The following is a 144,179-nucleotide window of genomic DNA, read 5'->3' on the forward strand; positions in this document are numbered from 1 at the left end:
GTATAAAAGGAAGAGATTACACCTGAACTGGAGGGGAACCAATATCCTGGTGGGCAGCTCTGCTGTTACTACACAAGAGGGTTTGAACTGGATTAGCAGTGGGATGTGATGTGAGGCGTGTGAGGCATGAGGTTCCCTTGGGCGACGTGTAGAGGACCCGGGGACTAGGGATTGTGGAAAGCCCAGCCTCCTCTTCAGAAATTGGGAACAGTGTGTGACTGAAGTGTCGATGGGTGAGCTGTTTGGAACTCGTGGCCACAGTTCTTTTAGCTTTAAAATATTTATGGATAAGAACAAGTTAAAGTTCTGACTTGGGGCAAGGCCAACTTTGGCATTGGAAAGGAACTTGCCAAAGTTGATTGGAGTATGTTGTGTGCAGGCCAAGGGAATGTCTGGAAAGCTGGATGCTTTAAAAACTCCATCTGCCATTGCTCGGCACTTTGACCTGTTTCATCAAGATCTCATTGTCATCTTGGATAAGCATCTTCATTGAAATCATGTCACGCAGAAGCTCATCTGCCAGCCCTTGTTTCACCTCAGGGTGGGGAGTTCACTGGGATCGGGCTTCCAAGGTGGACACTCTGCACAGAGGTTTTTTACATTTACCAAGCCAACTTACCTACATACCTGTGCGTCTTTGGAATGTGGTAGGAAACCGAAGATCTCGGAGAAAACCCATGCGGTCACGGGGAGAACGTGCAAACTCCGTACAGAAAGAACCCGTAGTCGGGATCGAACCCGGGTCTTCAGCGCTGCAGGTGCTGTAAGGCAACAACTCTACTGCAGCGCCACCGTGCCGCCCTCTAGATTTAGACTTGTCCATTTCATTTCTCAATCTCCTTTTCACTGACTCCCTCTCAAAAACCATCTCCCCCACTCTTTTGACTCCGTCATTCCCCTCTCTGTTTCTAGCTCTCCCTCAGCCCACAGCCATCCTTCCATGGTGCTCATTCTGTCCTTCTCAGTCTCCCATTCTCCCCTCCATCTATATCTGCAGCTTTCTCCTTCTCTGGTTCATTCTCTCTGCCTTTCTCTCCCTATTTTTTAATCTAACACCCTTTTGTTGGCTCTCTCTCTTTCTACTGCTTCTTTTCACATCCTCCATTTCTATCTCTCTATCGATCTCTCTGCCTCATCCTCTCTCTCCATCTTCCTGTTTTACCCCTTGCTGTCTCCCTCTCCCAGTCACCGTCCGTCTGACCACTTTCCGTCTGTCTTCGCCTCCTAATATCTATCACTTCCTTTCGCTTCAACTATTCCATGTGGACTATCTTTAATCAAGTCCCTCAAATTTGTTTCTAATGACGTGAAATACAAATCCATAGATCACTAGAAGTGGCAGCACAGGTGGATACGGTGTGGAAAAAGGCAAAATGGCGCACCTGTCTTCATCCTATAGGTCACAGAATTAAAAAGTTGGGGTCATAGATTGTAACTCATGGAACATCACACTAGGGGTTGGCAACCTTGTAGAGGCCAGGACCCATGTCTGTGAGCGGATGGCGGGCCACATTCGTCGCCATAGTTAATAAATGGAGGTAATAATTTCAGACTTACTTACGTCTTTTCATGGCCTTCCCAGTGCTTCGTTGACTGCCCCATATCTCGACTGTAAACCGTGCTGTGATTAGCCGTTGAGCTTAAGGGAGGGTTTTGAGGGAGAGTCGCTTTCCGCCACAGCTAATCGTAGTGTTGCCGCTCGCGCTATCTGCCCTTGTTCTAGGATTCTAGATGACGGAAGTCCTCAGGGAAAAGAAAACACCTACAGGCCGGATGATTTCGGGTTACGAGCCGGATCCGGCCCGTGGCCCATTGGTTGCGACCCCTACACTAGAGAAATGTGTGCAACTGTGGTCTTTAGTGTAGTAAGTATGTGGTGGCACTGGAGAGAGGGCAGAGGAGATTCACCCAGGTCTTAGGTACACAAAATTGCTGGAGAAACTCAGCGGGTGCAGCAGCATCTATGGAGCGAAGGAAATGACGTTTCGGGCCGAAACCCTTCTTCAGACTGATGGTCTTGCCTGGTTTGGAGGACTTTAAGAATGTGGAAAGTTTGGATAGGATGAGTGTGTTTTCCTTGGAACGAATGAGACTGTGGGGTGACCTGAAAGAGGTGTATAAAATTACAAGAGGCATTGATAGGCAAATCATTAAAATATTTTTCCATGGTAATGGTATAAAAAAAACAAGAGAATTAGTTTAAGGTGAGAAAGGAATCTTAAAGGGAATAGAAGGGGAAGGTTTTTAAGAGGGCAGTTGATATCTGGAACTCACTGTCAGTGGATTTGGTGGAATTGGATACGAATGCTATGTTTTAGAGAGAGAGAGACCATTGAATAGGTGAGGCATATGGATACAGACCTAATACAGTCAAATGGGGTTAGATGGATAGTGGACTGCGTTGTCTTCTGTTCTGTACAGGACGGATTCTGACACAGACCCTGTCTCTTTCTCTAATTTTCCTTCCTCCTTCCACCTGTATCTCTCCTTACGACTGTCTTTCCCACTTCGTTACCTGTTCTCAATCTCAGCCTCACTTTCTACCCTGTGCTGTAACTCTCTGCCTTTCTTTATAGAAACATAGAAAATAGGTGTAGGATTAGGCCATTCGGCCCATCGAGCCAGCACCGCCATTCAATATGATCATGGGTGATCATCCTAAATCAGTACCGCGTTCCTGCTTTCTCCCCATATCCCTTGATTCTGTTAGCCCTACGAGCTATATCTAACTCTCTCTTGAAAACATCCAGTGAATTGACCTCCACCCCTTCTGTGGCAGAGAATTCCACAGATTCACAACTCTCTGGGTGAATTTTTTTTCCTCATCGCAGTCCTAAATGGCCTACCCCTTATTGTTAAACTGTGACTACTGGTTCTGGACTCCAACATCAGGGACATTTTTCCTGTATCTAGTCTATCCAGTCACTCTCATCCTTCTAAATTCCAGTGAATATAAGCCCAGTCGATCCATTCTTTCATGCAGTCTTACTCTTAATTGTTCTCCTTTCTTGTTGTCGTGCCTTTTCCCTCTCTCCCTCCATTTCCCTCTCTTTGTACCTGTGTGGCCCTCTTCCATTTTTCCCCCTTGTGCCCGTCTCTCAGTCACTTGACTATTGATTTTTTTAATCTATGCACTTTACTTATTCTGTCTGTCCCACTGACATAATCATTCTCTGAATCTGTTTCTCTCCCTCTTGTTCTCTCCCTATCTCCATCTATTTCTCCTTCTCGTTTGTCAACTCTGCTTTTCGCTGCCAAATTCTGTTTCCCTGACACTTTCTATGCTTCTCTTTGACAGTCTGTATAAACCCTTCTGTTTTCTTCCGGGCTAAAGGAAGGACATTGTTAAGTTGGAAAAGGTGCATCAGAATGTTACCTGATGCTTGAGGACTTGAGTAAAAGGAAGAGGCTGGATAGGCTGGGACTTTGTTCTATGTAGGAGGCTGAAGGGTGTGCAACTGTAATGTGTACAAGGTCGTAAGGGGCATGGATAAAGTAAACATTCAGTCTTTGCCCCAAGATTGGGGATTCTAGAGGTCGCAGGCAGACAGTGAGAGGGGTGAGATTTAAGCGAGATCTCACTGGCAATATTTTCACACATAGTCAATATCTGCAATGAACTGCCAGAGGAAGCTATTGAAGTGGATCCAATTCTGATTTTCAAAAGATATTTGAACAGATATATTCATAGAAGGTTTTTGAGGGATATGGGCCGGATGCAGGCAAATGGGACTAGCCCAGAATACCAACTTGATTGGCCTGCTGCATAGCTCCATGACTTTGACTCCATCCCCCACCCTCTCTCTGTAATTTCCATCCATGTTTACGTCCACAACCTTTGTTTGTTTTCCAGAGTAAATTGAACATTGTGTTTCTTTTTGTTTTGTACCTTAAGTTTAGCATTTTGGTCGAGATCTTACTAACATATATACTTTGTAAGCACACTGATTATTGAAAACTGCACGATTTACAATATTGTTAGCCAACTGCTGAATTAGTAGCATCTGATAAGAATGTTATAGATGCAGTCTTGGGACTGACATTAGAAATTTAGAGAAGCATTCTTTGCTGTTCTGTTTTCCTTTGGACAAAGGTTAACGCTTTTTGCTCCCTTCTATAATTGAGTTCCAAAGGTTCGCTTCATTTACTTAGCACACTTTGATCAATTTAATTCTTCCTTATGTTTCTTGGTGGTCCTTCATTTATTGACGAGGGTTGTGACTAAACCTGGGCACAACATGTGATGAATCACGTGTGAAGAGAGTCTCGACCTGATATGCCACCAATTCATTTTCTCCAGAGATGCTGCCTGACCCGCTGAGTCACTCCAGTATTTTGCATACCAGTATCTGCAGATTCTTCTACAGATCTGCATATCACTCAATTAAACATGATTAAACAACCATAGAAACTCAAAGTGGTAGGAGGAGGCCATTCAGCCCTTTGAGTCTGCCCCATTATTCAATAAAATATAGAAACATAGAAAGCAGGTGCAGGAGTAGGCCACTCAGCCCTTCGAGCCAGCATCCCCATTCAATATAATCATGGCTGATCATCCAGAATTAGTAACCTGTTCCTGCTTTTTCCCCACATCCCTTGACCGATCATCTACCTCAATACCACATTTCTGCTCCTTCTCCATTCCCACTGTGCTTTCTGTGCCCAGAAATCTATGTACCTTCTTCATAAATATATTCAGTGCCTGAGCCTTGGTGGAGAATTCCACAGGTTCACCACACTTTGAGTGAAGAAATGTTTCCACATCTCAGTTCTAATCATCTTGCCCTTTTATCCTGAGAATCATTTCTTCCAGTCCTCCCAGGCAGGGTATCAGTCCCTGCATCCACTCTGTCAGAACGTTTGTATGTGTTGAATAACTCTGAAATACTCAACTTTACAGTTCCTTTCTGTACAGTGTGATTTTTTTTTCTCCATAAAACGCCATGTTTTTTTAAAACCAAGATTTGCATCAAACAACCAATGCTTTTTCAACTTTGTCATAATGAATCAACAAAGGTCATCCATCAGTGGGATGGTGGGGTCAAGGACAGAGCATTCACGTCGCTGCCCTGTTTCCACCAATCTTTCCACCACCACACACAAGAAGCACAAGACAGACACCATTGTATGCAGATGCCAAGAAGTGTGTTCAGCTCTGTCTGAACAACTTCTAATCTTGTGTGTGGACTCGATAAGAAGAAGTGGGATGGTAACAAAAGTGAGTCAGCCATTGACTATAATTACGGCTGGGTTTGCATCCTAATCCACTTGGTACTGTGGTGATTGCCTCTACACCGTGTGGATCAGGTGCAACACAACAATGTAATGTGTCACTGGCCCTCACCACACAAAATACAATGTTGTTTTTAACCATGCCAATATCTGCTATGATAAAAATTCAAGTAACCACCTTTCTCTGAAGTACGTGTGTGGCAGAGCTGTACTTTAATCCCCCTATCAATAAATATTTGCTGTACATTATAAAGATTTACCAAAACGTCAAAGAATTTTGTCAGACCAGAAAAAAAAAATCAATGTGATATGTTTTTCTAAATTTGGCAAATAATGCCTCCCCCTACTGAACAGATTCACTATGATAAGAACCATTGGAGCAAAGTGCACTAAAACAATGTGGATGTGTTGAAGGTAGGAAAATCTGCCAACTGTACATGTCCTACAAAAAGAATCAAGGGAACAGCATCACGTCGTAGGTCCAAAGGTGCGACAATCGCCAATGTAACTACTGCAGGTTTGTCTGCTGTTCTTCAGTCTTTGTTCTCTTGCAGAGATGCACACCACTTACATTAAAGGATCCAGCCTCAAAACTTGTGCTTCCTCTAATTCCTGATTTTTTTTTAATTCTTGCGCACAAAACGGCTGTGAAATATTCTGAACTGTATACTTCCAAATTGTACAGTTCATTATAAACATTGTTTTGCTCCCTTAAGTTTGTTTCGGGAAAAATAATGTACGGGTAATTGGCACCTTAGCCACATTTGAATGATCACACAGTGTTTGTGGTAATTAAATATTCTGGGTTAATTGCATGGTTCCTTGGATAGTCTGTTAGTTTTATATTACAGTTGATTCAACCCTTTTAAAGGGTTTTCCTGGATTAAATGCAAATGTTAAGCTTGTTTCACATAGCTTTTCCAGCCTTCGTTGAAGGATTTTGGACTGTGAAGGTCCAGGTTGCAATGTGTCAGTCTCACAATGTTCCCTGGCTTCAGGCTTCCTATCTGTCCTCTGCTTGGAGGGAGGACAGTTACACTTCCAATGACTGAATTTGATTCATTTGTCTTTGCATCATCTGAATACTGTTCAAAATTTTCTTCTGATGTCCTGCCAAAGTGACGCCAACTCGAAGCATATCCCTGGTGGGAAAGAAGGAGACATTGTAAGGGATGGGGAATCTGCAGAAGATTGTGCTCGTTTACTTTAGTTTTGAGATACAGCGCGGAAACAGGCCCTTTGGCCCAGCGAGTACGCAACGGCCAAAAATCCCCGCACATTAACACTACCCTACACACACTAGGGACAATTTTACATTTTATACAAAGCCAATTAACTTACAAACCTGTACGTCTTTGGAATGTGGCAGGAAACCAATGACCTCAGAGAAAAAGACACAGGTCACGGGGAGAACGTACAAACTCCATACAGACAGCACCCATAGTCAGGATTGAACCCAGATCTCTGGCGCTTTAAGGCAGTAGCATTGTGCCACCGTGTCACCCATTGGCTGATATTCATTGAATTGCTGCTTATTCAGTACTTACTGCTCATTACAGATATTCTATTCTATAATATTTCAGTTATTACAAAATGTAAATAACAAGATCTAATACACATTATTGTTTATGGGTTTTAAGATAGATCGGAGTTATTTAGAAAGATTCAATTCATGACTATGTCATATAAACAATCCAATGTATTTGTGCCAATATTGTTTCTCTGCTTGGCATGATGAAAAGTGGGCATGAAATGAGACAACAGAATTGAAGAATTCCAAAACTTTTCATAAATATATTAGATGCAATAAGGAAAGAATTGATCCCCTCAGGGCCAAAGAGGAAATCTTTATGTGAGGTTTGGTGCCCTGAATAAACACTTTCTATCAATATTTACCAGGGAGTAGGATGGCGAGATAGGGAAGTGTATGCTGAGAGTCCAGGAAGTGTGTTTATCATGAAAGGGGAAGGGTTTGAGGTAATGGTGCTCATTGAGGCAAACAGATCTCCAGGGACTGGTGAAATTTATCCCAGGGTGTCAAGGGAATCAAAGAGGCAAATTACCAGGAGTCTGATGGAGATTGCCTCATAATCTTTAACCCCATATGAGGTATAGGAAGACTGGACAATAAGTCATGTTGTTCTCATATTCATTGAGAGGGTCGGGATAGGCCAGGAATCTACAGGCTGCTGAGCGTTATGACATTAGTTGGAAAAACAATTGGAAAAAATTCTTGCGGATAAGATTTATGATCATTTGGAAAGGCATGGTCGAATCAGCTTTTTTGAGCAGGTTACTAAGAAAAGTGATGGTCAAAGCAGTAGACGTGGTATATTTGCATTTGACAAAGTAGATGTACAGAAAGTTAAGAGCACCTTTAGTTCAAGGTGTTTTGGTGAGATGGAGCTAAAATTGGCTTGTGATAGGAGGCAGAGGGGTGTTTTTTCAACTAAAAATCTGCAATGTGCAGTGTACTGCAGGGAGCAGTGGGACCTTTTATTTTCACCCAGGGGGTGGCTATAGACTGGAATGCCTCTGGTGGCTCACTCCAGAACTCTAGATAGATGCAGAAGGCTGGAGTAACTCAGCGGGCCATGCAGCATCTCTGGAGAGAAGGAATGGGTGATGTTTCAGGTCTGAAGAAGGATCTCGACCCGAATCGTCACCCATTCCTTCTCTCCAGAGATGCTGCCTGTCCCGCTGAGTTAGTCCAGCTTTTTGTGTCTATCTTCGGTTTAATTCCTTCCTATACACCCCAGAACTCTGTGGAATTATGCAAGACAAAATTGACACTTACTCCGCAGTCATTTGTGAGACAAAGTCGAATGATGTGAAACCTTCGTTCAAAAAGTTATCTTTATATTGGCCCATCTTAATGGCCTCCAACCAGTCATTTACTGTGGAGAAGCTGGAGAAGTCAGGAACTGTACGATCGAGTAAAGGTAAAGTTACCCTGTAAACAGAACGCAGGAAATTGAGTGAACCCCCACAGATTGAACATAGGAGTCAGAATTAGGCCAAAACCCCAGTTCAGAATTACCCACAAACAGGTTACAGACAGTTACAAACAGATATTCAAGTCCAATCCACAAGGTACATTATGTGTTCAGTCTATAACAATACCATTGCCAAGTTGAAAAAAAATTAGAAAGAAAGAGTCTCTATGTGGTGAGAGATTGAAAAGTGTTGTTCAATGCTTCCTTGTACACAAATCACTGAAGGTTTGAAATGTCACCCATTCCTTCTCTCCAGAGATGCTGCCTGTCCCGCTGAGTTACTCCAGCTTTTTGTGTCTCTCTTAGTTTAAACCAGCATCTGCAGCTCATTCCTACACACTGAAAGTTGATATGCAGATAAAGACTTTACCTTCCATCACAGTGAGGAGATGTTGGAGACTCTCTGTGGTGGATGTTTTTTTTAAACTGTGTTACGTGTGGGTCTTGGATTGTTTTGTAATGTAAAAAACTGTAGAAATGGAATTTCGTTCAAACCTAGGGTTGAATGACAATAAATAGCATTCTATTCTATTCTAACAAGCAATTAGGGTTTTGGCTTTTACTGCAAGAGGATTTGACAACAAGAGTAAACGGTTATGGGTCTGTCCCACTTAGGTGACTTTTTTTGGGCAACTACAGGTGACTGGCGCAAAATTTTCAACATGTTGAAAATTTTTCGGCGACAGTGACGACAATTTTTGCTGTCGTAAGTTGTCGTAAATGTTGTCGTCAGGTGTCATTGGTGAATTCCATTAAAACTAGTCCCTGACAGTCGCCTAAGTGGGACAAGCCCATTACTGTATGGGCCTGTCGCACTGCACCTAGAATAATGTCGGTCTGGTATCCTTCCTGAAGTAAGGATATATTTGTAATATAGGAAGTGCAACATATACTCATCAGGTGGTGAATTAGGATTGCGCGATTGCGCGAAGAGGAAAGATTATGCAGACTGGGCCTCGGCCATAAATTTAGAAGTATCAGAGATTGCATCATTGCAAATGCCAACATCCACAAAGTAGTTGAGAATGTAGATACCTGGATGATGTTCACCTTGGGCAAGATACACAGAACCAGGAGTCAGTCTCCAAGAACAAGATTCAACAAACCATGGACTAAAATGAGAATAATATCTAGGGCATTGTAAACCTCTGGAATTGACTATTTGTGTAGGATGTGGAAGTTCTGTTGCTGAGATATTCATGAGATTTTAAAAAAATAGTAGACTAAGGAAATCACGGGACATGGCACATATTGGAAAATGGTGCTTGGCAAAATACTATTGAATGGCAGAGATCACAAAGTGTTGAGTGATATCATTAGTGAAGATTATCTACATTCATAAATTCTGAATTTAATTCCAAGTTTAGCCAATCAACATGTATCCAAATTTCCATGTAAATTTGAACATTCCATTAATATTTTTGCTATTCATAAATTCTGAATTTAATTCCATTGGATTATGTCCTGATTTTCTCCTCTTTCCTGCTGTACTTTTCAGTTAACACGTGCTTTACGATGATGAAAGTTAACCCAATCAACATGTACACAAATTTCCACGTAGAGTCTTGCAGTTAAAGCCCGGAATGAGATGGAAGTATACAAACCCAGCTGTGGGTAGTTCAGAAAAAGAAATATAAAAGACAGTTCCTACCCTGATGATAGTGGCGTCAGAGCCTTTAAAGTGTTTGGATTCCTGATCATTTTATCCAAAGTATTGACAATCTGCCCAAACTTTGGCCTATTGTTCCGATCCTTCTGCCAACAGTCGAGCATTAATTGATGGAGAGCTGTTGGGCAGTCCATAGGTGGAGGGAGTCGATAATCTTGTTCAATAGCATTGATCACCTTTTAATATAAACCATAGAAATACAGGAGTCATTCAGGCAAAGTGACTCTTCAAACTTGTGGTCTAAGTAAACAACTTTTTGTAATTATCTTACAACACTATAACACCGTTTAAAAAAATATTTGGACAGGTACATGGACAAGATAGGTTGGGGGGGGGGGGATATGAGTCAAATGCAGGCAATTGGGACTAGTGTAAATAGGGCACATTGGTTAATGTGGGCAAGTTGGGCCGAAGGGCCTGTTTCCACGTCGAATGCCTCTACAACACTCTATAACCACGAATGCATCATACGACTTGGAAAGTACGACAGACCAATTTCAACATTAATTCAGACATTACTGGCTCCGTTATATGAAGTAGCCCAGAATGAACTGCAAGCTGATTGAGCGTGGAGCACAGTAGCGGAATGTGTTGGTACAATTTGCATCTGGCACTTTAGATTAATGCCAAGTCGAGCTAGAGTAAGCAACATGACCCAAATGCTGACCCTGCCATAGAAGACAAATGGCAGGACAGGTTTAATTACTTTTACTTTATTTTGACATTTCAGTTTTTGGCTCACATTTTCAATTAAATATTATTAGTTATTTTAAAATTGTTTTATTAATGTTATGTATTAAATCTAATGCAGTTTGTAAAATCTCTATCAATTCTAAAGACTTTTGGGGAGGATAGGGATGCAGGGGAAGAGTTGCTGCCTTATAGTGCCAGACCCGGGTTTGATCCTGTGTACAGGTGCTGTCTGTACGGAGTTTGTACCTTCTCCCTGTGACCAAGTGGGTTTTTTCCAGATGATCCGGTTTTCTCCCACATTCCAAAGAGATACAAGTTTATAGGTTAATTGGCTTCTGTAAATGTAAATTGTCCCCAGTGCGTAGGATAGTGCTAGTGTATGGGGTGATCGCTGATCGGTGCGGAATCAATGGACCGAAGGCCCTGTTTCTGTGCTGAATCTCTAAAGTCTAAAGCCTTTGATAGTTGTAAGCTATCCGAGGCTTTCAGTGGACATGGAGCAAAGTCACAGGAGGTCCGAGGCCTGCATGAGGTACCGAGTCCACTCTGTCTCACAGGGAGTCCTCACAGGTATTGAGAGTCAGCTGGAACAGGTCAGTCAGTGCGGGCAGGACAGTGGGCTGTGCAGGTGGTAAATTTGGGCATTCTATTGGATACAGAACAGTCAAGCCTATTACTGTAGGATGATGTGAATGTACAACCCAGTCAATATTGCAGGCCAATTTTCCAATTCACAGTTTGTAAATACACACATTGGACAAGTGCGTAAATTATTTGTTGACTGTGGAGAGAGGGATGGGCGAGAAGTTACAATTCCGTGACTGCTACAAACAAATAATAGACCTCAGATGCACATTTCAGAGCATCACCAAAATCTCAAGATAAATTAGCAGGAGATTTAATTAATTAGAGAAATTAACGTACATCTTGGTTGGTCATGTCCCAGTAAGGTCTCTCTCCATAGGACATAACTTCCCACATGACTATACCATAACTCCAGACGTCACTGGCTGATGTAAACTTCCGGTATTGAATGGCCTCTGGTGCTGTCCAGCGGATTGGAATCTTTCCACCCTGAAAGCAAACAGAAGCATCTTAACCCATCGTGCCGAGATGATTTCATTTCCGTTGAAGTCGGATTGGAACCAACACCCCAACAAAGAGTCAGCTTGGGTTTCACTTCATGACAAAAGGACATTGATCTGAAGCAGACACAAGGAATTGCTGTTGCTCTGGAATCACAAACAGAAAACACAAAGTGCTGGAGTAACTCAGCAGGTCAGGTAACATCTCTGGAGGACATGGATTGGTGATGTTTCGGGACGAGACTGAGGAAGGGTCCCAACTTGAAACATCACCTATTTATGTACCCCCAGAGGTGGCACCTGATCCGCTGAGTTCGTCCTGTACTTAGTGTTTATTGATTAGAAGCATTTTCTCACATTTCCGGGGCGCTAAAGATTTCCTTTATTGTAGAACAACTTAATTAAGTGGTGGCTCTGATAACTTTGCATAAAACGTAGTGTGTGTTGTGCAGCCAACTGGTTAGCTTAAACACAAGGAGAAAATTAAACATATCAATCAGTGGAGTTCCAGGGTCTAAATTAATAGAAATTTAGGAAGGAAAAATGCTGAGGGGTTATTGGTGGAGGATTCAGGGAAAGAGACAGTTATTCCTGTGTTTGTGAATGAGAATGCAGGACAGTATGTTCCCTCCCTGGTGCTGGGCCTACTGGATATCTAAGCATGACTGTAGCGCATTCTTGGAGAGGAGGATAAACAACCCATGGTCAAGGTATAAATTGGTCCCAACGATATTTGTAGAATGAGGGCTGAGGTCTTGCGACATGAATCTATAGTTAGAGGCTACGTGAAAAAGCAGGACTTAAAAGGATTATTTCCTTTGCCACTTCCTGCTGAGTGCATGAACAGAAGAATGGATCAGATGAACGAGTGTCTGAAAAGATAGTGCAGGTGGATTTGTTGTTGGTAGAGAGGAGTGATTAAACTAGAATGGCTGTGGGGGGAGAGAAACTGACCAGAGACTGCAGATGAGGAAATAAAGATGGAAAGAAGACAAGAAACTAACAGGCAAATATGGAGGGCAAAGAGACCAGTGGCAAGAGGCAACCAGGGCCTCAGTGCAAAATGACCAAGATTGTCAAAGGGACAAGTACAGAAGTAATGCGCCTCAATGCACAAAGTACATACACACTGCGAGGTATGAATTAATTGCACACATGAATATATTTATTCTAACAGGGTGATTTACCAAAGCACTTGTATATGTTGGGTCTGATGTATCATCTTCTAGGAACCTGGACAGTCCAAAGTCCGAAACCTTACATACGAGATTGCTGTTGACGAGAATATTGCGGGCTGCCAGGTCTCTGTGCACGTAGCTCATGTCGGCTAGATACTTCATCCCTGCAGCAATTCCTCGCAGCATTCCAACCAGCTGTATAACTGTGAACTGCCCGTCATTTTGCTGTAACAAGATAAACAATAAAGCTTATTACCGTGACATTATCTCTTCATGGATGATCATTGGCTCAACTGGTGTTTCTCGCAAACCACTCTGGGCTCATGGGTGGCTGGAAGATTTAGTCTCAATGAAACATACTGTGAGTTGGGTGCAAAATTGGCTTGGTCATAGAAGACGGAGGGTAGTGGAGGAGGAGCGTTACTTTGACTGAAGGTCTTTGACCAGAGGTATTCTGCAAGGATCAGTGCCGAGGCCTCTGCTGTTTGATCCGATGAAAATGTAGATGGTCTAATTAATACGTTTATAGACAACAAAATTTAGTTGGGTTGTGGATAGCGAAAAAACTTAGCAAAAGTATAGAGAAGGAGATATATCAGTTAAAAATTTGGCTAGATAAATGGCAGATGGAGTTTAGTGATTGGGGTAAGTGTGAGGTGTTGACTTGAAGGGGATCAAATGTAAGAAGAACAAATACAGTGAACCTACAAGCATTGATGTACAAAGGAATATTGGGTGCAAGCCAATAGCTCCATGAAAGTGGCAACATATGCAGATAGCGTGGTAAAGAAATGTTTGACCTCCTTGCCATCACTGGTTGGAGATTTAAGGGCCTGTCCCACTTTCACTAGGTAGGTCGTAGCAGGCCTAGTGATGTTAGTTGTAGGTACTCGTGACATCAAGTAGGTCGGGGAATTTTTCTAGCCTGATGAAAAATATCCACGAGTAAAAAAGATCGTGAATTAGGTCACGAAAGTGGGACAGACCCTTAAGTGTAAACGTTGGGAAGACGTTCAAAACCATTAGGAAAGGTTTAGAATGATCTGGATCCAACGTGGGTAAATTGGGACATCTTGGTTGGCATAAATGAGTTGTGCTGAAGGGTCTGTTTCCGTGTTGTATGAATCTATGACTTTCTCACCCCAGCCATCCCCTCTTGCCTCCTCCCCCATCAGGCAGAAAATACAAAAGCTTGAAAGCACATCCACAGATTCAGGAGAACAGCATCTTCCCCACCATTATCAGACTACAGAATGGTCCTCCCATAAGCTCGGGTATAGTCCCAATCTTCCAACCTACCTTATTGCGAACACTGGACTTTTTCTCTGCCACTGTAATGCTATGATGATGTAACATGATGTAATCTGCTCTGTTTCTCTTTGCATAACATGTTTGGCTTGATTGTGTAGTATGAGTTGACTGGATAGCTTGCAAACAAAAGCTTTTCACTGTATCTTGGTAAATGTGACGATAATAAACTAATACCAATATCTATCATACAATGACCTTACTACCTTTACTCCAGATTTACGTAAATACTTCCATAACCACTTTCTTAACCATTATACTTTCAAATTCCTATTTGCCTGAATGCCTCCATTGATTTCCTCTGTGCAAATCCATATTTGCTATCACTAGTCATGTCTGATTTGTTTCTCACAAGTGTCAGGCAATGATCATCTCCAGCAAGGGAATGTCAAACCATCTACCCCATCATTATCATTGTTGAGTCAGTCTGAGAGATACCACTACCCAGAAAGGAATGGGCCCAGTTAGATTACTACTGTTGCACCAGGAGGCGATCATAGTCTGGGTATCCTGTGGTGTGTCATTCATCATCTTATGCTCCAACGTCCAAATCTGTGAACTCAATAACAGGAGTGACAAGGGGTGTAGGTGCAAAAGAACACCACCACCTGTATCAGCTTCCCTACTGAATCACACATCATAATGTGGAAATAAGTTTTTAGTTTATGGTCACGTGCAGTGAGAAGCGTTTGTTGCTTGCTAACCAGTCAGCGGAAAAACAATACATGATTACAATCGAGCCATCCATAGTGTACAGACACATGATAAAGGGAAATATCCATCAGTAGTGGTCTAAATCCTGAAACTCCTATAGCAAAGCATTGCTAGAGCACGTTCAACAGGCGAACTGCAGCAGATCAAATGGCTCAACACCACCTTCTTTGGGGATGTAAGGGATGATCAAAAAATATCAGTCTTGCCAGCAACGGCTACATCCAGTAAAATGAATTTTAAAATCCCTTTCATTATTCTCCATCTTTCACCTTCAGAACAGCATTTGTTTCACTGAGTACTTTGTCCATAATATTATCCTTAGCATCTTGATCTACTTGTGCATCTGAAAATAAACACATCTTGGCTTGACATTTTTTGGACTGTTCCCCATTTCACATTTTCTTTCCGACAGTAAACATTCGCAATCTTGTGACATTTCTGGAGATGGGGGTGGAGAAGGTGGATTGTCTTTTGGTGGTTTGTGTTCTGTTGCAACATTCTTCATGAGGAAGTGTCAGGTAAAGATGTGGACCTGTCTCTTGGAATATTGCTGCCAACTCCACTTCACCAGCGTTCATACTCCCATTCATCTGCATTCATTCAGTCCACCGAACGATGAGAATTCTGGCAATTTTTCTCATCTTATCTTCTATTGTTTTGGGTACAATCATGCCTGGCATTTTGCCGCCCCTACCTTTTGCTTATGCTCTCTGCAATGATTTTCTTCTCCTGTAGTTTTTTATCGTGCTTATCGTTCTGTCCTTTTCTAAATAGCATTCCTCCATATTATATTTGTGCAGTTTAGTTTAGAGATCCAGCATGGAAACATGCCCTTCAGCCCATTGAGTCACGCTGACCGTCAAACACCCGTTCACAATATTGTTATGCTATCCCACTTTCCCTTCCACTCCCTTCACGCTAAAGATAATTACAGAGACCATGTAATCTACAAACTCCCTCGTCTTAGGAATGTGGGAGGAAACCGGAGCAGCCACGCAGTCGCAGGGAGAACGTGCAAACTCCACACAGTTGTGTGGAAGGGCCAGATAATTGTGTTCACTGGGTGGATCGCGACGGCTTGTTGAACTGGCAATGTCTTCGAGTAAATGGAATGATCTCCTGAAACAAAAGAGCAGCTGAGCATCTTACCCTGAGGAAGGAGTCCAGTGACCCGTTCTCCATGAACTCTGTGATGATCATCACGGGGTTGCTTTTGGTGACTACTCCTTCTAGATGTATGACATTCGGATGATCAAACTGTCCCATGATGCTTGCTTCGCTCAGGAAATCCCGTCTCTGCTTCTCTGTATAACCAGATTTTAAGGTCTTGATAGCCACAAATATCTCCCTCTTTCCAGGTAGCTTGAGATGCCCACTGCAGACCTCTCCAAATTCACCTGATAAGAAAGCCAAAGGAATAATTGTCTCACAGCTATTGTTGGGGGGGGGCAATTTTCCGACTGAGAACACAGAAGGATTACAAACAGTGAAATTTCTACTCAGGGAAAAAGATTCTATCAGCTCTACCTACGCTTCTAATAATTCTATATGCATTTATCAGGTCACCCCTTTAGTTCCCAGTTAAAACAGTCCAAGTTTCTCCAATCTCTACTTTATACCTAAAGTCCTCTGTACTTAAAATGTGCCCTACACAACACTCTAAATGTGGTCTAACCAAAGTTTTATACAGTTGGAATAATGTCTTCTCAACGTTTACACAATTGCCTGTATATGAACTCTTATTGGTGTTAACAGTCCATGGACAACTCCCACTCTTTCTGTATTGATTTTATCTAATCATCCCACTCTCTTTTCATAAAATATATGAAACAGGGAAAGGCTATCGGGATCTCCTGTCTGCTCCATTGGGTAAGATTATGGCTAATTTCTTACCTCCCCATCGCATGCTGCACTAACACCATATTCCTTTCTTCATTTAATATTAAAATATATATACCTCTCTGTATCTTGAAGATCTCAGATACTGGGCAAAAATGTTCATTAGGTGCAGAGATTTTCAAAGAATCACTGTCATTTTTCCTCATCTTTGTCCTGAATCTTTGATAAGAGGAGTAGAGCACAGACACAGGCCCTTCAATCTCCGCACCAAACATAAACTAATCTCCTCCGCTTGCGTGGATTCATATCCCTCCATTCGCTGCATATCCATGTGCCTATCAAGAAGCCTCTTGTCCCTATTGTATCTGCCTCCCCCACCACGCCAGCAACATGTTCCAGATACTCATCACTCTATGTAAATAAAATAAACCTGTCCCGCCCATTTCCTGTCGACTTTCCCCCCTCTCGTCTTAAAGCTATGCTCTCTAGTCTTTGACGTTACCACCTTGGGAAAGAGGTTTTGACCTATCAATGTCTCTCATTAAATTTATAACCTTCTATCAGGTCTCCCCTCAGCCTCCAATGCTCCAGAGAAACGATCCAAGCTTGTCCAACCTCTCCCTAAAGCTTTTACCTTCTAATGCAGGCAGCATTCTGGTAAAGGTCTTCTGCACTCTCTTCAAAGCCTCCACGTCCTTCATATAATGGGGTGACCAGAAATGCACACAACACTCCAAATACAGGCCTCACCAAAGTCCTAGCAAGATGCAACAATTTTCTAACTCTTATATGCAATGCCTCGACTGATGAAAGACAAGCCTTCTTTACCATTCTATCCACTAGTGCTGCTACTTTCAGGAAGTTGAGAACTCTCTCTTTTTGGGAATGTGAGTTCTAGTCTAAGCCCCCAGTCGAGAGAAACATTATCTCCGCATCTATCCTGTCAAGTCTTGTAAGAACTTTACAAATTTCACCATTCATTCTTCCAGGCATAACAACACAGCCTGCTCATACAGCCTACTCATGATACCATGAATCAACCTAATGAACCTTCTGTAAGAAAGACATCTTTCCTCAGGAGGACCAAACCTACACATAACAATGCCAGAGCTGTTTGACCAAGGATCTACATAACTGGGAAGGTCAACTTTTGGAATAAAGTACAATAATACACTATTTACCTCCCGACCTGATTGCACAATGGCTTACATAGTACAAGAACACCTAGACATCTCTAAATACAACATTTGCCTATTTCTCATTATTTATCGACTATTTATAATATCTATTTTTTCACAAGTACACTTGCCATGTCCTGAACAGGTCCATGTTTCCTCAAAGCCCACTCCGTCACCTAGCTTGGTATCATCAACAAACATGGAAGCTTGGAGGCCTCACCAAAACACTGGATGCACTGAAAATAACCTGTTCATTTCTGGTCCCTGTTTTTTTAAACTTTTAATCAATCCTCAATCCATGCCTGTATATACTCCCCAATATCATGTCCTCTAACTTTGCTTCATAATTTCTGATATATCACTCTATGAACATGCCTGTGCTTGGTCCATATCCATCCAAATGTGTCCTATCCATGTACCTGTCTAACTGTTTCTTAAATGTTGGGATAGTCCCAGCCTCAACTACCTCCTCTGGCAGCTTGATACATACAACTACCTTTGTGTGAAACAGTGTGAAACAGTTACCCCTCCGATTCCTATTAAATCTTTTCCCCTTCACCTTGAACCTATGTCCTCTGGTCCTTGATTCTCTACTCTGGTCCTACTCAGGGCAAGAGATTCTGTGCATCTACCCGATCTATTCCTCTCATGATTTTATATAACTCTTGGCATTATGGCATCGTATGGAAGTCCAAATACACCACATCAACTGGTTTCACTTTATAATTCTACTTATAATTACAACTTCACAAACTCTAATTGATATGTCAAATGTCCCTCTTTCATAAATCCATGTTTGACTCTGTGCAGTCTCATAACTTACTCACACTCTGTTTTCCCATCCTGTTTCCAATGTGGACATTTCTTTCGCTGGAAGAATGCTGACGGATCTGTCAACTCACCAGGTCTCAGTGTTCAGTGATTTGATTCAATGTTCCCATTTAGTATCCCTCTATATGCAGCAGTTCCAATCCTCTGCTCTGCCCAGTCCTCTCTGTAGATACTTAAAATGCATTCATGGAATGTAGACATGTCGAGTAAGACTGGCTTTTGTTATCTATCTCCTTTTGCCCCTGCTTTCTGACTACTTCCTACGCCCAAGCAATCCTTTGTGATGAAGGTAGTCATACCGTGCTGTTAGATAGGAAGATCAATTGCTTGGATCCAGCAACAAAGAAGATAAGATGAAGACCGTGACAGATTTATACTGGGATGAATGTACCAGCAATCTAAATGTTACAATAAGCCAGATAATGGGACCATTATCTTCAAAGGAAACAGTATTATCATGTTCAGAAGAAGAAAATATAGCAGTGTCTGAGATTTAATGAAATGGCTGGAAAACATGTTGGAAATTTCAGGAAGCTAGAGGGAAATGTAAAATCTAAGTGATGGGCATTGGAGTTCAGAAGTGTGGCCACATACAAAAGGCACAATTTTGAGTCAATTCAGTTGCAATGATCGTGTTTCTGAGCTTCAAGGAGGTAATTATCTCGGAATACGATCTGTGAAAGATGTGATTTTCAGTGAATATATGGAAGAAGATCAAGCTGGAGAACTCAACTTTTGTGCCATAATAGTTGAAAAAGGACTGAAAATAATTTGGTTGAAAACATAGTTTGTGTTATGCTCTTTCACAGAAATATTTGATCATGGATATGTGATGACAAATCTGGGGTCAACATTAATGAGGATTGCAAAATTAAATGAGGCATTGGACAAATGACAGAAGGATGAATACCTTTCCCATCTATAGTTCAATCTTTCTCCCTTTGTCCAGTCTCTTCCCAATTGCAATTAAGTTACTTTTCAAGTTACCTGTCCTCAGCTGGATTATTTTCACCTTGGATGTCTGAGCCTCTGCATGAGGACAATCCTTTGTTTCAACCCTGAACATGACTCCTGCTGCCTCCATCACACCTGTTCTAGTAATCCCATCCTTTTTCCCCATCGGATTCCCTTTTCCACCCTCCTTCACAGGTGTGCCTGTCCTTACAACAAACACTTTCCTAAATCCACGGAGCTCCTTCATGTCAAATTTCTAGCGTTGGAATTACAGCACCCAGCAGATCAAGTAGCATCAATGGAAACAGAATTCATGTTTTACACAAAGCCTTTAACATGAAACAATTAATCCTGTTTCTTCTTCCACGCCACAGATGCTGACTGACATGCCGAGTGCTTCCAGTATCTAGTTCAGACTTCCAGCATCTGCAATTTTAACAATCTTTATTTACTCTTTGGCCCTGGAAACCTGTATGTATTCAAGCTGTGTTTGTCCCTGAATGGGACATATCCTTCTAAGGCTAACATATCCTTTCTTCTCATTTTACAATATATTATTAAAAGTATTGAATCTCCTACTTTGGTGTCACATGTCTCATTGACTTTACTGCCACTTTTAATCCTGATCTCGCTTTCACCCCCATCTATCACTGAACCCTTTTCTTTCACAATTTTCCTCCCTGTATTTCAGGGTTTTAGTTAGCACTGCAACCCCATCGATTCCCACTCCTACCATGACCACACTTCTATCACTATGTTTTGTGGGGGGAGGGGGGGGGATTCCACATTGTGCTACAAAACTCCAAGCCTCCATCATGTGTGTTTGAACATTACCCCCTTCACACCACTACATCTGCAGTGTCTCTTTTTACTCACCCAAGGTTTCCCCTCCATCAGAGTTGTTGGGGTCCTCGACTGTGTACAAGAAAGTCTAAGGTAAGTTTATATAAAATGCAAGAAGATGCAAGATGGCTTTACAAGTACATACACATAAATTCAAAAAAGGGTATGAAACAATGTTAATGAGCTGCAGGTGCAATTACCTCACGGGATTCCAATTGTGGTAGTGATCGGGACATGGCTGTATGAATATTCTTGGATACAGCCATTCAACAAGGGCAGAGAAGGGAAAATGAGAGGGCGAGTTGCAGGAGTGATTAACAAGCATATGGCAAGAGGGAGAGGATGTACTGGAACGATGGACAGATGGGGATAAGCTGAGGGTTTCTTTACAATGGAGAAGTTTGGGAGGGGAGCTGATCAGGATGTTTTAAATCCCAAACACTGTATACAGAGCACATGTAGCAAGAGCTGCTTCCATTGATGGGAGGGCTTGAGTAGTAACGGACACTGAGTGAGAGTGATTGGCAAATTAACCAAGAGTGACATGAGGTATGTTTGATGCAGCAAGTAGTTGGAAGTCCGGCATTCTTTGCTGGGATGTAATGGAAGTAGATTCAATTGCTGTATTTAAAAAAAAACTGGATACGTATTTGAAAAGAAAAGATATTCAAGGTCAGGGGAGTGGGACCAGCTCCCTCATGCTGTGACCATTCCATGATCTGTTCAATTCCGCTCCCAGTTTTGTCCTGAAGTGAACAAGGATTGGACTTCCCTTGCTCCTGCCCACTGACCTTCACATTGAATGGAGCATCACTGTTGTTCCCATCACCTCCAACTTGAGCTTCCAGCCACCCCTTCCCCTCCCTTCTCAGCATCACAATGGAGCGACGCCTGTGGGACATTTTGGTTTACTCTCCCATCTTATGCAACATTTAACACAGCACATTCGCAAGCAATTGCACGACAAGTAAAACCCATCTTAGTTGCTTGCTCCATTTGGTATTCATAATGTGAATGATGCTACAATGGAGAAGCTGGACAGATCGGGCAAATACTCCCACTCAGTCCATAACGGTGAGCCTAGTCATCGGTCGCCTTACCCTTTAATTTCCCACCCTGACCTGTCTGTCTTTGGCCTCCTGGGCTGTTCCAGTGAAGACCAATGCTTGGTCAGGAAGACCATCCACGGGTATCTTCTCGCTAGCTGCCTTCAAGACCCAACACTGAATTCAGCAATTCAGGATAATCAGCCATTCCAGTCTTGCATCCCACATTACCAGCAGTCAGATGCTCCCATTCTATCTCCACTGGTGGATCCAAATTTCACGCATGTCCTCATATTTACACCTGGCCCATTCACACCTTTTCTAGAGTCGCCAGCCCCTCACCCTTCTCTCAGCAGGCACCAACAGAACATGGATCAATTTACACACCTTCCCTTCTGCAATAGAAGGACTTCAGTGACGCTGAGGAGGAAACCAATTCCCATCCATCTGAAATCATTGAATGGAGCAGATACACAAGAAGAGGAGATGAAATGTGAAGGTGTTGAGAAAATGGATGGTTTATTTTTAGTTCTTTCTAGGATGAGCGTTGTTCCCGAGGCTGCATAATTTGCCCTTCCCCAATTCCCTTTAAGTGGTAGTGACTCATTCTGTTGTCGAGCTTTCATTGTACCACCAGGGGCACCAGTATTTAAACCCAGTGACAGTGAAGGATCACAGGATGACGTGGAGTTGCTGTCAGGATGACGTGGAACTCACAGGTGATGGTGATCCTATGGCTTGGAAATTCACCTGTTCAAAGTCAGCAAAGGGAGACGTGCCTCACCCTTCAAATAACATTCACTTGCTCCTTCAGCATGATGGAAAAAACATTTTTTTTTTGTGAGTGAACAAAGTCAGATTTACAAAACTCAAGTTGGTGAAAAATTCTTGCCAGCAAAACATTTTGGCTGTGGCACAGCTATTAATGTCACTGAAGCAGGTAGAGCACAAGAAATTCTGTATCAAAAATAACTATCCTTTTAAATCCTCTCAATCAATTCCTTGACCTCTCAGGGATATTCCCTTTCTTTTATCCAACCCCTCACCTTCTCAGTAATTTAAACTATTGTTTTCTCACGTTTCACATCATGACCATGGCTCTTTCACCTGAAAAATGAACTTGGTTTCTCTCTCCACAGATCTTTCCAGTCTTTCCAGCATTTTGATGCTGGAAAATGGAGAAAAATGGAGAGCAGGGGAGAGAGGAGACTTTGCCTTCCATCACAGTGAGGAGGAGGTTCACTATGATGGATGTTTGTGTGGTTGGGTGTATAGTAGGAATCGCTTTTTGTTTGTATGGCTGTAGAAACAGAATTTTGTTTGAGCCTCACTGAGGTTCAAATGACAATAAATATTGTATTGTATTGTATTGTATTGTATTGTGTTGACGATAGTATCCGCAATTTTCAAAAAAATGTTCGTCCTTTTCAACACCTGACATTAGCTCCGATAGAAATGATGCAAAATGTTGCATTAACATGAAATCTATTTGGAACATCAGTCTTGTTTGTGTGCACGGACCAATTTCTGGGCCTTTACACGATTCTGTTAAAATAGTGCTGTGCAGTTCAAAAGCAGCCCAACACAGAGTCATTTACCGAGAAGTTCAATCTCTTCCCCTTTTGGGATATTTCTTTCAACTAGCATCTATTTCCTGCCATTAAACGACCTCAAAAGACAAAAAAAATTCAAAAAGTTTAAATAGATGATTTTCAACTTGACTGGTCTGAAATATTGTATTGATAATGAGGGAACACACTTTTCAATTTATCCTGGGTCTTATGAAAGAAGCAGCTGCCATTTGGCCCCTTGTGGATGCTGCATCATTACACAAGATTAAGAATTATCTTCATACTGAATTGATTCATTGCACCCCATAACTATTAATCTTGAATATACTCAGTGAATGAGACTCCACAGAGTTCATATGTTCACCGCACTCTGAGTGAAGAGGTTTCCTCATTGTTTTCCTTAAGGGGAAACTTACACCGAGGCTGTGACCATCTCAGCTAAGGGAAGTATCAAATCAATCTCTCTGGTCAAGCCTTGTATGTTTCTGGAGAGCGCCGGCCAAGTCAGTGGAATCCCTCGTCCTACACGTCAGGGGCGGCACAGTGGCACAGCGATAGAGCTGTTGCTTTACAGAGCCAGAGGCCTGGGTTCGATCCTGACTATGGGTGCTGTCTGTACGGAATTTACACATCCTTCCTGTGACCACATGGGTTTTCTCCGGGTGCTCCGGTTTCCTCCCACATTGCAAAGATGTGTAGATTTGTAGATTAATTAGCTTCTGTCAATTTCCCCTAGCATGTAGAACGTGAAATTGAGATAACATAGCACCAGTGTACGGGCAATTGTTGGTTGGCGTGGAATCGGTTGGCCAAAGGGCTTGTTTCTGCACTATATCTCCAAACTAAACTAAATCTGTTATCGAAAGAATCAAGCTGGTGAAAATTTGCTGCTCTCTCTAGTACATCTTCCCGTAACAAGGAGATTATATCTCCCATAATGCTTGAGATTTGGTCTCTAGATTTTTGGAGCAATATGACTCTTCTCTGTTAATGTCCTTTCCTATTTTAACTTCCCAAAACGCATCTCCTTGCACTTGTCATGATTCAATTCCATGTTAATTTCCATCTGAAATAGATCTCGTTTTGCTCAGGAAATTATCCAGACTTATGTTGGAAGTCATCTAATACCTTCACTATTAACATCTTGTCCTGTGTAATTGTAAACCTTCCTAATACAGACCTGCTCCAGATAATCAAAGTACCCCTATCTGAACTCACTGTCTTCCAAATCCCTCTCCAAGATATATACAGATGAAATGTATTAATTCAGGACTTCACCCAAATTCCATGCCCCACACAAGAGGCCCGATTCTTTCCCCAGCTACCCTCTTGCTTCAAATACACATATAATGACTTATGATTCTCCTTGATTCTATCAGTGTATTGATCTCTTTTTGCCCTCCTAATTTCTTTAAGTTCCCTCCTGCACATGCACATGACATATGTATATGTTTATAAGATTCTGAGAGACAGAAATAGGGTAAGAAAGTCGGTCATTTTTGCATGGCTGAGGTATCAAAAACAAGAGGGCATAGGTTTAAGGTGAGAGCAAGTATCTGCTTCCAATCATCTTCTTCCAATCTATCTTCCAATCTTTTGCCAAGTTTACTTTTAAATATATTGAAAATATCCTTCCCCCAAGATTTGAAGACCTTGTACCTTTCTATAACCACCTTGAAATTTACAAAATGATGGTCTCTGATCTCAAAGTGTTCCCCCACAGACACTTCTATCATCTGGCCAGTTTCAATGCCTAAGATACGATAGAATGCTGTTCCATTCCCAGTAGGATTATTCACTTACTATCTCATGTTGGATGCACGTTACAAATTTCAACCTATCTATGCTCCTTGTACGAAGACAATCCCAGACCATATCAGATAAGTTACAACCCCCCTCTGCTGTAACCCTATTGTTGTTAAACCTCTCTGCGATTTGCATGCACATCCCCTCCTCTAATTTCTGCTGACAACTGGAAGGCCTCCAATTTAACACAGCAAAGTCATCAACTCTTATTCCTAGATTCTACCCAAAGGGGTTCATTGGACGACCTTTCACATCCTGTCTGTTTTTCTTCTGATATTTGATTCGGTCTTTGTTAGACTGTTGATGTTTCCTTTATAACAGTAAGTCCGTTTCTTACTTTACCATTCTGACATCCTTCAAAGTTGTCACCCTTCATGCCATCTGACTGCTGTGTCAGATCTCTCCATTAACCTCCTGAAAATCCCTCAATATCTGAAAACCTATTTAACCTCTGCTCTGATATTTAAAAAAATCATTTGTCCTGAATTGTTGATTCTGCTTCCCTGTCATCAAGAGGCTCTGACTCGTGAAAAGGCAATATATTATACTTTGAGTTCCAAAATATTGACTGGACATAAAAGTTAGTGACACCAGAAGGTGATTGCAGTCTGATAAAATACAGGAATCGTTATTCTACTGCTATTTAATCTGACTGTTAGAATGAACGCATACCTGCACCAATGACCTGTTCAATCTTCACACAGGACATGTCAATCTCTTTGGCAAATTCCTTCACAGCCTCATTGGGATCTTCATAAGTGAAAGGGTCAATATAAATCTTCATGCCTGGTGTCACTGCGAGGAGAAAAATGACCTGTGAGAATATTCCCTTGTGTTCAGTAAGATCCTACAGTTTCCAAGTAATCTACTGTGAGAGCATTCGGGGACATCTACGGGTTGAGAATTAGCAGCAGCTGAAGGGAATTCTTGAAATGTTCTCAAAATTATTAAAAATAAAACTGGACCCCTATACAGAATTGATTATTTTTGGAATAGCAGGAGCCTACTCTGAGCTATCAATATTTCAAAGGTGTTTCCTTAACTATGTCCTGATAATGACAAAAAAACGTATACTTAAATTTTGGAAAAATGCTTCTCCCCTAACTCTTAAAATGTGGATCATAAGCATGTCTGAGATGCTACATCTTGACGATATGAAACTCGTCTTAGCAGGAAAATCAGAGCAATTTTCAAAGATATGGTCTCCTTTCATTGATTCATTACAAGGATAGTATGGTGCAACACAACTTTGGAATTAAATCGATTTATGGACAGGGTGATGGGTGTGGTGAGAAATGAAGCAGGTATATTAACACGTTTTGGTCTTTTTTTTTAAATTATTTTTCGTTTTTGTTTCGTTATTCCTTTTTAAGTTTTTACTCATTCAATCTTTGACTATTCCTTCACGCTGTTGCAGTGAAATCATAACTAAAATTTAGAAAGCTCAATATGTATCATAATATAAATGTTACGGTATCAATACAATAAAGGTTCAGTGAAAGATGGGGGTAGAATAATCACACAGGATTTATCATCCTCAGTCGAATTGGGTAAGATGATCTAACCAAAGTATTCAATGGAATTCTGAGGCTGTGATTCTCTCTCTGGATACAGAAACAGAGTTAATGTTGCAGGTTCTGAAACGTTAACTGTTTCTCTCTCCACAGACATCGCTTGACCAGCTGGGTATTTCCACTGGGTGCGTCCATAGTCTCTGCTTATATTTCAACTTTCCAGCATCTGGGGGTACTTTTTAGACAAAGTTTGTCCTCAGCATCCTGGCACAATCCGCTGATCAAATTTTGAAGTGCACCACTATTGTATTACAATTAGTCACCGATTTTCTGCTTATTTTAGGTCATGGTGAATCAATAAATTAAAAGATGGTATTGCCACTAACCATGGCCACTTGTATAATGCTGCAGTTTGTCCGTATATTCCAGGTCTGCCCGTTCAAATCCTTGTCTCCTGGAGAAGATGAAGGAGAGGAGAACTACATCAGTGCACACAGTGGGTAAATAGACCTGTAATTTGACTATTGGTTTACACATGATTTCCAGTTCATTCAATTACAGAATTAAGAGGAATTTAAAGTACAGTAGGGGGCAGTAGGGGACAATTGTGTGGTGATCGATCTTCAAAAGAACCGTGGTATTCTGTCTCGACTGTATATTTTGAGCGGGAACTGAAATCTAATTATAACCCCCCTCTGGATTTTTATCAATGAAATTAGATTTACAATCTCTGATGATTGACTGATCACCAAAAGGAATATTTTAACTCCATCTATTCATTTCAATGTGTAGATCTCTCTCGTCACCTCTTAACTTTTCTCCAAGATGAAAAGTCGTAACATTTCCAATCTCAGTTCATAGCCAAAATCCTTCCTCTCCAATAAAGCTGCTGGGACTGAAACGAGTCTTACATCCTACATTTTCACTGTGGAATCCAAAATTATTCTACACGCTCTAAATTCATGTATGGTATGATTGCACTCACATATGGTACGAGTTACCAAAAGAGCACGCAAATTCAAGCTTTTTACTATATCTCGATACACATGTCAATAATAAACCAATACCAATATCAAATTATGGTAACATTGTGATTTACATAATACTAATTTATCTGGTTTAGAATTTGAGCCTCTACAGTATAAGAAGTGTAGGAGTACACATTGGTGGTCTATCATGAGGGTAAAAAAGAGGACATGAAATGGAGCTGGCAGGCAAGGTTAAGAAAAATTCCAAGAGATTCTACAGGCATATTAAGATTAAAAGGCTAGGGAAGGAATGGGTCCCCTTAAATATGTCCATCTCTGTGTGACAATACTCTATTAAGTGCTATAACATACAATCGTCACTATTTTTACCTTGCATTAACAAAAAAAAAAGTAGCTATTAGAAATTCCTTTATTTTTGAATATCCTGCGAGAACAGCTTGGTTATTGTGAGTCTGAAGTCTCTGGCTCCTAACCAGCATTTCCTCTATAACATGAGGTTTATTATTACAGATGTAACTAAATCGCATTATAGCAAAATGACCTGCACTTCTATCAGTTATCCCTCAGTCTCTTTCACGCTGGGAAAAATAAGCCCAGCTTACCCAATCTCTCCCGCACACTCAAAAAGTGAGTGATGATAAAGAAAAGTAATAAGTTTGTTATATTTTGCAGAGTAGGTAACGCAAAGGATAAATAGGACAGAGGGGAAGGACAAGTTTCCCAAGGTGATACATTGTGATGCCGTCTTAGTGTTAAATTAATGAGAACATTTAGAAAGAGGGACCGCAAACCAAAGAACGTAGATCCAAGCTGTGGCAGAGAACTGAAATGTGCCTGTCAGCATAATTTTCCATCTCACTCCCAATGTGATCGATCTGCCTGTAGCCTCCTGCACTGGTCCAAGAAGGTCTAACATAATGGACACACATCAACATCTGTTGAAAGTTCCTAATTCATTTAATAATTTCAAATAACTTGCATTATCTATACGAACCTGACATGTTCTGCGGAAAGGTGGTCATCCTGTAACAATGGCTCAGATTTTCCCTTTCCACACACCCTTCCTGATCTACTGCATCTGACCAACACTTGCAGTCTGCACTAGTTCTATCCAATATTTCTTGACCTACATTTCCCACCTCCATGGACATACAGCACAGAAACAGGCCATTCATCTAATTTGTCCATACCGATCAAGGTGCTCATCTACATTAGTCCCATTTGCCAATTTTCAACATATCCTTCCGATCGATATACCTGTCCAAATGTATTTTAAATGTTGTTATAGTACCTGCCTCAACTATACGCTCTGGCGGCTTTTTTCCATACACACACTGCTGTGTGAAAAAATGGCTCCTTAGGTTCTGGTTAAATATTTCCGCTCTTCTTACCTTAAACCTAGGCCCTCTTGCCCTTGATTTCCCAATCCTTCTATATCTTTAACTCCTCACATTAATCGATCAATCATTGCTTTTGTAAACTCCACATTGCCATATTACCATTTACTGCATATTACCATGTCTCTCTGCATATCAGAAATGAAGTCATTATAGGATAGACAATAGACAATAGACAATAGGTGCAGGAGTAGGCCATTCGGCCCTTCGGGCCAGCACCACCATTCAATGTGGTCATGGCTGATCATCCCCAATCAGTACCCCGTTCTTGCCTTCTCCCCCTGACTCCACTATTTATAAGAGCCCTATCTAGCTCTCTCTTGAAGGCATCCAGAGAACCTGCCTCCACCGCCCTCTGACGCAGAGAATTTCAGACAGGATTGTAAGAGAACATTCACAACTTTGGATCCATGCAATTCCCACAGAACAATCCCTTTAATCCTACTCACCCTCCTCTTATGTCACTGTAACCCTGCAATTTACTCTCTCACTTATACCCAATAAACCCCCATTTTACTCATTGTTTTTACTCATCATGGAAAGTATCTCATACCAGCCAGAGGAATAAATCAAACATGGGGTCATGCAGTAAAAAGAGTTTACGATTTTTTTGGAGTTACCTGTTGCAAACAACGAGAATGACTATAACAGCAATGAGGAGGACAAGGCCAGCAGCTGCGGATCCAATGATGAGAGGAAGTTTCTCCTGTAGACTGGTCTGGTATTCAGCTGTTGACAAAAAAAAATACATTAAATGGGGTATCCAAGCAGATTTAGTTCAGAGTTAGTGATCCTTATTTCCTTAACAAGCCTTTATATATTTTACCAGAGTTTAGCACAGGAGTTGAATCTAGCTGCTGGAGTTGGCATTTCCAATTGGCATCAATGGCTTTTAGCCATTGGAACTCCAGTGAGTTCCAGTGAGTTGCAGGTACTATCGCAACCTTTAAGAAGCATTTAGGCAGGTACATGGATAGGACAGGTTTAAAGAGATATGGGCCAAATGCTGGCAGTTGGGACTAGTGTACATGCTGCATGTTGGCAAGTTGGGCTGAAGGGCCTGTTTCCACGCTGTATGACTCTATGGGTTCTGAATTGCCAAAGCTCACTGTGGGATAGATGGTACCACACCTGTTACTCAAATGAAACACTGGAATCCACTTTAATTGCAATGGCAAGGCTAGTGCTTCCAGGATTCCCAGGCAATAGGCTGCTCAGTTGCAGAGTGCAGAAGTTAATTGTGACAGATCTTAGTGTGACTGGGAGCATAATACTGCCGTGGTTCCATAGGGTTTAGTCGACCATTTCTGACTCTTGATCTCTCTGTCTCCATCACAGGAGGCAAAGTATTGACTGACATCTATTGGAAATCTACCCACTTCCACAGTTATCTAGACTACACTTCCTCTCACCCTGTCTCTTGCAAAGATGCTATTCCCTACTCAATTCCACGCTACCATGTCTGCTTTCCATTCCAGGACATCCGAGATGTCCTCTTTCTCTAGTAAATGCGGATTTCCCCCTTCTGTCATAGGCGGGTCCCACACACACATCTCCTCTGCATCCCGAAGTTCTGCTCTTGTTCTCCCTCCCCACATTCGGAACAAGGACAGAGTTCCCCGGTACTCACATTTCACCCCAATCAGCCTCTGCATCCAACACATTAAAATCCCACATTTCTCTCACCTTCAACGTGATCCATTCGTCACAACTTTCCATCTTCACCCCATTTCCACCTTCTTCAGAGACTGCTCCCTCTGCGACTCCTTGGATCGCATCCCTTCCCACCCAAACCACCCCATCCCCAGGTACTTTCCCCTGAAACTGCAGGAAATGTAACACCTGTCCCAATACCTCCTCCCTTGCCTCCATCCAGGAACCCCAGCAGTCCTTCCAGGAGACAGTGGTGCATGAGCACCTCCTCTAACCTTCAGTGTTACCAATGTGGCCTCCTGTGCGTCGGCAAGACCAAGCGTAGACTCAGCAACCGTTTCACTGAGCAATTGTGCTCCATCGGCCAAAGCCTATTGGATTTCCTGGTTGCTAAACATTTTAACTCCCCTTCCCATTCCCACATAACCTTTCTCTCCTGGGCCTCCTCCATTGTAAGTGTGAGACCATGCAGGTCCTGCTTCTCCCCTTTTCCAGCTCTCCCCCTACAATCAGTGTCAAAAGAAGGGTCTCAAAACATCACCTATCCATGTTCTCCGGGGATGCTGCCTGACCTGCCGAGTTACTCCAGCACTGTGATTCCTTTTACCATTGGGTTTAGATTTGGTCCACATCTTCTTGTCGCATTTATTCATGGTTTAGATGTAAATGCAGGTCACATGATAAAGGTGTTGCAAATTATACCAACATTGGCAATGACAAAATAGAGGAAAATATTGGACTACATGAAATGAGAAATATCTAGTCAGTTAAGTGGGGTAATGGCAAATGGAATTTAATTCAGTAAAGTGTTGGTTATAATGAGAACACAAAGTGCTATGGATAGGTTAAGCAAATGGATAAGTAGTCCTTTCACTTCACTAGTGTATCCATAGATGCAGTATAAAGCGGGAAAATACGAGGCTATATGACCTTATGGAGAAATATATTTGAATCTAATGAAGTTGCTTCCTCTAATGAAGATCCTCCTAATGGGGATCATAGGCACAAAATAAGGGTTCACCCATTTAGGAAATAATCTTGGTGGTGAGGCAGCATCTATGGAGAGAAGGAATGGGTGACGTTTCGGGTCGAGACCCGAAACGTCACCCATTCCTTCTCTCCATAGATGCTGCCTCACCCGCTGAGTTAGTCCATCATTTTTGTGTCTACCTTCGATTTTATCCAGCATCTGCAGTTCTTTCTCACACATAGGAAATAATGTCTCTCTCAGAAGGCAAGAACCTTTGCAATGTTGTAGCTAGAGAGCTGAGGCAGAGAACTAAGACACAGACAGGCATTTGAACTATACGAGAGTCAAGGGTGAGGGAAGAAGGTTGCTACTCATTATCCTTTCTGTGCCTTTCATAATACTCCACGCCTCCCCCCAAAAGACTCCACCTCTGCAAGGAATTCAAATCCAGTCTATCTTGTTACCCTCCTCACAACTGCGACATGCCATCCCAAGCAACATTCTGGAATATTTTCTGCACCTTCCAAAACAATTACATCCTCTCAATATTGTGGTAAACAAAAGTGAAGCAATATTCTTGACTAATGTTTTATAAATCTGTACCGTATCTCTCTGCTATTATATTCTGTGTTCCTGTTAATGAAGGCTGTCTTCCCATATACCTTGCTCATCACCCTTCGAACTTGAGCTACGACCTTCATGGGGGTTTGGACCTTGCACCAGGGTTCCCCTGTTCCCCAGTCATCCCTACAACCATCCTATCCATGATATATGCCCTAACGTTATATAACCTCACAAATGCATCACTCTGCTCTTATTGGGGTTATATTCCATCTGATATTGCGTTGCCCATCTTATCAGCTGATTAATATGTTTTTGTGACACGAGACTATTCTCCTCGTAACTATTTTACCACCAATTTTCACGCATCTGCAAGATTACACAAGATTATTGCAAGATTTCCTGCATCATCTACCTCATTGCATGTGGCGAACAATGGGATCTCTGTGGTCACAGGCTCCCAATCACAAAAGCACTGCTCCACCCTCAGCAAAGTAACTTTTCACCAAACCTTCATCCTTAGTTTCTTAAAGGTAGCAGAATGAGGGAACAAGGTGTTAATAAGACATGGGGGATGCTTTGTTTAATGAGCCCAGCCACATACTAGATGCTAAAATGGTCAACACAAGTTGGAATCACCTTGAGCACTGCATACAGTTCTGCTCAAATTTTACAGTAAAGATGCACTATACCTGGGTACACGTGGTAATAAGGAAACCATCATTGTTTGAGCTGAAGCCGATACTTAGCACAGCAGTGCTGTTAACACAATTTCCTCTACTGCTGCCAACCATTCCTTCTGGCACTGATTCACCAGTGCTAGTGTCTGGGCCAAGTATACCTGAGATGCAACCACTTAATATTAAACCTGGTAACTATGTCATGCCCCGCAACATCCCAGCAACAGCAGAAATAAATGACATGTTTCACTTTGGGCCAAAAGCAAAATAAAGTCAATACTAATAATCTTCCAGAAAAATATAAATCCTTAAATAACTCTGCAGGTGACAACATCTCGAATAATGAAATACCAAGGACAACTTGAAGCTGGTAATTAAGAGGGGCTAGAATAGTTAAGGATGTTAGTGTCTTGGGTAGTGAACTGCAGTTGCCTGACTTCTTCTATCTACTATGGAGAATCCATTCTGGAAATACAAGTGCAGTTAGAACAACAATTCAGCTGCTTGTCCAATTTCATTTGAGTTCCCATGCTGCTTAAAACTGACCAGTGAGAGCAGGGTGAAGACAGAAGGGCAAGGCTGACGCAAAAGCATTGAAAATATTGCAAGATCTGCTCAATACTCACAGCTGACTTCTTACCTACAAGTAGGAAAGGTTTTATTCACATGTCTGGCTAAGAGGTTGTTTTCCACACTTTGGTTTCCTCAATCACAGCGGGGAGGTGGGGTGGAATGTTGGCTGCCTTTGTTTGGACCTGGTCCAACACAGTGCAGCACTGGCCTGCTGTTCAATGACTGGTAGCCAGACAGCAGTGAAGGGAGCAGCAGAGAGGGGAGGAGACCTGCAGGAGCAGCAGTAGCAGAGAGCGCAGCAGCAGAGCAGGCAAAAGACCAGAGAGGCAGCAGCAGAGAGCAGACAGGCCATGGCAAAGGGGGGCAGCTGAAGCAACGGTTGGGGCAGGGGAGGGGGGCAGCAGAGAATGGGATAGCAGGGGAGAGACGCTTATACGAGTCGCTGCCCGTGACACCGGGTGGACAGGTAGAGGCTGTTTTTCTTTGACCATGTCACAGCAGCAGTGACTGGGGTGGCACAGGATTGACATCAGGTGCCGGCAGACATCTGCAGCCTCCTGGGAGAAGACTTGCTGCTTGCTGGACCTCGTGTCCACCCGTCTCTCAATGCCACCACTTCTTTGCCTCCAGATCCTTCCAGGGCTCTGCTGGAGACATACAAGAAGATAACATGAGAACCAGGAGCAGCAGGAAGGCCGCCAGGCCCCGGCTATGCCACTTTGAAAGACTACGGCTGATGGCACTGGCCTTCCCTTTCTGTCTGATTCCCACATACAGTTCATCTCCACATGGAGCATCTCCCAGTCTACAGCCCACCACTGCTTCACGCAGGCCGGTGGGGTGGGGGGGTCGGTAAGGCTAACCTTGACTGGGGCACTTGGTCTCACTGGCTTCCCACCTGCAAAGTATCGATGGCATCAAAGCTAAGGCGTCTACCATCCTATTAAAGGGAAGGCAGATGTTAGCAACGGCAGTCGCTTGAAACATTTGCACGGAGACATCCGGTGATGCTGGACGAGAAATGAAGGTTTTGCTTTCAACTGTGCGAAGACCTGTGAATTGCTGGGACCAAAGCACATCACCACTAGGGCACACCAGGCCACTTCCATTCACTGCCACCGTGGCCATTCTAATCCAACGCACGGCTGTGGAGTTGGGTCCTTTTAATACCTGCACATGACCCCTGTCTTCAGTCACTTGTCCTTCCTGTCCACATTCTCTGGGCCACAGCAGTATTGCACCCCTGGCCGATCACTTAAGGTCATAAGGAACAGGAGTAGAAAACATTGGTCAGCATGTACTTAGACTCTTGTGCGCAGTTCTGGTCCCACCAAATATCTGGTAGCAAAAGAGAGATTCGCTAGGATGCTGGCTGCAATGGAGGGCTGTAGTTGTAACGGGGATATTGGATAGGTTGGGTTTATTCTCACTGCTACTCAGGAGGCTGAGTGAATGAGGTTTCTGAAATTATAGGGAGCATTAATTAGATAGATAATCAGAATCAGAATCAAGGTGGCACGGTGGCGACAGAGACTCGGGCTGATCCTGACCATGGGCGCTGTCTGTACGGAGATTGTACGTTCTCCCCATGAACATGTTGGTTTTCTCCGAGATCTTCGGTTTCCACCCACACTCCAAAAAGTACAGGTTTGTCTGTTAATTGGCTTGGTACAAATGTAAATTGACCCTAGTGTGTAGGATCGTGTAAGTGAGCGGGAATTGCTGGTCAGTGCGGACGTGGTGGGCCGAAGGGCCTATCTCCTTTCGGTATCTCTAGAACTAAAACTAGAAGAGTCTAGAACTGTTTGGCACAAGTTTGGGGTGAGAGGGAAGAAATTTAAGGGATATCAGAGAGGTAGATATTACAAACAGCTAATAGTGTTTATCTGGAATTAGTTACAGAGGAGGTAGTGGAGGCAGATACAATTATAATGTTTAAAAGGTGGACAGATGCTTAAATATGAATGGTAGAGGGACATGGGTCTAGAGAGGGCAAATGGGATTGGTATAAATGGGCAATACGGTTGGCATGGATGAGGTGGGCTGAAAGGGCTGTTTCAGTTGTGTACAATTCTGCAATTCTATAAATGCTCCGTCACATGCTCACATACGCTCTTACTCCAACACTCATGCACATACATCACAGCTTACACTTCAAGATCCTCAGCTAAAGCAAGCACATCTATGCGTTGCAATCCATTCACATGTGTTTTTCCTTCTCACTTTGGGGAACACAATCATTGCCAGAGACTCCAACCTCAGCAGTTTCCATCTGATCATTGCTTTGGCAGTGCTAGGCATTCTGGGGAGATTGCCATAGTGTCTCCGGTTAGCAGTATTGCCGATGACGGTTTATTTACAACAAATCTTCCTCCGAGAACCAACTTCCGCCACATTCCGCAATCACTTCTTGTGTAAATGTTTTTAAGCATCACCATTCTTTGTCTCCTCCCCTCACCAGCGCTACAACCTTGTGGCTTTAATCAACCCAGATTCCCAGTTGTCCCGACCCAGATACCGAGAAGAAATTACATCACTATATTTGACATCTCAAATTTCCAGATCGCCAAACAGCACCAGGTAGTTCAGAGCTAGGGTCTGCAGGTGGAGGCTCAAATGTTCATGGCAATTGCTCACATATCAACTGTGTCAAAAGTAAGAGAGACACAAGAAGCTGGAGCTCCACAACTCCATCGTTTTGGGTCTATCTTCAGTTTGTACCAGCATCAGCAGTTCCTTCCTTATCAAGAGTAAGGTTTCATGTGTTATTGAAACAGAACACATTTCTTATGGGGTTTGACAGGGTAGATGTGACATGACGATTCGGGTGTTTCGAGCCAGGGATCAGTGTACGAGAATCAGAGGTTGGCCAGAGATGAGGAGACATTTCTTTGCCCAGAGATTGAAGAATGTTTATAGAGTTTATCCAGTTGTGGGCTGCGGTGGTTCAGTCTCTGATTATATCCAATGTCAATGTGATCAATGACAAACCCAGGATCAACAAGGAGGGAGAAAGATGACTAACTCAATCTTAACACTTCTCTGACAAAAATGTTTGGAAGACCATCCCATCATATTCAATGCCTGGTCAAAACAGAGGGAAAAACATAAGATGGCGACCAAGCCCTGACACATTACAACGTAATCCAAAGAACTATAAAGATGTCTGCATCACCCATGCTGCGACAGGTACCACTGACTGCTGGACTGATCTTTGCAAATCCATCCCGTTATTTCCATCAAACTGGCCCCAAAGCATCAGCATCAATAGAAAGGAGACATCAGCAACTGTGGATGCTGGTTTACACAAAAAAAAGAGACAATGTGCTGGAGTAACTCAGTGGGTCAGGCAGCATCTCTGGAGAACATGGACAGGCAGCCATCCAGGTCTGGATCCTTCGTGACAGCTTAGGAAATGGTCTCTGTGGAAAGGGATGGGAAGATGTGACTGCTGGTGGTATCATGTTGAAGGTGGTGGAAATGTTGGAGGATGATGCGTTTCTAGGCTGGTGGGGTGAAAGGCAAGGACGGGAACTCTATCCTGTTCTATCTGAGGAGAGGGGAAATGAGAACAGAGCGACGAAACTCCGAGGAGACATGGGTGAGGGCTCCATTGATGACAGCAGTGTGAGAAACACGTTCACTAAAGAAAGAGGGCATCTCATGCTCTAGAACGGAAAGCTTATCTTGGAAGCAGCTACGGCGAAGATGGAGAAATTGAGAGTTGGGGTTAACGTCTAGAGAACTGTGCGAGTCAATAGGTTTGTAGTAAATATCATTTGATAGTCTGTCCCCTGTGATGGAGAGAGACATCAAGAAAGGGGAGCAGTATCAGAGATGGGCTAAGTGAATTTGAGGGCACAGTGGAAGTTAGTGGTAAAGTTAATGAAATCAATGAGTTCTGCATGGGTGCAGGGGCAGCCCTGATACAATAGTTCAAATAGCAAACTTGGTATATGGTGCTAATGTACGTTTGGAACATAGATTGTTCAATTTAACCAACAAAAAGGCAAGCATAGCTGTGGCCCATGCGAGTGCCCTTGGGTACACCTTTAAATTGAAGAAAGTAAAGGGCCTGTCCCATTTTTGTGCCACTTGCGTGTCAGGCAGATGGCGCGCGAAGATTTTGTACATCCCAAAATCTTGGGGCGCCACGCAAGACCGCTCGTCACTGCCTACGTCTCCACGCACCAGGCACGCGTAATGTGCATCATGCGTGCATCACGAGAATGCTGTCAAAACTGGAGAAATGTAGTTACGAGGAGATAATGTTGAGGATGGGGCTGTTTGCATTGTAACAAAGGAGTCAAAGGGGAAGACACAAAGAAAACAGATGTTAGAAACTTGAGAATAAAGTACTGGAGTAACTCGGGTCAAGCAGCATCTGAGAGAAACTCAGCGGGTGCAGCAGCATCTATGGAGCAAAGGAAATAGGCAACGTTTCGTGGGCCGAAACCCTTCTTCAGACTGATCGGGGGCCCCCGATCAGTCTGAAGAAGGGTTTCGGCCCGAAACGTTGCCTATTTCCTTCGCTCCATAGATGCTGCTGCACCCGCTGAGTTTCTCCAGCTTTTTTGTGTAACCTTCGATTCTCCAGCATCTGCAGTTCCCTCTTAAGCATCTGAGAGAAAATGGATTGGCGACGATTTGGATCAGGAGCCTTCTTCAGACAGAGGGGAAATTTATTCGGGATGTGTACAATTACTGGAGGCTCTGTTAGGTTAAGCAGATGGGATTTATTTACTCTGGCAGATCATAAATAAAGTGTTTAGTTTTATATTAATTGGTAGCAGGATTAGTGAAGAGGAGAAAATAATATTTCCTGGAACTCACAGTCTGAAAGGATAGACCAGGCTGAAATCTCTAAAAACATATTTTAAGGAACCCTACAGACTGGATAGTCAGGTCGATTAATGGCCCGAATCTGACCAGCATGGATAGGATGGGCCAAATGTGCTTGCATTTATGAAATGCTTCAATTCATTAATACAGGGTTGGTAATTAATAGGATGAGGATTTCAAAGTATCACAGTTTTCCTGCTACATGGAGTTGAGACACATTATGGATCTGTCCACTGTGCTGAAGATAGACAGAAAATGCTGGAGTAACTCAGCGGGACAGACAGCATCTCTGGAGAGAAGGAATGGGTGACATTTGGGGTCGAGACCCTTCGATGAGCTGTTAGGCTATTCTGAACCCATACAAATTTGCATGATTCTCTCTTCTACACCGAGTGGAACCATCTCCACAATGACTCTTCTGTGGTCACTCCTACTAAAATTATCAATGACAGATGATTCTGTGACTGAATAATCAGCAAGGAAGCGGTTAAATATGTTATCCTTGTTCAACATTCCCCACAAAGAGTACACTCAGCGCCTCCTTTAAATTGTTTTCAACATGGATAAGCACTGGTTCATCTGCAGAAGATCATTGATCAATATTGATCAGCAAGAGATTTTCTTAGCTTGTTTGACCTGATGCCATGAGGCTATATGGATTCAGACCAATGTTTTCTAACAATTTTATTCTTAAGGAAATCAGCAATATTCAGTCCTTCTTTAACATAAAATATACTCTGTAAACCTTTCCATGAATTACACCCCATTTTATCTTTTCAAGTATCCAAGTCTTACGGATCTGCCGGGGTGACATTTGTTCTCAATTATTCTCTGATTTCTTAATTTGTGCCTGCTTTATAAACAGTGTTCTGTCCCTAACTGTATCCTCTTATTCCCTACCTCAAACCAAAGTGATTCAAATTTCTGAATGAGAGTTGGAAATATTCAACAAAGTGGTAGAGACTTCAGAATGACAGTAATTTCTCAACGGAAGGTGTCTGGCTGCACATGATGGATACAAATGCTGACCAGGCTCAATCTACATCTCTGATGCCCAGTGAAATGCATCACTGCTGCAGGAGAGTAGCAGCACGGGGCCAATGAGCTGGTAATGCCCCCCTCCACTAGCTGCCTGATTCCCTGCCAACCATGGCTTTAATTGATAGCGATCCTGTTCAGATGAGCTACATCGCTCTTTAACTGCCCACTGCTGTATCTCCAAAGATACACATCAAACACCTATTCCTTTGAACATGTAAATGTAAGTTAGAGTGAATTACTATTTCATAGAAAGGAAAACTAATAGGCAATAAGCTCCACCACAACAATTTTGTAATCTTTGACATGAAGTGTTAATTTTGTTTCTTTTCCCACAGATGCAGCCTGACCTGCTGAGTATTTTTTTTTAAGCAATTTATATTTTTAGTTTCTTTTGTAGGGCGTTGTCAGGTTTCGAATGTTTGGAATCAGTCAGGTAGACAATAGACAATAGATAATAGGTGCAGGAGCAGGCTATTTGGCCCTTCGAGCCAGCACCGCCATTCAATGTGATCATGGCTGGTCATGTGATCATGAATATAGCCCCTCGGCATCACTTTTCCCATCTGAGGTGCAGCAGGTGCCTGTTTACCTTCTGTCATTGTCTGAAAATACATCTTCCCACTGTACTGCCCAAAGCCGGCCACCGTCCTTGCTCGTACTTGGAAGACGTAGATGGTGCCAGCAAGAAGGTCGTTGATGGTGGCAGTGTTGGTCTGGCTCTTCACCGTTGTGGAGTTGTAATCCGACTCATCCTACGTAAAGAAGAAAGCTCTTTCAGCTCAATATATATTAATTCGGAGGCGTTCGGAACAGTTACAGTGGTTATCAGCCCATTGCTGCGGTCTGTAGAGTTCCAGCTGCTGCGGCGTCTACAGCCCGGGATCCCTCGTGGGGGACCTAGGGAAAGAAGAAGCCGCCATTGCCGGCCCGCGGATAACTTCTACCGCGGGCCCGGCATGGACTTACCATCACCCCTGGAGGGGAGCTTCGACCGCCGGCCCTGCAGTCTACGGTGCTTCTGGCTGCGGCGGGGACTTTAAATCTCAACCGCCGGCCGGCGGCCTACACAATCTTGAAGCCGCGGTCTCCGGTGAGGAAAGACCGATCCTGGACTGGACTCTGGACTCTGGACTCTGGTCTTGTCCACGGGGGGGGGGGTGAAAATGAGGAGGACGGCCAAAATTTTTTGTGCCTTCCACCACTGTGATGAATGCTGTGGTGGATGTTTATGTTACATGTTGTGTCCTGTTTATGCATTTTATTATTTTGTTAACCCATCTTTATGCTTTGTATGGAACTGATTTTTAAATTATGCAAAGCACTTTGGGGTCAATGAAAATTGACTATAAATGTGCTATATAAATAAACTTACTATTATTATTATTATTGCGTCCACCCTGGCTACCCTCAATGTAACTCACTAGTTCTATCCTCTAGCCCCTTCTCTGTTGTCTTGCTAATCTTTCTCCACAGAAGGAGGCAACATATGTTTAGTATTGAGTGCATGAAACAGTGCTCTGAACTTGCCTTTTTAGTGAAGCATCTGTCATAATCAAGATAGATCAAGTCCAAGGCCACAAAGTCATCCTTGTATTTCCTCAACCAAATCTCTGCTTCTGGAATTGACATCCTCTAAATTCTCCTTGTGACCAGCTCTATCTTTCAGACACCAGAAAATATCAATCTATTTATTGCCCACCAGAAGATTTACAGAGCTGATGCTGTCCCGAATAATAGTCTAAGATAGACACAAAAAGCTGGAGTAGCCCAACGGGTCAAGCAGCATCTCTGGAGAGAAGGAATGAATAATGTTTCGGGTTGAGACCCTTCTTCAGACCAAATAAAAGTCTGTTGCATTGTAATCGTTTACTGTGAATGTTTATTTTTGAGACCCATTTGAACTTTAATCCAACATTCTCTGCTGGTATTTGAGGTTAAAATTGGCACAGACCTGCCTTCCTCTGAAATCAACAAATCTTATTATCTCCAGAGATCCCAATGATGACATCTGGCTTCACTGCAGGAATGATAGCTGTTTTTGCTTCAATCTACCCCTACCTTTGATGGCTGGCCTTTCAAATAGGATCTTGACCTGCGTAAATAATGAGAAGAGGGAGCTCTGCCTCACTTTCATAATTTCACACACATTGTCACCTTCATTCATTCCCCAGTGCAGGTATGAAGGAAGGCGAGCTATCTGGCCAGTGTCACAAACTCCTGATCACACATCACACATACTGCCGAACACACTCAATTTCCGCGGACAATCTCTTTGCTGTTTACTGATTTACGGACAGGTTCAGCAGGCTTTTGACAGTGTGAATGGTCCATACAGTCCATTCCTCCATCTTCCTCACATCATTCTTCCCAAAAAGCTTCATACAGCTGTGTTCCAGTTTTAGTTTGAGGCAAACTGTTGAACAATGCCCTTGAAACCATAGCTGTGGCCTTCGGGTTCCGTGTGTCAGCATTCATCAGCTCGATGTTGATCCTGCACGAGGGGAACATTTCCTCTTCGGTGCTTTTCCCATTCACTGAGGATGCCTCGAAGTTCGACCCCAACTCGTTAATATTCAGCCTTCACTGGGAGACAGACCCTGTGCTCGTTTGACTGTATCTCCACTGCCTGGATCAAAGTCAATGCTTGTTTTGAAATCCAGCCTGCTCTCACTGAGTAAGCTTAGGGTAGGCACACCTGTGATTCCAAAAATCCTCGAGCTTGTGCCTTCTCCAAACATGAACCTGGCTTGGAGTACTCAGCAATCTGTTTTCACCCTCATCACCAGCTATTATAACAGCATCATTCAGGATCTGCACACACTGAGGAAACAACATTCACAGTTCTATATCAACAGGAGCCTCTCAAATTGCAAAGCTGTTTTATTTTTGTGTCGCTCTGCAACCACTAGAGGGGGGTAAAGAATAAGAGCAGAACCAATCAAAGTCCTCACTCTCCATTGCATAACTTTCAATGTCTTCTCTTCTTCTCTGTCTCCCCTTCTCTTTCTGTCCCTTCCCCTGACTTCCGCTACTCCATCTCCAGTGAATGTCTCCCAGCAGTTTCACGGCCACAAGAGTTGGACATGGCACAGCAACTTGGTGTTCCCAAAGTCATCATGTCAGGTAGGTGCTAACTTCATTCTAGCAGCTTTTAAAATGTGGACTGTTGAGGAGGGTGGACGTCTGACAGAAGTGATGCGGTGGGAGGTGGGGGGGGGGGGGGGGGGGGGGGGGGGGGGGGGGGGGGGGGGTGGCAGTGGGACTTGCCAAACAGCCCTGAGTGAGATTTTCAATGCCTGGGGCTACATGACAGGATGGATGGGAAATACAGAAGATCCTTAACAGTACTTACATTTTTTTAAACTTTGATATAATTTTTCCAAAAGCATTTCCCTCACAATTTCTTATTATTATTAACACTGAGAACTCTAATATGTCGGCACCTCACACCAAGTACTCTATTACATATAGATGTTCATTTACAACATTCGATCAGAAGTTGAAATCTCCTCTTTATTAAAAGCAAATTGCCCCGAATGTACAAGTTATGCAGAGCTGTGTCTTTTGAAGGGTTCGACTCAATTTCCCGCACAAGACCAGCCCTTTGGGAACTGAGCCGTGACATTCTCTGTCGCAATTCATCCTGATGTGGCTGTCAATTGGCCATCATCTTTCACACGCTTGACAATGTCACCCACAAGTATGAGCCAGGGCTCACTGACAAATGGTGTGAGATTAGGATAGAAGACGCTCACTGACAAAAAAAAGGGGCTGAAAGGTTTCACTGCTCATTCACAGTAAAACAACAGAGTGAACAACTCGGTAAGTCAAGGACCGGACCTGACTTAAAGGAGCCATATCACAGCATCATTTGTTATCCTCACTAACTCCTGTATATTTTTTGCAGAGAGGCTGCCCTTCGGCAAACAGGAAGCTCTGATAATTATCACGGCCACTGTGGCGCAGCGGTAGAGTTGCTGCCTTACAGCGCCAGAGACCCGGGTTCGCTCCCAACTAGGGGTGCTGTCTGCACGGAATCTGTACGTTCTCCTGGTGACCGCATGGGTTTTCTCTGAGATCTTCAGTTTCCTCCCACACTCCAAAGACATACAGGTATATAATTGGCTTGGTGTATATGTTAATTGTCCCTAGTGTGTGGGTAGTGTTAACGTGTGGGGATCGCTGGTCGATGCAGACTCTGCGCTGTATGGGGATCGCTGGTCGTTTCCACGCTGTATCTCGATAATCTAAAACAAAAAAAAAGCACCTCTTGACAAGATGATGCCAGTCATGGTCTCATTCATTGCTGTGCAGGAGGTCAGATCCATTGGCTCCACAGCAACAAAGAACCCCCCTATCTTGCTCCAGTTTCCCTCCCTTTTTCATTCTTTCACTGAAATCCCTTCTTTCATTTTGCAGACTGTGGCCCCGACCACGGGAGAATAAAGAGATAAAGAGTGAAGGAGATTAGACTTTATTGCCTTCCATCACAGTGAGGAATGTCGGGAATCTGCTGTGGTGGATGTTTATGTTAGTTATGTGTCTCGTTGCTTTTTCTTCTATGACTGTATCGAGTTTCACCGTACCTTAATTAGCACACGTGACAATGAAATAGCTTTGAACCTTTGAAGATTGTCAATTTTAAGTATTTTCATAACTCCGAGATTCCATACCTTCTCGTAGTACTGGAGCTCATAGTCCAGGATGATTCCATTGGGCTGGTCAGGTTGGGCCCAGGACAGCGTCACACCATCCACCGTGCGGCTCACTTGGTGCATGAATGAAATCGGAGATGGCGCTGTAACAGAAAACAAAGAGTTTGTCCAACCAGCTGAAGAATGTGCAGTCTGAACACTCATGGACCGCCTTCCTACACATGAACACATTCACACACAGTGACATCCACTCAATGATGATGATGTATAGCTAGCTAAAGTAACATTTCATCAATTACACTCACGTACACACTGCAGATATTCCTCAGAGGCGTTAAGCACCTAGAAATTAGATTTGTCTCTTTATTGGTACACGGAACATATGCTGCGCATGGTGCTAATGGCCAAATGGATCCCCTGTCATGTTGCACACTGAGTCCAATGCATGTCAGTCGGAGAGGAAACTTTAAAGCCCCTGTCCCACAGTGACTTTTTAGGCTGTCGCCTCATGGTCGTGGCGTGACGATGGCTGACGCCTGTGTTCTCGTGAGCTGTCTACGCAAGTGTCGTCGCTTTTTCTTGGCGCCGATGGATTTTGAAATGTTCAAAACCTTGCGGCGACAGTCGGCTTGACGTTGCCTGACATTGTCTGTCGTCTCCTGTCGTAGGTGCTGTTGTGGGTTGTCGTCAGGATGACCCCAGATGATTTAAATTCACAGCTTAAAGTCAACTGTGTCGTAGGATTCTTTCTTAATGTTTTTCAAATTAAATAATGCTACTCTTAATATAAAGTAAAATGTTAACAACAATATAACATGACAAGAAGCTTCAAAATAATTACTTATAGTATTGTAATGTCTAAATGTTACAGATTACACAGCCCTAAATACCTTAGAGCTTTTACCTGTTAAATAATTATATCCTGAGATCTCTTCCATAGAAACTTGGAAAATAGAAGCAGGAGTAGGCCATTAGGCCCTACAAGCCAGTACGCCATTCAATATGACCATGGCTGATCATCCAAAATCAGTACCCCGTTCCTACTTTTCCCCCATATCCCTTGATTCCGTTAGCCCTAAGAGCTCTATCTAACTCTCTCTTGAAAACATCCAGTGAATTGTCCTCCACTGTTTTCTGTGGCAGAGAATTCCACAGATTCACAACTCTCTGGGTGAAAATGTTTTTCCTCATGTCAGTCCTAAATGGCCTACCCTTTATTCTTAAACTGTGATCCCTGGTTCTGGACTCCCCCAACATCTGAAATCCAAGTCTGATGTTGCACACAGCACACCTTGATGTCGGGCATGATTTGTGATGGACTTCTTCCTGGTTGGTCCACAATATCAGACTCTTTACAGTAGGAAACACTTGTCCTAATGACATTTGTCTGATGCAGAATCCTGCCTTTGGCATGGTTCCCTCTGCACTTCATGTCTTCTTTATGACACCATGCCCCCTCCACAATTAGACCTCCATTATCAACTTTCACAGAAAGATTGCTTTGGTAGACTGGAGTACAATCAGCATCACTAGAACTTCTTACACTGAAAGTCCACATAGAGCCAGAGGAAATTACATTGTGTTCTTCAGTTAAATGTGCTTGTGAAAGACAAACCACTTCCTTGCAGATTTTTTTTTTCAGATTCTGTTTTTCTTAACACTGGTTTCAAAGAAAACCCCCCTTGTTCTCATGGCATGATAAATAAAGTTTTAATTAACTTTTGATCAACATTGGTCATGCCGGCAGAGGTAAATTACACATCTCCTCAAATGTTGCCACCTGCATTGCATTTCCTAATGCCATATCCTAAACATGTGGTGCCCAGGTCTGGACACAAGACTCCAGGTGTGAGGCACCAGGATTTTTTTTAATAAAGATTCATTATATCTTCCTCACACTAATACTGTCTGACGTACTCTGAAGCCGGTTGTTCTTTTAAACACTTTCTCACCATGTTCTGTCACATTCAATGAGCCGTTCACACATTGTGCATCTCTTTCAGAATCATTCTCCATAGTTTACACTGCTAGTTCCCACTCTTCACTCCAAAAAGTTCAGCAAACCACCTACACAAGCCCCCACAGCCCCTGGCTACCCTGTGACCCCCAATTCTGAGACTGATAGCAAAGCATCCTTCAGTGGGTGAATGCATCAGGCCCAAACGGCATACCTGGCCAAGTACTAAAGACCTGTGCAGAGTAGTCATGGACATCTTGTTTCTGTGATATGAGGCTCCCATCAGCTTCACAAAGGACATCTATCATTTCAGTGCCCAAGAGGAGCACAGTGTTCTCCTTCAATGGCGACCATCTGGTAATACTTACATCCATAGTGAAGCGGTGTTGAATCCATGGAATTCATTGTCACTGAAGGATGTGGAGGCCAAGTCAATGGATATTTTTACGGCAGAGATTGATACATTCTTGATTAGTATGGGTGTCAGAGGTTATAGGGAGAAGGCAGGAGCATGGGGTTAGGAGGGAGAGATGGTGGTTCCCTCCCACATTCCAAAGACGAGCAGGTTTGTTGGTTATTTGGATTCTGTAAATTGTCCTTGGTGAGGAGAATAGCACTAATGCATTTTTATTCCATAGAAAGGTAGAATTAATGTATAATTTATGAATAATTTATATTTTAGTGTGTGTCCATGTACCTGTAATACTGCTGCAAGCAAGATTTTCATTCTGTTCCTCACAATACAATTTACACGTGATAATAAACATGACTTGACTTGTATTCCTCAGCAGTCAAGTTTCATGTGCCACCCATTCCATCACCCTGACTTCTAAATATTCTCCTCACATTTCTTCTTCCTGCTGATTCTGAAACTGTGTGCTGTATACACATGTCAAAACCATTAATATGTATGAAGTGGCGGGATCACTGAACAGTGAGCAATGTGTGATCAGTGGGTAAATAGTCTTCAATGGAACATGAAAGGAACCATGGATACAAGGAGCCCTATTGTTGGTGACATTAGAGATGGCAAAGGCTAGAATCTTGAGCACAAAGACAGTTGATTTGGCAACAGAGGTTAGAAATGAAAATGTTGATAGAGGGTTGAAGTTACTGGTAGACGGTATCCAAGACGAGGAGGAGTTTAGTTTTAGAGATACAGCGCGGAAACAGGCCCTTTGGCCCACCGTGACAGCACCGACCAATGATCCCCGCACATTAACACTACCCTACACACACTAGGGGCAAGTTTACATTTAAACCAAGCCAATTAACCTACAAACCTTTATGTCTTTGGAGTGTGGGTGGAAACCGATCTCAGAGAAAACCCACGCATGTCACGGGGAGAATATACAAACTCCATACAGACAAGCACCCCTGGTCACCGTCAGGGTTAAACCTGGGTCTCTTGCGCTGTAAAGCAGCAGTTCTACCGCTACGCCACCGTGTTGCCCGTTGGAGATGGGAGAAAAGGTCATCAGTCGGGCATGGAAGCAGAGAGGCGACAGAAGAGTCCAACATCTTGGGAAGCTCAGAACTCAATGTGGTGTGGATGCAAGGAAGCAAAGATGAGGCAAAAATACCCGCCTCAGCTGTCTGTCAGGTTTATTTTACCTTGCAGAAGGTTTCTAACAGTCAATAAATACTCACAGACGTTATAAAACTATTAGAACAGTATGGTGGAGTCATGGTAGAGCTACTACCTTACAGCACCAGAGACTCGGGTTCGATCCTGACTACAGGTGCTTGTCTGTATGGAGTTTGTACGTTCTGCCCATGACCTGCATGGGTTTTCTCTGAGATCTTCAGTTTCCTCCCACACTCCAAAGATGTACGAGTTTGTAGGTGAATTGGCTTGGTGTAAATGTAAAAATTGTCCCTAGTGTGTGTGGGGTAGTATTCATGTCGGCGCGGACTTGGTGGGCCGAACAGTCTGTTTCCACGCTGTATCTCTAAACTAAACTGAACTGAAGAAAACTATTAAAATTACCATCAAATTAAAACATTTAAAATGCAGTATTTAAGAAATGAAGTTTTAAATAAATAATGAATAAGTATGCAACAGTTTTTCCCTTTCAATTAAATCAGAGGAGAGACACCCTACGTCTGATCCATCCTGATTATTGGTGCACATTCCCAACCACAACTGCGCACATACTCTCTTGTTGAACTCAAGTGGCAGAGCAGGTCATGGAAATGCTCCCTGCAAACTCAGCCCCATTGTGGCAATCATTCTAGGAAGATCGTGCCACACAATGCCATGATGGGGTATTGCTGCGGTCGTTTGACAAAAAAATGTGTGTGTGTGTGTGTGTGTGCGTGCGCAGTTTTTAGTTAGTTTAGAGATACAGCATGGAAACAGGCCCTTCGGCCTACCAAGTCTGCACCGACCAATGATCACCCATATACTAGTTCTATGTTATCCCAACTTCGCATCCTACACACTAGGGGCAATTTACAGAAGCCAATTAACCTGTAAACCTGCATGTCTTATGGAATGTGGGAGAAACCCTTAGGCACCCGGAGAAAACCCACGGGGTCACAGGGAGAAGTACAAACTTCATACAGACAGCACCCACAGTCAGGATCAATTGAATTGAATTTCCTTTATTGTCATTCAGACCTTTCAGTCTGAACGAAATTTGATCAAACCCAGGTCTCTACCGCTGCGCCACTGATTATTTCCTCTTTCTATAATCACCGAGGCAGGAATTATTCACCAGTGCTAATTCATACTACTTGCCAAAAAGACTCGAAAATAGCAAAATTCTTACCAGCCTGATTGGTGGTGATATTGACAGACGCAAAGCTGGGGGAGTAAGGACTTTGATCGGACACTCCATTCACAGCCTGGATCTCAAAGGTATACTGTGTGTGCGCCAGCAGGTCGCTGATGTAAACACGAGGCTCAGCCAGGCCAAGCTGACGCGGGACAAACTGCACATTATCCCCACATCGCATGCAGGTGGCACGCCCGCGACTGCAACTCTTACAGATCACATTGTAAACCACATCTTCCCTGCCTCCTGCCTCCCGAGGAGACGTCCATTCCAAGTTCAGGGACGTTTCGTTTACACTGGAAATAACAGTCTGAGGTGCTGAGGGTGTGGCTAGGAAAAAATAAATGCAACACATAAGGCTCATAAGACTTACAAGACAAATTACTGAAATAAGTTACCGATTCAATGGCATTTAACATATTTTTCCTCTTTAAGGAAGTAGTCACTGTATAATCTGAGATGTGTTAATAGTAATCATTACATGCTTTTTCACAGAGATATGTGTTAATAGGGTGGCACGGTTGGGCAGCGGTAGAGTTGCTGCCTTACAGTGCCAGAGACCCGGGTTTGATCCTGACTACAAGTGCTCTCTGTGTGGAGTTTGTACGTTCTCCCCGTGACCAGGTGGGTTTTCATCCGGTTCTCCGGTTTCCTCCCATACTCCACAGATTTGTAGGTTAATTGGCTTTGGTAAAGATTGTAAATTGGCCCTAGTGTGTAGGATAGTGCTAGTGCACAGGGATCACTGGTCAACGTGGACTCAGTAGGCCGAAGGGCCTGTTTCTGCGCTTTATCTCTGAACTGGAACCGAGAAAAGAAACAGGACAAATCAGGTCCAGCAACAGATGACCTAAGGAAGGTGGTTCCCTGGTAGACTGATTGTAGGAGAGACATCCCAATAGCCGATTGTTGGCTAGACACAAGTATCTTTTATCTTACATTGCCATGGTCATCAATCCCAGCGCACATTTCTTTACAATAAAGTTTATCTGCCAAGAGTAAGCCCATTCTGCCAACCTGTTTATTAACTGCTCTCCTTCATTGTTATCCTCTTGGCATTTCACAATACTGACAAGTTTTGTGTTATCTGCAAATTTAAAAACTGCCTCCCACCCAAAATCCAGGTCAGTAACATAGATCATATCTGTGAAAATAAGCAACGATCCTAACACCAATCCCTAGGGAATGCCAATCTTATTCTAGCAATAATTAAGGATGTACTGGCATTGGTGACAGCCCTGAACTAATTCACTTGGCTGGTTTATGGGATGAGCGGATTGCCCCTTCATGTCATGCCTAGTTAGATTGGATGTTGAGAGGATGTTTCCAGTAGTGGGAGAATCTAGGCACAGCGTCAAAATAGAAAGAATCAGTGTGGAAACAGACCCTTTAGCTCCCCCAGGCTCACACCAATCATCAATCAGCCATTCATACTATGTTATCCTACTTTCACATTCACTCGTTTCACACTATGGGGCAGGTCAGGAGGCCTATTAACCGACCAACTCACCGGAGCACCCGGAGGAAACCCATGTGGTCATAGAGTCATACAGAATGGTCCGAGGTTCTTCTGCCAACCTTGTCCATGCTCAACAAATGCCCATCGAAGCTATTCCTATTTGGGCAATATATCACTCAAACGTTCCTATCCATGATCCTGTCCAAGTGCCTTTTAAATGTTGTTATTGTACCTGCCTCAGCCACCTCCTCTGGCAGTTTGTTCCTTATACCCAACTCCCTGGTCACAGGGAGAATGTGCAAACTCCACACAAATAGCAGCCAAGGTCAGACCTTGAATCCAGACCTCTGGCATTGTGAACCGCGCCATTGTCTCTTCTTAGTTCAAATCTTCCACATTGATGGGTGTGCATTGATTGCGATCTCTGTGTCTCTACATTTGAACTACTTTATCTACGCTGTTTGCCTCTGCATGTTTTACCAGGTCTACATCTCACTTACACACTGAAATGTTGTTATAGTGAACTTACTGGTGCAGGGCATGTCATGTGGATCAGAGTCGGAACGATAGTATCCATTCCGGCAGACACAGTTTGTGGACCCTTTGCTGCTCGTCCGGCTGTTGACTGGACAGTTCAAGCAGACGTCATCTCCTTGGAGTGGCTTGAATGATCCTGATGGACAGGCTGAAAAGCAAGGAGAAAGGCAAGATATGAACAGGAAGTGTGAGGGGACTGTAATGGAAGAGGGAAGTAGGAGGAAGGAGGGGAACTAGTTTGGTTTCGTTTAGTGTCACGTGTACCGATGTACAGTAAAAAAAAAAATTTTTTGTGAACACTGAGGCTGCCCTGAGCTAAATAACCTACAGCCAGGAGGCATGGTGACACTACAGATAGGGTCTGGATGGGGAGAAGAACAACTAAGTGAGAGAGCACAGGGAGAAAAGTGGAGGAGAAGAACTAAAGTGGAGTGGAAGGATAGTGTTTATTTAGAGATACAGCGCGAAAACAGGCCCTTCCGCCAAACGAGTCCGCACCGACCAGCGATCCCCGCACTTCAACACAACCCTACATACACACACTAGGGACAATTTACACTTAAACCAAGTATATAAACCCAAGCCAATTAGCCTACAAACATGTACGTTTTTGAAGTGTGGGATGAAACCGAAGATCTCGGACAAACCACGCAGTCACAGAGAGAACGTACAAACTCCATACAGACAGCACCCGAAGTCAGGATTGAACTCGGGACTCCGGTGCTGCAAGCGCTGTAAGGCAGTAACTCTACCCGCTGCGTCACCATGCCACCCACATTGAGAAAAGGAAGGGGAATGGAAGGACATGAGAGAGAAAGGAAGGGGGAGGAGGAAGGGAATGGATGAGAAAAGATGACCCAATACTCCAAATGCAACCTCACCAACATCTTGTTTAACTGTAATGTAACATTCCAACTTCCATACTCAATGTTTTGAATGATGAAGGCCAATGTACCCAAAGCCTTCTTAACCACCCTATATACTTGCGATGCACTTTTGTGAGACTATGTACCTGCACTCCTAGATCCCTCTGATCATCATCCACTCCACAGCCCCTTGCTGTTCACTATGATTATTGCGTACAGTTTTGGTCTCCAAATCTGAGGAAGGACATTATTGCCATAGAGGGAGTGCAGAGATGGTTCACCAGACTGATTCCTGGGATGTCAGGACTGTCTTATGAAGAAAGACTGGATAGACTTGGTTTATACTCTCTAGAATTTAGAAGATTGAGAGGGGATCTTATAGAAACTTACAAAATTCTTAAGGGGTTGGACAGGCTAGATGCAGGAAGATTGTTCCCGATGTTAGGGAAGTCCAGGACAAGGGGTCACAGCTTAAGGATAAAGGGGAAATCCTTTAAAACCGAGATGAGAAGAGCTTTTTTCACGCAGAGAGTGGTGAATCTCTGGAACTATCTGCCACAGAGGGTAGTTGAGGCCAGTTCATTGGCATATTTAAGAGGGAGTTAGATGTGGCCCTTGTGGCTAAGGGGATCAGGGGGTATGGAGAGAAGGCAGGTACGGGATACTGAGTTGGATGATCAGCCATGATCATATTGAATGGCGGTGCAGGCTCGAAGGGCCGAATGGCCTACTCCTGCACCTAATTTCTATGTTTCTATGTTTCTATGATGATCCTGCCCTGGTTTGACTTCCTGAAATTCAATGCCTCGCACTTATCTGCATTAAACTTCATTAACCATTTCTCAGCTCACTTGCCCAACTGCTCAAGATTTCCCTGTAATTTATGATAACCATAAACTGTGCATGACGTTCCATCAAAACTAGAAAAAATGATAATTAAAAAAAGTTCTGCATTAGGGCTTAAGGACATTAGAAACTAGGGACAGGAGTAGGCACGATGGGTCTTGAAACCTGCCACACCATTCAATAAAGAAACAAGGAATTACAGATGCTGGATTGCAAACGAAGACAGTGCTGAAGTAACTCAGCGGGTCAAGCAGTATCTCAGGAGAACATGGCCAGGCTACGTTTCATGTCAAGACCCTGCAAGACAAGTGGGGCAGGACAAAGCCTGGCAGGTAATAGGACAACACTATTTGATATGCCGTTGTTTGGACAATGGCCAGAGATGAAAAGTCAGAAGGTGTGAGACAAAAGGATTGAAGAGTTGCAAATTGTGAACCTAGAGGCAGGAATGGAGGTGGAAAGGAAAGGAGAGGGGAGAAAAAAAGTACATGCGGCCCATCACACATTCACTATCATTCCAGAAACTAGACTCTCTGGATTGCCTTCAATTCCACCACATCCACTCCTACTTAGGGAGGGCAAAATTCTGTACAATTCTCCAGGTTTGGCCTCACTGACACTCAATGCAATTGCAACGATTCTTGTTACTAAACTCTAATTCCTTTGCAATAAAGGTCAAAATGATTTCATAGAAACATAGAAAATAGGTGCAGGAGTAGGCTTCGAGCCTGCACCGTCATTCAATATGATCGTGGCTGATCATCCAACTCAGTATCCTGTACCTGCCTTCTCTCCATACCCCCTGATCCCTTTAGCCACAAGGGCCACATCTAACTTCCTCGTAAATATAGCCAATGAACTGGCCTCAACTACCTTCTGTGGCAGAGAATTCCAGAGATTCACTACTCTCTGTGTGAAAAATGTTTTCCTCATCTCGGTCCTAAAGGATTTCCCCCTTATCCTTAAACTGTGACCCCTTGTTCTGGACTTTTCCTAACTACTTCCTGCACACCTTTGCTGACTTCTTGTGCTTCATGCATAAGAATGCGCAAGCTGCACTTCATTCATTTGCAATTTCTTCGTATCTAGGTAATAATCTGCCATTTCATTCCTCTTTCTCACACTTTCCCACATTAAAATTCCATTTGCCAAAGTTTTTGCTCGCTCATTCAATCTATCCATTTCCTGTTGCAAATTTCAAATAACTTCATGGCAACTTGCCCTTCCATCTATATTAGTATCATTGGCAAACTTGGATGCCTTACAATCTCCACCCCCCTCTAGACCATTAAAATTAATAGGAAATAATTTAGGGCCAAGGACCGATCCTTGAGGCAGTCAGTAGTGACATCCTTTCAACACAAAAAACACCCATTTATTCCAACTCTGTCTTCTGTGTGACAATCAATCTGTAGATCATGTATGGAAAGGAACTGCAGCTGCGCGTATATACCAAAGAGGGACACAAAGTGCTGGAGTAACTCAGCGGGCTAGGCAGCAACTCTGGAGAAAAAGGATTGGTGATATTTCAGGTTCCGACTCAAAATGTCACCCATCCTTTTTCTCCAGAGATGTTGCCTGACCTGCTGAGTTACTCCAGCACTATGTATCAATCTTCAATACATGATAACACATATCTCCCAATACTGTGAACACTTATTTTATGCACCAGGCTCACATGTGGCAACTTGTCATATGTCTCCTGGAGATCTTATGACAGCACATCTACAGGTCTGATTCTGCTTCTGACATCCTCAAAGAACTTAAGCAAATTCATCAAATGTGATTTACCTTTCCAAAAACCATGTTTATCTGGTTTGATTGCATTAAGCTTTACTCAGTGACCAGCTACCCCCTTCCCTTCCTAGACGATAGATGTCAGCATTTTGTCAACAACAGATGCCAAAACAGGCTTCTCGTTTTGTGAATTTTCACTCCATCAATCCTCAAACAAGGGGCACATTTACTGCTTTGAAAATGTCCAAGAATAGGTCCAGTACTTCTGCAGCCACTTATTGGTGCAGGCCACCAGGTCCTGGCAACTTATCTGCCTTTAGACCTGTTAATTTTACCAACATAGTGTCCCACATGACAGGGATTGTTACCAAGATCTTCCATGCTATTTGAAACTCAGCCATTGCTATCTTTGGGAACTTGCTCCATCATGAACACTGTTGCAAAGTATTGGTTCAATTTGAGCAAAAAGTGCTGGAAGAACACAGTGGATCCGGTGGCACCTGTGGACTTAATGGACAGATCATATTTCAGGTCAGGACCTTTCTTCAGACTGGTTTAACTTAACTGTCATTTCCACATTCTCCGGTATTAATCCCATCCCTTCCCCACTCACAAGGGATCTCACACTCACCCTATCTACTCTTTTTATATATCAAAGATGCCCCTGTTGCATTTGGTGTTACTGTTTCTCTCTCAATCAATTTGCTCCCTTTTCATTACATGTGTATTGTCTCATTGCTGATTCCTACAAAGTAACTAGTACTCTGGTCTACCACCAGCCCCTTGCCATTTCACAAGTCTGATTTCTATTCTAACACTTTCCTTGACTTTCTGTGTTAACCATAGAGAGCTCAACTCTCTCATGGAGTCCCACATTCAAAGTTCCTGCTGAGCATTATGAACAAGCTGCTTTGATATCTACCATGTCCATTGGCTAATGATCTAGTCTACTTGTAGTGTCCATTCAAGGCAACTCTACCTTCATTCCTTTGTAATTGTTCTTATTTAGGTTGAGAAGGCTGGTTTTGGACACATGGTGTTTGCCCTGAAAGTGCATCTGGAGTTCCACCAAGTTGTGATCACTACACTCCCCACAAAATCTTTAACTGTAAGACCTCTTGTTAAACTAATGTCGTTACAGCCTATTCTCAAAAAGGTTCAGCAACAAGCTCAGAATGCTCCCTTCCACCTGGTCTGCCTTAAAAGAAGACATTTGGATGTACTCAAGCACCCGTTCCGTACATGATCATTGGGTACTTTGTGGTCGATGGAAACAGCCTTCATGTAGCGGTGGATTGTGCGTATGTGTGTGCGTGCACAAGCAAGGGGGAGGGGGAGGGGGGGTTGGGGTTAGGTCACAAACAAAACTGCAGATGTCCATTTCCATTGCTCCACTGACATTCAACTGAGCACGTACATGGGAAGAGCGACGTCTGCTCTCTAATCAAGTGCAGGGTCACCTGAAGCTGCCCAGTGGCAGTCCCAGACAGGCCCTGCCACCTTACAAACTGCAGACAGTGCAGAACATCCATCAAATACATTTGTGCTTTATACATTGATGGGTATAGTCAATCTGGGACTCTGTTCTGCCTGCAATACTTTGTTGAAGTATTCCTAAATGCTTTTTATTTTGGTTGCGTTTTTCATTCTATTTCCAAATTTCCTTAATGCAATAAACTGCATGCGTCTTCAAACAGGGGATTGTTTAGAAATATTCAATTAACCCATCTGGAAAGGGTGCAGGGATGATTTACATGGATGTTGCCAGGACTCGAGGGCCTGAGCTATAGGTAGAGGTTGAGCAGGCTATGACTATTCCTTGGACACCAGGAGGATGAGGGGTGATTTTATAGAGGTGTGCAAAATCACGAGAGGAATAGATTGGGTAAACATATGGAACAAGCTGATGGAGGAGATAGTTGAGGCACGTACTATTGTAATGTTTAAGGAACGTTTAGACTGATACATGTATAGGACAGGTTTAAAGGGATATGGACCAAAAGAAGGGAGGGGGGACTCGTGTTGATGGGACATATTGGACAGTGTTGGCAAGTTGGACCGAAGGGCCTGTTTCCACGCTGTGTGGCTATATGACCCAATCTCCTAATTCCCTGCACTGTTAGAGCTCTCCGCTGCCCACAGTCCATGAGTGGAGGGGTGAGGCAACAAACACTTATGCTCTTACCTTGACAGACGGTGCCATTCTCCATTGACTCGTAACCAGCTTTGCACATGCAGCGTCCTATGGGAACCATCCACTCCCCGTCTCCGTTGCAGTACAGTTTGATGGGCACGTCCACCTCCTCCGCGTTGGGGACGCAGGTCCCCCGAGCCACGACCAGGGACGTACTCTCTGCCCCAGAGAGCGTTTGCTGGAAAATGGCCCCATTCTGGATGACACGCGGGCATTTCCGGTAGAAGACCTTGACCGCTATCAGGGACATGCATGCCCCGTAATCCTGAAAGGCCAGGTAAAAGCCCTTCTTTGACACCGGGCCAAAACTTCGGATTTCCGTGTTGATTTTCATCACCCTTCCTCCCAGGTCCACCTGGGAAAAGCTTTCATCCGCGGCAATCGTATCAACTTTCATCCAGGGATTCTCCATCCAGTGCGGAGTTGTCTTTGTGGCTGAATCTGAATCAGATTCATAATAGTAGAGATTAAAGGTCTCCTTACAAGAGCCAGGAACATTAGGAATGCTGCTACAGTCTCGCACGGAAAACTTCATCTCCACATGGATGCGCTGGGCCCCCTTGCGTTTGATGTATTTGGTGCGCAGCCAGTTATTCTGACTAGCTTCAAACACATTGCAGACTTGGTATGTTCTTATTGTGTTCATAGTCTCATCATACCCGCTGACTTCTTCCCACTGGAATAGAGAGGTTAAAATGGTGACTTGGCAAACAATAGGAAGCGTAGGCACTACTGATGGTGGTGAGGAATGATGACATTTCAAACATTTTTTTATTAGACGACACTTACAACAAACCTCAGACCAGACACAAACCAGGCAACAGTCAAAGGCCTTTCCCTTCTTCCTAATCCTAGATGCCTGACCTGTTTTTGGAGATTGATGACAACCTGCATCGCTGGAGCATGGTCAACACCATCACTAAAGCTGCTAGGATTTCAAATGATGTGTAGTTAGCTATTGGAAGTGTCCTATCGGGATGCATCATAGTTTGCTGTTTTAGGACAAGTTTTGGACGCAGTCCCATTCATCACATAAACGAGCATCCTTCCCCGTTGACACCATGTACACCACGCTGCCTCAAGAGAGCAGTCAAGATAATTAGGTGCCACATCATGGCTTCCTGACTCTTATACTCAATGCCCTGACTAGTAAAGGCAAGCACACCATAGAGAGAATGCTCTTTGCCTCTCTATCTACTCATGTTACCACTTTCAGGGGGCAGGAAGCGGCCGATTCGGAACTCCAAGCCACTGAGAGTGTTCTTCCGACACCGGAGTTCCATCATCTGGCGAGAGGGCCTGAATATCGGGCCGCCGTTGCAGCGACTGTGGAGGCCTCAACAGGCCCCGACCACGGGTGAACATAGAGGAAGTTGACTGAACTTTTATTGCCTTCCCTCACAGTGGGAAACGTTGATTCCACTGTGTGGGGATGCTCATGTTAAATTCTATCGTGTGTTGTGTTCGTTTTATTTGTATGGCTGTATGGCAACCCAAATCTCGCTGTACCAAATGGTACAGTGACAATAAATGTAAATTTGAACTTGAACTTTGGACCAGGACCCCAAGATCCCTCTGCAAATCACTGCTGTTAAGGGCCTTGCCATCAAATGTTTACCTTCCCCTTACATTCAATCTCCCGACGTACAACACCTCCCACTTGCTCGGATTAGGAGCAAGGCTACAGAGATTATGTCATGGAGACCTTTGGGCCACAGACAGCCTGAGCCAAGCAGAACTTGCTACAAACGCTCAGCAAGTCTGGGAACGTCCGTGAGCATCTTGTGAAAGTTATATTTCAAGTTGATGATCTTTGATCAGAACTAGGAAAAAGGAAACAAAACATGTAAGTTTGAAGTTGAAGAAAAATGGGAGAGAAATAGATAAAGCAAAGGGTGAATCTCTGATAACAAGGGTCAGGATCGCTATGGTGATATACTGTTGATGGAAGCCATTTGGCTAATATGTTAATCAGGGCAGTTGGAGATAGTGAACGTAAGTTAAGGAACGTGTAAAACTGGGAATATAGACACAAAATGCTGGAGTATCCAAGCGGGACAGGCAGCATCTCTAGAGAGAAGGAATGGGTGATGTTTTGGGTCGAGACACTTCTTCAGACTGAAGAAGAGTCTTGACCCGAAACGTCTCCCATTCCTTCTCTCCAGAGATGCTCTGTCTAACCGAGTTACTCCAGCATTTTGAGTCTATCTTTGGTTTAAACCGGCATCTGCAGTTTCTTCCGACAACACGTAAAACTGTGAAATGCACACCCATAGAAATAGCACAATGATAATAGAGCAAAAAAAAAATCAGACTTCATAGAACAATAGCTGAATAACCTAGAGTAGGAGTAGCCAGTTCTGATACAGAAAAAGTTAATTACCTTAAATTGTTGAATTTTGGTAGATAGAAAATTGGTTGGCAGACAGGAAACAAAGAGTAGGGATTAACGGGTCCCTTTCAGAATGGAAGGCAGTGACTAGTGGGATGCCGCAAGGCTTGGTGCCAGGACCGCAGCAACAGTATTTACAATATGCATTAATGATTTAGATGAAGGAGTTAAAAGTGACATTAGCAAATTTGCAGATTACACAAAGCTGGGTGGCAGTGCGAACTGTGAAGAGGATGCTATAAGGATGCAGAGTGCATGGCAGATGCAGTATAATGTGGATGAGGTTAACCACTTTGGAGGCAAGAACAGGAAGGCAGATTATTATCAGAATGGTGTCAGGTTAGGAAAAGGGGAAGTACAACGAGACCTGAGTGTCCTAGTACATCAGTCTCACCAGGTACTTCTGCAGTTGTACTGGTGAAACGGCACCTGGAGTATTGTGTACAGTTTTGGTCTCCTAATTTGAGGAAGGACATTCTTGTTCTTGAGGGAGTGCAGCGTAGGTTCACGAGGTTAATTTCCGGGATAGCGGGACTGCCATATGATGAAAGAATGGAGCGACAGGGCTTGTATTCACTGGAATTTAGGATGAGAGCGGATCTTTTAGAAACATATTAAATTATTACGGGTTTGGACACATTAGATGCAGGAAACATGTTCCCGATGTTGGGGGAGTCCAGAACCAGGGCTACAGTTTAAGAATAAGGGGTAGGCCATTTAAAAATGCGATGAGGAAAAACATTTTCACACAGAGAGTTGTGAATTTGTGAAATTCTCTGCCTCAGAAGGCAGTGCAGGTCGATTCACTGGATGTGTTCAAAAGAGAGTTAGATAGAGCTCTTAGAGCTGGCGGAATCATGGGGTATGGGGAGAAGGCAGGAACGGGGTACTGATTGTGGATGATCAGCCATGATCACATTGAATTACGGTGCTGGCTCAAAGAGCCAAATGGCCCACTCCTGTACCTATTGACTATGCATCTATGTATCTATGAATTCAATATTGTCTACAATGGATTTTTTATAGCTAAATTTGTATTCCATCTTTCTTCATTCTGATCAGAGGTCGTAATCTATAAATATAACTATTTTTCTTTTCCCTGCCCGACCTGTTGAGTGTTTCCAGCTTTTTATGTTTTAAATCCAGATTTCCAACATCTGTATTTTTCTTTTATTTTCATTTGCTCATTAGCCAAGGTGAATGGGCGAGTCGTGGATAATATAACTCACAAAGAATGCATGGTTGCGTCAGGTGGGAGCTAGTTAGGGCAGGATCAGCCAGGCACATGATTTTGATTAAATAATTGAAATGATGGGGCCACTAAAGAAAATTAATGAACAGAATAGATTAGTGAACAGGAATATTAAGATGTATAGGAAGGAACTGCAGATGCTGGTTTATACCAAAGATAGATACAAAACGCTGGAGTAACTCAGTGGAACAGTCTCCATACTAGTCTCCATACTAGTCTGAGGAAGGGTCACGACCTGTAACGTCACCCATTTCTTCTCTCCAGAGATGCTGCCTGTCCCGCTGAGTTAGTACAGCTTTTTGTGTCTATCTGAGGAATATTTAGATGGTGTTGACAAAAACGAACTAAATTCAAACTTCCATCGTAATTCAATCTGCACACGGTGTCTGGGTTAATTTTAACTTCAAGATCTAAAACTCAGCATGTTTGTTGAGGACTTCAACGGATCTTTTACGGGGTATTCAAGACTAAATGCAGACAATATATTATTTGAGACAGATGCTGGAGGGAAAAACAAAATCAAAGTGCTGGAGGAAGTCCACATGGCAGTTGGTCTCATTCAACAAAATATCGAACTGAGACATGTCAGACAATGTCAGGATGCTCTTACAATGCTATTTTTCACCAACGCTAATTTATCTGCATCTTTTGCATTTTGTTTGCAAGTAATCGTTGCTATCGATAACAGACCCAATTTTTAGGGATGATCCCATCTTTTTATACCCAGTCAATAGAATATCTCCCCAGAAGTAAAGTCCAATCCATTGGGAAATCTCTTCTGCACTATCTCCAACACATTCACGTCTTCCGAACGTGTGGCGAACAAAACTGAACATATCACATGAGCGCTCAAGATTTTGCAAAGTTGTAGCATAATGTTCTACCTTTGATATGCTATGCCCTGACCAATGAAACTAAGCATGTCATATGACTTTTCCATATCCTCATTTTTATGGCTAACTAATTCTTCTCCTGCAACGTAAGCTTTTTTTTCCTGATTCAATTCATATTCGCCTTTGTTATTCACAGATCCTTACAGTTTGGTACATGTTGGGCAGGTGTTACTGTATGTGGACACCAAATGCTGGAGTAACTCAGCGGGTGAGGCGGTATCTCTGGAGAGAAGGAACAGGCAACGTTTCGGGTTGAGACCCTTCTTCAGACTGAACATACACGAACAGGAGTTAGTGTATGTTGTCCTATCTCACTGGCTCCCCCCCCCCCCCCACTTTATTTGCAGCATGTGGCTGAGTGGAAAGAAACTCGCTCCTTCCCAACTCTGCCTCCCCACCAAACATTCCTTCTCCAGCATCTGATCGATGTAGCTGTTAAATTTCACCTTCTTGCAGCCTTGAATAAAAAAAACATATCGAGGGGCAAGTCTGGTCATTGCTCAGAAAGACAAGCTCCCTATTATTTATTATAAATATTAATATGCACATTTACACTTCCACCCCAGACAATCAGAGTTAAACTCGAACAGCGAGTTAATGCAAGACTCCCAGCTGCGTCTGGTAATGGATGGGGACAGACTGGCTGTCTGCCAGCTCATGCCTAAAGTCATGGAAGCCGTGGAGAGGCAGGGCACGGCTTGCCATTTCTTTTACATCCAAATCAATCTCAAGACCCTATTTGTGGATTAAATTTCAACCCAACGAAGGACGCATCGCATCCATTCCGACCAGAATACAATGAGTTTCTCCTGCATGGCTTTCCCTTGGTCTGGGCTAATTTTATTTCTGAGTTTCCAAATCAGCATGTTTTAATATTTAATTTGATTTCATAATATAAAATTAATGTCATATTAGAAAAAGGACAGAATCGATAGGACTGGACCACCCCTCTACACCACAATCCACTGGACAATCAGCAGCTGAGAGCTCTATTTGTCATGTAATTAAATGTGGCAATGTGTCATAAGTTCATAAGTTCTAGGACCAGGCAATTCAGCCCATCAAGTCTACTCTGCCTTTCAATCATGGTTGATCTATCTTTCCCTCACAACCCCATTCTCCTGCCTTCTCCCCATAACCCCTTACTAATCAAGAAACTATCAAACTCCATCATAAAAATATCCATAGAGCTACATCTCCGAATACAGATTTGAAAAATTCTCTTTTAAGGGGCCTTCTCTTCTATTTCTACTTTCCTCTTTCTCTCTTCCTTTTTTTATTTTTTATATACACACTTCACGTTTTTCTACTCTCTACCATCTATTTTTCCACTTTTTCCCCTTTCTATTGACTTTCTTTTTCTTGTTCTGCTTACTTCTTTCTTATAACATAAAACTAGAGGTTGTACATAGAATGGATTACGGTATTACATAGTTGGCACCTAAAATTAGGTGCCACTGTACTGTTTTGTGCTGTATTAACTTCTAATAAAATAAACAAAAAAAAAAAAAAAAAAAAAAAAAAATATCCATTGACTAACCTCCACAGCCATCTGTGACAATGAATTCCACGGATTCACCACCCTCTGACTACAGAAATTCCTCCTCATCTCCTTTTTAAAGGTACGTCCCTTTTATTCTGAGGCTATGGCCTCTGGTCGTAGACTCTCCCATTCACTCTTTCCAGGTCTTTCACTTTTCTGTAAGTTTCAATGAGCCCCCCCCCCCCCATCCTTCTAAACTCCAGTGAGTACAGGCCCAGTGCCTTCAGCCGGTCATCATATGTTAACCCGATCATTCCAGGGGTCACCATAAACACCTGAAATGAGCAACAAATGGCATGAAGAAGGGAGCCATGTGGACTATGTTTAATTCCCTTCCCTGATGTCAGGCTCTGTCCCGATCCCCTGCCCAGTTCTGGAAAAAGGTCTTGTGGACAGATGCGACAAAGATTATCTTATATCAGAATGATGGCAAGAGCAAAGTATGGAGGGGAGAAGGAACTGCCCAAGATCCAAAGCATACCATCTCATCTGTGAAACACAGTGGTGGGGGTGTTATGGCTTCGGGTATGTATGGCTGCTGAAGGTACTGGCTCACTGGCTCACTTATCTTCATTGATGATACAACTGGTGATGGTAGTAGCAGAATGAATCCTGAAGTGTATAGGCACATCCTATCTGGTCAAGTTCAAACAAATGCCTCAAAACTCATTGGTCGGTGGTTCATTCTACAACAAGACAACGATCCCAAACATACAACTAAAGCAACAAAGGAGTTTTTCAAAGCTAAGAAATGGTCAATTCTTGAGTGGCCAAGTAAATCACCTGATCTGAACCCAATTGAGCATGCCTTTTATATCGTAGGCCCCCTTCGGTCATGGCTGACCATGGGTGGCTCCAGGGTGCTATTCTCTATATGGAGGACGCCTATGCGTGACTTTACTTAACGTGGGGAGACTGGTGCACAGACAGCCACCCCACGGTCCTTGACAGATCTGGGTCAGGATCTAGTGGCATGGAGTCCAAGACGCCTTTTATGTGCTGAAGAGAAAACTGAAGGGGACTAGCCCCCAAAACAAGCATAAGCTAAAGATGGTTGCAACACAGGCCTGGCAGAGCATCACCAGAAAAGATGCCCAGCAACTGGTGACATCCATGAATCAAAGACTTCAAGTCATTGCATGCAAAGGATATGCAACAAAATACAAAACTACTTTCATTTACATGACATTGCTGTATCCCAAATATTATGTTGCCCTGAAATGTGTGGGGGGGGGGGGGGGGGGGGGGTGGGGGGGGGGGGGGGGGGGGGGGGGGGGGAGATTGGGGGACTATGTATCACTGCTGTGATCTCTACATGGTGAAACCATAATGTGTAAAAACACCCTTTATTAAAATCTGACAATGTGCACTTGAACCACATGTGATTTTTTTTCTATTACAAATCTCAAATTGTGGAGTACAGAGGCAAATAAATAAATGACGGGTCTTTGTCCCAAACATTATGGAAGGCACTTTACTTATAGAATGTCTTGGAAATCTCTTTAATCTTACTTGCCAAGACCCCTTCTTGCCCTCCTAATTTCTTCCTCATGTGCTCTTTAAACCCTCTATATTCGTCAACAGGCTCAAATTGATTCCAGTTGATAAATACCTGTCATATTATTCCCTTTATTCCCCAATCAAACCTAAAATGTCCTTTGCCATCCAAGGTTCCTCATTCTTGACACCTTTTCCTTTCACCTTATTGGGATATTCTGTCCCTGTACTCATCCTTAAAAGACTCCCATTTGTCGGATGTTATTTTAATCTGAAGCATCTGCTCCCAATCTACTTTTCCAGCCTCTTATGCTTTTGAATTTGATCCTCCCCAGTTTAGGACCTTACCTTGAGGATAATCCTTATCAGTTTCCATAACTACTTTGAAACTTACGGAACTGTGGAGACTATTCCCAAGGTGTTGTCCCACCAACATTACATATTATCGCAAGGAATTCTCTTGGATGCAGTTATCAAGTTCTGTCCCACCTAAGCCCCTTGCAGTTGGGCAATCTCAGTGTTAAAAATCCCCACGGCTACAACCCTATTCCTCTTACACAGACATTTGCTCATGGACTTTTTCCTCTAATTCCCGCTGATTACAGTTTAATCCAGCAAAGTGATCGCCCACCTCTTGCTCTTAAATGCTGCCCATATGTCCATATGCCCAGTAACCCTTCCATATCTCCATGTCTCCCTCTCCCCTGACTCTCAGTCTGAAGAAGGATCTCGGCTCAAAACGTCACCCATTCCTTCTCTCCAGAGATGCTGCCTGTCCTGCTGAGTTGCTCCAGCATTTTGTGTCCATCTTCACCTATCATTTGCCACGCTTTGTCCCACCCTCACCATTCCTTTTTAGTTTTCCCTCCCTACTCCAATCAGTCCAAAGAAGGGTCCCAATCCCAAATGTTGCCCATCCCATTCCCTCCACAGATGCTGCCTGACCCACTGAGTTTCACAAGCACTTTGCCTTTTTGATCAAATGCCGAACAGCAGCGAGCAAGCAAACAAACTGGGATTAATAATAACCAGAGACATGAATTATTAATGAAAAGGCATTCTATACTTTTAGGTCTGAAACATTAACAGCTATAATTAATTCCGTGTTGCTGGGGAAATCATGCATTGCCTGCTTTACGATTCTTAATCTGTGTTCCATTTAAAGAACCGTACATGTCACAGCAGATTAGCATTATCTGTATGTAAAATATTCAGCAAGGCTCTGTAATTGGCAAGAAATTTTGAGTGGAGAGTCGAAGGAGTCTCCTGCAGACAGCATTTGACTCGTAAAGAGGGACTTGCTGTCAGCATTTCTGTTCTCCCTGAGGCTCGGCATTCATACATTAATGAAATGGGACAAATCAGTGCTCAAGGGTAAGCAAGATGTTTAAAGCAAAATTTTAACAATAGCGGGGACGGAGGTGGGTTTATGACTTTTACTAAGGAAGGATTAATCTAGTCACTAGAGCACAAATTTAAAAAAGAGGCAGAAAATTACTGATGCATATTGCAGGTGAATCAGATTCAGCGAGAGGGGAGAATTGAGATTTTGGACATGGACCTTTCTACTAAACCAGCCACTGATCAAAAACACATGGCCAATCTCTTCTTACATGCCGATGACTTGTCATTCAGCATTTCCTGTTTCTCACATTCAATACAAATGGATAAGGCAGCCAGTTATTTCACCACATTCATTTGGACAGAATCATAGAGCTATTCACCATGGAAAAAAGCCCTTCACCCACCTTGCCCATGCTAACTGAGTTGCCATAATTCGGTTAGTCACATTTGCTTGAATTTGGCCCATAGCTCTCAGTACCATTCCAATTCATATCGGTCCAAATGTCTTTATGGTCATAATTGTATTTGCATCTACAACTTTGTCTCATGCCAAATACAGATTACCCACTGAATAAAAAAAAGATGTCCCTGAGGTTCCTCTTAAATATCTTCGCTCTTACTTAAACCAACTTTTAAAATTTATTATCCAAGGAAAAAAACGGTGGCATTCACTTTATTCACGCTCCTCGTGATCTTGTATACCTCGGTAAAGGTCATCCCTCAGCCTCCGATGCTCTAAAGAAAGAAGTCACAGCCTACCCAACTTCTTCTACATCGTCCGAGAGAAAGTCTTCTGTACCCTTTCCAATTACTGACATCCTTCCTATAGCTCGGTGACCAGAAATGCACACAGCACACCAAATGTGGTCTCAACGACGACTTGTACATCATGATGTCCCAATTCTTGTACTCAATACCCTTCCCAAAGAAGGCATGCTTGTCAAAGGTTTCTTCACCACACCACCTATCACAGGCTTCCGGTCAGAAAAATAAAATAACCCCCCCACAACTACCTGTTGACAACGTTCTCGCCAATTTTTAATCCAATTGGTGAGAACACCTTGGATTCCATGTGATCTAATCTTCCAAACTCACTTAACATGCGGGAACTTGTCAAAGACATTGCTAAACTCCATATAAACAATGACCCCTGCCCTCATCAATCCCTTTTGTGACCTTTTTTTTTTTAAACTACCCAATTCATGAGATGATTTGCCGTGCACAAAACCATGATGACTATCCCTAATCAGTCCATGCCTATACAAATGCTGGTAGATCCTATCCTGAGGAATCCCCTCCAAACAACTTTCCTACAATGGACATCAGGCTCACCGGCCTGTAGTTTCCTGATTTGTCCGTGCTACCCTTTTTAAAGAACGTTACAATACTTCAGTCTTCCAATAAAAGTGTGTATATCTGGCGATCACAATTATTGGCATTGAATAATAGACATAGAGTTGGAGAATGTTGTAGAACAAAGGTTCTAGGGGTACAGGATCATAGTTCCCTGAAAACAGAGATACAAATATACATGGTGGTGAAGAAGCACTTAACAGCTTAGAGTCATATAGTCATAGAGTGTGCAAACTGTCGGAAGTAGTCAAAGCAGGAAAGATCCAACTTCCTTGGAGGGGCAGGCGTTAACTCTTGATTCACCAGTGGATCCTTCAAGAGGGGATCATGACCATACCAAATAGAATGAGGCAATGATGTAAAATAGCTCAAGCCTCATTGCTAAAGCAGAGGACAAATTTGCAAACCCTGTCCCACATCCACCTTGGGAAACATTTTAACCCCTTCCCATTCCCACACTGAACTTTCGCTTGGGCCTTCGCCACTGTCAGAGTGAGGCCACAGGCAAATCGGAGGAACAGCACCTCATATTTCACTTGGGCAACTTGAAACCCAGCGTTATGAATATTGATTACTCTAATTTCAAGTAAGCCTTGCATCCCCTCTTTCTCTGTCCCATCCCAACCCTGGTCGTCCTGCTAGTTTCACTGTTGGTATATCCCTTCATTATCACCTCCTCCACAGCCAACAATGGGCCATTGTGGGCTCCTGGCTCATCAGTGCCGGCTCCGATTTGTTCTCTACCTTTTCATACCTTTAGTTTCCCTCTTCCCTGACTCTCAGCCTGAATAAGTGAAGTCCAAAACATCATCTATTCCTTTTCTCCAGGGATGCTGTTGGACCCGCTGAGCTACTCTGGCATTTTGTGCCTGACTTGGGTTAAAAATCTGTTCTTCTCTCCCCAACCTAACTTCCACGCTCAGAGGGCACATTTTTCTTACTTCAATGACGTGTTGGAAATGGTGGAAAAATATCATAAACGTTCAGGCTACCTTTTACTCCAAAGGTTAAAACAACTATGAGGCAAACCCAGTGTCCAGGGTGCAGTGGGGTTTGTTCTGCATTGAACAAAACCAAAGAAAGTATAACGAAGAAAAGAATGCCACAACTACAGCCAAGAAGGGGAATTATCACAAACCAGAAGCCACAAAGAAAAAACATCTCCATATTTTACTTATTTACATTATAATTTTACCATAATCAAGTTTTAGAGCAAATGGGAAAATAACATTAGATAAAAAGCACTTGGTATGTTAGTCTACCTTGGTATTGCTGCAGTAAATTTGACTGTGATACAACCTGGGATGAAGGCTGTCATCTTCAGAATTGCCGAATAGGAATAAACTGCAGCCCTAAACCCTGAATCATATTACCTCCTCACTCTCACTTTTACCTCGTCCCCTGACCCTCCCCATCCCCCTCCTCCAAATCAACAAAGAAGCCAACTGAGAAACTTTGAAGGCCAATGATGATAGCAAGAGTCTGAGAAACTGAATGTTATATTAGCCCCTTGTAAACATGGCCTGGAGTTACTCTGTTAAATATTGTGGTTTTTCCCCTATTGTACAGTCTCTCTCTTCTTAATCAATTGATTCACTGTACAACATCACAAGAGGTTTTTCATGGCTCTCCTTAGTTATCTCGATACTCTTATGCTCCAATGCCAAATAAATATTGTGTGCAGAGAAGGTACTTACTCCACTGGAAGGATAGGCTGTCCACCCCAGCTCCGCTGTTGCTGTCGTAGAATCCATCAAGGTTTCTGTGCAAAAAAGGAAATCTGTTGAGTTAATGTCACTTGGAAACTGTTAATTAGCTTTCAACTGTCCATGCCAGTGTTCACGTTACGTTCCCAGGTCACAAAGATAAGACAGCTGCCTGAACATTGTGGTCAGTGGTGAAGAGATGCACTTACAGCTGAGCACAATCAGGGCAATCTCCATGGAATGTACTTCCCTGCTCAAGTGCGAGAGTTCAGCTGGATGCTCACCTTCCAGCAAGAATGCTGTCATTGTGCTAACTGAACAATTAGGACAGGATATCTTTAAAGCGATATGGGCCAAACGCAGGCAGGTGTGACTAGTGTAGATGGGCCATGTTGGTCAGTGTGGACAGGTTGAACCAAATGACCTGTTTCCATACTGTAGGACTCTATAACAGACATTCACCCACTGTAGAATCCAATAACAGCATACCTAACGTTTAAAATATTTATCTTTAGACTCCACATCTCTGAGGATATGACATGGACATCACACGCTGCAGCACTCGAGAGTAAGGCAAGACAGAGCCTTTACCACCTCAGGCAATTGAGGAAATTCAGAGTGTCCCTGGGATGTCAGGACTTCCATATGAAGAAAGACTGAATAGACTCGGTTTATACTCGCTAGAATTTAGAAGATTGAGGGGGGATCTTATGGAAACGTACAAAATTCTTAAGGGGTTGGACAGGCTAGATGCAGGAAGATTGTTCCTGATGTCGGGGAAGTCCAGAACAAGGAACAAGTTTAAGGATAAGGGGGAAATCTTTTAGGACCGAGATGAGGAAAACATTTTTCACACAGAGAGTGGTGAATCTCTGGAATTCTCTGCCACAGAAGGTAGTTGAGGCCAGTTCATTGGCTATATTTAAGAGGGAGTTAGATGTGGCCCTTGTGGCTAAAGGGATCATGGGGTATGGAGAGAAGGCAGGTACAGGATACTGAGTTGGATGATCAGCCATGATCATATTGAATGGCGGTGCAGGCTCGAAGGGCCGAAAGGCCTACTCCTGCACCTATTTTCTATGTTTCTATGTTTCTATGATCCTCCAGTGCTTCTACTCAGCGGCTGTGGAAAGCATCCTGTCCGGAAATATCACGATTTGGTTTGGGAACTGCTCTGCCCAGGACAAGAAGGCAGAGAATAGTGCGTTCGGCAGAGAATAGTGCGTTCGGCCAAACGCACTATGGGAACTTCACTCGCCAGTGAAGTTTAGGAGGTCCAGTGTTGCATCTTTTCTAGTACTGCCCTCTATATATTGATCAAGGAAACTTGCTTGGACATACTTTAAAACTTCCACTCTGTCCAAGCCCTTTACAAACTGAGACACCCAGCCAATATCAGGGAAGTTGAAATCTCCCAAGAATAATTAGCCTATTATTTTTACAGCTCTCTGCAGTCTCCCCACACAGCTGCTCATCTCATTTTGAGCAGATGTCCTCTCGTTCCTGCAAATTGTAAAGGTTGCAGTCCCAGTTTACAAATTCCCTCTCCTCACACATCCAGCTGGCTTCCCTGACACCAGGCCAGCGAGTCTTTACCACACTCCCTCTTCATTCAAGTACGTTCTTTCTTAGATAAGAAGAGCAAAACCCTGCACAATGCTCCGAGCACGGTCTCAAAGAATCCCGAGACAACTGTGATAAGACTCCATTACTCACGTAGTTTAGTTTGGTTTAGTTTAGAGATACACCATGGAAACAGGCCCTTCGGCCCACTGAGTCCACGCCGACCAATGATCCACGCACACTAATGCTATCCTACATGCACTTTGCAATTTACAATTATACCACGCCAATTAACTTACAAACCTGTACGTCTATGGGCTTTGTCAAGCCCTCTTGTTATAAAGGCTACACAGCACATACTCCCCCAAATCACTGGCTGCACCCACTAGTTGGCCTTCAGTGACTGGTGTACCAGCACGCCCATCTCTCCTTGAATATCAACAGTGCCACTTAACAAATACTCTGCTTTTCTGCTACTTTCACCAAAGCGAGTCACCTCATATTTTCCGCTCCTTCTGACGTTTCCCACTTGCTCACCTTGTTCATGTTCTCTTGAAGTGTTTTAACAACCTTCTCCATCCTCACGATCCCACCTACTTTAGTACAATTACCAAACTTCAAAATATGACGCAGAGTTCCAAGCATCGCTGCCTGTGCGATCTCACAGGTCACAACCTGCCAACCCACCAAGTGCCTATTTATGAACGAAAGACGCAAAGTGCTGAAGTAACTCAGCGGATCAGGCAGCATCTCTGAAGAACATGGACAGGTGACGTGTTTCAGGTCGAAACCTTTCTTCAGACGATTAATGGTCACCCTATTTAAGCTCACTCTCTGCTTTCCGTCTGATAACATATTCTCGATGCGTGTCAGTACATTATAGCCAAATCCAGAAACTTTTTATATCCAGCCAAATAAAAATTTAAAATACATTATAAAAAAAAAAGAAAAAAAAAAAATCTGACTGCACAGATATTATTATTATTATTATTTTTTTATAAACACATTTTAAATGTAATTATGCTTCGTAATATTTATCTGCCAGAATTAAAATCTAAATGCAAAAAAATAGCCAAAAACGATGCTGCACATTGAAAATAAAGTCGAAGATTCCGGAAACGTAGAAACTAATATTTCAGGTCCATGGCCAGCCATCAGAACTGGGCAAAGTGTGAAAGCCACATGTTTAAGCTGCAGGGAGGGGTTAGATGTGACAGGGAGACAAAGTGAATCCTAAAAGCACGGGCTGCTACCACGGATGCAGTTCCAAAGTGAGTTTTGCTTCATGTTTTGTTTCATTTAGAGATACAGTGCAGCAACAGGCCATTCGGCCCACTGGATCTGCACTGACCAGCGATCCCCATACACTAGCACTATCCTACACACGAGGGATATTTTACAATTTCTACCGGTCAATTAACTTACAAACCTGTACATGTGGGAGAAAAAGCGTTAGTGAAGAGAGAAATAGAGTTAACGTTTCAAGTCAATAAACTGTCACCAAAAGATGGAAAATAAGAAAATAAATTAAACTACAGAAAAAGGGGATGAATCGGGACAATTTTTGGGACCAATACCATTTGCGCATTCACTCTCTCCTGGTCTCCACCCTCCCACTTCTTCCATTTGCCTCTAATTTACCATTGAAGGGGTGTATTAAGATTCACCACATATTTTTATGGGATGCCAGGTTTCCTGTGATTGAGTTAGCAGGGACTATATTTTGAAGTTTGGACAAATTAAAAAAAACTCATTAATATTTACAAAATTCTTCAAGCAAAGATTGCAGGGGAGTGGAGAACCTACAAACAGTGGTGGCACGGTGGCGCAGCATAAGGGTTGTTGCCTTACAATGCCATAGACCCAGGTTCGATCCTGACTACGGGTGCTGTCTGTATAGAGATTTTGTACGTTCTCCCCGTGCCCTGCGTGAGTTTTCTCCGGAAGCTCCGGTTTCTTCCCACACTCCAAAAACATCCTGGTATATAGGTTAATTGTTTTGGTATAATTGTTAATCGTACCTTGTGTGTGCAGGATAGTGCTAGTGTATCGGGATTGCCAGTCAGCGCGGGCTCATACATTAGCCCAAAGGGCCTGTTTCCGTCCTGTATTTCAAAACTAAACTGATGTGCCATTTCGACCGGAGGAAAGAGAATGGCTTCACTCAGTGGGTAGTGAACTTTTGGAATTGTCTATCCTGGAGGCTGTGGAGATTTTGTTCATCCAAAGCAGTGATGGACCAATTTCTGGACATTGAGGAAATCAATGGGCAAGGGGATGGTGCTGGAAATTGGTGCTGAGGTAGAAGGTCAGACATGATCTTTATGAAGGGCAGGGCAGGCTCTAAAGGCCACTTGGCCATCTGCTTATATCGCTTATGTTCTTATGTTTTATCAGTAATTGTGATGGAATATAAAGATGTAGAAATCTACAATTGTAGTCGCTAAGTCACAATAGCTCACACTATAATGTGTGCCAATAGCTAAATGCCAGTGGAGCATTCTGCAATTTATAAAAATATGAAACCATGACTCCACCTAAAGTACATCAGAACCACATTAGATTTTGTAGATGTAATCAAATTACAGGGACATGTTTGAGAATAAATATACTGTATGTAATTAAAATGTCGTGGTTGTCACAACATACAGAAGTAAATACAATGTCTTGTTCTGCAACATATAGTTGGACTACTTTAGTTATTGCCACAAATTGTTGAATTGGCCTCTGTAGTTTAATTACTGATATTTAGTATAAAAAAATAATGGCTCATTCCTCAATAAATAACTGCACCTGGACTATGAAGGCTTATTCTATAATACAGTCGTAAATTATACTTCAGCAGCTTGTTCCCAATATACTGCTGTATATAATCTATGCTGTGACATTCTACAACATAAAGCTAGCTAACTGCTGTGGCATATTTAGGTTGTATCTAAATATCTAGTGAGGTAATCTAAACGGTAGCTAAACTGAAATGATGTTCCACAATACACAGCAATATAATGCCTCATTATTCAATACCTGGTACATAAATAGGAAAGGTTTAGAGGGATATGGACCAAAACGTGGGTAGGTGGGATTAGTGGACATTGGGCATTTTGGTCGGCGTGGGCAAGTTGGGCTGAAGGGCCCGTTTCCATGTTATATATGACTGCGATTCCATGATCTACCAACAGCGAATCAGCACAGTCATAGAGTGATACAGCGTGGAAACAGGCCCTTCGACCCAATTTGCCCACACCCGCCAACATGTCCCAGCTACCAGCATTTGTTCCATATCCTTCCAAACCTGTCCTATCCATGTACCTGTCTAACCACTTCTTAAATGTTGAGATAGTCCCTGCCTCAACTACCTCCTCTGGCAGCTTGTTCCATACAACCACCACACTCGGTTGAGGGTGAGCAGTCGCATAATCTACAACACCAGTCATCAAACAACAAGGACACACTCTAGAATATACTGTGGTAAGTAAACTGAAATAGCGCAAATCTGTACATGTTATCACCAAAGTAACTACCTCCATTGGTTCACTGTGCTAATATATAGCAGTAAAAAAATCCACACTGGCATTTTCTAAGACACGGAATATCCAATCTGCAAAAAAGCTGAAGTTGCACCTTGGAATCAAACGCAGGACATTATTAGAACTGGTGTTCTTAAAGGGGTTTAGATTTATAGTTACAGACTGGAACCAGGACGTTCAGCCCATCGAGTCCGTGCCGTCCAGCGATCACCCCCATACATTAGTTCTATCCAACATACTTGGGACAGTTAGCCAATTCACCTACAAATTTGCACGCCTTTGGAATGTGGGAGAAACCGGAGTCCTGGAGAAAACCCACTTGATCACAGGGAGAATGTACAAACTCCATATGGTCAGGGTCGAAACCGGCTCTCTGGCTCTGTAAGACAGCAGCTCTAACCGCTGAGCCACCCCTCTCCCAAAATAATCCTATCAGTATGCAGGGAAAGACACAAAATGCTGGGGTAACTCAGTGGGTCAGACAGGATCAGTCCTGGAGAACTTGGATGGGTGACGTTTCTGGTTGGGAGCCTTTCTCTGGGCCGACGAAGGGTCTCAACCCGAAACGTCACACCTCTCCATGTTCTACTGGAATGCTGTCTGACCCGCTGAGTTACTCCAGCATTTTGTGTCGTTCCTTGGTGAACCAGCAGCTGCAGTTCCTTGTTTCTATCATTGCCTGTGAGCAGAGCTGGGAGCGCTGTGTAGGAATCCACATTGTTCAACATCCGGGCCCACCATGACCTGCGGAAAACATCGCCAGGGTGGGCTGCATGAGATAATGATCCCTCATGGGATGCAAGGGAACGATGTACCATCTCATCCTGTAGGACAACTGAGATGCATTAGGCAAGACTGGTCTCTTGTCGACGATATTTGAGCATGGAGTGATTACCAGAATCCACCAATGTGTTTTAAATGCCCGCAGGGTAGATTGAAATAAACTACCATGCATATCAATAATTAACTGGTGTGGTCCTGTCCACAATAAGTAACAGGCACTAAACTAACAGTATATACCACCATATAGAGCAATAATTCATTAGTGATTCATTCCACAATATAAAGCAGTAACACATCTGAGTGGAATTTTCAACAACACTGCTGTAACCACAATGAAGTGGCCTATGCTACAATTTACAGCAGTCTGCATAAAGGCAGATTTTACAATTAAATAAAACACAACTAAAATCTGAAATGTGTGCAGTAAATGCTGGAAACACTCGGCAGGTTAAGCAGTGTCTGTGAAAGACAGAGTTAATGTTTCAGATCACTGACCCTCGTTCAGAACGAGAGGGGAACCTGCAGACGGTGCAACAAATGATCTGCTGGAGGAACAAGGGGTCGGGCAGCCTCTGGGGGTGGGGATGGAACCCACGATGTTTCCCGTCAGAACCCTGCATCGGGACTAGGGGTGGAAAGGGGAGGTAACCTGTACAAAATGGAGAGGAGGGAGGGGTGAGATAGGAGTACGAGGTGGTGGGTCGTCAGAGGGGGGGGAAGGATGATGGGCAGCTTGAGGGGGGAGGGACGGGGAGTGGAGATGTGAGAGTTGCAGGTGGTTGATAGATGGAGGCAAAGAATAAAAAAAGGAGAGGCAGATGGAACCAGGTAGAGGGAGGGCAGAGTGACAACGGCTGCTTAACGATAGAGAGACAGAAAGGCTACCGGTTCTTTTGTGACCCTGTTTAGACCTTCGAGAAGCTGTCTCTCTTTCACCCTCCTAGCACCCACCTATAATCCATCTATCCATCCACCTCTTTTCAGTTGAGGTCCTCCAGCAGATAGACTGCTGCTTCAGATTCCAGTATCTTCAAGCCCTCGTGTCACCAGCCTACAGGACATGCTAGTCTTTAACCAGAAATCCAATCCTAGACTCTCTTACCACGGTCATTGCCTGACATGATGCAGGTTCCAACATTTTCTGTTTTGTTTCACATTTTGAACATGTGTTTTATTTTAAATTCTAAAATCTGGTGTCTTATCAGGACGCAAGTAGGAGTAAGAAAATCTTATTAGTCTCTAATGAGATCGTGGCTGATCTTTCACCAGCGGCACTGTGCTCCACTAACCTATATCTCTGTTTTTCTACACATCTATCAATCTCTGCTATGAATCTGCTTTGTAACTGAGCCTCAAAGCTCATCCGGCTAACAAGGTTTTTCTGTATCTGTGATCTGAATGGTATGGCTCTTATGTGGAGCCATTTATAGGCATCCCAGCCAAGGGAAACGTCAATCCTGCATCTACTCTGGAGATGTTTACAGGTTTCAATGCGATCGCCTTTCATCCCTCATCAAGAACCAGAGGACACAGGTTCAAGGTGAGAGGGGGAAAGATTGAATAGGTACTTCAGGGGACAATTCTTTCACTCTTTCTGGGTAACAGGCATGTGGAACGAATTGACAGTGGAAGTAGCTGAGGTAAGTACTATGATGGCATTGAAAAGACACTTTGGATAGATACGTGGGTAGAAAAGGTTTAGAGAGAGGGAAATAGGCCAAATATGGGCAAATGGGACTTGCTTAGTTGGGGCATCTTGATCAGCATGGTCGAGATGAACCAAATAACCTGTTTCTGTGTTTAAGAAGGGACTGCAGATGCTGGAAAATCGAAGGTTCTCCTTTCTTCTCCCCCCCCCCCCCCCCCACCCTACAACAGTCTGAAGAGGGTTTCGGCCCGAAACGTTGCCTATTTCCTTTGCTCCATAGATGCTGCGGCACCCGCTGAGTTTCTCCAGCACTTTTGTCTACCTGTGTCTGTGCTCTGACTCTACGGTGTATAGCTCATCCAGTGGATGCTTCACATGCACGTGGGTGTGCGATGTAAACTGCTGTCAGGAAAGCCGAAGTGAACTGATATGATAGTTAGTGGGGACGGTATTCTGCCATTAGATATTCCGGGGCCAGAAACGTAACTGGACCTCCAGGATATGTGCCATTTAGTTTACCATCCCAGCACACCACCCTCATCACAACTTTATTTCAACCACAACCTTATTTCCTCACATTGTGTCTGATTTGAAAACCCTGCACATCAGAAATGAAAATAGCTTTCCATGCCAAGCATGCTCAATTATAATCATGTATAGTCTTCCCACTGACCGGTTAACACCCAACAAACGCGTTCACTGTACCTCAGTACACGTGACAATAAACGAAAGTCAACCCACTCCCTCAGCTCAGTGCCCGAACTCCCACTATGATAACACAACACACTGACTCTGCAAGGTGAATGCGCAAGTCTTTTACAGCGCTTGAGGAACTGACCTTTCACAAAATAAATTCTTATTATATTCTCGGCGCAAACTGTAGATGACATGAAACAGACACATGAACACTTGTCATGCCGAATGCAAACAGATTTGTGTATGTACAAGTCTCTGTAGTAATCACGTTCTTGTAATTACATTGCTACAAAGGAATGAGTAAAGTGACATTTAATTACAGGCCAGAGTCGATTCTCATCAGTTCCCATATTAAGCAGAATCTCAGGGCTTTGTGTTGACCACCCACTCTTCTCCCTTCCCCTGGTGTCTCAGAGAGTGGAACCAATTCTGGGGAGCATCATGTAGTCATTGTAACAGCAGCGCTGTCGAAGTACACACTTCAGCGGCACTGACAATTACTGCTCAGTGATTGATATTGGATCTTAGACATCGTTTTACACAGTTTAATTAGGGAATAGCGTCTTGATGTATGTCTGCAATTTAACTTGAATGGCAGCTTTATTGTAGCAAATAAATCAGCTCTCGTGTATTTTCCCAAATTCTGCCGCTGTCAGAATACTTACTTAAATGCGACAGAAAAAGCTTATTGTTCTCAAACAGATTTTATGTAGATAAATATGAAGACCCCGGCAGAATCATCACGCCGTTTAATTTTCTTTCCCAGAATCGATTTTCTAAAGCAGCACAAAGAATCTCTCTGTGAGTACGATACGATAGAACTTTATTTATCCCAGGGGGGAAATTGATCTGTCAACAGTCATATAACACAAGATACATTAAATTAAACTGACCAGTGGAAAGGATTGGGGATGTGCAAAGATTGGGTGGGGGTGTGGAGTCAGTCTACCACATGACAGAAGGGGTAGGAGTGTGAATGCCTGTGGCATTCTGTACTGCATCTTGATGGAACCAGTCTGTTGCTGAAGGTACTCCTCAGGTTGACCAGTGTGTCACAGTGTGAGCTCTATTGTCCAGGAAGCTCTGCAGTTTGTAGAGCATCCTCCCCTCCAAGACCACCTCCCATGAATCCAACTACGCCCTCAGGATGGAGCCAGCCTTCCTGATGAGTTTGTTAATCCTGTTGATATCCGAGGCCTTCGCTCTGCTGCCCCAGCACACGGCAGAGAAGAAGATGGCATTGGCTACCACCGATTGGTAGAACATCTGCAGCATCTTACTGCAGAAGTTGAAGGAGCGGAGCCTTCACAAAAAGTACAGACGGCTCTGTCCCTTCTTGTACAGGGCCACAGCGTTCCTGGACCAGACTACTGGTTACAATTGAATGTCTTCTGAGCCAAATTGGCAGAGAGGATTGAGAGTGAGGAAAAAACGTTTACACAATATGTGGTTATAATCTCGAGTCCACTGCCTGTAGGTGTGATGGAGGCAGATTTCACTGTGTCCCTGAAGAGGAAAAAGGATGGAGATGGTGGGGATATGTTTGTAAGACAACAGATAAAGGGATGGTGGGGAACTGGGGAGACGCTTTGGTATGAAGCCAGCACAGATATTAGAGAATGAGTGGTCACCTTCAATGCTGTAACCCATCAATGATTCTATTGAGGGCATTAGTGAACCAAACAGGGTTTTGCGGCAATCTGACGGATTAGCAGCGTAATTATATATTTTTAAACCTGGAATTCTCTGACATGAACTCCACAGCTGCCACGGTGAACTGTTTTGTATCAATTTTCTGGGACATTTATGGGTCAGTGATTCTTGTAGCCATTGAATCTTGACCATCCCCATGCAATCTACACCCCGAGAAATGGGTAAATTACGGACACGGACATGATGTTCTTCCTGGCGCGGGCTCTGTGTGGGAATAAAAGCTAGTTTTCTACATCAGGATGTCTCCCAACATGAAGCTCAGGATCATCCGTGCAGATGCAACAGGGGTGGGCGTTCTGCAAAATGGTTTCTCCACAGTTGGAGGGAACCAGTTTAGGGAAGGCTCCATTAGGTGAGAAAATCTGGCACAGTTCGTAGAGTATGAAATCGTTCAAGCACTGCCTGACCTGCTGAGATACTCCAGCAATTTACACCTCCTTCACTTGGGACATTTATGGGTGAGTGATTCTTGTGAGTCAGTGAGGTTGATGCATTTTGTCCTGAGGGACCTTCTCCTCCGCCTGCTTGCTTACCTCCCCTCCAGTGACTTAGCTCTGAATAGACAATGTTTTGTCAGTCTGGTGCCGGGGGACTCAGGACTGGGTACGTTGGAGAGGAAGAGGATTCGGACATAGGTTTATACTTCCAGTGCTACAAGTCTTTAAAGGGAACCAATGGAAGAATGTCTATTTAAACGTGATCTGTGGCAGGCATCGCTGGAAATATGTGTGGACGTGCGATATCACTTTAATTATCAGTTCAGGATATTTTTATCTGACAGCAACTTCAAGTGTCAAAAGTAGTGAGTGACGTTTAACAGATTGAAATGTGTGCAGGCATTTGTGGGCACAAGATGATTAGTGCTTGAAATGGGGAGAGTTTTCATCAATCAAACTCTCATTCCTAATCTTTAGACAAAGGCAGTAATTCTACAAGCTTCTTCATCAGCTCCTTGGCCAATCAATGGCTCAACTTTGGTAACACTGTCACATATTGAACAGTAGCAGAGGAACAAGCCTTTTGGCCCTGAATGGCTGTGCCAAAATCTAGTCAGGTTTCAATCGATAATCCTGCTCCAACCCCCAATGTTATTCAAAATACAAGAACATAGAATGTGTGGGTGACCTTTCGGGCCGACATCCTTTTTCCTAAGAAGGGTCCTGACCCGATACTTCACCCACACATTCTATGTTCATGTATTTTGAATAACATTGGGGGTTCTTTATATCCAGAGATGCTGCCTGATCTGCTGAGTTGCTCCAGCACTTTGTGTCTATCTTCGGGAATGTACCAGCATCTGCAGTTCCTTTCTGTACAAACATAAAATGTTTGTTTCCTTCATTTAAAACCAAGTTATCATTGGAAAAAACCATCTGCACCCAGTCTACTCCACCTTCGGTCGTGGGGGGGACTGACCCCCCCCCCCCCCCCTCTCCGCAATCTTTGCACAATCCCAATCCTTTCCACTCGTCACTTTAATTTCATGTTTCATGCATCTCGTGTTTTATGACTGTAAAACATACACGTAGAAACATAGAAAATAGGTGCAGGAGGAGGCCATTTGGCCGTTCGAGCCTGCACTGCCATTCATTGTGATCATGGCTGATCATTCACAATCAGTAACCCGTACCTGCCTTCTCCCCAAATCCCTTGATTCCGCTAGCCCCCTGGAGCTAGCTCTATCTAACAGTGTTTAAGAAGGAACTGCAGATGCTGGAAAATCGAAGGTTCACAAAAAAGCTGGAGAAACTCAGCGGGTTCAGCAGCATCTATGGAGTGAAGGAAATAGGCAACGTTTCAGGCCGAAACGTTGCCTATTTCCTTCGCTCCATAGATGCTGCTGCACCCGCTGAGTTTCTCCAGCTTTTTTGTGTACCTTCTATCTAACAGTGAATTGGCTTCTACAGTAGGCAGATCAATTTCCCTCCTTGGATAAGTAAAGTTCTATTGTATCATATTGTAACCACACACACACACATACACACACGCACACACACACACACACACATGCGCACACGCACACACGCACACAAAGCTGTGGTGTAAAAGCTGTGATGATAACATGAGAAGGCAACAGGATGCTGAACTGTCAACAGCAGTGATACATTGAACAGGAAAAGGAATGGTGAGAATTGTTCAAACCCAAGGAGGAGCAAGGTGTTGGTGGAGCACAGCGTGTACAAAGATCAGAAGAGAGTGTCAGCTTTGGAAGTCTGGTATCAAGTGCAAAAATGACAGGAATAGATTGAAGGGAGGACTGAGGAGAGGATTCAAAGATAAGCTGAAAGCCACCATGAAAATAGACGACATCCTCACAGGCTCCTGGCAAAAAGACTAGAACATCAAAACTCCCGTCTGATCAGACTCCTCCGGTCCATCTGTGAGGTGGTTCACACGTCCCATATTGGTCATCTCAGAACCTACCAGACCACAGTAGATACAAGTCACCCTCCATTCCAAGCGACTGCTGAAGAAGGAAACTACATGTAAAAATAGAGTTGCAATCCAGGGCCCAGATCTTTCAGATGTGACAGAGGGGGATGGGAAAGGGGTGGGAAGTTGCACAACTGATGAAGGTGAATGTCGTGGCTTCACTAGGAGTGGACAACTTGGAAGGCTCGTCCAGCAAAGCCATTCTGGTAGAACTTGGGAATAAGAAAGATGAAATCACTATTAATTGTATTAATATACTTATATTGGCCCCCTGATGGCAACGAGAGACAGATATGCAGGCAGCTCATGAAGAGATGCAAAAACACTATTGTCACAGTAGATGATGTTAACTTCCCCATTTCTGACTGGGACCTCCTTAGTTCCAGGGGCTGAGATGGGGCAAAAATTATTATGTGCATGCAGGGGGGTTGCTGATACAATATGTCAATCATCCCACTAGAACAGGGGCCTCACCACACATTGCACTCCCAGATAATCAGAGTTTCAGTGGTGCAAAGTTTGGGAACAATGTCCATTATTCCATAACTTTTAAGATACCCATGATCACATTGAATGGCGGTGCTGGCTTGAAGGGCCAAATGGCCTACTCCTGCACCTATTGTCTATTGTCATGGAGAAGGGTAAGACTGATCCTTGGGTGAAAGTGCTAAGTTGGGGGAAGGCTAATTACCATGGCATTTGGCCAGACTGGAGAAAGTGGATTAAAGGTAGCAGTTCAAGGATGAATTCACATCCAACGTATAGGAGTCTTTTAAAGGCCAGTTGATATAGAGCTCAGGTTTATGTGATTTATCCAGACAGTGGTCTCTAAGGGCAGTGGGCAGGTGCTATAGACCTGCACGGGAAGGTAGACGTTCCCACCCCATGAGTCTCGGGCAGATGGGGTTCGTCAGCCTGGGAAGGCAGTCCATCCAGGAGAGGGAAAACTGATTTAAAACCCCCACTGCCTTGTGGCCATATCCAGTCATGGAAAAGGCTCCTGGAGTAAACCTCAAGAAAATCCGTAGTCAGAGCCCCTAAGGTAGTTCGTCGTTGTCTACAACTTCGCTCTGGCAGCTCCTGCAACGGTGCTGGTGCCAAACTGTAACGGCCCTGCTGTTCCTTTGGATCGATCAGCGACATGGAGAGGGGGGGACGTGCTGCATGGGCAACAGTCTGTCCTCCATATGACATCGCCCAGGCTTGCATCTGACCACACATCACCTGCAAACTAGGATGCATCACCCATGGTCAGTCATGACCGAGGGAGGGGGCTACTATGATGAGACCCTGTGAAGGTATTATTGTGGAATGTCAAAGTCAGGAGATTAGATTCTGTTTTGGATAAAAGTGTGAGGAGATGGGCGATACACACTGTGTGTGGCATGCGAGGGTAACTAGTAATGCAGTTCGGTTCAAGTGACTGTGGGGATTGCTCCTGTATCTGGTTAGGTTGCACAATTATTGATCGCATTGATAAACAAGTGGAGAAGATCAGGTCACCCGTGGTTAAAAATAAACACAGATGATATTTATGTTGATCGCAGATTAAATTTAGACGGAAAGTTTTTTTTTTTGTTTATGATACTTTGCATCAAAAGGAACCAGCCCACAGCCATGATTGACAACATTGCCGCTCAGAGCTGACATTAGCAGCAGAAGTTAATATTCCATTTGAACCATACTAATAGGGGGACCACTTATACCAGTCCTGAGGGACAGGTCAGTACTTGGCACCATATTTGACACAATCGATCAACATATTAATGGTCGGTCAGCTACTTTTACACTTAAGCGTATGGTGAGATGACAGCAGAGCCCAGAGTTGCAGACCTGCCTTGCAGCACTTGTCACTTTAGATATAAAGCCTTCTTAATAAAAGAATCCTACAGACACTTTGTGGCTCCAAGGACTAGCTGCAAAATGATGTCTTCAACCTTGAAAGAATACATACCATGCCGTAAATCACTCTGACAGTGTTGCACCATCACCACGACTGATTTACAATGCGGCAGTACCTCACTTTGACAAGGCACATTCCAGACCATGCCTCCCCTACAAGCCCAAAGGCTTCGGCATAAACAACCCAGCTTTCAACCAGATACACCTCTCCCAAAGGGCCACACGACACATGCTGATAAAAAGCTCTTCACTCCTGGGTTAAAAGTGCAGTAAACGATTTGGGTAGGAATGCCCCATCCAGCATGTCCGATGTGTGCAAAGATTAATGAATAGCACTCAGTATTAGATAGGCAAGACTAAAAATGCTGGAGTAACTCAGATGGTCAGGCAGCATCCCTGGAGAACATGGATAAGTGCTGTTTCAGGTCAGGTCCCTTCCTCAGACCACTTCAGGTCATGGGCCGCGGAATGGGGGGGAGACAGGGGGGGGGGGGAGTTGAAGCCCCTCCATTTTTTTGGCGAAACATGCTTCATAACCCAAAATTATCCGGCCCGCAGGCGTATTTTTCTCTTCTCCTGAGGACCTCCGACATCCAGAATCTCAAAACAGGCGCACAGTGAGCGCGGCAAAACCACAACCAGCCGTGGCGGAAACCGACTGCCCCCCCCCAAAACCCCCCCTCCCCTCAACGGCCAATCATAGCGCGGTTCACAGTTGAGATATGTGGTGGTGAACGTAGTGCTGTGATTAGCCGCCGAGCGATAGGAGGGCGGGGGAGCGGACCAGAGCTCCATGATCTTTGGCCCCGAGAGGGAGGGAGGGAGAGAGGGGGTGGGGGGGGGGTTGGGATATATATCCCCCCCACTTTTTGAGTTGGGGGGTGGCCTATATTATGCCCCAGTTTTTGGAGGTTGAGCATCAACAACAAATAATAATTGTGCCACACTCCTCCAGCTCGGTTGCTCCATTTCCTCACCGTGTAACCACCGAGGCCGGTGATCAGTGATCGCTCAGCCCCCCCCACTTTCAAAAACGTTCCGTGGCCTCTGCAGATAAAACAAATCCTTAGACAACATCCCAGCTCTAGTGCTAAAGACCTGCATTCCTGATCCAGCTGTAACTCCAGTTAATCAGGATCAAAAATACAGATACCGGAAATCTGGAATAAAACCCCAAAATGGTGGAACTACTTGGCAGGTCAGGCAACGTGGTGAGATAAGGAAACCTTGGTTTATAATGAAAAATGAGGGCTTGATCAGGCGAGGAAGCGTATGTCAGGTAAGGGCATTTGCTTTCGAGCGAGTCCTTTGAGGTTTATAGAGGATGTAAGGAAGAATTTGAGAATGAAATTAAGAGAGAGCAGAAATAGCTTTGGCAAGCCGGATTAAGAAGAATCCTAATGTCTCCATAAGTGTATTAGACGTAAGAGGATAGCTACTGATCAAAATGGTAATCTTTGTGTGGATAGACACAAAAACGTGGAGTAACTCAGCGGGACAGGCAGCATCTCTGGAGAGAAGGAATGGGTGACAATCAGGTCGAGACCTTTCTTCAGTGGAGTTAGGGAATGTGAGCAAGATCCATAATTAATATTTTTCATTGATATTCACTGAGAAGGATCTGAAAGATGGAGAGAGAGGAGAGATAGCATGCCAATATTTTGGAAGATGTCAGTGTCAGGAAGGAGATGAAGAGATATTGGCGCACATTGGGATGGATAAATCCCCAGTCCTTGACGACGTTAGTTTCAGGATGGTTTGGGAAGGGAGAAGTCCTGATAAAGTTTCTGCTGGGGTCCTGATAACGTTTCCTGTATCTTAGTGAGCTGCAGGTGAACATCAGGAGACCCGAGCATAACTAATGGTGCTCCCCAAGTCAAAAAGGTCGGTAGGAATAAACCAGGAAGCTACAAGCCTGTGAGTTTTATATCCAGAGCTGTGGAATTATTAGAAATGTTTCTCAGGAAGAGAACTTATGTTTACCTGAAAAGACAGGGACTGATTGGGAAGAAGGTATAGGAAGGAACTACAGATGCTGGTTTACACAAAAGATAGATACAAAATGCTGAGTAACTCAGCGGGTCAGGCAGCATCTCTGGATAGAAGGAATAGCTGATGTTTCGGATTGACAATATTTCACGTTGTTGGCTGAAGGATCTTGACCGAAACATCACCCATTCCTTCTATCCAGAGTTGTTGCCTATCCCGTTGAGTTACTCCAGCATTTTGTGTCTATCTTCACCTAATCAGTGAGTGAATATGAGAAATCCTGTTTCACAAATATGATTGATTTTCGAGAAGGTAACAAAGAAAATTGATTTAGTCGGGGCCACAGAAGCGGTTCACATGGTCTTTAGTGAGGTTTCTGAATAGACTCCACGCAGCAGGCTGGTCCAGAAAGTAATGACATCTGGGAAGCAGGACATGTTGGTGAACTAAGCCCAAAATTGGCTTCATAATAAGTAGGCAAAGGGTAGCGGTCAAAAAAATATTTTTCTGATGCAAATCTGTAGCCAGCGGTGCACTACAGTGATCAGTGCTGGGACATTTGCTGTTTGTCATGTGTATAAATGACTTGGATGAGCATGTAGACGGGCTGATTATTAAGGTTGCTGACAACCACAAAATTGTTGGAGTAGGCAGATACCAAAGAGAGTTGTCCAAGGATACAGCAGGACATAAATCAATTGGAGTGATGACCGATGGAATTTAATCTTGATAAGTGTGATGGAATGCATCTTTGAATGTCAAATATTAACAGGCCACATAAATATACAAGGTCCTTGGATGCATTAATGTACAGAGGGTCCTTGGAGTGTAAGTTCCGCACCACCCCCCAAAAACAGCAACACATGTGGATCGGGTGGCGAGAAGGTATTGCCCTGACAGGGTAAGGCATAGAGTATAAAATTGGGGATGTCAGGTTGCAACTACACAAAACATTAGTTAAGCTGCCCGTGGAGTATTGTGTACAATTCTGTTATCCTGCTGGTAGCATTAGAAAGGGTGAAGAAGAGATTCACCAGGATGCTTCCTGGAATGGAGGGCTGTAGTTATAAGGAGAGACGGGGTAGGCACGGTTTATTCCCAGTGGTTCATTGGAGGTTGAGGGAGTGACAGTTCTTGAATAGTACAGCAGAGAAATAGGACCTTCAGCCCACGAATTATCTGTCGAGAAGTCATTGAGATGAAATGGTAACTCTTGCTTCCCTCTTCACAGATGTTGCCCGATTGCTGAGTATTTACTGCATTTTCTATTAAAAAAAAAACCATTGTAAAGCTTAGATTAGTTTAGTATTGGTTTACTATTGTAACTTGCACAAAGATTATAACTAAAACATTTGATTTGTGTGCTGTCCGGGAAAATCATGCCATGTAAATATATCAGGTAGTCCAACAGAGAAAAAAAACCATGTAGAATATAGTGTTACTACCACACAGAAAGACCAGATTTTTTTTTAACTGCAAGGACCACAACAAGGTAGATAGGAAGATTGGAAATTCAAGAGAACCGTTCAAGAGTCTTACAAAAGCGAGGAAGAAGTTGTTCTTGAATTTGGAGGTTCATGCTTTCAAACTGTTGTAAGCACCGCCTGCCAATTTTGGAAAAGGTTGGGAGTCATTTGCGAAGATTTTGTGAATCTCAAAATCCTGGGGCCCCGCGCGCGACCGCTCGTCACTGCCTACGTCACCACGCACGCGTAATGCGCACCATGCGCGTTACGATGCGCATCGTGACACGTAAATGATGTTGTGTAAATGATGTGTAAATTACACCCAAGTGGGACAGGCTAAGGAACAAGGATTGTTCCTAGCAGAGACAGGAGACACCTGCCCAAGGTAAATGCAGGCCCACCAACCTAACACAGCCACTTCTGCAAAAGGCAGACAGCACCAATGTACGCACCTTCCATCTCTGCTTCCTTCCAGCACCGTGCTCCAAGAGGCTACAGTGAACCTGACCCACTTTCTCTGCTCTTGAAATGCGTCTTCCATAGACTGCCGAGTGTGCCTGTTGGAGTGTGCCACTGTGGAGCACCCACCATCCCTGGCTGTATTCGTTCACAACTAGGCCCGTGTGTCCTTGCATGTGAAAGATAGACGCAAAATGCAGGAGTAACTCAGCGGGTCAGACAGCGTCTCTGGAGAAAAGAAATAGGTGACATTTCGGATCAAAAACCTTCTTCAGAAGTCTAAAGAATGCTTTTGATCTGAGACGTCACCTATTCCTTTTCTCCAGAGATGCTGCCTGAACCGCTGGACCCACAATCTTTGAGAGAATCCATCCTTTATGAAAACAATTTGCATAATTTCCTGTGTTATTCACATCTGTGGTTGGAATATTAGAGGAGGGAGATGGAGCACGCAAGCTAGTTAAGCTGGCCTGAGAGGAAGAAACTCACTGAGTTACTCCAGCATTTTGTGTCTATCTTTGGTCTAAACCAGCATTTGCAGTTGCTTCCCACATTTTGTCCTTGCATGTTATGTACTGTATGTATGGATAGCAAAGAATTAGAGGGATATGGGCCTGGAGTAGGGAAATGGACAAGCCTGGTTAGGGCAACTTGATCTGCATAATTGGAACAAATGGCCTGTTTCCTGCTCCATGACTAATTCTTAAACATAGAAAATAGGTGCAGGAGTATTAAACTTCAAATACTAAATCAAATACAACTCCAGAGTAATGTTGATTACTTAGGAGCTTTTAAAGAGAGTGGATTTAAACACAGACTGTGACTGTATAAGATGTTTTCCTCTCAGTTCTACTGAACCAGTGAGCCCTCTTTAACACTGTATAAGATGTTTTCCTCTCAGTTCAGCTGAACCAGCGAGCATGCCCTATCTCCTTCTTACGTTCCAACCACAGATGTGATTTACACAAGGAATCATGCAAATCATTTCCATAAAGGATGGATTCCCTCAAAGACTCCCTGTCGGTGTCTGTTAAGGTATTCGGCAAAGTTTGTGAATCCATGCTTTGTCCATTCATGTGTTTCTTTGAATTCTAGAATGAGTACAGGCACTGGTAGAAAGCTCTCTTGTCTGCTTAATCTCGCTAATGTAATTTTAATCATCTGCATTTTTGCTTAGCTCCAATTAATTCCGCTCAGTTGCTGTTACCACAGCCACATGTGTGCAAGTCTGTTAATGAGCAGTTTATCTTTCTGTCTATTACTATCAATTGCCAACCATTATTTTATTATGCTTATCCATTGGGAAAACTCTTCCTAACGAAGGTGTCTCACCAGCAGGTGTCCGATGAATTCAGCTCCAGGCATTGAAACTACATTTAAACTGTCGACTCTCAACTCCTGTCATTCCTCCTCTCTCTTGCCGGCAAACCTACTGCACAAAATCAAACAAGTTGCAGTTGGTGGGAATATAGAGCCATCAAGCGAAACAGTGTGGAAACAGGCCCTTCAGGTTACACCGGTCCCACCTGCCCACGTATGGTCCATATCCCTCCAAACCTGTCCAATCCATGTACCTGTCGAACTGTTTCTTAAATGTTGACCTAGTGAAATCTGAAATAAAATAATAAAAAAAACTGCTGGAAACACTCAGCAAGTCAAGGCTGCATCTTGCTGAGGACAGCAATTTGTCAATGACTGGGAGAGTCAAGGACCAGAGGTCAGAGCCTCAGAATTGAAGGGCGCTCTTTCAGTAAGGAGGTGAGGAGGAACTTTAGTCAGAGGATAGTTAATCTGTGGAACTTATTGCCATAAAGGGCTGTGGAGGCCAAGTCAGTGGATATTTTTAAGGCAGACAGATTCTTAATTAGAATGGGTGTTAAGGGTTATGGGGAGAAGGCAGGAGAATGGGATTAGGAGGCAGAGATCAGCCATGATGGAATGGCAGAGTAGACTTCATGGGCCTAATGACCCAATTCTACTCCTATAACCTCTGAACCTGTGAACTACAGCCAAAGGCTGAAACCCTGGAGCACGTGCACTTGCTACAGCTCTGCACTACAGTAGGTAGCATTCCTGCTCACTTTATCAATGAGACGCGGCAGCATCTACAATTTTCCTCAAATTGTTTCAATGTGCATAATTCTGCTCAATTGTATGTTAATACAAATTCAGTACATGTAGGAAGTAACTGCAGATGCTGGTTTGCACTGAAGGTAGACACAAAATACTGGAGTAGCTCAGCGGGACAGGCAGCATCTCTGGATAGAAGGAATGAATGGGTGACGCTTTGGATCGAGGACTTCCTTCAGAGTGCGAGTCAGTGGAGAGGGAGACACAGAGAGATAGATGAGTAAGGTGTGAAAACGAGACATCAAAGGAGACCAAGTTTAAGGAAAATGTAGAATAGATCATTGTTTGCTAGGGGAACGAGATAACAAAGCATGCAAAGAAACATTTTAATCCAGGGGACAATCAGACTGGTCAGAAAACTGGGATGGGGGGGGATGGAAAGAGAGGAAAAGCAAGGGTTACTTGAAGTTAGCAAAGTCGACATTCATACTGCTGGGTTGTAAACAGCCCAACCAAAATACAAGGTGCTGTTCCTCCAATTTGTGTTGGGCCTCAGTCTATCATTGTTTTCCACACCATTCTTATTGTCACTGGAATTTAGACTCGTGGCATTTCTTTGGGCTCTGTAACAATGGATAGCACTAATGTTTGATGCAGACATCATAGCAGGAAAGGGATATATTTAGGCATCTTGTAGCATAGTCCAGAAAGCACCTTTGGCAATAAAAGGACGGGAAGAAAGAATGCAATTGAAAACCTGCACATTTTGGCATTGTCCATTTTCAGCAACATTTGGTTTTGTAGGAAGGTTTGAAAAAAAAAGAAAAGTTATAGATAAAGGCTAAAAGCAATTTCAGGTTCCTTTCCATCGATTTTGTTGACAATTTAATTGCCGGCAATATTCTTGGCCATGCCCATAAAGCTTCCCAAGTGCTGACAATATGGTCTGATGGACAAAGGCATCCAATGCTTCTTGTCCAGGGCCTTCATACCCTCATTCAAGGGAACAATAATCAGTCGAAAATGCCGACACTTTCAGTGTTGGTGTTGAAAGATTTTTCTTGAAGAAGTCCAAATGAAGCAGGAAGTGCCGTTGCAAACAATAATCAGACCAATTTTGGGGTATGTCAGATTGCCTGGATGGACTGCTGTTGAGAAAGGTTTCTCCCAGTTGTAGTGGGCAGAGGTAACTCTGACAACCCGCTCTTCAAAGTGATTGGGAAGACTTTGATCTATGCAGAGTTCCCTCCTTCAGACGCAGCAGAAAGGCCCCCATGTTCTTATTTTATAACTTGCTTCTTCTTATTCAGTGAAAATAGAAAACAAGTTTCAGAGGATAAGACACAAATGCTGGAGTAACTCAGCGGGACAGGCAGCATCTCTGGATACAAGTCTGGATACAAGGAATGGGTGACATTTCGGGTCGAGACCCTTCTTCAGACCCAGCCAGAGATGCTGCCTGTCCCACTGAGTTACTCCAGCGTTTTGTGTCTATCTTCACTTTAAATCAGCATCTGCAGTTCCTACCTAAACAATCTGTTCAAACTATATCTGATGTAATACTCAGGAACCACTACTGATTGAGTTAAGATTGGCCACTTTCAGATGGTGCGTCGAAACAGACTCAATCATTCCAGCAGAAGCAATTTCACCTTCAGAGCGAGTCTCGATTATGTAGTTTTAGGCACAATATAGATGTAACGGTCGTGCCTGAGATGCAGCAGCAACATCCTCTGTTGTGTTCCCGAGCTGAATGACTCAGAATTTCAAATCTCCTGTAGATGGTGAAAGGTCAGTTCTGATGCATGAAGCTAACTAGAATCAGCCAAATCCCCTGTGGAAACGTGAAAGGACAAGTTTTGTTTTTTTAAAAGAGGATTTAATTCCTCATTCAAAACTAAAGCAGCAGTGATCACAGTTCTGCCAACATCCTCTGTTGCAGTTATGTTTCTCCAACGGCAGCTTCCAAGCACAACAAACAAATTTAATCTTCAATTCAAACTCTGATACTCTGTTTTACCAACAGGGACTTTGTTTTTCGAATGGCATAGTAAAGATGGGCTAAACGCAATAGTTGCTATTCAGAAGTAACACAGCCACAGAATTAAACGGCACAGAGGGCAGGCTCAGATATTGATGTGAATGTACTTTGGAATTCAGACAAAAACCCTAGGGGCTGACAAACTGCTCCAAAATTATTAATTCTCTACCCTTGTAATGTACCTCCGACTTGCTGTCACTCCTAAAAGCCTTTGTGGCCATCTTTCAAATGCAAGGCTGATGTGTGATAGAATATCATCCACATGCCTAGGTGATTGCAATGCTTAAGAGACAACTAATAAGAAGCTGAACGTCATGCAGGATTAAACAACCCACTTGATTCATATCCCAAAAAGGACTCTAAATGATTTCTCTCTCCCTCCCCCATCGCTCCAGTGCAGACACTGCTACTTGTCCATACTCAAACAACACCTGCCAAACCCATGGCCTCTATCACAAGAAAGACCAGGGCAGCATGTACATGGAGGCACCACCACCTGCAGGTTCCCCACCAAGTCATTGGTGGAATTCACTGCCACAGGCAGCTGTGGAGGCCAGGGTGTTAGGTATTTTTTTAAGGTGGTGGTTAACAGATTCCTGATTAGTAAGGGTGTCACTGGGAGAAGGCAGGAGAATGGGGTTGAGAGAGAAAGACAGATCATCCATGATTATGTTCAAAGGTTTGTCTCAAATTCAAGTTGGTCATCATTTACAAAATGACTCTTCCCACAAACGCTTCCTGACCTGCTGAGCTTCCAACATGTTCTGATTTTAGCTCAACACTTCACGTGTTTTATCACCAAGCACATCTGAGATGATTCCTAGCGCCATAAAAAATGCCAGCTCTTTGCAAGTGCCACACAGTACAAGTGCACTGGGTTAAATCACTTTAATGTATCTAATTCCTTACCTATTAATTCTTGAAAGTTATTAGGATTTCTGTAAACATCATGATGATGTTGAACAGTCTGGCACTGTTAGTAATCTGAGTTCCAATCTGCAGGGTGACTGCTACTCAGAGCGGATGGTCCAATAAACACATCAGTTTAATTTAATCTTAATTCCTTTCCGTAACACTTCAGAGCACAAGTCCATACCTATTTACCAATCCCTGCACTCAATATATTCCCGATGAATGCATGTGTGCACGTGCCTGTGTACGGGCGCCTGGGGAAGAGAAGGTCTGGATGTATACTAGGGGCACTGTATCTTGCTGCCAAGGCAGGTCTTTGCTCGCGAGAGCTGCCCACAGTTTCTCACAAGGGTTGTGGACGATCACAGTGCTGCATCTGTGGCTTCGTTGAAGGTCAGAAAACGTGGAGGGGAGTGTTCCCAGCTGGTGATTCTTACGTTTCTTGTGAAACATTAAAAAAACTTGCTGGTGAGTTCCTTGCCCATGATATCTTGATTTCTAATCTCGAGCAGACGGCTGATCTTAATGTTTACTTTACTTTAGACTTTAGAGATACAGCGTGGACACAGGCCCATCAGTATCAGTCCATCGAGTCTGTGCCAACCAATGATCACCCTGTACACAAACACCATCCAATACACTAGGGAGAAATTACAATTTTCCCAAAGCCAATTAACATATGAATCTGTATGTATTTGGAGTGCGGGAGGAAACCGGAGCACCCGGAGAAAACTCACGCGGCTACAGGGAGAAAGCACAAACTCCATACACACAGCACGTGTAGTCAGGATTGAAACGCAATCTCTGGCGCTGTAAGGTAGCCACTCTGCCGCCCGTGTATTGATACCTTCCAAGAAGAGGTGGAACGTGAGCAATTGCAGGCAAAAAGGATGACTGCCTGCTGCGCAGACGGGAGGCACAGGCAGGTGCTGGAGGGCTCTTGTGTGCATCACCCTGTGAGAACAACATTCATCTCAGATTACCGCAGGAGGTCATGGATCCTCCTCAGAGCTGCAGACCCAGAGGTATGTTCATGACATAGTGGGCAACATGGCTTTATGAAGAGGACTATTCCCTCAATGGGAAGTGACTGCCTCTCAAACTTGTGCTGCCCCACAGAAATTCATCTCAGCTCCATAAGTTTGCAAAATGTGACATTCATCGAGTTCAAGGTGAAGTCCTGCGTCAAACCAGGACAGGGTGCCTGGGAGTTTGGATGGTGGTGGGAGATGGAGAAGCATGTTGAGGCACCACCTCCAAGTCTGTTGTGTGTGGGGCATCAGTACCTGAGGCTTTGTTAGATCAAGGGCTCAGGTGGTAATATAAAAGGGGGAGGGGGAGGGAGAAGTCGTGGGTGTCCCAGTCAGCACTTCGCTATCCCAGAGGTGCCCAGGCTCTCCTACCGTGCCCCAGAAGGAGCACCGCATGATCCATCACATGCAACGTTGACATGGAGATGGCCTCAACGGCACTAGGGAGAGTCACACCCAGAAGCACCGGTCCAATTTACAGAGTGACACAATGCAACCCAGCAAATGGTTATTACTGGATTTCACTTCAGGGACAAACTTGCAAAAATCAACCAATGCGATTTAGCAGTGAATTGTGAGATGAATTTGTTTTACATACAGCAAACTTCTAAAATACAGGGAAGACAGATGGATAACTCCTGCTTTCACATAATATCCAACAATTAGCTTTCTCACCACAAGGTGTTTTGATAACCCTGTGAATTCAGATCATGTTACCTTCCTAGTAGATTCCAAGCTAATGTTTTCTCAAAAGAACATTTTGCTAATTTGCATGTGAATTAATTACTACTATCTGTCCCGCCCTAGGTGGCCTGCTCCAAAGATTTCCTATTCATTCATAAAAATAATGAAGACCATTTAATCCATTTCTTTGTGTGGGAAACAAATTGGGCCAGGTGGAATGCTGAATATAATGGAAATTCCTCTCAGCTGCCTTCAATGGATGGACAGATCTGGTGAATAGACACAAGAGGAATGTTTAAAATCGACCCGAAACAACACCCATTCCTTCTCTCCAGAGATGCTCCCTGTCCCGCTGAGTTACGCCAGCTTTTTGTGCCTGTCTACAGTTTAACCCAGCATCTGCAGTTCCTTCCTGCACCATATATCTACTTATTACTTTTTAAATGTTCTTCTACAATTTCAGGTCATGCTCTCTCGTCCTGCAATTCTAGAAAAAATGTGAAATCTGTCAGGGGCGTCATTGTTTAGGTATTTTACAATCCTGAAGGTATCAGATCATGTTCGACCACTCGGGATACAACCATTCCTCACAGCGCAATCCCTTGCCACCTCCTTCAACACCATTGGAAGGGAAACAGGAGTTCAAGTACACACACACACCAATGACTTGTAACGTGCTGGGATTTCTACTTCAGTTCAATGTTGACTTATTAGTCCTTTCTCTACATTAAGTTACCGACTTCTTTCATTTTCCACCCATTATTGGCCTCCTCCAAAATGTTACGAGTCTTTGTGTAGCACAGTGGCTAGCTATTAGTGCTGCTGCCTCGCATCTCTGAGACCTGGACCCAACCCTCACATGGAATTTGCAGTTCTGCCAAATTAGAAGGGTAGGCAGTGTGGAGGGCTGCAGATAGTGGTGTCACCATGTGCCTGTGATGGTGGAAGTGGTTCATTTGCAGGGCGCTGTTTGAGTAGCCTGGGCATTTTCGCACAGAGACGCAAAGACCGACAGATAGGCACAGACAAACAGAGGCACAGACAGACTGACACACGTACAGACAGACACAGGCACGAGTTGTGAATAGAATAAATGCTCAGGGCTCCAGTTCGAGAGGACTGCTGACCTTCATGAAGGTTGTTCAAGCTACCTACATACAGTCAATTGAGACGAATTCTATCATGTTCTGAACTTCTACCTGGCAACTGGGGGAAAGGCCGTGGTGGTGTGAGGAAGAGTCACACACTATTGGATAGTCAGTCTCTGTCCTGCCCTTGCAGCCAAGGTTACCATGTGGCTGGATCAGTTGAGTTTCTTTATCAATGGTGACACCAGGACCTTGTTCATGGGGATTCAGTGATGTATTGCGGATGTAGCTCAACGGTGCTGGATAGCCTGTGTTTTATTGGAGATGATCATTGCCTCGCATTTGTGGTCCTGTTGGTCCTTGCTATTTGTCAGTCAATGTCTGGATATCCTCTTTGTCTTGCTGTTAACAAGTATGAGCTGCTTCATTAGCTGATGAGGACTAAACGCCCCAATTTTTGACCACGTTGGAAGAAAGGTCATAGCTGAGGCAGCTGAACTTTATTGGGTGCAGGACGGGAACGTGAAATGCTTTGAAATGTACTCATTCTTACAAATTGGTGCAAGGGTATAAAAGAGGAGGGGGGAGTAAGTAAAAGGCATGCAATAGGAAATGTGTTGGCCAGTCACTGGAAGCTGTTTCATCATTCAATTGAGGCTAATTTGAAAATTCAACCCCACTTTTTCTCCATAACCATGAAGTATTTTGCTACCAAGACTTGTCAAACAAATCTAACATCAACAAAATGAATAAAGCATATTACATCCACCATGATGTAGATGATCTATAGTGGTTGTATTGCATCTAGTGTCTCAATCCACCCATTACCTGGTTCTTGTTTGGCGTTATTTAATCCCTCCAATAAAAGAGGTTGCTATAGAAACCTGCAGAGGTCCCAGCTACGCCTGCTGCTCATGTGATACATGGGGTTTATTTGTTCATGTACTAATCAAATCCTATCCTGCACCTTTTCTCCAGCATAATGACCAGTGCATCAGTGCTGCCTCCCACTGTCTCCTTGAAGGGGAAATTTCAACAACTTTGCTGCTACTTTCAACCTTCACCTGGTCCATTCTCTGTTCATAGGTTTTGGTTTAATCTTGGAGGAAGACTATGAACTATTTTACTTTCATTCATTCATGGGATATGGGCATCGTAGGCTGAGCCAGCATTTACCTGCGCATTTCTAATTGCATTTGGTGGCGTTGAACGCTGTGGTCCAGAAGGTAAGGGTACACCCACAAGACCGTTAACCTTTAACCACACACTGACCCCACATGTAGGTAAGCTACATTTCCATCCACTCCGCTTCCCATCTATGGACTCCATTCCTGTTCTCCAGTCTCACCATTGTGTTGGCGAATCCCTTCCATTGACTCCATCTACATTTCACACTGCCTCGGCAAGGCACCAGCAAAATCAAGGACAAGTCTCACCCCAGACACTCCCTCTTCTCACCCCTCCCATCAGGCAAGAGGTACTAAGGTGTGAAAACACATACCTCCAGATTCGGGCAGATTTATTTCTGGCTGTTATCAGGCAACTGAACCATTCTATTACCAACTGCAGAGCAGTGCTAAGCTACTATCTACCTCATTAGAGACCCTCAGACTATCCTTAAACGGACTTTATATTGTACATAGAAATATAAAATAGCACTGCAATTCAATATGATCATGGCTATCTAAAATCAGCACTCCATTCCTGCTTTCACATATCCCTTGATTCCATTTGCCCAAAGAGCTAAATCTAACTCACTCTTGAATACATCCAGTGAATTGGCCTCTCCTGCCTTCTGCGGCAGAGAATTCCACAGATTCACAACTCTCTGGGTGAAAATATTTTTCCTCATCTCAGTCCTAAACGGCATAGACCTTATTCTAAAACTGTGACCCCTGGCTCTGGACTACCCCAACATAGGGAACATTTTCGCTGCATCTAGCCTGTCCAATCGCTAAAGAATTTTATGTTGCTACAAGATCTCCTCTCATCCTTCTAAATTTCAGTGAATAAACCTTTATCCTATCTTTGAACACTGTAGATGGCTTGATTGTAATAATATATAGTCTTTATGCTGACTAGACAGCACCAAAGAAAGGCGCTTTTCACTGTACCTCGGTACATGTGACAATAAAACTAAACTAGCCATCGGATGTGACAATCCAGGAGAGCTTCTGGCATGTCTTATTTTCATCGTCCAAGGATTCCTCTCCATTGGCAGTTGACTGGAATATTAATATCACCTCTATCTTACACCTACTCTCGTGTTCTCCCTTATCTCCAAATAGCAAGAAATACAGTAAAGGATGAAATCTGTCTCAGGATGTTATGGGAAACAAGAGTGGCAATTGTTGGGGCACTGATGAAGATTTTGCATCTTCAGAAGCCACAGGTGAAGTACCAGAAGACTGGATAATAGCTCAAGTTATTTGTTTATTTAAGAAAGGGAGCAGGAATAATCAAAGTAATTACAGGCTCGAGCACCTTACATTAATGGTGGTGAAATTATTTGAAAATAATCTCAAGGGATAGGATTTGTATGCATTTGCAAAGTCAGGGGCTGATATAGGATAGTCAATGATAGTTAGCATGTCTTCAAGATTCAAGATTCAAGATTCAATTTATTTGTCATTTCGACCCCTTGAGGTCCAAACGAAATGACGTTTCTGCAGCCATACATTACAAACAAATAGACCCAAGACACAACTTAATTTACATAAACATCCATCACATTGCTGTGATGGAAGGCCAAAAAAAACGTATCTCTCCACTGCACTCCCCCCCCCCCCGATGTCAGAGTCAAAGTCAAAGCCCCCGGCTGGCGATGGCGATTGTCCCACGGCCATTAAAGCCACGCCGGGTGATGCAAGGTCGCACACCGGGTTCTTGATGTTAGAGCCCCCGGCGTGCGCTCGCAGAGTCCCGCGGCCATTCCAAGCCGCGCGGGGCGGTGCTGTAAGGCCCCGCTCCAGGAGCTCTTCAACCCCGCAACTCGGGCGGGAGAAGTCGCCGTTGCGGGAGCCCTGAAAAGCGGTCTCCCTCCAGGGACCCGCGGGCTCCCGGTGCCGCCGTCCACCAGACCCGCAGTTGCAGCCTCCGAATCTCCGGAGGTCGGGCCGCAGCAGCGCTCCACCACCGCTCCACCCGCTCTGGACTCGGCCAGCTCCGCGACGGTGAGGTGAGTAGTCGGCACCAGAGCCCCCGGTCTTCCTGTTGGAGGCCGCTCCACGTTGCAGCCCCAACGACAACGGAGACCCGACAAAGAAAAGGTCGGGTCTCCCGTGCAGGGAGAGATTTAAAAGTTACCCCCTCCCTCCCTCCCACCCCACCCCCCCCACACACATACCCCAACAAAAAATAACAAAAACTACATAAAAACATAGACAAAAAATAATAAAAACGCAGACGGGCTGCAGAGGCCGCTGCTGACGAGAGTCGCGCCGCCTACCCATGTCTTCATGGAGGGCTCGATTGTATTTATGTATAGCATCATCTGATTTGACTGGATAATATACAAAACAGTTTGTCACTGTACATCAGTACACACGCGACAATAATAAACCTAAATCTAACCAGGCCTTACGTTTCTCCTCTCGTCGTCTCACCCACATAGAATGGCTGTATGGTAACTCAAATTTCACTGTACAATTGGTACATATGCCAATAAACTGACCTTGACCTGGAAGTGCAAAATGAGTAATTACACAAAAGCCTCCTGAAGACAGGTCAGGGCTAAGAGGCAATAAATCACCAGCACTCTCTGGAGGTGCTCCTTGCCTAGGTGAATAATTTGTGTATTTATTATAATCATTGATAGGTGGTTCGGCATTGTGCAAACCCTCTGTGCATTTGATCACAAAGCGATCCGATAAATATACAAAATATGCAATGAACTCATCCAGTACCTAGTTCAATGGTATTATAATGTCAAATGTACCGAGTTACAGTGAAATCCCTTTTTTACATAAAGGTCAATAAAAGTATTACTACACATGAGTACAATCGGGAATGGAATACTTTATTGTCACGTGTGACTAGGCACAGTGAAATTCTTTGCTTGCATCCCAACAATCTTAGTTAAGTATGAGTGTATAGGAATAGTACATTGAGACAGTACACAATAGAGTCACCATGTTTTGGCACCATCTTTCAAGATGTGAATCTGAAACTTGTTGTAGAGTTATAGTCGCCCAGCGTGGAAACAGGCCCATCGGCCCAACTTGCCCACACTGAACAACATATCCCATCTACACTCGTCCCACCTGCCTGCATTTGGCCCATGTCCCTCTAAACCTGTCCTATCCATGTGCCTGTCTAATTGGTTCTTAAATTGTTATAAATGTAAAGCCCTTAACATGGCCAAAAGACCTGTTGTCCCAGTGGCATTGCAGGGTTGGCCTGGCCAAGCAAAGTTGTTGGTGTCCTCCATCGCTGCTCCACGCCGCTGCTGACAACATCAGATCTGTGCACTCAGCCTCTTGGAGTGGCACCCAATCCAATTTAGCCCCCAGGCTGCTGGGAGGCCTACATCTCCCACTCCACCAATGCCTCAATCTGGACACATCGACCTGCGAACCGCTGTACCTAGCTGTTGCACCTTGCAATGTACTATTCTGCTGCATCTGTTGGTGACAATCCCAAAGGTTGGACACATTGGACCTATATTGTGCTGACTACAGGAAATCTTATTGAAACTTAAGGATCTGAGGTGACTTTTCTAGTGGTGACTTTACTTAAAATGGAAATGAAAGGAGGAATTTCTGCTCTCAATGAAATTTCTTTTTTTTTTACATTCAGAGAGCGTTGGAGGTTGAATCTTCAAATATATTCAAGAATAAGAAGAAGCAAGAGATTCAAGGGGATTTGAGGGAGACTTTTTTCCACCCAGAGAGTGATGAGTACCTGGGATACAATTCTCACAATTGTGGTGACAACAGAGTTGCTGACAGAATTTAAAAGATGTCCAGATGAGCATTTCAATCACTGAGGCAGCAAATACTACTGGTCAGATTCTGGAAGATGGGACTAATGCAGATGGGTTCTCATTGACCGTCATGGTTATGGTGGGCCGAATGGCCTGTTCCCATATTGCAAGACTGTTCTCTGAAGTAGTCAATATTTAATGGGACCAGGCAGAGTTCTGGATCTGGCTCCAATACCTTATTGAATTGCTGAGATGAGTCTGAAGAAGGATGTTCACTTGAAACGTCACCATTGTAATTTGCTCCCAGAGCGTAGCTGAGTAGCATCATTTGGCGAAAGTTGTACGAATTTTGAGAGAATTAAATGGGATCTCTGCCGTACGAATCATTGAATTGCCACTCCAGTGTAGAAGGTAATAGACTAAGTGCTGGTAAATTGGGATTAGTAATGAAATGAAATGAAATGATTCAATTTATTATCATTGTCAGTGTACAGTACAGAGACAACGAAATGCATTTTTAGCATCTCCCTGAAAGGGAGTTTACAGGGCTGTCGCGGTGTGCCCGCGAGGACATGCCGCCGTAAGGGACAGAAGTTTACAGGCAACAGGTGGGGGAAGTGTCTTTACTCAGAGGACACAACGACAGTATGGAATGAGCTTCCAAGCGGGAAGTGGTATCAGCAGGTTCATCCGGTATCCAGCCGAAAAAAAGCCCATTGTGCTATCTGTCGCCCAGAATGTACAGATAGTTATAGAAGGTGTGCAGGCAGGTGTTCACTATCCGAAAACACTGGTTCCATGCACCCACTTCTTGTAGGCCCCTGCGAGTTTGTTTTTCCGTGCTGTCCTCCTTATGGTTAAAACACTCCAAAGCCCTGGCTTCTGTTAAACTCACTGTTTTTTTTCTTCCTGTTCTCTCTTTAAAATCACCCTGTTATATTATAGTGTAATTTACTACTTCATGGTACAACGTGGAAAATATTATTTAAAAGTGGGTTAAGATATTAGTAGGAGTAAATCTAATAGAAAATCTCCCAGTCTGGTAACAAAGTCCCCACAGTGCCAGATTATAGGAGCTTTATGGCATTGTCAGGAAATCCAGCTGCAGTGCACTCCTTGTTTCTTCCCAGCACTTGGTCGATTTCAGATTGCCAATTTATCCCAACTCAATTTTGTTTTAAGGGCCTGTCCCACTTTCATGACCTAATTCACGACCTCTTTTACTCGTGGACATTTTTCATCATGTTGAAAAAACGGCCCGACCTACTTAATGCCACAAGTACCTACGACTAGCATCACAACCTGCCTACGACCTCCTACGACCTCGTGACGACCATGCTGTGAGTACGATTCAAGGGCAAACTCGGCCGAGGTTGTGAATTAGGTCGTGAAAGTGGGACAGGCCCTTTAGAGATCCACTCCCTGATTGATACTAACATCTTTCCTCCCCAACTCAGTTACTCACACATGTGGAGCAGCTGTTGACAATCTACAAAAGGCCTTCTGGAAATTCAAATAAACTATATTGAGATGGGAAAAAAAAAGATTTAAAGTAAGAGTAAATCCAAAAGAACATCTGCCAATCTGGTAACAAACCCCTATTGTCCACTGTATAGCATTCATTTCTTGATGAGTGCTGCGTATAAACACATTTGCAAATCTCAGGGATTTTTTGATGGGCAATCTAACCAATTGGACATACCATTTTTTTCGAGGATAGGAGACCAAGATTGGTAATGGCAAAGATAGACACAAAATGCTGGAGTAACTCAGCGGGTCAGGCAACGATCTCTGGAGAAAAGGAATAGGCGACGCTTCGGGTCGAGACCCTTCTTCAGACAAGAAACGTTACCTATTCCTTTTCTCCAAAGATGCTACCTGACCCGCTGAGTTACTGCAGCATTTTATGTCTATCTTTGGTGTAAAGCAGCATCTGCAGTTCCTTCTTACCCATTTGGTAATGGCGAGTGGGCTTTCAGATTAAGGCCCATGAGGAGTAGTGTGGTACGGGGATCAGAGCTTGCTCCACTGTGGCTCGTGATCTATATTAACAATTTGAAAGAGAATGTTGTTGACATGCTTCATATAAAGTTGACACCAAAATTGATGGGGCATCGAAAGTGGTTATCTAAGATTACAACAGGATCTAGAATAACTGAAGATGTAGGCAAGCGAATGGCGGAGGGAATTTAATTTGAGCTGTTGCATTCGGTTAGTTAAACCAGGGCAGGACTTGAATAGTGAATGTAGGATCCTGAAGAGTGCTGCAGAACAGAATACAAATACATGTTTCTCTGAAAGTGGCAACACAGGTAAACAGGATGGTGAAGGTGTTTAGCACACTTGCATTCATCAGTCAGGTTACCGAGTATAACGACTCCACAATTTCACAAGACATTGGAGTACTATGTATAATTCCTTCCACCTTATTAAGCAGCATGTCATTAAACAGCTATAGGAAGAATGGCATGAAGCAGGAAAAGGTGCAGAAAAGATTTGCAAGGATGTTTTCAGGACTTGAGGGCTTGAGTTGTAATCTCCCCCTTTCACCAATCACTGTCCACAGGAGGGGGTGAGGCACAGTGGTGCAATGGTAGAGTTGCTGCCACAAAGTGCCAGGACCCGGGTTCGATTCTGATTACAGGTGCTTTATGTAACAATTTTTTATGTTCTCTCTGTGAACGCTTGGATTTTCTTTGAGTTCTCCAGTTTCCTACCACATTCCAAAGATGTGCAGATTTGTAGGTTAATTGGCTTCTGTAAATTGCCCCGTGTGTGTAGGATTGAACTAGTGTACCGGGGATTGTGGTCGGCACGGACTCGGTGGGCCGAAGGGCCAGTTTCAATGCTGTATCTCTAAACTAAATTAACTAAACCAGCCAATGTCTTTGCTTTTAGAAGCAAAGTGGATACCCTCAAATGTATTCACAATAAACTACATTTGCCCATTCACCCAATCTGCATAAATCACATTGGTTCTACTTGCCATCCATAGCATGGATCACATCCCATAGCTTCACTCCACATCTTGGCACACGTTGCAAACTTCAAACTTCAAACTTCAAATCAACCAGGTGCTGACACTTTCCAAGGATATTTCCATCTTGATAGCACAGCTGAATTATGGTCTCGATGAGCTTCAATTCCAATCGGATTCAAGTCAAGCCAGTTGCAAACTGCACTAGAGTTCTTTCAACCAGAACATTGATCCCAGAAACTAACGTATCACTGCTACCACAAAGATAAAGGGAGGAGGAAACCAAAGGGACACTAGCTGACCATTTTGTAGAATCACATTCTCACGGTTGGTGCGGCTGTCTTGAGCTTCCAATTGCACATAATTTTAATTCCCTTTCCCATTCCCACACTGACCTATCCATTCTTAGGCTTCTCCATTGCTGCGGAGGGGCCAACATAAACTGGAAGAGTATCTGATATTCAGCCTAGTTAATGGCATGAATGAAGAGTTTTCCAGTTTCAGCTTGTTAGATTTTATACACAGACAATATTCACACCCAAGCTGTACAACATTATTTCCGTCTCGGCCGAACAAATATATGGCGAAGATATAAGTCCTACACCAAAGATAGACACAAAATGCTGGTGTAACACAGTGCGTCAGGCAGCGTCTCTGGAGAAAAAGAATGGGTGGCGTTTCGGGTCTGAGCCCTCCTTCAGACGCTACATCAACCAGGTCTTGCACCCACACTACTGTTTGACAATATAAAGTCTCTGCAATATTATGGAAACCATAGATCACTCCCGGTAACGTGATGAAACACATCAATGAGAAACTCCACCATGCCTCCAAAATGCCAGCCTGAGGAAAAGCACCATCGGAAATCTGACATCAAACTGATACTTCCTTGTGCAAATTAATTGAATCAAGTGTACACTACCACATAACAAGTCAAGATGCATGTCACAGGGCTACCTTTCATCCATTATCATCGCACCAATATGTCTTTATTATATTATATGCCCACCAAGGACCTTCATCAAGTCTTTGACATGATTTGGAATGAAATCAACCAGGTGCTGACACTTTCCAAGGATATTTCCATCTTGATAGCACAACTGAATTATGGTCTCGATGAGCTTCAATTCTAATCGGAGTCAAGTCAAGCCAGTTACCAGGCTAGTCCAAGGCATGTATCCTCTTCTGCTGAGTAGATTGGGTCACCATCTTTGTTGTGTGGCACCATGCAGGGTCTTGCTGGAATATTCAAGATCCATCTGGAAAAGTATTTGCCATCTCAAGTACCACTTTTCTCTGCAATACATCGATATATTGCGGCACTCGTTATTACGTCTCTAGATCTCACATGTCCAATCTTTGTATTTTAAGGCCCACTTGTATAGTTTCTTCTTCATGGCAATTAGAAGTTGTTCTTTCTTAGGTCTTCTGGCTATACGACAAACTGTAATGTGGCTCTGGTGCTCTCGATGATGGAAGCAGGTGCAGGCCGAACACAAACAGAAGTAGCATACAATAATTTAATCCACCCACCCATCTGCTCCCCCAGCGTCAGATCCTGCAGATTCTGCACACTATGTGCATTAGTTACTTTCAAAACCCACAGAACAGCCCAGGGCTCTTGTTCTCCTCACTGGCAGAGACAATGTACCTGCTCCTCCGTCCCTTACATTTTTAAATCAGCAAAATCAAATTACATCATTTTCTGCCAATTACAAGAATTTGAGAGGAAATTCAATTTTATCGCTCAGGATCATACAAGATAGGGCGGGACAATGGGGCAGCGGTAGAGTTGCTGCCTTACAGCGTCAGAGAGCCAGATTTGATCCTGGCCAGGGGTGCTGTCTGTACGGAGTTTGTACGGTCTTCTTATGACTGCGTGGGTTTTCTCTGGGTGCTCCGGTTTCCTCCCACACTCCAAAGATGTACAGGTTTGAAGGTTAATTGGCTTTGTCCCTCGAGTGTAGATTATTGCTAGTGTATGGGAATCGCTGGTCGGCGCAGACTTCATTGGCCAAAGGGCCTGTTTCCACCTGTACCTCTAAAGTCTATACATAAATAAAATAGGGGTACTGTTCTGTGAGGTGGAGTGCATATATTTAAAGTGACAAATAAAGATGCAAAAGGAGACCAGTATCTGCGGATGCTGGAATCTTGAGCGAATAACAAACTGCTGGAGGAACTCAACAGGTCAGGAAACATCTGTGAAAAGCGAGGAACTAACTTTCCTAGAGCCGTCTGCCTGGTCTGGGATACGCTGCCTGACAGGTGGAAGTAAATTAATTTGGGCCTTTCGAATAGTAATTACAGAAATAGAACCATTCATTACCCAGGGAAAAGAATTGGGGAAGAAGTCTGACTGGATTTGGTTCTGCATGAGCTCGATGGGCCAAATGGCCCCCAAGGATTGCATAATTATTTTGACAGATTGTGACTTCATCCGTTCCAGGTGCACCGTTATATAATTCTTACCTCATTTATCAATGCAGTGAACTTTGAGCATTAGAGTGACACTAACAGGCACTATTACAAGCAATGTATTAGTACTGTAACATGTTGTCATTTATGTTTAGTTACTGCCAAGGCATGAATTACAAGTTTTCTCCGGATGCTTGTGTTTTCATTCCCTCGCCTCCTTAGTATTCATGCCTCGGGCTGCTGATGACCTCGATCCCCACATTCAATGTCTGATATGTCATGCGTCATAATTGATTCTGCCATCGTATCCAGGCACAAAATCCACTTCACCACAGGAAATGCTGGGGATAACTCAATGCTTCCACCCGCCAGAAAAACTAAAAACCAGAAATAACTCGGCAGTGGAAACCCGAGATAGATAGTTATATTCTCCTGGTAAAATAATCATTGTCTGGCACTTTAACGATACCTATTTGGAACGTCGTGTTGGCATCTGTAAATTGTCACTAGTGTGTCGGATGGAATAGCGTATGGGTGATTGTTGGTCGGCATGGACTTGATGGACCAAAGGGACTGTTTCCAAGCTGTATGTCTAAAGTCTTAAGCTGCAACACAGGAGGCCACAAGGTTCCACTCCACCACATCTCCGCCTTTGCTCCATAACTTTGCGAAGATTTTTATCACCACATACTTATCCAGTTCCCTCTTGAATGGTCACAATGGAAGATGGTTTCCTTTGCACTTGCCGGCGATGCATTCCAGATTCCAATGTTGCACTATTGTAAGAGTTTTCTCCCAGTCACTATTAATCAGAGCCAGAGAGTTCTACGTTGAATACAGGCCCTTCAACCCATCACATATACGCTGACCACCCTGCCTATGTAGATTGGTTACTTCTTACTAACCAATTGTAGTGTTTGTTAGTAGAATCTCCGCCTACTATGCGGTTTAATGTAGTCGAGTCAAACGCGCGTCAAGGTACAACACATGTTTATTTACGTTCACAGACTGCATTCATCTGCAAGGAGCTGCAGCAAACTAACAGCTACTCAGACCAATGCTGTGAGTGAACTTTAATAAACATGTGTTATACCTTGACATGCGTATGACTTGACTCATTACACGATCTACACCATATACCTGCATTCCATATCTGTTTCAATTACCTGTCCAGGTGCCTCTTCAATGTTGTTCCTATTCCTGCCTCCATCTCCTCTCACAACTCATTCCAGGTAACTACTACTCTGCATGAAAAATGTATAACTTAACTTCCCTCTCACCTTGAGGCCACCAGCGTAATCAAGGACCAGTCTTGCCCCCCCACTCACTCCATCTATTCCCCGCTCCCAGCAGGCAACAGGTACCGACGTTAGAAAACACATATCTCCAGAATCAGGGATTGTTTCTTCTCAGCTGTTATCTATCAGGCAACTGAACTGTCCTCTCACCAGCTAGAGAGCAGTCCTGATCTCCCATCTACCCCAGTGGAGACCTTCAAACTATCTTTAATTGGACTTTATCTTGCATCAAACGTTATAACCTTCACCTTGTAACTGTGGACTGTTTGACTGTAATCATGTATAGTCTTTTCGCTGTCTGGATAGAAGGGGGCCGACCCGGAACATCACCTGTTTTTTTTTTTCTCCAGAGGTGCTGCCTGACCCGCTGAGTTACTCCAGCATTTTGTATCTCTCTGTGGCTGTAATAGTAGATTAGAAGTACAGTCATTTCAAGATGTCAAGTTTGCAACCATATCTGTTATCACTAAAAGTCATTCCATTAGGGTGAAGCCTAGTTCTGTGATAGCGGGAGCATAAGGAGGCCAAGGTGGATGATCCACTCAGTGTTTCTGGCTCAAGATGGTTGCAAACATTTTATCTTTGAGCTGCGGGCTCCGCTTTATGTTCATGGAGCTTCGGCCTCATGCCGCTTAACTGCTCATCACCATTTCTAGCCGAATAGATGCAGAACAGATGAGTTGACTGTGGAATTGCGAGGCTCTGTATAGAGAAGGATGCTTAGCAGACCCGAGATCTGTGTCACTGATTTATCAGGCTGGTACCTCACTTCCATCTGTGGCTGAGGTACACTTGGTATATTCTTCTATACTGCCGCATCAAACTTGGTTATCCAGGGATTAGGATGCTTGGGATGGAGCTGTCCAGTTAATACAGATGCCTATTAATTAGCATGGACGTGGTGGACCGAATGGCCTGTTTCCATGCCAGATGACTCTGTGAATCAAAGGCAACATACCATCAGTTTGCTGCTTCCTGCATGCTAATATGGAATCTGTCTCCCTCTCTAGAAGGGCTGTGCTGTGGCCATTGCCACCAATACTACTGTGGACAAACGTATCACAAAACAACTATCAAGAACAAAGGCCATTTCTCGTGTTGGTTCCCCACCACCTCTGGCAGTCTGAGACTGACTCCAATGCTTCACAAGACGGTATCACATTCCACAGCCAAAGTGTATTCTGTGCCCTCTGATGCCTCTGTTGGTTCTTCCGAGTGGTTTGTAAAAACATGGAGGAGCAGTGATTCTTTAAAGCCTAGCGGAAATTCATAGTTAGTTAGAGGCTTCTACTTTGTGAGCTGATGCCAAGAGACGTCATGGGGACAGAGTCAATGCTGAAGATCCCCAAGTCCACTTCACGGCACAGTGGGACTTTTTTGCAAGGATCTTTTATGGGACTGTACTGCCAGTGAAACAAAACCTGGCCAAAAATGCTTATGGATATGATACATAGATTGCAATGTGTGATTCTGTGATAAAGACACAACATTCTGGTATAATTCAATGGGTCAGGCAGCATCTCTGGAGAGAATGGACAAGTGGCGTTTCAGGTTGGGACCCTTCTTCACGTCTGAGGGAGAGTCCTGATCCAAAACGTTGCCTGTCCAGTCTCCCAGAGACCCAGTAAGTTACTCCAGTATTTTGTGTCTATCTTTGGTAAAAACCAGCATTGGCATTTCCTTGTTATTACACTCTGGTGAAGGCCGGTTTGGCTTGACCAGCTCTTTCATCCAGACGAGTCTCACGGTGCTGTTCGGCAAGGAACTCCACGATTTAGACAAAAGCAAAAACAAGGAACTGTAGATCCTGTGTAGATCATAAGCAGAACAAAAAGTGCTCGAGTAACTCAGCAGGTCAGGCGGAGCCTGTGGAGGGAATATCTGAAGAATGGCTCTTGATGTGAAATGCTATCTACGCAATCTCTCCACAGATGCTGCCTGATCCACTGAGTTACTTGGACATTTTGTGTTTAGACACAAGAGGCATTTCCAAATCAATGCAATCACCATCGAGTATCCCCACTCCTGATCTTGGAAGGAAGGTTGATGGTCTGCCCTGGTACATTGCTTTGAGGAACACTCGCAGTGATGCCCTGGAACTGGGATGATTAGCTTCCATCTTTGTGCTAAGAATGACTCCAGTTACAGGAGTATTTCGCTCCATGCCTAGTGGACTAAGGCCAAGTCAAAAAGCATGTATACCGGCTCTTCGGCTCATTGGGAATCAAAGTACCCATCTATACATCACATATTCCCGCACACATCCCCTAATCTTCAATGCCCTGAGCATTTCAAGTACTTAGACACCCCTTAAAGAATCTCTCCCTCCACCTCTTCCTCAGGCAGTTCATTGCAGAATTTAACTTGAACAATTGGAGCTCAAGTCCCCACTAAATATTTTACAATCCCTTAGCCTTCTGCCAAGGGGAAATGTTTTTCACTGTTTATCCTATCTAGGCCACATAGTTCTGTGTACCTCAGATCAGGTACTCACCCAGTTTCTCCATTCCAAAATAAAAATCAGGCTCTCCTGTTTTGTTTGAAGAAGGGTTCCAATGCGAAAAGTCACTTATTACTTTTCTCCAGGAGTAACCCGCTGAGTTACTCCCAACATTTTGTGACTACACCCTGTATCTCCTGTTTTCCCTTGTGGTTGAAATGCTTCAAGCCAGACAACACATCATTCCTCGACACTGGGTGCACGAGCTCCATGCCACACTCAATTAAATGCTGCCTTTAATGCCAGAGAAGTCAACTCTCATCGTGTTGCTTGAATTTGGTTGCTACATCACTGCATTGACTGCAATAAAGTCAACGTTCAAACATAAGAACATAGGGGTGGGGGCACATTGCCACTCAACCCTGTCCCCCCATCCAACATGACAATGCGTGATCTTCCTCTGGTCTTAGCTCCCCTTCTGGGCCAGGAAGAAAGGAAGGTGATGGTTAGGGCAGTGACATTGCCTTGAGGAACTGTTACATTGATGCCCAGTAATTGGGATGATCCAGCCACTGTAACCATCTTCCTTGGTGATAGGTATGACTCCAATTACTGGAGTATTTTGCTCCATGCCCAGTGGACATATGGAACGAGTCAAACAGCATGTATTCCGTCTCCTCGGCTCATTATGGATCAAAGTCTTTTCCCGTGCCATTGATTTCAATTGCCAGACAGAAACTTATTTTTTACTTCTACTTCTTTGAATACTCCCAATGGTCTAGCATTCACAACGCATTGGAACAGAAAAATCCAGAGATTCACCATTGTCGGTTAGAAACAGTTCTTACACAGTTCAGTATTAAATAACCGCCACCTAATCCTCTCACCCTGAAGCCAAGTGATCTTGGTGATAGCCACAACGTGCACTAATGGAGAGGGTTGTAGTGAGTGCACACCAATTGCATTGTCAAATGGCAGTCTCCACCACTTTGATGCGCGAGGGGGATAGATAGAGTGAACGCACAGAGTATTTTACCCAGGGTTGGGGAATCAAGAAGCAGAGGACACAAAGTTTAAGCTGAGATGGGAAAGATTTAATAGGGACATGAGGGGCAACTTTTAGATGGAGTACCTTGGTCAGCTGTGGAGGCTAAGTCAATGGATATTTATATGGCAGAGATAGATATATGCTTGATTAGTAGGGGTGTCAGAGGTTATGGGAAAAAGGCAGGAGCATGGAGTTAAGAGGGAGAGATAGCCATGGCTTGATGGGCCGAATGGCCTAATTATGCGGCTATCACTTATGAACTTATGAGCAAGGGCAAGTTGGAATGATGAGTCAGTTTCTGTGCTGTATGACTAGGACTCTAATAGATTCTTGATAATTAGCCGAATTGGATTGTCTGGCTTTTTCTCAGCAGGATGCACCTGGGCAATTTTCACGATCAAAATATAGGCGACTGAAGTTTGCTACAGCCACGGTAAAAGGAGGGGGAATAGAAATGGTGACATGAGGCATCAGCAATTGTGACAGTACCTCATGGCGTAGGTGGAAGTATGGTACTAAATGAGTACCACGAGGCTTCTCAGCCATTCTGAGAGGAACAGAGACTGAAATGTTGCAGTCAGGGTCAAAATGTGTGCTTCAGTCAGAAGAGTGAGTACTAAAGTTGCTCCCTTGTTTAAGAAAGGAAATAGAGATAATCCATCAATGTTTTGAGCCTCATGTCAGGAAGCTATGGAAAGGATTCTTCGGGATAGGAGTTGCGGCCTGTCCCACTTGGCAATATTTTCGGCGACTGCTGGCGTTATTGACTGACGTATCAGGGTCGCCAAAAGATTTTGAACATTTCAAAATCCAGCGGCGTCAAAAAAAATGTTGCGGCACTTGAGGAATTACCGCGCGTCAATACGTCATCACGCCGCGACCTGTTCGGTGAACTGATACATCAGTCAATTATGCCGACAGTCGCCAAAAAAAATCGCCAAGTGGGACAGGCCCTTTACTAACATATGGAAGATAATGGAATAATTAGGTCATCCATTCAGTACATCTGAGTGAATGAGGCCGCAAGTATTTTAGCCTCGTCTTTAGCGCTCGTGTGCTGGCACCCCTCCCTGGACCACTTCCAATTGAAGCCAAGGGTTTCGACCCGAAACGTCGCCTATTTCCATCGCTCCATAGATGCTGCCTCACCCGCTGAGTTTCTCCAGCATTTTTGTCTACCTTCGATTTTCCAGCATCTGCAGTTACTTCTTAAACATTTTGTCTACAGCTGCTATGGTGGAATCCAAATTAATCTCCATGGATGAATAGTCCTTTCCTCTGAATTACTGGTCCAGTATCTTAAACACTTCACTACTTTCCCTCAAGCATAGACTGTGCTTAAGTGACGATATTAATTTTTGTAATTGCTCCAATTCTAATTTTGGGCAGAATTCATAACCACACATTGCAACAGAAATCGATGCATCTAAGCGAGGCAGTCGTATGGTGCATACAGAAATGATTTATTTAACAGTGACATATTTGCCTCCCACTCCCCTTATGTCCTGAAGGTGGATTTGCACTGCGTTATAACAAACCGCAACACTGTTCTGAGCTCATACAATCATACTATCATGATTCACATCATATTACTTAATGTGGCTCACTTCCAACAACAACCTCATGTGCTTAAAATTTTAACACAGGCACCAATTAGTGTTGAATCAATAGTAATTTTGCACCCATTCTGGGCTACATCAAGCCAGGATCTACAATCTCCATTTCTCCGCTATTTCGTCCTTAGCAATCTTAAAAGCAAAGCAATGCTCTTTCAAACAAGTCTAGATTGGGATAAAAGTTCATACCCCAGATTGTGAATTTACAGTTCTTCTTTTAATTTTTTTCCCTTTTAATTAATATGATAAGACTTATATAGGAATGGACTTGAAAGAGTAAATCCTCCAATAATCTTGCCTTCACATTTCAGAATATGTCTGTTGTTACCATGAGCCAATTGCAAAGTTCAAAGTTAAATTAGGCATCATTTAGATCACAAACAGCAAGGAGAAATAAACAGAGGCTTGCACAGAGTTCAATGGAGTATTGAATCCATTGTTGTATTAAAGGCTGGAATCTGCAAGTTTGGTTTCTATCCTTTTTGTCATGCAACTACTCATCTTGATTGCCAGAGTATGATTTATTAGCCATGAACATCACGGCAGCTCATGCCAAAGGTTTGGAAGGTGCACTACTGCCTACCTCATACGTATGCAACTCACCTCTGACTGATGCATCACTCTGCAGTTCCTGGTTGTTTAATTCATCTCTCTGGACACCACAATTCTTCTCAACCCTGCCAGTTATTAACCTGTATTTACATTCTAGACTCCATTTTAGGCTTTGTAATCTTATGAACCGACCCATTTTATAACAGCACCGTATCCCCAATTTGGGTTCCATTTGCAATGTCAATACCTATCAAAGCTTTATAGATTTGGAACATGTTCCTGCTCAAACACAGTAAAAATTAGCAAGGAATACGGGATTTTGAATGATCCCTCAGTGCTGGGTGTATTGTGTGGCGTCTGTGTGTTGAATTGCTTTGTAAACCTCGTTTGGACTTGCTGGAGATTTACTAAGTAATTACCAACGAGAGAAAAAGGGAACTCCCAACTATTAGCTTTCTGGTTACAAGGTACCACATTGTTAAATTCACCGACTTGAAGTGGAAATGAAATTGTGTTTTTTTTTTTAGCATTTTATTGAAAACTTCAAATTGCAACCAAGGTATTTATTGCCAAAGGCATATGTTTGTACTCTTGGTGAAAATTTATCGAGTGGAGTAAAGTGGAACAAAGGGAAACGATAGCTTGGTCGTTGAACATTAGCATTCTCTGCGAAAACCTCCTGTGATGATATACACATCAGTCTGCAATGTGACTTAGGGGAAGAAAATAAAAGAATCGACAAGCAGGGAATTTCCTTTGGATACCAGAAAACAAAGATGCAATTCTCTGCCTCAGATTTGTAGATGAAGAACAATTCCGATCAGTCTCCAAGATTCAGCTTTAAGCCGTATTCACATCTTGTGTTTATAACGTGTGCAAGCATTGCTACCTCCATTGTTTCTATTTTGCAAAAAGCACATTATTCAAAGGGTCCCAGTTCATTTTGATGCTTCACTCATCCACCCGTCAGTATGTTTTGGCACTTGTCTTAAAAACACTCAATTTTCTCACAAATATTCAAGTTATCATTTATTTTGGGGTTTATGTCAGCTCAGTGTAAATGTACGCAGCCAACTCTAATCCTTGATATGATTCGACAGAACTTTAGGTATCCCAGGAGAGAAATTGATCTGCCAAAAGTCATAAAAACACAAAATACATGAAACATGAAATTAAAGTGACGAGTGGAAAGGATTGGGGATGTGCAAAGATTGGGGAGGGGTGGGGGGGAAGTCAGTCTACCCCACGACAGGAGGGGTGAGGAGTTGTACAGTTTGATAGCCACAGGGAAGAAGGGTCGCCTGTGGCATTCTGTACAGCATCTTGGTGGAACCAGTCTGTTGCTGAAGGTGCTAGTGTCATGGAGGGGGTGAGCTGTATTGTCCAAGATGCTCCAGTTTGAGGAACATCCTCCCGTCCAAGACCACCTCACATGAATTCAACTCCGCCCCCAGGATGGAGCCAGCCTTCTTGATGAGTTTGTTAATTTTTTTTGCCAGACTTAATTATATCATAATTAATAAAATGGGCAGTAGGGCGAAGGCCTACTGCCCATTTTATTAATTATGATATAATTAAGTCTGGCAAAAAAATGCAGAGGCATCCTATAGCAAAAAGCAAAAATCCCACTGGGTTTGGGGCAGAGCTTGAGAAGTTTGTAAACGAAACAATCTGCTGCGAGAATATCGTGATCGAAGATAGAGAACGCCAGCATTTCCAAATAGATCAGGAACTATCTGGAATACCATGAAGACTTATTGGTCTAAACTCCATTGCAGTGACAGAGACACATTCAGGTCAAGGTGGCACAGCTGGTAGAGCTGCTGGTAGAGCCGTTGCTTTTCCGCACCTGAGACCCGGACCTTGGACGCTGTCTGTATTGTGTTTGCAAGCTCTCCCTTGTGGGTTTCCTCCCGTGTCACAAAAGGTTTTTGTTGAGTTAGTTCAAGTTTAGATATACAGCAGGGAAACAGGCCCTTCAGCCCGAGTCTGCGCCGAACAGCTATCCCCCATACTATTCTCCTTACCGAGGACAATATACAGAAACCAAATGACCAACAAACCTGCACGCATTTAGAATGTGGGAGGGAACCATTATTTCACCCCATGCTCCTGCCTTCTCCCCATAACCCCTGACACTGCAATAATCAATAATCTATCTATCTCTGCCTTACAAATAACCATTGACCTGGCCTCCACAGTAGAGCAAGATACCCCATCTTAAAGTTTCCCCTCATGTTCCTATTAAATCTTTCCCCTCTCAGCTTAAACTTTATGCCCTCTGGTTCTTGATTCCCCAACCCTGGGTAAAAGACTCTGTGCATTCACTCTATCTATCCCCCTCATGCATCAAAGTTGTGGAGGCTGCCATTCGACAATGCAATAGGTATGGGGTTGCTATAGCCCTCTCCATTAGTGCACTTGGTGGCTATCACCAAGATCACTTGGCTTCAGGTTCAGTTTGAGGATTTGGTGGTATCATTTAACATCGAACTGTGTAAGAATTGTTTCGAACCGACAATGGTGAATCTCTCGCTTTGTCTGTTCCAATGTGTTGTGAATGCTAGACCATTGGGAGTATTCAAAGAGTAGAAAGTAAGTTTCTGTCCGGCAATTGCGATCAATGGCACAAGAATGGACCAGAGCATCCAGAGAAAACCCCACGGGGTCAATAATCGGCTTCTATTAAATTGCCCCACGTGTGTAGCACGTGGATGAGAAGGTGGGATACCATTGAACTAGTGTGAACAGGTAATCAGCAGCCCACTTGACAGCTGAAGGCTCCATTTCCATGCTGCCTCTAAACTAAACTGTGATCAAAGTCAAGTTTACTGTTTCTGCACAGATACGGTGATGAGCAGGTGCAATGAAAATCACAGGCACGCAGACACAGACAGCACACAATAATATAAACGATACCCAAATTACGCACACATTTTACAATATAGTGAAAAAGGCTCTGTATAAAAAAGCAAATGAATCATGCAAAAATACAATCAGAATACAAGTCCATACTGGTACAAGAGGTGGTCCAAAGTTCTCTGTTGCTGAGGTAAGATTATGGTTGTGCAAACCGATGGTTGTACAACAGTAGCTGTCACTAAACCTGGGAGTATGGGGCTTCTGTACGCCCAACCCGACTGTAGCAATGAGAAGGAACCCTGGCCCAGATGGTGGGGACCCCATTTCTAGACACCCATTTGCAGGAATACTTTGTTCCTTGTCAGTTCAAAGACTCAGTTCAACTCCTTTTCCTCAAAGGTCTCCAAATTGACAAGTGACCATTACTTTGTCTGTCTGATCCAAAGTCTTGCTTTTACATTGAAGTGGGAGATGAATGCAGTGAAGAAAGTGCATCAGAACCCATCCACCCTAACATGGTCACTCAATCCGTCCAAATAACCAGCATCATCTACACTAGCACTGCACACACACAAGACCTTATCTTGGAAATAAAAGACAAAATACTGGAGTAACTCAGCGGGTTAGGCAGCATCTTAGTTTAGTTTAGCTCAGAGATACAGTGCGAAAACAGGCCCTTTGACCCACCGAGTCCGTGCTGACCAACGTTCCCCGCACACTTACACTGTCCAACACATACTAGGGACAATTTATAATGATACCAAGCCAATTAACCTACAAACCTGTTTGTCTTTGGAGTGTGGAAAGATCCCTGGGAAAACCCACGCAGGTCACAGGGTGAACGTACAAACTCTGTACAGACAAGCACCTGTAGTCAGGATCGAAACTGACTCTCTGGCGCGGTAAGGCAGAAACTCTGCCTCTTCGCCACCGTGCCGTCCCAAATCTCGGGAAGAGATGAATACGCAATGTTTTGAGTCAGGACCCTTCTTTAGATGCAACGGTCCATCTGAAGAAGAGGCCTGACCCAAAACATTGCCTATCATTTTCTTCCAGCGAGACTGCCTAAGTTGCTGACTTAGTATCTTTTTTTGAAAACCAGCGTTTATAATTCTCCGTGTCTGGGCCATATCCTGACACAACATACTGAAGCGCACTGCCAGGCTGACTGCCAATTAACCATCTGCTTGAGGAACACAACATGTCAAGACTTGTCTGACCCACTGAGTTCCTCCAGCAGTTTTCTTTTAGCTCAAGATTCCAACATCTACAATTTTTCATGTCTCCACCTGACTGACAATTATTTAATTAACTAAGCTTATAAAACCCCAAACATCATGGGGTCGCATTCACCATACAAATAGAAAAGCAATCAACTGAAAAGACACCATGTTTCATTCACTTCAGAAACCCAGATCACCTTGAAATGATAAAAAAGGAACTGCAGATACTGGTTTATACAAAAGATAGACACAAAATGCTGGAGTAACTTAGCGGGTCAGGCAGCATCTCTGGAAGAAATGGATAGGTGATGTTTTGGGTCAGGACCCTTGAAATAATCCTGGACCACACTCTCCTACAACAAACACACTGAGAAGATGAAAAGTAGATTTGTCTGAAATAATATAATCTGGGAACTCACAAATTGAAATCCATAGGAGACATATTAGCCAGGACTGGAACAGTCATGCCATTCACGATTTCTCCAATGCCGAGGGCTTGATCAGACTTGGAATCTCTGCACCTGACAACATAGCCGCATGCTGACTGCTGCTGAGCCAGCTCTAGCTGCCTTAAACCAAAACGTCAACAGTCTACATACGCTCCATGGAATAGTAATAGCAGACACACCAGAGCTGAACTGGCCGAGGAGAGAAGGAATGGTAAACCGAGGAACTGTGCGCAGCACTGCCACTACGACCACCACAAGCTGTGCAGGGAGGCAGTGGGCATGAGGATGATTGTGCAGCTTACTACTGGAACACAGAAACTGATCAAGAGTCAAACGCACTTTATTGGAATGCATCAGGCTGTGGTTTGGGAACAGCTCCATCCAAAACCGCAAGAAATTGCAGGGAATTGTGGACGCAATCCCAGACCATCACGCAAACCAACCTCCCTTCCATTGACTCCATTTACACTTCATGCTGATTCAGCAAGGCCACGAGCATAATCAAGGACATGTCTCACTCCCTCTTTTCCCCACTCCCATCAGGCAAGAGGTACAGAAGTGAGAAAACGAATACCTCCAGATTCAGGGACAGTTTTTTCCCCAGCTGTTACCAGGCAACTGAACCATCCTATCACCAACTAGAGAGCAATCCGATGCTACCATTAAAACCCTGATTGGAGATCCTTGGACTATCTCTAATCAGACTTTACCTTGCACTAAACGTTATTCCCTTTATCTTGTATCTGTACATTGTAGGGGAGGCTTGATGTAATCATGTATAGCCTTTCCGCTGATTGGATAGCAGGCAACAAAAAAACTTTTCACTGTACCGACGTACACTGAAAAGATTTTGGGTGAGGACCCTTCTTCAGACACTTGAAATAATCCTGGACCACACTCTTGTACAACAGACGCGCTGAGAAGATGAAAAGCAAATTTGTCTGAAATAATATAATATGGAAAACTCAACTTGTCATATGTCCGGGAATTGAATCTACTGAATAGATAACATAACTTATCTACAAAAAACGACATATTCAATCATTACAAAATCCAATACAGTGCAAAAACAAAACCCAAAGTCCCTAGTGCAACCTAGGCAATTCATAGTTTAGTTGGAGTTCATAAATTTCAATAACTTGATGATTGTTGGAAAGAAGCTGTTCCTGCACCTGGACATTAAAGTTTTCTAACTCCTACAACTTCTTCCAAATGGCAGGAGTGAAATGAGAGCATCACCAGGGTGATGTGCATTCTTTATGATGCTGGCTGAGTAGATCGCCTCTTGTAGATCCCTTTGATGGTGGGGAAGTCTGTACCCGTGATGGACCAACCGGGCAGTGGCCTCTACTTTTTGTAATCTCCTTCATTCCTGGGCGTTCAGGTTGCTGAACCAGGCCAGGATGCGGCATTAATATGCTCTCCTGTAGAAGTTCACAGGAGTATTTGTCGACATACTGTATCTCCTCAATCTTCTAAAGGTGCTTTGATGGGCTTTCTTTATGATTGCATCAATGTGCTGGATCACCTGGAGGGCTCTCAGATACACCCATCCCCAAACTGAATAGTCTCAAGCTGACATTGTGAAATGGGACTTTAAAGTACCTGTGGACTGTGATTACAGTGAGACACAAATTGCAAAACATTTTAGTTTGCTCACTGCTCAAAGACAGCCCAGCCATAACTCGAGATTTTGCTGGGGCCAAATCAGCTCTGTAATGTAATGTAGCTCGATAACTATAGTGGGTGGATACAAGTTGACAATCCCAACTCTAATTTGAGATAATTGCATTAAGAGTGCATTAAGTCAATCGATCTCCAGCTACATCAGTTAATAAAGTTGAAACTAGTCACCTTGCTAAACCTTCACCTTCATCGTTTTCTCCTCACATCTACACAAGTAGCTTCCTCTTCAACAAATCTATTTATTCAATTCAATAATCCCTTAATCATGTATCTGTACACTGCAAATGGTTCAATTGTAATCATGTCATCTTTCCGCTGACTGGCTTGCATGCATCCAATGCATTTCCCTGTACCTCGATAAACTAAACTAATCCTTTCGGTAGCAGGTACTACACTGAGCAAAGAAGCTGCTCGTGGACTTGTTATTTCTTCCATTTGGGGCTGTCAGACAGAGCAACTACATTGGAACCAAAACTACAGCTGGATGTTCCTCACATTAATGGAATTGTTTACAGATTACTAGGCAAGTGTTTAAATTGTATTCCACCGCACTTCTATACCATCTGTACAAGTTTTACTGAACACGTGATTTTAATGAACATTTTCAACTGGCACAATATATTTTAAAAATATACATTTTACAAGCAAGAACCAAAGATTACTGGCGAAACCAGCAAGACCCATAGAGCAGGCTAATGGCGAGAAGGTCTGATATAAACGTGGGACTGTCAATAAGAGACCACAAGGTATTTACCCCATGCAGTGAGAAAGGGCATCCTGCTATCATGTGGGTAATGGGAGCAGTGATCACTGGTTTAAGTGGTAGCTCAACATGATGCATTTATAAAAAGGGAAGGGGGGGGGGGGGGGGGGGAGGGAGATGAAGGGGAAGGGGGGGGAAGATGAGGGAGGGGAAGGGGGAGGGGGATGAAGGGGGGTGGGGGGGGTTGGGAGGGAGGGGAAGGGGGGTTGGGAGGGGAGGGGAGGGGGGGTGGGGGTTGGGGGGAAGGGGGGAGGGAGGGGAGGGAGGTGGAAGGGAGGTTGAAGGGGAGTTGGGAAGGGGAGATGGAAGGGGGGAGGGAGATGAAGGGAAGGTGGGGAGGGAGATGAGGGAGGGGAAGGGGGGTTGGGGAGGGAGGGGAAGGGGGGGAGGGGGAGAGAGGGGAGGGGAGATGGGAAGGGGGGGGAGGGAGATGAAGGGAAGGGGGGAGGGGTGAAGATGGGGAGGGGGAAGGGAGTTGGGGAGGGAGGGGAAGGGGAGGTTGGGGAGGGGGAGATGGGGAGGGGAGATGGGGAGGGAGATGGGAAGGGGAGGTGGGGAGGGGATGATGAGGAGGTGGGGGGAGGGGAATGAAGGGAAGGTGGGGAGGGAGATGGGGAGGGGAGGGGGAAGGGGGGAGGGAGATGAAGGGGGAGGTGGGGAGGGGGGATTGGGAGATGAGGGAGGGGGAAGCTCTGGGGAGAGTGCGAGGTGAGAGCCAGACCCCGGAGCTACTGACACCCGGGACTCCCCGGTGTGTGCGGCTGCATCGCCATCTGTTAGAAACCCAGGAGACAACTCGGCAGCCGAGGGTCACACACCCCTCGCCAGCTGCCCGGTTAGGATCACAATCACACTCAAGCTTTTGCATGGGACGCAACGATGAACTGAACCAACGTCGAGCACAGACCGAGCTCCGGGCTCCAGACCGGGAACCGAAACATCTCCAGCAGGACAACTTGCGATGTTTCTCTCCCCGAGTTTGGCTCCGTGGACATTTCAAACGCTTCAGCGTGGCTTGGCTGCACCTCTCCGTCGGCAGACGCTCTCGCCACACATCGCATGCACAATAATTCACGGCACACAATAACCCAGCGCCACAAACCAACTTTTCTGTGCAAATACTCTTGCCCGAGGGTGCATTAAGCAGCGGGGTAGCGAAGAGCCGGCGTGTTTCAAATGGAAATCGTTCTTTCCCCCGCCAACCCCCAAGTGCTCGGATCCCGATCCACAGCCATTTTTCCCATCGCCGACCCCGTCTCCGTCCACATCCCCCCCCGCCCCCCGCCCGCAGTCTCCACGTTAACTCGCCTCCAGCAACATTCACCCCCACTAAAGCAAGGGTTTAAACCCCGCACGTAAGAACGGCAGCGGTACCTTCCAGGGCTGAGGCGGCGGGGAAGAGCCAGAATATCCAGAAGATGCCCATTGTGGGGTGTGGGATAGAGAGTGAGCGAGAGAGAGGGAGGGAGGGAGGGAGGAGCGGCGAGGCGCCGGCTGCTGCCACCCTCTGCCGACTGAAGCCGCCGTGCCGTGCCGTGCCGTGCAGCGCCGTCCGGGGGGCGGGGGGCCGGGCCAGGCGCCACCCCGCCCGGGGAGGGGGAGAGAGAGGGGGTGGGAGGTGGCAAGCCGGTGGCCGCTCCGGTCCCCCTCCGGCAGCGCCGCTTCCCGGCTCCGTGCGGCTCCGGCTGCCCAGGGGAGAGGTGTCCCAGGACAGGCGGCTGCTGGAGAGAGACAGATCGCCGGGAGAACCAGCAGCGCCCACCCCGTCCCTCCCCTCTCCTCCCCTCCCCTCTCCTCCACCGGCCGCCGTGGTACTGCCCGTGCCTGCCAATCACCCAGATGTGCAGATGGGCAACCTCTGGCGCGGCGCTGGTCGGAGGTTGCGGATCCAGATGTGATGGCCAAACGCCGGCTCTGTGATCGGATCCAGATGTGGATACTCTGGATGGTCAACCGCTGGCGCTGCAGCGTCGGCCTGAGGTTGAACCGTTCCAGATGTGGAGATGGCCAACACCTGGCGCCGCCACGCTGGCCGGAGGTTGCGGATCCAGAGGTGATGGTCAACCGCTGGTTCTGCGCTGGCCGGGGCCTGTGCTGTTCCAGATGTGGCGATGGACAACCGCTGGCGCTGCTGCACTCCAGATGTGGTGATGGTCAACCGCTGGCGCTGCTCTGGTCGGGGGCTGAGTAGTTCCAGATGCCAGCCCGAACCATCCCTGTACTCCCGCCGGCCGTCCCCTCCTCTCTCTGCCGCTCTCCGTGGACTATGAGCCGCTGAGATTCCCGTCATTGCAGTTGAGAGCGAAAAGGATCGCGTATGTCAACGGCTGCGCCCACTCCCACCTAAACATCGCATAACTAGTGGAGATGTCAGAATACTTGGTTCTCGAAGGGTCTCGACACGAAACGTCACCCATTCCTTCTCTCCGGAGATGCTGCCTGTCCCCACTGAGTTACTCCCACATTTGTCTATACTTTGTTTCTCTACCAATTATTCCTTTCCCAGTTCATCTCATCTCCTCTGCTGCTCAGCATATTCCTATCCCAAGTCATTCCATTGCAGAATAACAGAAGACATCAGAACAAGAGAAGATCGTTCAGGCTTTTGTGCCTCGTCTGCCATTCTTGTGTCCATGGTGTTGACATCAAAATCATTTTCCCTGCCCTATCCCCATGTCTTTTGATTCTGCCAATATCAAATTGCCTTTATTTTCTTCTGCCAATATCAGTCCGCCATACCCTTGCCCATTCATCTTGTCTGTCCATATCTGTCCTGAAGCTTCCCTGAATCCTCTCTGCAGTCCTGAATGCTAATTAGCACCGTTTCATCAGCAAACCTGGATATATTACATTTGAGTAGAACTGCAGATGCTGGTTTTCATTGAAGATAAGACACAATGCTGGAGTAACTCAGTGGGTCAGGCAGCAACTCTGGAGGAGTCGAGACTCATCTTCAGACTGTGCGGCAGAGAGGGAAACTAGAGGTGTGAAAAGGTACAGAACGAACAGCTGGCACTGATGAAAGGTGGAGCCCACAATGGTCCATTGTTGGTTGTGGAAGAGGTGATAACCAAATCATTGATGTAGTTGTGAACAGCTCGGGCCCCTGCATCAACCCTTGCAGCATCCCACTGATCACAGCCTCTCAATCTGAAAACAACTTCTATTCTCAAGATTCTGTCTGTTAGCAATGTGCTTTAATTCCCCTTAATAATCTACTCAGTGGCCTTCATAAGTCCAAATGCACCATATCAACTGGTTCCCGGTTATCTGTTCGATTAGTTACAACCTCAAAAAGGAATACATTTTTCCGACATGACTTTAATTTCATAAATCCAGACTAATTCTCGAAATCCTATTTATTTTCCTATCAAGTGTCGTGTTACCACGTGCTTATAATAAATATCAGCATTTTCGCTACTATTGGTGACAGCCAAAAAGGTCTATATTTCTGTTTTATTCCTTCCTTTTGTTAAATAGTTCCTTTCCACATCACCCTCTCTCTCTTTATCCAAATTTTCCTGAATCACGTGACATCTCCACCGCTCCACTCTCTATCATTTCCCCCTCCACTCACTTTTTTTCCCCCAGCATCTATCTATCTCTGGCTGAGTGTCCCATCTTTCTTGTGGGGTCAAGCAAAGAGCATTCACGTCACGGCCCTGTTTTCACCAATCGTTCCACCACCACGCACAAGACAGACACCATCGTATGCAGATGCCGAGAAGTGAGTTCAGCTCTGGCTGAACAACTTCTAATCCTGTGTGTGGACTCGATAAGAAGAAGAGCTTTCTTGTCCTCTCCATCTTCCACTTCAAAATCCTTCCTTCTCTCTCCATCTTTCTACCTCTCCCATTTCCATCACATGCCGACCCAAAAATGTCCCGACCCAAAATGTCACCCTATCCATGCTCTCCAGGGATGCTGCCTGACCCGCTGATTTACTCCAGAACTTTGTGTCCTTTTTAGTAAACCAGCATCTGCGGTTCCTTGTTTCTATGTTTCAGCATCTACGACCCATGTGGCTGTCTGAAGAGCAGCTCTATGACCCATCAACCTGCAAATTCCACAGAGCACCATTTGCAACTTCCACAGCTCCAGAACACCATCACCAAACACATTCCCCTTGCCTCTCTGCACTTCGAAGGGATCCTCCTCTTTGTGTCAAAGAAACAAAGAGTTATTTAGCGTGGAAACCAGGCCCTTCAGTCCAACTCATTCATATCAATCAGAATGTAGCCATAACCCCTCCAAACCTGTAAACTTTACCCCTCTATACCTTACTATGTATGAATGCGTCTTTTAAACACTATTTGTATCTGCGTCTCCTACTTCCTCTGGCAGCTCGTTCCATATAACCACCACCATCTGTGTGAAAATGGTGCCCCTCACAATCCTTTAAATCTTTTCCTTCACAACTTAATCCTATGTCCTTTAGTTGTAGACACTTCTGATTCAGGGAAAAAGACCATGACCATTCCATTTTATCTACGCTCACGTGATTTTAAATAACTCTACAATGTCACCCATCAACCTGTTGCACGGCGAAGAAAATAATCCCAGTCTACCCATTCTCTCCTCTTAACAAACCATCCAGTCCTGGTAACAACTTTGTGAATCATTTTGGCACTGTTTCCAGTTCAATGATATCCTTAGCTAAACTGGGTGATCAGAATTATGCACAATACCCCGATCACACCAAACATTTGTACAGTTGCAACATGATGTCCCGACTCCTGTACTCGTCACCACCCTTTCCATCTATTTCACCACGTTCAACAAACAATGTTGGGGCAGTACAATGGTGCTGCAGTAGAGTTGCTTCCTTACAGTGCCAGAGACCCGGGTTCGAACCTGACTACGGATGCTGCCTGTACGGAGTTCCTGTGATCACATGGGTTTTCTTCGGGTGCTCAGGTTTCTTCCCACATTCCAAAGACGTGCAGGATTGTATGTTATTTTTCTTCTGTAAATTGTCCTAGTGTGTAGGATAGAACTAGTGCATAGGTGATTACTGGTCAGTGCTGACACAGTGGGCCGAAGGGCCAGTTTCCATGTTGTGTCTGAACAAAACTAAATTAAGTCTGCACCTTGAGATCTCACTGTTCTGCAAAACTCTTTGGGGCCCCACTATATGCTGTGTAAGCTTGACCTGGTTTAATTCACCAAAATGTAGCACCTCATATTTGTCCGAGTTCAATTCCATCTGCCATTCCTTGGTCCACTTCTCCAGTTCATTGAGATCCTGTTGTGATCTTCCTTTAACTGCTTGCTGTGGCTCCCTGGTTCATAGTTCTATCGCCAATAACCATTCCGAGTCTAAAGACACTTTCCCCATGCAACCAAAAGGGATGCAACAGCTGTCCTTTCACATCTTCCCTTCCCACTATTCGGGATGGAAGGCTGTGGAGGCAGTCAAGGAATATTTTTAAGGCAGAGATAGATAGATTCTTGAGTAGTACAGTTATCAGGGATTATGGGGAGAAGGTAGGAGAGTGAACGATAATTCAGCCATGATTAAATCGCAGAGTAGATTTTATGGGCTGAATGGTCTTCTTCTTCTTGCGAATGGCTAAAGTTGTAGGACAACTTGTTCTATTTGATCTTATTTGATTGTGCACACCAGGTTGATTGTACTAGTCGAAACAGGGCGGACCACGTGAAGGTTGCAACCTCCCACCCCGGCCGAATGGTCTAATTCTGCTTCTATCACTTATGAACATGAACCTAAAGTCTTTCCAGATGTAACAGTGATTCACCTGCACTTCTTGCATTCTCATGTATTGCATTCAGTCTCTTCTACATTGGAGAAACTAAACGCAGAATGGTTGACTGCCTTATGGAGCCCCTGTGCTTAGTCCACAAGAGTGACTCTGAACGGCCTGTTGCCTATCACCATCTCATTTCCACTCTGATCCTCTGTCTATAACCTCCTGCACTGTTGCAATGAGACCCCAACCCAAGCTTGGAGAACAGCATCTCATCTACCATCTGGGCACATTGCAGCCTTCTGAACTCCACACCTGCATTCTACAACTTTTGATAACTTGCTCTTTCTTCCTGTTTCGAACAGAACTGGCCATTTTGGTCTGTAATTGTGTACACAGGAACTGCAAATGATGGTTTATACCGAAGACACAAAGTGCTGGAGTAACTCAACAGGTCAGGCAGCGCCTCTGGAGAAAAAGGATGGGTGATCTTCTGGGTCAGGTCATGTGAAGAAGGGTCCCGACCCAAGATATCAGTTTGAAGAAGGGTCCCAAACCAAAATGTCACACATCTTTTTTCTCCAGAAGCTGTCTGATCCATTGAGTTCATCCAGCACTTTGTGTCTATCTTCTGTCTATAATTGTTTTGGTTGAGTTTTTCTTATTATTATTACAGTCTGGCCTGTTGGCCATTTCCTGCAGCTTCGTCATTAACAACACATTAAGCCGACAAAGTAGTCTCCTATGAATCAGAAATATTCCTTTTGTTCAACCCACCTTCCCACCTCCCTTCTCTCCTGTTGAAAGCCATTGTGCTATTCGCGTTTTTCCAGTCTGATGAAAGGTCCTGGAATATTGACCATTTTTCTTTCCATGGTGTCTGACTCACCAGTTGAGAGCTTCAAGCATTCTCAATTTTAAAACATTTGCAGCTTCTTGTGCGGTTCTCAGTAAACAGTTGTGTTCATTTTCTGATGTGATTACTTTAAAGCAGCTTCTGAAGAATACAATGGGACACAAAGTGCTTAAGTGACTCAGCAGGTCAGGCAGCATCTCCGGAGATTATGGATGGATGACGTTTTGGGTCCAGACCCATCTTCAAACTCCAGACATGCTGCTTCTGAAGACGGGTCTCGACCCGAAACGTCGCCTATTCCTTCTCTCCATAGATGCTGCCTCACCCGTCGAGTTTCTCCAGCATTTTTTGTCTACCTATGCTGCCTGACCTGCTGAGTTACTCCAGCACTTTATGTTTCACTCGATACAATATCTGCAGTTCCTTGTGTCGCATATTTTACAGTACCTTGGAATGTAACAATTTGGAGTGAAGAAAAGACAAAAGGCAACAGTGATGGAGTAAATCAGCAGGTCAGGCAGCACTTCTGAAGAACATGGATAGGTATAGTTTTGGATTAGGACCCTTCTTCAGACCCCAACCCAAGATATCATTTATCCATGCTCTCCAGGGATGCTGACGGACCCACTGAGTTACTCCAGCATTTTGTGTCCTTTTTTTGTAAATCAGCACCTGCAATTTCTGCATGAACAAGAGTTCCAGGTCATGGATGGGTGGCATTTCAGGTTGGGACCCTTCCTCGGACAAAATAGGAATGTCTTCACAGTTGTGGTTTCCCCCTTCTGAAGATCTGATCTGAGGGTAAACTGTTTAAAGTTCCAAACCAACAAATCAGTGAATCAGTGTTCAAAGTAACAAAATACAATAGAACTTTATTTACCCCGGGAGAGAATAGAAACTGCCAACAGTCATAAGACTCAAGATGCATGAAACATGAAATTAAAGTGGCGTGTGGAAAGGATTGGGGATGTGTAAAGATTTGGAAAGCGGGGGTGGGGGGGGGGGGAGTCAGAAGGGGAAGGAGTTGTACAGTTTGATAGCCACAGGGAAGAAGGATCTCCTGTGGCGTTCTGTCCTGCATCTTGGTGGAACCAGTCTGTTGCTGAAGGTGCTCCTCAGGTTGACCAGTGTGACTAGGGGGGTGAGCTGTATTGTCCAAGATGCTCCAGTTTGAGGAGCATCCTCCCCTCCAAAACCACCTCCCATCAATCCAACTCTGCCCGCAGGATGGAGCCAGCCTTCCTGGTGAGTTTGTTAATCCTTCGCCCTGCTGCCCCATATAATTGATTATGATATAATCAAGTCTGGCACAGAATGCAGAGACATCCTGTAGCATAAAACAACTATCCCATTTCAGGTTTGGGGTGGAGCTTCAGCAGTTCCTGAACAAAAGAATATGCCGCAAGAAAATCCTTCTTGAAGACTAGGAGAACTCCAGCCTTTCCAAATAATAGCTATCTGGAATACCATAAAGACTTATTGGTCTAAACTACATAGCAGTGACAGAGACACAATGCTGCAGATGTTGAAGGACCCCCCCCCCCTCCCCCCTCCCTCCCCCCCCCCCCCTCCCCCCTCCTCTCCTCTTTTTTTCTCTCTCTCCTATTACAATCAGTCTGAAGATGCGCCCCAACTCAGTACGCCACCTATGCATGTTCTCCAAAGATGCTGCCTGACCCGCTCAGTTACTCCAGCAATTTATTTTGCAAACCAGCATCTGCAGTTCCTTGTGTCAACTGGTTAATGACCCTGCTAATTGTTGTCTTTTCTCTAGTCCCAACTAAATTCTCCTTCCCTGGAGCACATTTATTCAATCCTGTGTGTGTCTCTCTCTTGTGATAACAGCGAAGTAAGTTAATTGAGATGGTCAATCTATTTCCTTAATTATGATTAATTACTTTAATTTGTAGTGTTGTGAGAACTGATCAATTTGTTGTCTTGATTAGTTTTCTCACATTACTAACACAGTGCAAATGCACAGCAGATTCTTGATGTGGCGAGGTTAATGCACAACGTCTGGAATATTTTTTCAAGACAATGACTAAAGCATTTTGTGAAGACTGCAGCTGGATTCAAGACCAGTAGAGCAGTCCTGAACTACTATCTATCTACCTCATCGGTGACCCTTGGACTATTCTTGATTGGACTTTGTTGGCTTTACCTTGCACTAAACGTTATTCCCTTTATCATGTATCCATACACTGTAAATGGCTCGATTGTAATCATGTATTGTCTTTCTGCTGACTGGATAGCACGCAACAGAAGCTTTGCACAGTACCTCGGTACACGTGACAATAAACTAGACTGAAACTGAATTTCAAATGATCCTGGGATTCCAAGAGGAGGAGGAAGGACCAGAGGCCAGGGTAGAAGAATCTCAGTGAGGCTCAGCACCAAAAGCTGGTTTGTAATTCTTTCACTGTGGCACCATCCTGCTCACAGTCTGATGTGCAGGACAACAATGCTCCCTCCTTTGAGTGTCAGGCCAGCGAACGCAAAGAGGCCTGGTCCAGTCTGCTGCTTCCCGTCATCATCCGAACAGCCCAGTCAAGGGACAAAGGATCCTCGGGCCACAGACATCCATCTCCTGCCTCTGATCTTTGCACTGCATGTGACGGAGAGAACACTCCAACCCGCCTTCATCGAAAGGCAATGTTCTGTTTCAGCGTGTGAATGCCATTTTATTATCTTCTGAGAATTAAAATCAGTTTACTGCTTTGTTTTAACTAAATAAAGAGAAACAAATTCATTAAGTGCTTTTTATTTTAAAAATCGAATCAACGCTTCATTCTAGGATGCGTTGGATGTTGCTATACATTGTGCTTTGGTGAAAGATCTCAGCCAGCAGATGGTGCAGGGATAATATATTTAGTTCAGTGCACTAAGAGGATTTGACGACTATTTGATCAGTCTTTGTAAATGCCTCAGCTGCTGGGAGTTCTGAAATCCCCCGTGAATTGAAGGCCGATTGTACTAAATTCCTTTGTTTGGTCCATTTTCGCAGCATCGAGCAGTCGGAGACTCAGACTGCCTCCGCAGTTGAAAGGAAGCCAGGCATCAGTGAACTGTGCCACTGTAAAGTCTTGGTGAACTCTCTAACAACCATCCAAAGAGAAGTTTAAGGTTAACGATCATTCCAGACTAAAAAGTTACCCACTGTGATGGGAAATCTTGGGCGAGATGAGATTTCCTTTGAAACAAGCTTAGGGCAGTCCCAAATTTAAAGTCAAAGAGGCCTCTCAATTATTCAGCGTCCTTTCTCAGGCTCCAAATTATTGATACAGTTCAAATTGATACCAGTTGCAAATCTTTATTGTGATGACTAGGTTAACACAACACCTAGGGTGGCACAGTGGCACAGTGGGAAGTGGGGAAGTTGCTGCCTAACTCAATGGGGTTCGATCCTGACTATGGGTACTGTTTGTACGGAGTGACCGTGTGGGTTGTCTCCGGGTGGTCTGGTTTCCTCCCACATTCCAAAGGCGTGCAGGTTTGAAGGTTAATTGGCTTCGGTAAAATTGTAAATTGTCCCTAGTGTGTGGTAATGTGCTAGTGTAGTACGAGGTGATCACAGGTCATCAAGGACTCGGTGGGTCGAAGAACCTGTTTCCGTGCTGTATCTCTAAACTAAACTAAACAACTATTAACCTAATGCAAATTTAGGCAGGAGAGGACCCTACTATTTAAACTGGCCAATCTAGCCCAATCTCTCTTCACATTGTGTTTTTGATTTTTTGTCTTTGGAGCGATTTCTGTCTTTAATTTGTGTATTGGTGATGTCCTTATTATTTATTTTACTCCGACTATATGTTTTTTCTCTCTTGTTAATCTCTGTAAGGTGTCCTTGAGACTTTGAAAGGCGCCCGCAAATAAAATGTATTATTATTATTATATAGTATTAATGTGTAGTCCTACTACAGGTGCACAACCTTTTATCCGAAGTTCCAAATAACGAAAAGCTCCGAATAGCGGACATTTTTTCGGTCCTTGAAGAAAGGTCCTTGAAGACGTTCACGGAGGGCGGCCCGCAGAGGTGACAGCGGAACCTCCGGTCGGTCCTCGAGGAAAGGGGAACTAAATCCCCATTCATAAAAGAGAAGGTGAGGGTATATTGCGCGGGAGGGTTAATAATTGACAATCTGCTGCTGCCTGCCCGCTGAGATAAAAAGTTCCCACGGTAGACTCACGATACACAGTGTATCGTGAGTCTTGCGTGGGAACTTTTAACTCAGCGGGCAGGCAGCAGAAAATTGTCGCTCCCTTCAGTTTCACCCCACCTACACCCCTCTGCTTCCCGGCCATGTGTGTGACCCCTTCCCTCCCCTCTCCAGCTCCCCGCCCATTGCACCAGCGCGGGGGCTTTGCACTGTCTTCACGTCGGAGCCAGTGCCAGTCACCGGAGACGTCAGGACCAACGGGACACCGGCCCCCAGGCCGACTGCAAGCACAGAGATCCCAGAGACCCACAGCCTGCAGCAGCCCAGCCCCGCTCCAACTCTAGAGGAACACGCTCCCCGTAGAGACAGAAGCTGATGGTGCAAGGTACGTCTTGGTCTTGAGGTTGTGGATGAGGGTGCGCAGCTCGGGCTGTGACGTCTCCGGCCACCTCCTGTACAGGAGCTGAGACTGGGAACTGTGGGGTTGTTTGCAGTTGCAGAGGGAGGGGGCAAGGGCGGTACAGTTCTCAGTCTCAGCTCCATTCCAGGGGGGTGACCGGAGACGTCAGGACCAACGGGACACCGACTGCAAGCACGGAGATCCCAGAGACTCACAGCCAGCAGCACCTCTAGCCCAGCCCCGTTCCAACTCCAGAGGAACCCGGGTTGCGGATGAGGGGGCGCAGCTCGGGCTGTGGGCGAACTGCCACTTGTCGCTGTAGCGGCGCATCGGGGAGCGGGTTCTTGTTGGTCCTGGCGTCTCCGGCCATCCCCCTGGACAGGAGCTGAGAGACGTCAGGACCACCAGAAGCCGCTCCCCGATGGGCCGCTACGGCCACAAGTGGCAGTTCGCCCACAGCCCGAGCTGCGCCCCCTCATCGGGACGCAACCCGGGTTGCGGATGAGAGGGCGCAGCTCGGGCTGTGGGCGAACTGCCACTTGTCGCTGTAGCGGCAAATCGGGGAGCGGATTCCTCTGGAGTTGGAGGGACAGGGAGACACAGCGGCTTTTGAGAATGGTGGGCAATCACTTCCAAAGTTCTGCCCACACAGTCAGTACACCTCTCCTACACTTGTCTCCCGCACTAAGATCATCTCGCAGAGAATGATCCCAGCCTAACCCTCCCTATTCTCTCCTATTCTGCAAGAAAAAACTACATTGAAAACTCAAACTCGCGATCAAGTAACTGCCGGGATCGAGGCGCAAACTCGCGTCCTTGCGGATATGAGCCGAGCACTCTACCACTGCGCCAGCCGTTAAAATCTACGCTAAAAATCTTCCATTCCGAAAGCCGAAAAATTCTGAATTACGAAAAGTGTCTGGTCCCAAGGCTTTCGGATAAAAGGTTGTGCACCTGTATAAGCAAATGGTTTTAGCAAAAAGGCATGGACATGGTGGGCAGAAGGGCCTATTCCTGCACAATGCAATTAAGAATAATCTGGCGGACGGGAATATGGGAAGAATAAAATGGGATGCATGTGAAATTTGTCTAACTGGGTTTGTTTTTAGTTTTAGAGATACACCGCGAAAACAGGCCCTTCGGTCCACCGAGTCCGCACCAACCAGCGATCCCCGCACATTAACACAACCCTACATATACTAGGGACAATTTCACATTTATACCATGCCAATTAATCTGCAAATCTGTACGCCTTTGGAGTGTGGGAAGAAACCAAAGATCTCGGAGAAAACCCATGCAGGTCACAGGGTGACTGTACAAACTCCGTACAGACAGCACTCATAATCGGGATCAAACCCGGGTCTCTGGCACCGCATGTGCTGTAAGGCAGCAACTCTACTGCTGCGCCACCATGCCGCCCCATCCTTGATACAACACAGACCCTTGGTGTAACATTTATACAGTCATTTCTGGGATTGTAGTCAGCAGCACAGCCGTTGAACATAACGGCTTCCAAATCCTTCTTGCACCCCTAGTTCTTCCATACCCACCATTTCTACTGATTGAAAAGCTGCTTTCACGGCCAATATTTTAGATTGAAAAGATGTTTCATGACCTCAATCTAATCTTAAGGCGGTGATCCTTGCTCTGAACTTCAAATCCTGGTAAACCTTTTGTGCACTTTCATGATAAACCCTTTTATAAATACATATTATTGAAGCACAAGCAGATGCTGTCGAGACAATGGTGTACATTATGTTAACATGTAACTTTTTGCTTTTACGTTTCATTCCTGCAGCTGATCATCACTACATGGCCAACTATGAACATCTAATCTAATATTGTGCAGAAAATGTAGGGAAAACCCAAGCTAAATTTCTGGAGTCATTCCTTATGTTTAGGTAACCCTAATTGCAAACAAGTTTGCTACATTTCATTCAGATCACGTATAAATAGTTTGGCTTTTTTTTTAACTGCAGCTTCATGTAAACAAGTTTAGCCATTAATAATCTTTTACCATTTTGACGAATTGATTCCACTATAATTCATGCCAAGCGTGAAAATTTATAGATATTTTTTTATGTTCCCTCCGTTAATTGCCGTTGAAATTGTGAGTACATATTGCCTTCCCCAGAAAGCCTTGGGTAAAACGCTTAAGAAATTAAGAAGTCAAAGAAAATAAATTGGGCAGCCAAATTTTAAATATCCTTAAATACATAAGAAAAAAAAGATGGCAAAGGAGAAAATAGTTCATGTTCATAAGTTATAGGAGCAGAATTAGGCCATTGGGCCCATCAAGTCTACTCTGCTATTCAACCATGGCTGGTCTATCTATCCCTCTCAATCCCATTCTCTTGCCTTCGCCCCATAACCCCTGACACCCGTGCTAATCTAGCATCTGTCGTTCTGCGCCTTAAAAATCACAATCAATCACACAATCACAATAATACTTTATTAGCCAAGTGTGTTTTGCAACATACAAGGAATTTTATTTGCCAAGTCAGTCATACGAATAAAAAGCAACGGAACATACAAACACATTTTAGCATAAACATCCACCACAGAAGAAATCCTGTCTCTTCCGGGCCTGGCTTCCAGAACCAGGGGTCACAGTTTAAGAATAAGGGGTTGGCCATTTAGGACTGAGAAGAGGAAAAACGTCTTCACCCAGAGATTTGTGAATCTGTGGAATTCTCTGCCACCGAAGGCAGTGGAGGCCAATTCACTGGAAGTTTTCAAGAGAGAGTTAGATTTAGCTCTTAGGGCTAAAGGAATCAAGGGAAATGGGGGAAACGCAGGAATGGGGTACTGATTTTAGATGATTAGCCATGATCATATTGAATGGCGGTGCTGGCTCGAAGGGCCGAATGGCCCATGTTTCTATATTTCTATGTATGTTTCTCTGTTGCACTGACAAGTGTAAGATGTTGCACCTTGGTATGTCAAACAGGCAGAACTTGCACAATAAATGGTGGAGCTCTGGAAAGTGGTGCAGAACAGATTTGAGAGTACAAGTGCATCCCTCAAAATGGCAGATCAGCATGGACAGTGTGGTGAAGAAGGCATTTGGCTAGCTTGCCTTCATTGGAAAATGTATTGAGTATAAACGTTGGGACATTAGAATGCAACTGTACAAGTCACAAGAATATAACACAATGGACAGCTGGCTAGGTTGTCGAGGTTGTCCAAGCCCAGCCATTTTTCCGAAGTCCTTGTTGCGACCACTGGGCAACTGGTTTCTGATCTGCTCAGGGTAGCGTTTCAATATGGCAGTTTAGTTTAGAGATATAGCGTGGAAACATACCCTTCAGCCCACCGTGTCCGTACTGACCAGCGATCCCCACACATTAACACTACCCTACACACACTAGGGACAATTTTTACATTTGTACCAAACAAATTAACCTACAAACCTGTACGTCTTTGGAGTATGGGAGGAAACCCTTGATCTCGGAGAAAAATCAAGCAGGTCATGGGGAGAACGTACAAACTCCGTTACCGACAAGCACCTGTGGTCAGGATTGAACCCGGGCCTCTGGTGCTGGATGGCAGTAGCTCTACCGCTATGCCACCGTGCCACACAACAGCTCTTCATTGATTTCTCAAGTGCAATTAGCAATGGCAATAAATTCTCGACTTTCAACACAACCTGAAAAATTAGTTTCAAAACGTTGGAATTGATAAATATGGGAAGTGCGAAAATATTAAAGAATTCACCATCTTTAAAAGCAGATATATCATATCAGGTGATAAAATCTATGTTAGTCATATATAACCATATAACCATATAACAATTACAGCATAGAAACAGGCCATCTCGACCAAAGCAACCTCATATCTTCTTTTAGCTTTTCTAATTATTTCTTAAGATTATTTTTACATTCTTTATACTCCTCAAGCACCTCATTTACTCCATGCTGCCTATAATTATTGTAGATCTCTCTCTTTTTCCGAACCGTGTCCAATTTCCCTTGAAAACCAGGGCTCTTTCCAATTTTTACTATTACCTTTCAACCGAACAGGGACACAAAGATTCTGTACTCTTAAAATTTCACCTTTAAATGTCCTCCATTTCTCTTCCACATCTTTCCCATAAAACAAACTGTCCCAGTTAACTCCTTTTAAATCCTTTCGCATCTCCTCAAAGTTAGCCTTTCCTCAATCAAAAATCTCAACCCTAGGTCCAGTTCTGACCCTCTCCATAATTATATTGAAACTAATGGTATTGTGATCACTGGTCCCGAACTGTTCCCCAACGCATACCTCTGCCACCTGACCCGTCTCATTTCCTAACAGGAGGTCCAGCACCGCTCCTTCTCTAGTAGGTACTTCTATGTATTGCTGCAAAAAACTATCCTGCACCCATTTTACAAACTCCAACCCATCCAGCCCATTTACAGAATGTGTTTCCCAGTCTATGTGTAGAAAATTGAAATCTCCCACAATCACTACCTTGTGCTTACTACTAATATATGCAATCTCCTTACATATTTGCTCTTCCAATTCTCGCTCCCCATTTGGCGGTCTATAATACACCCCTATAAGTGTTGCTACCCCTTTCCCATTTCTCAGTTCCACCCAAATAGCCTCCCTAGACAAGCCATCTAATTTATCCTGCCAAAGCACTGCTGTAATATCTTCCCTGATAAGCAATGCAACACCTCCACCTCTTGCCCCTCCAATTCTATCACACCTGAAGCAACGAAATCCTGGAATATTTAGTTTCCAATCACAGCCCTCCTGCAACCATGTTTCACTGATCGCCACAACATCATACTTCCAGGTGTCAATCCAGGCTCTAAGTTTATCCACTTTTCTTACAATGCTCCTAGAATTAAAATATACACATTTAAGAAACCCACCCTCTCTTATTCTCTGTTTATTGTCTTTTTCTTCTCTCTCCTCTACATTTTGGGTCAGAGTGCTACCATTCTCTGCCTCCTGCCTCACACACTGACTGCTAGCTTTCCCAATTTGAGTCCCTCCCCCCAACCATACTAGTTTAAAGTCTCCCCAGTAGCCTTTGCTAATCTCCCCGCCAGGATATTGGTCCCCCTCGAGTTCAAGTGCACTCGTTAGGGATAGCAAAGCAGTAAATAATGAAGCATGAAAGCAGGAAGCACAGAAACATGCCCTTCAGCCCACCAACTCCACGGTAACCACTAACCAAACATTTATACCGAGACTAAACTGTTCCTATTTTATTTCCCCTTCATTTTAATCAGCTCCTTCTCCCTATCTACCCCGATTCCACAATTCACCTACACACTGGGCACCAATTTCTGGTGGCCAATGAACTTACCTATCCGTACATCTTTGGCGTGTGGTGGAATGAGGATACTGAGGGGGAAGTCCACACCTTCACAGGGAGAAGCTGTAAACTCTACACTTGCAGCACCCGAGGTCAGATTTGAACCTATGTCGCTAGAGCCGTGAGTAGCTGTGCTTCCCTCGACTGCTTGCTTCACTGTGCTGCCCTTGACCAGCAGTTTCCATCCTTCAGTCATTACACATTTAGTGGCAGTGACCAAACATGTAAAATTATCGGAACATTCCCAAGGGAAAGCTTAAATAGCATTTAACTGTGAATTTTTAATGTAACAAACGGGGTGATGAAGGCAATAAAGTTAATAGACACAAAATGTTAGAGTAACTCAACGGGTCAGGCAGCATCTCTGGAGAAAAGGAATAGGTGAAGTTTCGGGTCGAGATCTTCAGACTTCAGGACAAATTTGGCACTGTTCTGATAAAGTTTAGTAAAGCATTTAGCAAAGTATCACAAGATAGGATTTTTCAGTCAAGTAGAAACAATGGGATCCAAGGAAAAGTGACAGCATTGGATTCCAAATTGGCTCAACAGCAGGAAGCAAAGGGCACTAGTTGGCGCGTAGTTATTTTTGTGACCAGAATGTCATTTGGAATAGGTTTCACAGGGGTCAAACTGAATCCTTTGCTTTTAAGTGGATATTTTCAGTGGATATTTTGAAGACAGAAATAGATAAATTCTTGATTAATACAGGTGTCTGCGGTTATTGGGGAGAAGGCAGGAAAATTGGGTTAGGAGGGAGATAGATCAGCCGTGATTGAATGGCAGAGTAGACTTGATGAGCCGAATGGCCTAATTCTACTCCTATCCCTTATGACCTCATGACCTTTTGACCTTAATGGTATGTACCAGTGATTTAGATGTAAATATTGGGGATACATTGAATAGATTTGCAGCCGACATAAAAAAGGAAAGGAAGCAAGAAGCTGAAGATGGCAGGAAGATGTTGATGGAATGATCGGGTGGGCTCAAAAGAGGGGAATGGAATTCAGCCTGGAAAAGGTGAACTCATGCATTTGAGGAAATCAAGCTAAGGGAATGCACAGTCAATAGAAAGGTACAGAAGTGTTGAGGACAAGATGGATTTTGACATATAGCCCCAAAGAGGACAGACCAGACCAAACAGGTGACTGAAGTGGATAAAAGTCACGAGGGATTACTGCTTTTGTTGGTTGAATCAACAATATAAAAGCAGATAAGCCATGTTAAAATGTTATGTTTTAACTGGGCAAGTTACAACTAGAGCACTGTGTACAGTCCTGGTCACCACACCACAGGAAGGGTGTGACAACAACAGAGGGCAGGGATGCTGTTAGAGCTAGAAAAGTATGGTCATAGAATCATAAAGTACAGAAACAGGCCCTTCTGCCCAACTCGTCCATGCTAACCAAGATGTCCCATTTGGTGCATGTAAGAATTTCATTGTTCTATCTGGGACATATGACAATAAACCACTCTCTTAACTCTTGTCCACATTTGGCCCATATCACTAAACCTTTCCTTTCCATGTACCTGTCCTGGTGTCTCTAGTACTAGTACTTACTCATGCAGTTTTTACATATCTTTGGTATAAACCAGCATTTGCAGTTCCTTGTTTCTACATATACCCACCAATATCTGTGTGAAAAAACTGCCCCTTATGTTCCTATTAAATCTTTTCCACTCACCTTAAACATGTGGCCTTGAGTTCCTGGCTCTCCTACCAAGGGAAAGGACTCCGTGCCTTCATCCCTCGCAGTGCGTTTGCCCTCCAGCAGCCAGGTGAGCACAGCCTACGACAGCTGTATGGAGGGGCAGTGGAAGGAGCCAACCGCATGGTGCTGGGACAGGCCAACCCTTATTTTATCAATCCAGTGCCGTGAAGACACCAAGCTTTAAAGTGAGAAAATAAGATATTGTGCAACAATTGGGGTCAAGATCAAACTTTTCAGAGACTTGGAAGTTGCTAAATGATTCCAGGAATCCCTCTGCGAATCCCAGAAAAGGATCTATTGTACGATGAGAGTAAACAAAAAAGTGTGATGGGTATATGCAATGAGCTGCCAGCATTTGAGGCGGGTACTATAACAACATTTAAAAGACACTTGGACTGGTACAGGAATAGGAACAGTTTAGAGGAATATGGGTTAAATGTAGGCAAATGGGACTAGCTCAGATGGAAGATGTTGGTCAGCGTAGACACGTGGGGTTGGAGGGCTCCAAACACACTCCATAGACATATATGTTTGTAGGTTAATTGGCTTCAGTAAAAATTGTCCTTAGTGCGTGAGATTGTGTTGGTGTGTGGGAATCGCTGGTCAGCGCGGACTCGGTGGACCTAAGGGGCTGTTTCCACGCTCTACCTCCAATGGCTAAAGAGTAATTGTCATGAAATCAAATAGCTCAATTCCAACCCTTTGGATATACAAACACAGTATTGACATTTTGACATGGCAGTTCTCAATGAACTAGTGATGATTTCTCCTACCATGTCGCAGCCTCCCAATGGCAAGATAAATAAAGGCAGGCTGAACTCCCATGCTTCAGAGTACACGCTGTACACAGCAAGAGACACAGTTAACTGATTTTGCAATGATCAGCTATGATTATATTGAGTAGCAGTGCTGGCTCAAAGGGCCGAATGGCCGACTCCTGCACCTATTTTCTATGTTTATGTTTCTAACTCCCTGAGCATCTGCTTCTAAATAATATCAGAAGCGGTGACCTCTGTCCGTCTCAACTCATCCCAGGTGAGTATCGCAATCAGGAGCTTCATTAGAAATCTGGTAATGTAACAGTGTGCATGCAACTGACTCAAGAGTGATGAATGAGCCATAAAAACAACCGTGAGTAGGGAAGTATATTGTAAACAAGAACGCAGTACTTGCAGAGATTATATGTATTCAGAGCAGTCTTTCGCTAGAACAAAGAGAGCAGCCAGCCAGCCAGAGTGCAGATCATAGAGTCAATTAGGGTCATTCCATCAAATCAAACACTTTGCTTACATTGATAGACAGAACTGTCATTAACACAGTCAATTACAGAAAAATAATTTCCAGATATCTAAAGGAAATGTAATTTTAAATGATCAGCGTCTGTAGATAGAATTTTTATAAAATCCCTTCAATTCACATTGCCAACTGTTACGTTACACTGGATAGTTTCTGATATTGACATCCTTAGAGATCTAATCAGCTGTTCCCCCACATCTAGACAGGTGACAGGTGTATCAGAGGAAGAGCCACTTCCTGAAATATTTAACGATATTTCTCCTTTACAGTCACTTGTAAAGCCCAGAATCAAAATTAAAATAAAGAAAAGCATTCGGAAGGAACTATTTGCAGACAGAAGTTGGCGAGCTGAAATCTGTTGGAGCTTAATTCTAACATTTTGGAAGCCTCTGTTTCTAAATTTCCATTTATAAGGTTCTGATGATATTGTGATAAAAAGCAGCTTGCTGTTGCTTCTTGAACTTTTAATGCTTTTCCTATTACTGGGGACAGCAGGTGGAGGGGATAAAGAGATCATGTGGTTTATGATCAGCCTTGGTTTACACAACATGAAAGTGATTTATGGTAGAGTTCCACAGGAAAAATGGGTCAGCAGCCGTGAGAAAATGATGCTCGTCACTTCCATATCTCGTTGAAAACAGGGAAAAGGGACTGGTTTGGAGAATGATATCGCTGCTGGGTCGACACCTGTACAAGGCTGCTTTCTGAGCAGTCTCATGTCAATTGGTGTTTGCATTAGTTAATGCAAAGTCTAATAATGGTTTCAGACTCCCTCTATAAAACCTGGACTTGGTGTTGAGTGGAACAAATGTTGGCTTGTTCCAGGCCAAGTGCTCGCTGCACCTTAACCAAAATCTGGCCGATGAAGATCCAGTACTGAAACATAACTCTAACCTCTCCTCACTTGGACAGAGAGTGCTGGAGTAACTCAGTGGGTCAGGCAGCATCACTGGAGAAAATGGATAGGTGACGTTTCGAGTTGGGACCCAACTTCCAACATGGAACAAGTGTCTTCTTTCAGTTGTGATCTGAAACGGGACCTGTCAATTTTCTCTGGAACTGGATTGCGGACTAGACTCAGAAAATGGTGCCAAAATATGGTGCCTCTTGCATGCGGGCTCATTGGACTATCTCTGAACGTTTTGCTAATTGGGGGATTGATTATGCTTAGATATGGGAATATTCTACTGGACTGTTTGTAAGAAAATAATGTCACTGTGTATTTGCACACGTGACAATGAAGCACCATTGAACCATTGAGACCATCCAAATCATTGATGTCGTTTGTAAACTGCAGAGGTCATGGCATTGACCCTCGAAGCTCCCCACCAGTCACATCCTGTCAGTGCATAAATTCCCTCTTTCATTTCATCCATCAACAAATCGTTAATCAATTGCCAACACACTCCTCCCATTCCCAGATGCTCAGATTTTGTTTGGTAATCTCATGTGTGGCAGCTTTGAAAATCCAAACACACTTTATCTATTGATTTCCCCTCATCCATTCTACTGGTTACAGCCTCAAAAATCTATAACTGATTTGTCATACCCTTTCAGTAATCCATATTGACAATTATTTACGAAGTGTTCTACCTAGCATTAGTTTCTGGCCATTTTCATACTACCGGATAAGCACATAGATGTGCAGGGAATGGAGGGATATGGATTATGTGGAAGCTGATAAGAGTTGGTCTTGACATTATGTTCAGCACAGACTGTGGGCCAAAGGGCCTCTTCCTGTGCTGTATTATACAACGTTCTATGTTTCCTTGATGTCAGGCTAACTCACCTGTTGTTTCCATATTTCACTCATGCAGATAATGTGGGACTAATGTAGGTGGGATATGTTGGTTGGTAGGTGCAAGTTGGGCTGAGGGGCCTGTTTCCACTGTATGCCTTGATGACTCCATAACACATGGATTACATTTGCAACCTACCCATCTGCGGGAATCTGTATTAGAATATGTGGAACTTTGAAAGATGACCACTGGTGAACATTCTCACCGAAACCACCTCCTTGCACAGATCATCATGTCCTGAACATTTTTCACTCCCACTAATTATTTTTTATAGCGATGCTAACTTCTTTCTCAAATCACAGTGGACCAGTTATTCACTGTAATTTCCAAGAGTTCTTTGTGCTTTCTTTGTTAAAACAGAAACATATTTTTGTTTCATTTATTTGTCATTCCTCCTGCATCAGTCTGCAAGGGATCCCATTAATTGTTCGTAAATCTTTTCTTTTTTACATAGAAACATATACCATCTGTTTTTATGCTTCTCATTAGTCTACTCTCATTAATCTATTCTCATTAAACTCCTGCCTTTTTTTTAACCTTAAAGGAATATTCTTCAGGATTGAGGATGACTTGCTCTTTGGATTCTTAATGGTTGCGGTTGGAGAGGCGATCCCAGGCAAGGGATCGGCTCCAATGGTAGGTCCACGCCCCCTGGTGGGGCTCAAAGTCAGTCCCGAGCAAGGCCTCGAGCTCCATGATGTTAGGCTGCAGAGTAACCAGAGATACACTACGGAAAACAATCGCATCTCCGACAAGGTAAGAGATTTTTTTTTTAAAGTTGCCCCCCCCGACCCCCTCTCTCACCCCCCATATAAATCAAATCAGGGAACATTAACACAAACTTTTATAACTCATTAAAAATAACAAAAAAAGAGACAAAAAGACAGACAGACTGTTGGCGAGGCTGCCATCATGCGGCGCCCCCTGGTGGTGACGTGTCCTGGTCCTACTCCATTAGAGTGAGGCCATTGTTAGAGTGAGGTCACACACAGACTGGAGGATCAGTCCTCAATTCCCTAACGGATGAAGACCAGTATGCCATAACCTTCTTCACCACCCTATCTACATGCGATGCCACTTCAGAGAACCACGTACTCCTTGATCCCTCTGTTCTGCAGCACTCACTATTCATTGTGAAGGTCCTGCATCCACGTTAACCTCCGAAAATGCATCACACCGCACTTGCCTGAATGAAACTCCAATTGCCATTCCTTGGTCCACTTGCCCAGCATCTGCAGTCCCTGCCTCACAAATATTTTCATGAAGCTGTAACATAGTGTGGGAAGGTGAGTGCTGTTCCTCGCGGTTCTCACTGATCACAGCCTCCATGGCAGCTTCAACCAGACTTGGGGTATTTTCAGCAATTATTTTTTTCCCTCCGGCCTGCTCTTTCAGATTTAATTTGTTTCCTCCCCATTTTATGAATTTAAACCACCCGAGACACACCTTTGTTTAGGGTAATTGAGTCATACAGTGTGGAAAACAGACCACAGACAGCTGTTGGCGAGGCTTCCATGCTGACGGCGGGCAATCCAGCCACGTTCCTGGTCATACTCCATTACAGTTGGCCATAATGTTAGATCTCAAGGTGATTCAAGTGACCCTCCTGACACAGTCTTCAATTCCCTCACTGATGAAGACCAGTGGGTGTGCATAACCTTCTTCCCAACTGTCTACATAAGACGGCTCCCTTCAGAGATCCCCTCTAAATCTTGAAACCTCCTGTTCTGCTAAGTCTATGGCCTTGTGATTTCCCAGGCACTGGTTAACCTCCGCAAATTTTCTTGTGCTCACTTTAAAAATGATGCGTTTGAATTGCCATTCCTTGGCCCACAAGCCCAGCATCTGCAGTCCCCACCTTAGCCTCACAAAAAGCAAGAGGCTGTAACAGAGTGGTGGAAGGTGAGTGCTGGTTCCTCACTAGCAACACAGCCTCCCTCCATGGCAGCTTCACCTACTTGAGGGTGCTGCCTCTAGAAGACGGCATTTATCATCAAGGCTGGCCACCACCCGAGTCATTCCCTCTTCTCACTGCTACTTTTGGGCAGACAGTGCAGATGTCTTAGACCCCACACCACCAGGTTCTACAACAGCTCCTCACCTACAGCCATCAAGTTATTGAAACAATCGGCACAACCTTAATCCTACTTTAACAACAGAATACATTACATTGTACACACACGCAACTTTGGGTGAAGTGTCTTGCTCCAAGGACACAACGTCAGTAGGCGTTGCAGGTCGGGATTCGAAAAATGTCAACATGTTGTGTCGCCAGCGGCGACCAGCCCGGCGCCATCTGACGTTTGGGCGAATGAGGAGACACTCACGACCATACAGGTGTTCACCCACCACGGCGCGTGCTGGCCAGCAGGGCATCCTCTGCAGCCTGTCCGCGTTTTTATTATTTTTTGTCTGTGTTCTGTGTATCTCAAGGTGATTTTATGTTGGGATCCTGTGGGGCTTAAGGGGTCCGGTCAGGGGGGGGGGGAACTTTTTGAATCTCTCTCTGGGCGTGCAGACCCCGTCCTTTTCAACTCGTCTCAGTCGTCGTTGACGGCCGTAACGAGGAGGAGATCCCCTCTAAATCTCTAAGCCCTCCTTTATGCTAAGTCTATCGACTCACTATTTCGTCGCGGAGCTGGCCGGGTCCTAAGCGGTCTTGTGCTGCTGCTGATGAAATTGATGCTTTTGCTGCTGTGCTGGCCCATCAAGACGGAGGTTCTCTACAGGTCTGTGGACGACGGAAAGCAAGAGGCTGCAAGAGAGGGAGGACCGCTTGGTCGGGGCTGGCACAGCGGCCCGACATCAACACCGCCCGAGTTGCGGAGTCGCTGCCTCTAGGAGACGGCATTTATCATCAAGGCTGGCCCCCACCCGAGTCATTGGAATGGCCTGCGGACTTTTGCGGCAGACACGTGCAGGGGTCTTAGACCCCACAAGACCAGGTGTCTACAACAGCTCCTCACCTACGCCATCAAGTTATTGAAACCGCGGGACAACGCCATCGCCAGCCGGGGGCTATGACTTTGACAACAGGGGGGGGGGAGGATAGTGGACAGGCCGTTTATTTGGCCTACGCAACTTTTGTGATGATGTTTATGTTAAATGTAATTAGGTTGTTGCAGGTCGGGGTCTAAATGTGTGTTGTGTTCCAGCGGCGACAGAACGACGCTATTTCGTTGGGCGACTGAGGAGGGGACTCACAAATGACAATACAGGCGTTCAATTCTGATTCTGATGTCGCGGGGTGAAGCCTGTGTGGTCGTGAGTAGTCGCCCAAACAGTCGTACCTTGATCTGGTCGCCGCTGGATTTTCAACATGTTGAAAATTTTTGGCAACCTACAACGACCTATGACGGGTGCCGGCAGTCGCCGAAAAAGTTGCGTAAGTGGGACAGGCTCATAAGGACTGCCTCGTGCACCAGCATGGTCTTGTTTGCTCATTGTGTTTTGCACTAATGTTTTTTTTTGTGCTGTCCTTTCCTTTCCACTGTCTGGAAGAATTTATGTGCAACTTAGTAATAATGTATGGCACTTTATATTTTTTGTGTGTTGTCCGAGTCCCTGGGCTTATGATGCTGCTGCAAGCACCACGTCCATTGTACCTGAACCTCACCATTCTGATGCATAAGGCTCAACTTGATTTGATTTCACTTGGCTTGATTCGAGTCTCAGCTCTAATTTCCTTTGGCTTCTACAGATCAAAACATATCTTACTATATGCCATACCAGTCGGAAGAAGGGTCTCGACCCGAAACATCACCCATTCCTTCTCTCCAGAGATGCTGCCTGTCGCGCTGAGTTACTCCAGCTTTTTGCACATATCGTACTCAGTTCTGAATAAATTGAATGATTCAATCTCCAGTGTCCTCTGGGGGATGGAATGCTAAAGATTTGTGCTAAATGGTAGATCGCTGAGAGTGTTGTAGAACAGAGACCTGGAGAGTACAGGTGCATGGTTCCCTGAAAGTGGCAACACAGGTAGACAGGGTGCTGTAGATGACATTTGACATGCTTCTCTTCATTGTTTTATATAGTTTAGAGATATGACGTGGAAACAGGCCGTTCGGCCCACCGAGTCCGCACCGACCAACGATCCCCGCACATTAACACTATCCTGCACACACTAGGGACAATTTACACATGTACACCAAGCCAATTAGCCTACATACCTGTATGTCTTTGGAATGTGGGAGAAAAGCAAAGATCTCGGTGAAAACTCACGGGGTCACGGGGAGAACGTACAAACTCCGCACAGACAAGCACCCGTAGTCAGGACTGAACCTGGGTCTCTGACGCTATAAAGCAGATGGAGTGGAGGTGGGGGGGCATCTTTCCACCTCTGAGAGTGGAGGAAGCTGACTGGTGACCTTATAGAAGTATATCATAGATCATGTGGACAGTTACAGTATTTGTCCCCAGGGTTGGAGAGTCTAAAACTAGAGGGCATAGATTTAAAGTGAGAAAGGAAAGAAATGGAATGCGAAAGCCAGGATTTTGACAAAGAG

The 144,179-nt window shown here is 44.1% G+C and overlaps 1 protein-coding gene across 3 annotated transcripts; it reads right to left on the bottom strand.

Moving 5' to 3' along the window:
• Window positions 1–5,832: 5,832 nt before the first annotated feature.
• Window positions 5,833–119,945, bottom strand: LOC129711674 (ephrin type-B receptor 2). Of its 3 annotated transcripts, XM_055659499.1 has the most exons (17): window positions 119,810–119,945; window positions 68,166–68,230; window positions 56,186–56,870; window positions 50,544–50,699; window positions 48,550–48,885; window positions 43,837–43,961; window positions 39,753–39,915; window positions 29,464–29,572; window positions 26,844–26,911; window positions 25,616–25,738; window positions 20,554–20,592; window positions 16,025–16,272; window positions 12,863–13,078; window positions 11,515–11,664; window positions 9,880–10,073; window positions 8,030–8,185; window positions 5,833–6,374 (listed from the first exon to the last, which is right to left on the bottom strand). In XM_055659499.1, the coding sequence occupies exons 1-17, from the start codon at window positions 119,859–119,861 to the stop codon at window positions 6,266–6,268; spliced, it is 2,994 nt and encodes a 997-aa protein (XP_055515474.1). In that variant the 5' UTR covers window positions 119,862–119,945; the 3' UTR covers window positions 5,833–6,265. The 3 variants fall into 3 exon arrangements, 2 of the variants coding, with proteins under 2 accessions (XP_055515474.1, XP_055515475.1); XM_055659500.1 differs by lacking the exon at window positions 20,554–20,592; XR_008725896.1 differs by lacking the exons at window positions 5,833–6,374; window positions 8,030–8,185; window positions 9,880–10,073; ... (4 more) ...; window positions 25,616–25,738; window positions 26,844–26,911 and adding an exon at window positions 33,348–33,927.
• Between the last annotated feature and the right edge of the window lie 24,234 nt (window positions 119,946–144,179).

The sequence above is a fragment of the Leucoraja erinacea genome, chromosome 30 (genome assembly GCF_028641065.1).
Source record: "Leucoraja erinacea ecotype New England chromosome 30, Leri_hhj_1, whole genome shotgun sequence".
Classification (NCBI taxonomy): domain Eukaryota; kingdom Metazoa; phylum Chordata; class Chondrichthyes; order Rajiformes; family Rajidae; genus Leucoraja; species Leucoraja erinaceus.

What these genes read in the sequence shown, in the direction of transcription:
- LOC129711674 (XM_055659499.1), bottom strand. Translation starts at nt 119,861, where the DNA reads ATGGGCATCTTCTGGATATTCTGGCTCTTCCCCGCCGCCTCAGCCCTG. An exon ending in ATTCTCGTTGTTTGCAACAG is followed by an intron (nt 26,912 to 29,463) that starts GTAACTCCAAAA and finishes CATCTTCTCCAG; the next exon opens with GAGACAAGGATTTGAACGGG. An exon ending in CACTGGACTCCTTCCTCAGG is followed by an intron (nt 13,079 to 16,024) that starts GTAAGATGCTCA and finishes ATCTTGTTACAG; the next exon opens with CAAAATGACGGGCAGTTCAC.